This window comes from Camelus ferus, chromosome 3 (assembly GCF_009834535.1).
Source record: "Camelus ferus isolate YT-003-E chromosome 3, BCGSAC_Cfer_1.0, whole genome shotgun sequence".
NCBI classification, from domain to species: Eukaryota; Metazoa; Chordata; class Mammalia; order Artiodactyla; family Camelidae; genus Camelus; species Camelus ferus.
In genome coordinates, this window is record NC_045698.1 from 28,350,123 (window position 1) to 28,489,159 (window position 139,037).

Below are 139,037 nucleotides of genomic sequence, written 5' to 3' on the forward strand. Positions count from 1 at the left end.
CTCCCTGTAAACCATTTCTTCTGTCACTGTACTCAAAAGCTCAGATCTTTTAAAGTTCAAATCTAACACTCTCCCTGCTTATTACAGTCATCTACAAATCCTGGTCACACATATTGATTCCTTTATCATCTGCTACACAAGTTCCTTTCTACCTCTATTCCTGTTCCAAAAAATTAATGGCATCAGCATTCTCATGTCTCACTTCCTCCACCTCCTCAAGTCCAAAGATTGTTTCCTCCAAGCCCAGGCAGCCACTCAATCTTGTCGTCACCATTAACCATATCACCTTCAAAATCTCAGCCTCTAGCTTCCCACTCTTTGAATATCATGTTCTAAACTTTCAGCTCATTTACTCTGTACACATTCTCAAGCAATTTCCCACTTCCATTTACCAAGGCTTCCAACCCCCTGTCACCCTACCTTCCTTCTTGATCACTCTTCTCGTCTTCCTTTCTCTCCTGTCCAGTTTGAATTCCAGCAGTCCTTAATTAGAATGACTGCCTTGAAAACACCTTTCACTCTTTCTCCCTTTTCATTTTAGCACAACTATATGGCCAAAGCTCCAACTCTAATAAAAACCCATCAAACTGCCTAGATCTCTGTCTGAGAAGCTGAATTTACCAGAGTGAAGTATACAACTGTGCTGTCCGATCTCTCTTTAAAGCTATGCTGAGGGGGAAGGGAGTGGGAAAAGATAAATTGGAAGTTTGAGATTTGCAGATACTACCTACTTATATATAAAATAGATAAACAACAAGTTTATACTGCATAGCACAGGGAACTATATTCAATATCTTGTAGCAACTTACAGTTAAAAAGAATATGAAAACGAAATATACGTATGTTCCTACATGACTGAAGTACTGTGCTGTATACCAGTGATTGACACAACACTGTAAACTAACTATACTTCAATAAAATACATTAAACACCAAAAAAAAGTTACAACTATGAAAATATATTTAGCAGCTGCCATCCCTCCCTATCAATTATCTACCATCTTCCCAGTCATAACCTTTCATTTCTTGAAAAGTTGAGCCTCTGGATTGTCTCTCCATTACATTTCCTGTGATTTATTGGTGAGTGTAAAATTCAAATAACAGACCCATTTAACTATGGAATACTATGGCATGTCAGTTTCTTGACCTATTCACTACAATTGACCTTGCCCTCAACCTTACTTCAAGCACATACTTCAGTGTTAGCACTTTAAATTTCTTCATACTAACTGAGATCCATAATCTCAGTTTCAAGCATACCATTCTTTAAACTCTAACTTCTATCTTTACAGCTCACTACTTCCTTTATACCTACTGCAAAACTCCCTTGGCACTGTTGGGACATCCAATCTGTTGGTCCTATCACCTACCCTTCTCAAGTCCCTCCTTTACTTCTTACCAAATTTAGATCCAAGATCCATCATTTTAATCACTCCCTACTAAAATCCTCATCTAGTTTGCTTCCTTCACATTTATCTGATAAAACTTAAATCTGCTAAAACCTAACTCTATACCTACTGCACATCAGCGTCTGAGCAGCGGAAAAACACAGAACTATGCTAACTGGTCTTTCAATGATGGCCTCAAATCTCAAAAATACTGCCCAGCAATTCTCTCCATTTCTCTGATTTTCCCACTCCACAAACACTTCTTTTCATGTCTTCTTTCCCCAAACCTCCATACTAGACCATCCTTACTCTTAGCTGAAATACTCGCCCCTTATTTTCCTAATAAAATAGAATCGTTTAGGAATCAATTTCCATATTCTTCCTACACCAAGTTTACCAGCCTATCTACTTCTGTACCCAAACCGTCTTCCTTCCCTCTTGTCACAGGGATGAACTGTTCCTACTCTTGTCTAAAGCTAACCCTTTCTTTAATTATCTCAATTCTATCCTCTTACCCCTAATCAAAGACTTTATTTCTACAATTATTCAGATATTATATGTTGTAATATCTCCCATCTTAAAAATACCCTCCTTGATCCCACGATCTCCCCCAAGCATTTGGCCCATTTTCTCTATTCTCATTTATAGGAAGATTCTTCAAAAGAGATGACTGTGATAGCTGTTTTCATGTTCTCAATCCCTCTAATCAGAGTGTTAACTCAGCATTCCACTAGGCTCATTCACATCACCAAATCCAATCATCAATGCTTGATCCCCATCTTTAACTCTCAGCAACACCAAGCACAGTTAATCATGTCCTTCTTGAAACACTATTTCTCTTGGCTTCCAGGACAACACACTTTATGACTTTACCCCCCTGCTTCACAGACTGCTCTTTTTCCATCTACTTAATAGAATCTTCCTTCTTTTCTTAACCACAATGTGGTGGGGAACCAAACTTCAGGTCTAGACTGTCTTATTCTCTAAGACTACATCTGCTCCCCCAGTGCTCTAATCTAGTCCAATAACTTCATATTCTGTCACTATGGTGATGACTCGCAAAACACCATCCCTGATCACTTACTTAAGCTCTAAATGTGCATATCCCATCACATACAGCACACCTCTTAGTATCCCCAAAATCCAAGTTATGATTCCTACCTCTAAACTATCTCCTTCCCCAGTCTCCCAGTAAATGAGAGACTATCCCATTACCACCCGACTTAGCCAAAAACCTAAGGGTAGTCTTTGATTTTTCCCTTTCTCAGACTCCCCACATTCAATCCAACCATGCAAGGCTGGTTCACAGCACGATATCAATACATCCATGTGGAATAAATGAATGGATGGATGAATAAATGAATGAATGTGAGCAACTGTATTGTACCAGAGTAGAAATTATGAAAAACTACTCTTTATATCCACAGATATAACCACCAGCATGCATTCTTAACATGTCTTTTTAATAATGTATGAGGAAATGAAACCTGTAGTAAAGATGCTGAGATTTAGAGTTAGAGTCTTCACTTCTCAAATTTTGTCACTTCCCCTTAAATTACTGGTATGGTCTGCCCAGTGCTACTATTTTGGGAGATCTAATTTCTCTTCTGTTAAGTAGTTTAGATAAGTTCTGACATGCTCCATTTTTCACCTCCTTGCTCTCCAAATACAATAAATCCCTAAACTTCTATAATATATTGATTGCCAGATACTGACTTTGTAACTGCTCAGGTGAAAACCCGGAGAACAAAACTAATTAAACTAACTTTCCAGATGAAAGGAGCAATAGTTTCAGTGTACTAGAGCAGAAAGATAATAAGTCCCATCAAATTATCTCTGGGAGCGACTCTGAGGGTGGAAGAAATAAGGTGTTTTCTTCAACTTCATATTTTAATGCAATATTCTCTATTTGTTATTCAATCCAAGTTCAATTAAAGTGTAAAAAATTAATATTTTAGGAATGAGAAACATTAACTCACTTTTCCTCTAGTACAGAAAGAACATTAGTGCCTCTAAAAATGGCTCTGGTCATTGCTTTTTCCATAAAGGAGCAAAAATACTGAGCCAGGGTTGACTAACACAGCCAATAACATATTAGTTTGCCGACTGTCATCCACACTTGTTTTAAGCTCCTTTGAATTCAGAGAGGACTTACCAGATGATAAGTGTACAAATCATACACTTTAATAAAATTTTGTCTAAGGCCCAGATTGTAAATTTATTCTCCACACTGACAAGTCAGTCACGAAACAGCTCCTCTTGACCTGTCCACCCACAGAGGTACCCAGTGGTCACAAGGACAACCAGAATGCAGAAAGCACATCCTAGCCACCACCCCTGGAAAATCATTTCATAACACATATGCTTTTGACAGGAAGTCTATGGTGTTATTTCAAAAACCCTCTCACCTCTGTAATGAACCTAGTCATTTCTGTTTTTCCATCTCGGTATGACAAAGCTAATGTAAATGAAAAGATAAAAGAAATTATGCTGAAAGAAAGTAAAGAAGCAAATCATTTAAAGAAGAGCAGAAACTTTCAATATAAGAAGGTGGAAACTGTAAACGATCTCTGGGTCCACTGAACGCATGACTGAAAGTGTCACATGAAGCACTTCGTAACCCTCAAGAAGAAATTCCTGAGAACAAATAGCCACTGAAGAAAGCTACTAAGTAAAATGTGTGGTGACTTTTTTGCTGGACAGTGAGATATAGTGATTAGAAACTTGGGTTCTTGAAGTCATTTATGAAAGGAAGTTAATAAACAAAGGAGTCTGTGCAGGTGCTTCCTACATAAATCATGAAAAGCTACCACTTAGAGTCAAAGCCTTGTACTCTGTGGTTACTGATGTGACCTTGAACAACTTAATTTCTCTACCTTCAGTTTTCCACCACTAGCATCTGCCCTGTGGGGCTGATTTGAAGATTGATAATAATAATAGCCAACACTTACTAAGTGCTTAAAACACCAGGCACTACTAAAGTACTTTGGTAGTATAAATTCACTTAATCCCCAGAGCCACTGTATGAGGGAGTTAAATACTATTATCCCTATTTTGTAGAGGAGGAAACTGAGGCACAGAAATGTGCCTCAAGGATGAGAAGCATCAACATCATTTAGGAGCTTGTTAAAAATGCTGAATTTCAAACCCCACCTCAGATTACTGATTCAAAAGCTACCTTTAAATAAGACTGACAGATGACTCCTATGCATGTTCACATTTCAGAAGCACTTGACCAAATCACCTGGCTGGAAGTGATGGCGGGAGAGTTTGAACTTCATAGATCTCACTCCACAACCACTGCACTATATTGCCTCTTTGCATTAGAGAATGCATGTGCAGTGCCCAGCATACACTAAGTGATAAGTATTAGCTATCAGTATAACATTTTACAGGTGTTTTGTACATAGTTCTACCTGAGGTAAATATATATATGTATATATGTATGTGTGTGTGTGTATGTGTGTGTGTGTGTGTGTGTGTGTGTGTGTATACACACATATATAAAGTTTGGACTTTAAAAAAAGGGCTGAATTTTTTATCATCTAACACTTAGCACAGACAGGAATTTGAATCACAGACTTCCAGAACTTCAAAATGAAGAACTAAGACTTCAAATCTCTTGTTTTATTTCTGCAGAAACTGACGCTGAGAGAGAGATGAAATAATTTGATCAAAGTCAACCAGTAAATTAGGGGCACAGCAAGGACCTGAACTTGAGCTTCATAGGTCTGCAATTGTGTAATCATTATTGGCTTCTCTCTATTCCCTGCTACTGCACAGGTCAAAAAAAAGACAACTGAATAAGTAAGCAATTAGCAGATGCAAGTGGTTTCACATTACTGTTTAAAGTGTTCTGCCGACCACATAGGCAAACTCTAATGTCTATGAATATAAAATATCTTCAAAATGTGTTTCTTCAGAAACCAACAGTTTACTGGCTCCTTATAAGATTTAGTAGATTTTCTCTTGGGTGTTTTCCTGGCATTTGGCCAAAGCATTGATGCAAAACTGGTGTGTAATATTGTAAATTTTGGGCAATAGTGTAGCTGGCTTCCCCTAACCAGCACTCTTTCTACCCATCATCAATCCTTATCATTCTATCCATCTTCATAGGAAAATTTTTAAACAGTGACAAGGCTTTGATCTTTTCTAAATTGCATCATATTCTCCCCCACAAACATAGGAGTCCCATCCCATGAATATCTGTCTTCCAATGAGTCCAGCCAAATTTTATTTTCTGTCTGCCATCTCCACATTAATATTTCTTTCACCTCTGTAAAAAGACACCTACCCTTGACTGCCCATTTCTCCTATTATCTCTACACTCATCCAAGATTCTCAAATATGCAAAATATATTCAGATTATTTTTTCAGCAAGTTACTTTTTCTTCAAACTGTTCAAACTCACTTCTCTCAAAAAAGGTTTTCTTTACTAACATGAATTGTTGAGGATGACTAGGTTTTTTTTTTTGTTTGGTTTTTTTTTAGTATTAGACATTTTATTAACCCTTACTATGTGACCAACAGTAAGGACACAGCATGCGTCATCCCTGGCTCCAACCCGTGTGCAATATTATGTCTGCAGACACCAGCTATCCTTTAGTCTCACTGCTGAGTTTTAATCTGGATGTTTTGTGTGCCTTCACATATTCCCAGTCCCTGACCCCATCCCCTCATGTGTTCACTGCTCTCTGTGGTGATTCAGGATTTGCTGTGGACATCTGTCAGGAAGAAATAGTTTTGCCTTCCTCTTGAAAGTAGGTGAATATTTAGATCCACCCTTCCTAGACTATATTCTTCCTTCTAGTGAATTTCCCTCAAGGGTTTAAAGAAGTAGCTTAATGTATGCACAACTGTATTAAGAAGGAACAGAAAAAAATAGAAACCTATTCACCAAAATATTAAGAGTTTGGTTATCTAAGGCTGTTTGGATGATGGGTGGTATTAATCTATTTATTTTTGCTTTTCTGTGTGTTTCAAGATTAATAAAATAGAAGATTAACAATAATTTTGAGGAGGCCAAAGTTATTAGAAACAGAAGTTTGGGTTCATATTGGCATCTGGTTAGTAATTCCCAACACACTGGACAAACACACCAAAATTCAATTTTTTAAAAAACAATAAAAATGATTAAAAAAAGAAAAGGTCAACCTGATAACTTAAGAGTGATAGATGATCACAAAGCATAAGAAATTAGATTAAGATAAACCTACAGAGAATTCTACTCACAGCACGTTTCAAGTTGACATTATGAAACAGAAACTATGAAAAACAAGAAGGTATGAAGGTCTTTGCTATTTCTCCCTATGTGTTCCCAGACTCAAAGATCCAGAGTTACAACTAAAGAATAAAGTAGATGTTTCCTTCTATCTCCTCTATTTCACTCTGTGAAAAAAAGAGTAATTATGCCATTTTACCCTCCCCATTACCAGATATTCTACTCAGCTGCAAAAAACAAACAATAAACTCATTTAATTCAAAGAACAAGAATTAAATGAGTTACATTTTTCACCACAAACCAGGTTATAAAATTTTTTAATTTAAGTGTCTTTTTGAAATTAGAAGAGGAAAATTACCCTTGGATAGAACAAAAAACCAAAATTACAACAACAGACCATTTGGAAAATAACAAAAATAAGAATACTAGATATAAAAACTTGGAAAATACAGCTGTATAGTTAAAGAAAAGTTACTTTAAAGGTTTTATTATTAATTTCTAAAAAATAAAATAAATAAAGTATTTAACTCAAGTCAGAAAGAGTAAAACAGAACAAACTCCTAGAAAATCAGCAAAAATGATTTTAAAAATACAAATAAAAAAATGGTAAAATAGAGTAAATTAGAACTCATAAGTAAATTCAAAAGCTAGTTATTTTAAAAGAACAATAGAGTAAACCAATTAGGACACATATAATTTAAAAACAGATTGGAAGAAAAAAACCACCACAGATATATGAAATAAGAAAAAATGTCAAGCTACAAAGAATGAAAAAAAAAGTTTTAATTTGAAAGAAAGTAAAAGATTGATAACCATGGAATTTTGCATGACCTGGACTGGCTTTTTGGGGGGGAGGGTAATTAGGGTTATTTATTTTTTAAGTGGAGGCACTGGGAATTGAATGCAGGACCTCATGCATGCTAAGCACACTCTCTACCCCAAGCTATACCCTCCCCCCAATAACCATGGAATTAATTGGGAAAAGTTATCACAGAAATCTCTTCAAAAACTAATGTATGGCCTACACAGTTGATGGAAAAATGTTTCTGTTCTTTCAATAACAGATCATTCTTTTGCTACTTAAGTTGTTTGAAAATATAGAAAAAAGATGAAATGTGTCATAATTAATTTTATAATTTAAACTAACCTTATACAGAAATCTAACAAAGCAGGTAAAAGAAACTACAAACACATCCAGCTTATGAAGATTAGCATAAAATTTGTAAATAAGATATTAGCAAGTAGAAAGCTTTTGATGTAATGTAAAACATTAAAAAATAAAATAAAAAGACACCATTGCCATGACTAGTTAGGAAACATTCTAAGGACAATAGGTTGGTTCTTTAACACACAAAGAAAAATCTTTAACGTAATTTATCACATCAGTAAACCAAAGGAGTTAAAGCAACCAACTCAATAGATACTGAAGTAGCATTTGGAAATAAACACTCATTCTTGATAAATTAAATATATGTTAACAAAACAGAAAAAAATGCTCTCAGTTCAACAACCAATGGTCAATGTCACATCTACTCTTAAAACACAAGAGGAATTTCCACTGACAAGTGTGCTGGAAGGCAGAATCATTTATCACTGTTTTAAAAGTCTGACCAAAACTAAGATAAATCATACATTTAAAGAAGCAGAGACAGACTCATCATTATTATTTGCACATAGTGTGATTCTTTATCTGTAAAACCCAAGAGAATAAATTTAAAATTTTTTCAATAAGCAAATTATCTAAAAATCCATAGATTAAAATATATTTTTAGCTACTGGCTGCCCAGAAGAGTTCTCTAAGATTGTACACTCTACTTCCTAAGGTTAAGGTTTTCTACACCAGAACAGTAAACAGAACATATGACCTATTTTTCTATACTCATGGAATGAAGTTGTACTTGGTGTGACTATAGCTTTATTTTTTTTTTCTTCACTTTCATACTTAATGGAGGAATTCAGGATCCATTGTTAAAGTTTTCTCTGAGCCTTCTGAGAAAATCCCATCTTAAATGGCATCATATATTCCACAGTTGCCATATATTTACTTACTTATTTACTCAACAGAATATATGGTTAAGTCCTAGAGCATGGTGATATCCACTAAAGATACACAAATGAATTTGATCTCACCCGGCTTGTTACACAGCAGCAGAAAAAGACACGCATGGAAAACCAAGTGGGACATAACACATAACAAAAACATGTGCTGTGAGACCAGTAAAGAAGGCAGTCTTTACTCTTAGGACCCTTTGAAATACACATTCAAGGATCCTCACACATAACCATAACCCACTGCTATGGACTAAGAATGGTTTTGAAAATGACTAAGTTAATAAATACATCAGCTACTCATGGGAAATCAAGTGATGCCTTAGTGTTCAAAGTTATCACCATTATTATAGTACACAGGAAGTTATTTGCTAAAAATCAAAGAAAAACTGCCTTTTAGACAATTCCTTAAAAGACATTTTGGCCTTGATTTGCTATTTTGTTGTTAACAGCCAAGTAGCTTGAAGCTGCTGCCCAAGAACATTACCTACCAGCCCATTTAACCTTTACTGTAAACCCTGAAATACAGTTGGGCTGCTGAGGCCAGCCTTGAACATCCTGACCCTCCAAGTTAGATGTGTGGCAGGACGTTGGAGCAGTGGCCATCTGGTTGGTAGAAGGGGGGAAACTACACCAAAGACAAGCCAAAGAACTACTTTTGAACTCTTTGAAGGCCCAGTGAACAACAACTGGGCTATGAACTGAGACGCAGTAACCAACAAACAAGATTCAGAGATGAAGAATGCAGCTGATCTTATTTAAAACAGGCTCTGGTCAGAGCACAAGTCTGGGAGAAGAGCCACAACTTCGATGACCTTTGCAAACAATGGCTTCAGGTACAAATTACAGAATAAAATTATAGTTAGCCTTCATGTCTACTCAGTGAGGAACAATAACAACAACAAAACTTGATTTGACATTAATCATTTCAGCCTAAAATACAGAAATGATAATCAATCAAATGTTTAATGAGTATGTATTATTCTGTATTATGAGCTATGTTAGGATCTACAGAGAAACCCAAAAAAAGTGTAGGATATGGTCTCTGACTTCAAGGCAATCAGTGCTTAGTTGACAAGTCATACACTCCCACAGTGCCTTAAAGTTATTCTCCAAAACTCTTAATACAATTATAAATAGTTCTTAGGCTAATTTTTTAATATTTATTGCCATATGATGCTCTAAACTCCATGATCTCAAGGACAATCACCATCTGATCCACCATTTTATTTCCAATGCCAAGCACATAATATTTGCATAATAAATATATCTTGAAGAGATGAATAAATAGATATATGACTGACCCATTAGGAACTTTTAAGAAGGGTATTATCTGAATCGTACTTAGTGCAAATAAGCACAAAGAATGGAGAGAGCACTAAGGGTTCTAAATGGTAAAGAGGTAATTACTATCTCTACATCATCTATAAAGATTAAGAGAAAACCAAATACACCCACATATGGGAGCGGAAAATGTCTACTTGATTTGTTAATTAAAAGATAACACTCCCACTCCAGAGCCCCAGCAATCAGGCTCCGCCACCCCCTAGTTGTCTCCTCTGGGCTGCGACAATTTCCTCAGACTGATCTGCTTGAAAATGGGAATACAGTCCCATCCTTCATTCCCCACAATTCAGAAAACCAGGCTGTATAGTATAATAAAACTTCAGTGAATTTGGAGACAATATGAGTACCACCCAGAGGAACACTGTTAGTAAAGCTGGACACTCACTGTCACTTTGATCATCTATTGAGGCCTGCAGCACCTTTTCTGGTGATGCCCAAGTGTGCACGTGCCCACCCACACAGGCTGTCCCACACTGATACTGTGTAGATGCTACCAGGCCTGAATTCTACTGAGAAGGAAGTCATCCAAACACTGCCACCGAGCTTACGCTTGAAATTGCCCAACAACTGCATGTCTTCTCCTGAATCATGGCCTGATAATTGACCTGCAGCAATGATTGGAATCCTCTAGCCGCAGCTTAAAAGGGCAGTTTTCTTTCTTTCTTTCTAATTCCATAAATACATTTTCATTGTCCCTCTTCTGGTATTACTGGTAGTATCCAATCAATGCTTCTCACATTTGTCTGATTTGCCCTTTCTTTCAGAATTATCTGAAATGCACCTGCATTCAGACATAAACTTTCTAATTTTCTCACTTTTTAAAAAATTAGCTCTATCTTGATTTCTATTTTTATTTCCCGTGTAAATGCACATCCCTGCTTATAAGCACACTCCATTATTCTCACTGCTTTGGTTCTGTTGGATCGTGATGGAATTCACGATGTTCATAAAACATGGCAAATAATTAGGGGTCTTTGAATGGGGGTGCAAGTACCCCTGAGTTCTATAAAAATGTTCCAAGGGTAAGCAAGCACAGGTAATTTTAAAGCAATGAGTTTCCAGAGCCTCAGCTTCATTCTGAGAATACAACCAAAATAGATATATTTTGCTGGACCTACCTTTTCACAACTATACACATGAAAACCCATATACATTTTTCACTTGGGCACCAACTCTTTCTGACAGCTGTCACCCATCAACCATTTCTCTACTTGCTTATTTATCATATACTTGGTAGATGTAGGATTAATGAGACTAGACTATGATTAACATACCTTTTGTATCCCTGCTATTCTCCATTTTTTTGGCTGTTGAATTCCACGGAACGCCATCTCATTTCCATAAGCAATAACATTCAGATGCAGGTAATAAGCTAACCTAAGCCTAATGAGACTTTTTCGGGAGTTCCAGTTCAAGATGACGACGTCAGGGGATACTGAACTCACCCCCCGTACAAACACACCGAACCTACAGCTACATATGGAACTGCCTTGGAGGGGAAAAAAAAACCCTAAAAACTGTCCAAGCAACTCTACGCATCCCACAAACTAGAGAAGGTCCACATGGAATCGGGTAGGAGAGGCTGGGACAGTCTGGACATAAATGCCACCGACCGCACAGCGACCCAGTCTGGAGGGAACCGCAAACGGGAGCTTTTCCCTGAGAAGAAAAGGGTTTGAACCCTCCAGATGGGACACCTTCAACTTTTAAGACCTGCCCTGGGAGACAAGCCCCTGAAACGTCTCGCTTAGAAAACCAACCGGCCTCCGGCGCCGGGACTCACCTACCCCCACTGGTTCCATCTTCAGCGCGGCCGACTGCGGGGCTCGATGAAGGGGCTCCCGGACTTCGCATGAAAAGACGCTTATCTGCTTGTCTCGGAGCTTCGGAGCTTCGGCGGAGGGGCAGGCATCTGACTTGACCCACATTTGGGAGCCTGCTAAGGGGAGCCTGCGGAGGAGCGTTCCAGAAGCAGAGCCTGCAGGGCGCCATGTTCGCGCTCTCCCTCTCCCGCGCTCCAGCGCCGGATCTCCCGAGATGCCCTGCGCCTCCGCAGCCCGGGTTTTACGTCTGGCGCCCTGGTTTGTGCGACTGTACCCGTTGAGGACATCTCTAGATCGCCTGGCACTGGTGACCTGCAGGACTTTTGCTTGCAGTCCCATAGAACTCTGTATATCTGCATGAGCCTTTTTCATATAAAGTTTACTTGTATTTCTAAATATAGTTATGTAACTATAAAGATTTGCAAAGTAAGTTGCTTTGTTGTCGTAAGGATAATAAAATGAAGTCTATTCGGAATAAAATTTTTATTACTTAGAGACTTAAAGGGGAAATGTCAATTTCAAGTTCCAACTCATATGCTTAACTTTTGCAAAGTATATTTAATCAACATAAGACATTCAAGCATAAAAAATTACAGTATCAGATGGTGTTAAGGACCTCATGGCATGCAGTAGGATCACAATTAGTAGTTATTGTTGTTTTTAACTTGTGATGTATTCAGATAGGACATTGATTGGAAGTGAGATACTGGATTATATTGCGGCTGTAGCAATTGAATGGCACACAGGGAATAATACTTACAGGACTGGAGAGTAGGTTGGCTTTTGTTAACTCTCCTATAGCGGTGGCCAACTTGGTAATACTCCCTTGTATTGATTCTCTTTGAAAAAATAAAATGATGGGCTCCGGGTACCCACCTGTCAATGGAAAGGGCCAAATAGAAGCTCTGCAGGAGCCTTGTCTCTTACAGCTGCAGGACAAACTGTGTCGAATATCAGGCACAGAATCTAATGGTAAGGGTAGCAAGATTGCAAAGAAAACTAACTGTATAGACTGGAGAGTCACGCATGCCAAACCAGATCCCTTATAGAAAATGGGGGAACCCTGAGACCTGGGATGGGGATGTTTCCTGGATGAGTCTTAGAATCTTCAACTCTCATATTCCCCTAAACTCTCCATGAATGCAAAAGCAGAGGAGAGTAGGCTGGATACCCTGAAAAGCCCTCACTTGATGCAGGTGCCTTACAAGCTCCTCAAGATTTGTCATCCTCAAGAGCCACGCCCACATCCCTCATTATCCCCAGGCCAATAACAGGGTCAGGTCTTAGCACAGCTGATATACTCTGGAAGGAAGTAACTCACACTTGAAGAAACTGCAGAACCTGGCTTCTGTACCATAGGAACTGGGAGAACACATGTAGGAGTGGATCTTGAAGGTATCAGTCCAAGGGAAGAAATATAAAACCAAATAAGGGAGGATTTATTGAAAAGGGGGACCAGTCCCAATACACTGCTGGGATGCTTTCTTGAAGCTTAAACATGATAGATCCACAATAAATGAGGTAGACATGCCAGAACTTCGTTAATATAGTACTAAGAAAGAGGTCAGAAGACTTAAGGAAGTTGGAATATTAAAGTATATTTATTATATAAGAACTCAATCCATGCCTATGTTCCCTGGAAGGGCCCAGAGGATACCCTAGAGCAACAGAATGCATGGAGTGGGACTTGAGGGGACTATTTAAGAAACATCTTTAAGAAACTCAGTGAGTGATGTCCTCTGAAATACCATATTAACAGAGAAGGTGGTACCATACAGCTCAAATCCCTAGTGTCAGAAATATGATAGGATTCCAGAATAGCAGGGATCAGGTGTTGCCTTTTAATTGTTAAAAGCAAGGTAGATGTAGTTACCAAGCTATAAGACCAGAAGTGCATAGCAGTGATTTGTTGATTTACTGATAGAATAATAGAAACAACACATTCAGGATCAGATCTAGAAGGCACCAGTAAATTATATGAAAAGGCAGCCCAAACACCCACATCACATACCTCTGTTATACTAACACCAATCCCTCAGCTTACATACAAGGTCTCATAGGGAAGGGAGAGGTAGTCCCTTCCACCCAACTGACAGAGGAGGAAAAACTTAGTCCTGGTGCACGGATGAATCAGCACAATGTTGGTGCTGGCAAAAACAGACTTCTGCTGTATCACAGTCCCACTCAGGAGTGGTCCTAAAGGTTGATGATGAAAGGAAATCTTCTCAGGAGGCAAATCCGCAAGTATTCTATTTGGTTATTGATTTTGTGTGGGGAGAGAAGTGGTCTAAGATACAAATAAACTTGGATTCCTGAGCAAGTAAATGGCTTAGGTTGTTGTTAGAGGTCTGGTAGGAATTCTATTGCAAGATTGAGGACCAAAAAAAAAAAAAAAAAAAAAAAACTGGTGAAGAGGACACACCTCTTGAATGCCTCATGGGGGATGGCCAAGACATGAATTTTGTTTGTTTGTTTCATAATAATACCCACCACTGCCCACTGCCTTTACTGCCACCAGACACTAAGTTTCCTTATCCTGGTACACAAGGCTCTCCAGGATCCAATCCTTAACCTTTCTAATCTCATTTTCTGCTACTCACTTTCTGGTAGTACCTGAATACTTACCATCTCTCACTCCTATATTGGCCTTGCAGTCCTCCTGGCTAGAATGACCTCTTCCCCATTTTACACTACCTCTTACCCCTGCCTAACTACTTGAATCAAAAAGTAGGTACTCAGGACGACCTGTCCAGTGAGAATCATCAAGCCTCCTTCCTTGGTCAATCCAGTATTGATTTACTAGGCCCATGAACACAGCATCCATGATGGTAAGAATGAAAATTGTGCACAACATGCATGGAAGCAGTTCTCAGAAAGTCTGATCTAGCTACTGCCACTGCTGAGTACCCAACCTGCCAGGGGCCAAAATCAATGTTGAGTGTTCAATAAGGAACAATCAAATATGGAACAATGCTTCAGGAGAACAGCCATCCACTTGGCACTTGGCATCGGGTTGATTGCATTTGATTCCATCACCTTGCAGAGTGCTGCAGTTTGTCATCCAGAATTTATATCTACTCTCAGAAGAGTTTGTCTTCCCTGTCCAAAGTGCCTCTTGCAGCACTACCATCTGAGGGTTTCCAGAATACTTGGTCTATCACATGGCATCACACACAACATTGCCTAAGGGGCCTATTTGATTGCAAAGAAGGTGTGACAATGAGCACATGACTACAGATCCCTTGGCCTTACCAGACACCAAATTACTTAGAAGTAGCCAGCCCGATATAACAGTGGAAGGCTTGTCAACAACTCAGCTAAGGCACCAGCTCAAGCAAAACACTGTGTAGGGATGGGATGTTGGTCCTCCACGATGTGCTAACCACTATGTGCTAATCCAACAGCTGAAAATGATGCTGTATCTTCAATAGCTATAATAGATGGGTCTCAGGAGCAAGGAGTAGAAATCAGATTGGCTTTTCTTGCCATCATCCCCAGTGTTCCATTTGTGGAATTCGTGCCTCTTGTTCCCCACACTATGGCTTCTTTGTTGATGACAAAGCAAGGGACCCCATGGGAACCCATTTGGTGTCTACATAGGCACTCAGAAGTTCAGGAGAGTTATTCCTATGGGGCAAATCTTTGACCAATGGGGATGGGAGCTGATTTAAAAAAAAAAATTCCCCTAAGATATGTTTCCTACTATTCCTCAGAAGCTTCCTTGGGATTGAACAAGTTCTCTTTCCTATAGTGAGTCCAACTTGCTGACACTTCCTGGTATTGGCTTTCCCTCTTCCTCTGCTTGACGTGCCCTCCCCCTGACTCTGGCTCCCTGCAATAACACTTCCTGGTAATGCACTGGCCAATAAGTGCTCAGACCCTGCTTTCTGGACAAATATGAGTAGGAAAGGTCCTATGCTAGTAGTTTTCCTAGAAAAAAAGTAAATCTCTTCTAAAACATAATTAGCTTCTCCTCTGCTAGAAACAAAGCTTCTAGTAACTTTCTTTCTTTAAAAAAAAATAATATACATATATATATATATAGTAAGGTATAACTTACACAAAATGGAGTGCACAGATCAAAAGTGTACAGCTCAATGCATTTTTGCATTTGTATATCCTTCTTGCCAGCAAACTTTAAAGATGAATCCCCTCCCCACCTCAAATAATTTAAACCTATCTCCAACAGGTGCTTCATTATATGTGAATCTCTTCTTTTCTTTTTATAAATAAAATACCACTGTTCTAGCTCAGGCTTTCAGCATCTCTCACTGTAACAGCCTTCCAACAGGCTTTCTCCGGGGTCAGCCTCCTTAAATCAGGCCTTCACTGCTGCCAGAGTAAGCCATCTCAGTGGTAAAACCTGCCTTTGTCACTCCCCTGCTTGAAATTCTCAGTGGCTCATAACCTAAAGGATGATAATGAGGTTCCTTATCTTGGTACACAAGACCCTCCAGGATGCAACCCTTGCTGATCTTTCTAATCTCATTTTCTGAGAACACGACTTCTTGGCAGTTCTTGCTTGACTACTTGACATCTCTCATCTCCTATATTGGCCTTGCAGTCCTCCCGGCTTGAAGGACCTCTTCCCTATTTTACACTGCTCTCACCTGCCTATCCACCTGAATAAAAGTTACTCACCCATGACATTTCCCACTCCAGGAAGTCTCATCTGGCTTCCCCTTCCCAAGCTGTACCCTGAACTACCCTGTGCCTATCTCCCTGTTGTACTAACCACATGATATTTTAAGTATCAGTTCATCCATCCAGTTTGCTTCTAAAGGCAAGTATCACATCATCTGTTTCCCTTTATCCCCGGTGCATGGCTTGTTACCTGAGTCACAATATGCAATTAATAAACTTTTGAGTGAATACATTAAAGAGAAAGAGAATATATGACACCTTATGCAATAAATGTGTTCCTAAAAATTTAAACAGAACAGCTTTTGAAAAAAACCAAACCCCACATATTTGAATTCTATGTTAGGGTAGACAGATTTCCCCTGTAATGACGTCTGACTTCCCACCTTTGTGATACTCAAACATCTGCTATTGAGTGATTAAACTGCTCTGACGCAGGCATCGTCCTGGCCTGAGGACTGGCACTCTAGGGTGCCCTGGTTACCCACAGTTCTCCAATGTCAGTGTGCAGCCATTCTCACCAATGGCTGATTGTACCACAAGTCCCAATCCACTGAATTCTAGTTTTCCATGTTCTTAGCATTCAGTTTTAGTTACTGCCTACTTTGTCATGTCTCTGTTTGATATTCTAGTTCCTCCAAAGTCAATGTCTTCTACCCTTTATCCTCATCTTCTGGAATCTAGGTCTCTTATCCCCACTGACTGCCTTCCACCTGTACCTGGGTTCATTTGAATCTTTGAATCTCTATGAGTCACCTGCCCCCACATCTTGGGCTTGGTTTGTTCCAAAAGTACATGTGTGCTGTCTGTCCTTCCTGCCTGTTGACTTGGCACTCAGTTCTGGATCTTCCTTCAGACTCATTTCATGTCAACTTGCCTGAATTTGGTTAAAGTGAATCAAAGCTGTGATACAGAGCAGAATAATAGTTTAGGAATTAATTCAGAGGTAATAACTCTCTCTTAATGGGTGCAACAATTCAGAACTTTGTATGAGATGATTCCAAGGAGTAGTTCCCAAATAAGTCTAGCGAAAAGCACCTCTTAGAGGCCACTGAGTGTGAAAAAGCTTTCTGTCATCAAGAACCTGACAGTTTGGTTAGGGAAGGCCAAAAACAAGCTCTTATGAAATCATCAGAAAGTGTACATTAACAAGACATCTATTTCTTCATTTATCATCCTTCTTCTAGTTACCTGCCTTAAATTATTTCATTACCAAGATTAACTTAGCTTATCCAAATGCCCTAAAATGCAAACCATTTTTGTTTCCCCCCAAAATCTGTGGAATAATATTGATAGGGAAAGGAAGTTGAAACTTTGTCCCAGATAATACCTGAGCATAATCTATGTATTTATATATTAGTAATGTTTCCATTATGTTCAAGATAAATTTTTTGGTGTTTCTCTAACTTATCTGCATCCTTCCTTCAAGTAATAAAATGATTTCCCAGCTTAACAAAGTTTCCTTACTGTGTAGGACGATATTAGGAACATCAGGTATGGCAGCCCTCCACTTCTATGGATATCATGGAATTTGGCTATCCGCCCCAAGATCTCCTTCCTTGCTTCTCTCTCTCTCTCTCTTTTTAATTCCTTGGAAAACTAAGCCTGGGGTTAATGTGGCTGTCCACACTATTTTCTCATCAGTCATTTATAAACCATGGCAGGGAAATAGTTAACCAGGTCATCTTTAGATTGCTGGCTATCTTTTTAAAGAAACACTTTTCTTTAATTTCCTTGTTATTATTTAATTATTTCAAAGTCACTGAACTGTTTGATCTGCAGTTTTTCATGGAAGAGAACTGTGCTTTGCGGAGTCAAGTGAACCGTGATGGATTCTCTATGCTGAAGATGCAGTATTGATTTCTTTAATGACACTTGGCCGGGGGGTATAAATCACTGTTGAATTATTATATCTTTTTGAATTGAACACTTCATAAATGGATTCAGGATAGTCCTTTATGGACTAAAATATTTCTGAACAGTACATTATCTATAACAACAAAATAAATTACCAGTATGTGAATAAAATATTGATTATACCATCCTTTCCCCATTAGTTGGAATTTTGTACCTAGTGTTTCATCTTTTATGCATTGAGACAGCATTACATTCACATTGATTACAGCCTAGAAATGTTTTCAATTGAAATTTCAACATAGTAAGTATTCTTTGTTTCAGGCAGTACTGCACTAAAAACAAAATCTAAAGTATTTTCAAAATAATTTGTTTGATGTCAATAGCTTATCAGAGACTTTTTCATGAACTCAGAACAATCTGATTGGGACATTATCTATCTCATGATCTGCCACAAATTGCTGAGAAAATAAACTGTAGGCTGGCTCTAGGCATTAGTTCTTGATTCAGCCAAAAAGAGGAATCTGAAACTATCCATCGAACATATCTCAGCCTATGGAGAAAGGTACTTATTTAACTCACATTCTCCCACTCAGAGCATATGAATGGACTCGTTTTCATATTGGGATTGCAAGTCCAGGGTCCTGGAAATGACATCACAGTTATCATCCTCAATATAATCATCATCACCATCGCCTCCTACCTGTACCCAACCATAAAGGGGACATAGCAAGATTGAAACCAGAGCTTCTCAAGGGGTTAGTTCTAAAGAAAGAGGAATGTAAGTGTCAAATACAGTTCCAAAATGAAAAGGAAGGACCTGGCAGGGTCTCAAGGCTGAAGTTAGTAATCAGGTATCTAATATAAAGATTCTAAGAACTAAGTGAGGGAAGCACAGCTGAAACAAGGTCTCGTTTCATGACTTTTGAACCACTGCTTTTTCATGGCGATCATCATCAACAATTACAGGATATAAAGTGCTGCTGGAGATACATTTACATCTTAGCAGGACAAAAGAAAACGATACTAGTAGTTTGAAAAAAAGGCACGAGAGAAGAAAAGTGGGAAAGACAGTCAGAAAGAAGGCTGGTACTTGGGGGTAAACCCCTGTTAGATCCTACAAAGGGCTAGACACGTTAGGTTAAATTATATCCTCTTCAAAACAAGCTTTTGTGGTGTTGATTCCACTCACCCTATATTACAGAGTATTAATTGGGGTCAGCAAGTTTAAGCAATACGTCCAAGAGAGAAATGAAGCAGAACTGAATACCATGTTCAATTAACACAAAGACCATTTGTCCTAGTACAGATGTCAGTGATTCTCAAACTTAGCCTAATGTTCCTGTCACCTAGCTATCTTTAAAAATATATCTCTGCCAGGACACCACTCAGGGTGAATTGAACATGAATCTCAAAGGGAGCCAAACATCAGCACTTTTAAAAAGCTCCCCGTGTACTTACCAATGTGTAGCCAAGATTGAAAACACTGAGCTGGTAGGCTACCTAAATGCTGAGAATTAATAGGCAGTGAAAAGGCCACCTGTGCAGGAACAACGTAACCAATATTTCTAAAGGCCTTATTGACAGAGTTCCTGTAAGTGGCCAAAACAAATATTTTGGGCCAAAAGCATATCAGCAGATGATTCCTTTCAGAATGTTTACAGCTAATTTGTAGTCCAAAAAGGAAGTTGAAAAACAATGATAAGTGGATATAACTTCCTGATAAAAACTCAGAATTGCATAGATATTTCCTGTAGGAAATGTCTAAGCTAATTGAAGGCTTAAGAATTCACTTGAAAGGCCAGTGCAAGAAAATAAACAGAGATTAAAACTTGTCTTTTCCGTTTGCAATAAGGTCGCTTTACTTCTCAGATAATTCAATTTCTAAAGCTTTAAGAAATGTGGGGAATAAGATCAAGAGAGAGATCAAAATGGAGTCCTTGAACAAACGTACAGAGTTTATTTAAAGATTGGAAAGGGAAGACATCCCTTAGAGATGACAGAAATAAAAAAAAAGAAAGGTGCCTGGAACTAAACTTCAAGACCCTCAAGAGACTCATGAAGGAGCGACAGGAAGGTAGAAGGAAAACAGGAGAATGTGTCTCTGCCTTGCTTTCAGCAAACCCTCCCATACCTAGGCTTCCCAAATGGACCAGTCCACAGGGTGACGGTTCACCAGGAAGCCTTGACCTTGTCTTCCTTGAAGGGCATGTGGATTTGCCCACTGAATTCCACCCAATTCTCCCTGCCTGCAGGTCTTTCATAAAATGGGGGTCCCCCTTCCTTGGCCTTATAAGGGAACATTCCTACATGTCAGCATCCCCAGAGCAAAGCTGGAAACTCAGAGTCACCACTTAATCCTGTTTTGTCCTGATTTTCCTTTTGCTGGTCAGAGAGAAACCTCTTGTCTTGCTGTGAAGCCCTCTTCCTCCTCGTTTATTTCTACCTTGGGTTCTTTGTTAATAGAAATTCTGGATTGGTCTCTGGAGACTGGACTCCAGTATACGGGAAGCCCTGTTCTGCCCCCCGTCCACCACCCAGCCCGCATACACACATCCCACCCCCACTCCTCCCTTCCTACAGTTCTTGTCCCCATCTGTGATTGATCATCTGAGGACCAGGAAGTGGTAAACACTTAGGCCCCTTCTATGTTTAAAAATCTAGACTTTACAGTTGGCAAATTATGCCTCCATGGGCTGTATCCAGCCCACCAAATGGTTTTTTAGTCTTTTTTTAGTCTTTTTTTTTTTTCAAGTATCACAATGTTTATTGATAGATACAAGTATATAAAATCAGGGCATGAACATGACTTGATAAATTAAGTAGACCTAATTTCAATACTATATTAAGAGGGACCAATTCAAATTCTCACCATTTGTTTCACACCCACAAAAACCACTTCAAGAGCATTTACGACCTCTCAAAACTGATCAGTTTTGTGCAAGTAAACCATGTTTCTTTTAAAAAGACTTGTGCACTTGCCCAGGCTCAAGGATATTAAAATCTAGCACATAAAGCCCATTACTAGAGGTAGAAATACAGGCAATATACTATTACGGCAACAACCATCAATTACAGTTAAGAATTTTTCTGTAACAACCAAATGGATAATCAAATATTGCAACAACTCAAGTATTACTGAGCAAAGTGCATTTCTACAGTATTCAGTGTTGCTATTCAGTTTTCTAACTTAAAACAGCCTATGATAACTGGCAGCAAAGAAGGTCCTTGCAATAGACGGCCTCTGCTTGAGAACTTCTTATGATGTAATTATTGCATGCTGCTAATATACTATCTAAACATTAAAGATACTCCTGAAATATTTGGTGGTAGACTATGATTGAGACATTACACTACAAAAAACCTTATGCAGAAGGAAATCCTAACTGATGTGCTTCTGCTTTAAATATTGTGAAAACATTACAGCGGAATGAATTTTCGCAGTGGTTAGGTCAAATGAAGCTAACAGAGGTGAAGGTTTCCAGAAATGAAGAGTGTTCATCTGATTGATCATTGCTGAGAAATCGGGGGGATAAAGATAGAGAAGTGCCCACTGCCTTTGGCAATATAGATGTCACCAGTGACCAGTGGTATTTTTTTGTTGTCTACTTTATTCCAAATGTACAATTACACCTCATTTGTGCTCTGCCAAGAAATTATACCTCCTATTATGTTTGATGGCCATTTAAATTGGAAATCCTGACCAGACCAATTTTACCACCTGCAATTTTATTCTTTGTTTTGTTTAACCATTTTTTGGAAGTATAATTAATTTACAATGTGGTGTTAGTTTCAGGTGTACAGCAAAGTGATTCAGTTTTTATATATATATATACACACACACACATACACATATATACACACATATATATCTATATCTGTGTGGATGCAACTATATATATTATATATATGTTATATATATAATATATATCTCTTCTTTTTCAGATTCTTTTCCATTATAGGTATTAACAAGATATTAAATCTAGTTCCCTGTGCTTACAACCTGCAATTTTAAAGTTCCTTTTAGCAAGAGCTAAACCGCAGTTCTTTAGTGGAGGGGAAAGAATTAGAAAAGCTAAACTAGAAAAGAGAAAAATACCTATTTAACCTTAAAATTTTTTCTTCCAGTTTTATTGAGAAACAATTGACATACAGCACTGCGTCAGTTTAACGTGTAGAGAAGACTGGCCTCTCTCCTCCCACCCCTCACACTTCAGACACAAGCCCAAGTTGCCACCTATGCTTCTGACTGACAGGCCATAAATCAGAGTTTCCCAAGACTCCCTCCTCAGGTTTAATTAATTCGCTTGAGCAGCTCACAGAACCCAGAGAAACATTTTACTTACTAGATTACTGGTTCATTATTATAAAAGAATATAATTCAGGAACAGCCAGACAGAAGAGATACACTGGGTGAGACATGGAAAAAGAGCTCCAGGTTTCCATGCACTCTCCAGGCACGCCACTCTCCTTGAATCTCCATGTGTTCACCAACCTGGAAATTTGGGGGCGGGGGCGGTAAAGTAGAGGGACACTGAAAGTTCCAACCTAGATTCTCCTGGTTCTCCTGGCAACAGGCCCCCGATCCTTAGGTGCTTTCCAAATGGCATCTCATTAACATAACAAAAGACACTTTTTAGCATTCTCAACACTTAGGAAATTCCTAGGGTTTGGGAATCTGTGAGACAGGAACTGAGGACAAAGATCAAATATATATGAGAAATATATTTTAAGTCATCTGAATGACCAAATACATATTTCTTATAAATCACAATATCGCAGAGTGACACCCCAAAATTCACATTGTTGCCAGAGAATAGGTTCTTGTCCATCACAAGAAAGAATTCAAGAGGGAGGCATAGTAAAGTGAAAGTAAGTTTATTCAGGGAGATACACACTCCATAGACAGAATGCAGGGCCACCTCAAAAGGTGAGAGGGAGAGAGACTGAGGGTGCGGGAGGTGTTTAGTTTAAAGTAAAAGTAGATACACTTTCCATAAACACAGTGCTGGCCGTCTCAGAAGGCAAGAGAGAGAGGGTGACCATGAGGTGCTGAATTGTTAGCTTTTATGGGCTTGATAATTTCATATGCTAATAAGTGGGAGGATTAATCCAACTACTCTGAAGAAAAGGCAGGGATTTCCAGGAATCAGTCTTCTGCCCACTTTTTGACCTTTTATGGTCAGCCTAGGAACCGTCATGGCTCCTGTGGGTGTTCCCTGAGTCTCAAAGTGTATTGGAAGTCAAAACTTCAGCCATCTTGGTTCTAACCAGTTTGTCCTGTCCTCAACTGCTGTGTCATTCCTTCAGTGGTTGTGCCCTGCCCTCTTCCTTCCTGTCTCAATATGTCCAAGTTTAACCTCCAAAGGTGAGAGTGTTGGGAGGTGGAGCCTTTTGGAGGTGATTAGTGCCTTATGAAAAAGGCCTTGGAGAACTCCCAAGCCCCTTCTACCATGTGAGGATATAAGTCTGTGACCCAGAAGAGGATCCTTACCCTACCTCTCTGGCACCCTGATCTTGGATATCCAGCCTCCAGAGTCATGAGAAACAGATGTGTGTTGTTCATAAGCTACCCAGTCTATAGCAGCCTAAATGGACTAAGATGTAAGCATTTCAAAATTATTCTCTTATTTGATGATCATCACACTTCTGAGAAGAATGGAAAAGAGAAAAAAAGCATTCCAGGTTTGTATTTATTGGAAAACATACATGTGATAAAATGTACAATGTATTTTTTAATCAAAATGCACATTAAATTAGTAAAGCAAAGACCATGGATGCAGCCACAATGGAAAACAGTATGAAGTTTCCTTAAAAAACTAATCCCATTCCTGTGCATATATCCAGAGGAAACTCTTTTGAAAACACACATGCACCCCAATGTTCATAGCAGCACCATTTACGATAGCCAAGACATGGAAACAATCTAAATGTCCATCAACAGATGAGTGGATAAAGAAACTGTGGCATATCTACTATGGAATACTACTCAGCCTCAGAAAAGAATAAAATAATGCCATTTGCAGCAACATAGATGGACCTAGAGATTATCATATTAAAGTAAGTCATACAAAGACAAATATCATATATTACTTATATGTGGAATCTAAAATGTGACACAAATGAACTTATTTATAAAAGAGAAACAGACTCACAGACATAGAAAACAAATTTATCATTACCAAAGGGGAAAAGGTGGGTTGGGAAGGATAAATCAGGACTTTGGGATTTGTAGATACACACTACTGCATACAAAACAGATAAACAATAAGTTCCTATTGTATAGCACAGGGAATGATTTTCAATAGCTTGTAATAATCTATAATGAAAAAGAACATACATATGTATAACTGAATTACATGCTATATATCAGAAACTAACACATTATGAATCAACTATACTTCAATAAAAAATAAACAAATAAATACTAAAAAAAAAAAGCAAAGATCATGGAAAATATACCATGTGATCTAACAGGTATATTCTTAACATTTGTAAGGCAACTTGGATTAATTTCTCCCGAGTGAAATATGGTGCCTCTTTATGGAACATCCTCATTACCTGGCTTTTCCCAGGCCTGTAAACTTCTATGCAGCCACCCATCGGTAATAGTAATACACTGGATCCTACTTCTTAAATGACCATGATTGTAGCTTCTGAAATCTGGAAACAGAAATTCAAACAAGTTTCATTATATAAGTTTTAGAGGATTCTATATCTGACGATTAGTGATTAGGTGTCTGGAAGATTTAATAATAAAAATTCCCAAAGCAAGTACTCCTTGACAGCTTAAAAAGCCAAAATTCAAGAAAGTTCTCACTAGGGAAACCACATGAGGGTTCTTCTCAATTAACTCATTTTAGATAGATCAGCAAAGCACCTGAAATTGACCACTGTGTCCAGCATCTGCTTTGTTTCTGACCCTTGGGTGAGGCAGTAGATCAGGCTCATGAGCAGATGGGATCTTGTCATCTACAGCACGGCTCACGCAAGGCTCCTCTGCGGGTCATCCTCTCTCAGTTCTGCATGGGAGGAGATGAGAATGCAACTAAAATCTCAGTTTTACCATAAAACAGAAAGGCCTGCATTACAAATTCTAAAACATATTGTATTCCACTGGAATTTTGACAACAAATTTCTAAGAACTTGTTTGAATTTTATAGACTTGAAATTCTAGACAGCGAGATTTATGGTTTGGTTTGGCTATGCATAAAATGGAACACATTTTCCAATGTATTTTCCTTCTCAAATTCTTTTTGAACTAAAAGATTATACTCAGTCTTGCTTAGCAAATTACCTAGAACTAGTACCTTAGAGCAAGACTGACTTTACAAGTCACCTTACTTCCCTTACCCCTATGACTGTGGGGGAAAAACTTCATCTCCATTAGAAATCTCAAATATTTTCATATCAGAATATAGTTGTTGCAGATACATTGAAATATTATTTGTGCTCATCACTACTATGAAGTTATGTAGTCATTAAGTCTTTGCACTCTGTCATGTTTTTAATGCATTAATAAAGCATATATCACAAATTTTCAAAAACTGGATATATGTCTTTCAACAGCGTTGGCTTTCTTTGAATTTTAAGTGTTCAATTCTATGCATTAAAAATAGGAACATTGCAAAGGGACTCAGAGACTTCACAAGATTGCCCAAAAGTTCATGGCATTAATAAGATTAAGAATTCCTACAAAGGCCAAATAATTATAAATATTTTAATGTGTGATGACATACAAGTTAGTTTTGTTAATTAACTGCATTTTGAGTGAACCTAAGACATGAATTCTACTAATCAATAGTCCCCAAACCGGGTGTCACATGGTTCTCAAGTAACTTCTCACAATATATACTCCATGAAAAGATTTCTTCTGGTTTACTTAGCAAATCAGCCTTTCACACTTGCATCATCAGAAGAACCTCAATTGTTCCCTGCTACTTCTCTTGTTCTTAGATGTTTCACCTTACTCAGAACATGCCTGCAATGGGTTTTGGGGGATATTCCGGAAGATTTTATTCCCATCCTCCTTTCTCTTTTATCAGATTCACACTAATTACTGATGCCTGTAATTCCTTTAGGAATTTAGGGTTTGGGGTAATCCCTTCAAATTTTTTACATATCATAATTAGGGATAAAAATTAACAGTCATGTGCTCTCTAGAGGGAGGATGATTATTAACATTCACACAGAGGTATAAATATCTAATAACAGAGCTTTTCCCAAAAAGAGTTTTAACAAGAGAATTGTGCAATCAGAAAGAAGCATCCAGATATATCCAGAGGAAACTCTAATTTGAAAAGATACATGCACCCCAGTGTTCATAGCAACACTATTTACTACAGCCAAGGACAAGAAAACAACCTAAATGTCCATCTACAGATGACTGGATAAAGAAATTGTGGTATGCATACACACACACACACACACACACACACACACACACACACACACACACACACAATACTACTCAGCCATTAAAAAAATAAAACAGTGTCATTTGCAGCAACATGGATGGACCTGGAGATCATCATGCTAAGTGAAGTAAGCCAGAAAGAGAAAGAAAAATACCATGTGATATCACTTATACATGAAATCTAAAATATGACATAAATAAACTTATTTAGAAAACAGAAACAAATTCACAGACATAGAAAAAAACTTCTGGTTACCAGAGGGGAAAGAGAAGGGTGGAGGGATAAATTGGGAGTTCAGCATTTACAGATACTAATATATATAAAATAGATAAACAACAAGGTCCTACTGTATAGTACAGGGAAGTATATTCTATATCTTATAATAACTTATAATGAAAAAAATATGAAAAGGAATATATATATGTAAAACTGAATCACTATTATGTACACCAGAAATTAACACAACGTTGTAAATCTTCAATAAAAAAAGAAAGAAGCATCAGAGAGGGAGAAAGAAGAGCACACCGAAAGAAACAGGGCACCAAGGTCTCTCTGATAATTTTGCTTGGAGTCAGCCTTAATCTTCAATGATTCACTTAATTCTAATGATTATAATTTCCAGTTCCTCAGTTTTGCATTCATCAAACAGGAGTAATAATATGGTGCTTACCACTCGTGTACTGGCTGTGTGGTGAGGACCACCAGTCCCCTGGGACCAAATGCCTCGCATTCACTCACGCAAACGACCTATGCCGTGATCAGTGATGGCAAAACCATCTCTTCATTATTACAGATCTCACCATGGCCTGTCCTTCCCTTCTCTCTGTAATATACTTCTCTCTCTAATACAGTTCTTCAATCTCGAGGCTTCCCACAACGCAGGAAGAGAGCAATTAGATGTGTTTTAGGCTGACTCATTTTCTGATGGTAATGATCAGTATTTAAGCTAATTAAGAAAATTCTCTTGATGTCTTTTATTTCATTCACAGTTAGTCTCCTGCTAGGTGTGTATGAGTGTGTGTGTTGTGTGTGTGTGTGTTTAAACAAACTTCCAGCCAGTGATGGGAGGAGAAGAATTCATTTTTACTACCCTCAATTTCTATCTGGCTTCACGGAATTGTTCATCATCTCTCTGTTTGTCCCTTGAAAAGCCTATAAAATGGAAGATATTTAGAGACAGATTGAGTTACTCTGAGCTGATAATGGAATTCTGAACCCAGGTCCAAATGGTGACCTGATTAAAAAAAAAAAAAAGGCCCAAAGTCCCAGAATGCTCTCTCTCTTTGGGGCCAATTCCACGTTTCCACCAAGTCCCTATGAAATTTCAAGCTGAATTTCTAGACTCCAGCACCTTGGCACAGATAAATTTAGCAATTATTCAGCATCAGAGAGTGAGAGCCTAAGGGAATGGGCAAAGGAATGGGAGATATTTGATATGAGGCACAGGTTGGATGTTCTGCTGGAGAAGCATGTGGTGAGGGGTGCCCTTCGCTTTAAAGCAGAGAGTACAGGAGGGCCCTACAAAGTCTGCCAAAGAGGCGAGCCCTCCAGAAAAAAGTCTACAGCTTGAAAACTATGGAACTCAGCATACTAGTTTCCAGCTAAATGTCTTTTCTAACGGAGGCAACGAGGCAACGTTAGGGCCAATTAATGCCAGCCTGGACAAGGAGGGTGAGTGTGGTCAGGGGCAAAACCCAAGGTCAAACTATTCAGTTTTCCAGGATGGCTTGCGACTGGAATGCATTCAGCCAGCATTTAAGGCAAACCTCGGGAGGATCCTCGGGCGTGACCCTTACCCTGCACGTATGTAGGGCCCTGGGCAGGAAGAAGGTGCTTAGGCCACTCACAGACCCTGACACAGCTTGGGTGAGTCTCTGCGGATGAGATTCACAGACCACCGCGGCCGGGCTCACCGAACGAGCACCTCTGAGGCCTCGGCAGGAAGCTCGGTTTACACTTAAACATGTCACAGGTGGCAATCACTATCTCCTGTGTGCGGATGTGGCTGACAAAAAAAAAAAAAAAAAAACCCTCCCTCGCCTGTGTGTGAAGACTGACACTGGGTTTACAGCTGCAGAAACTTCTTGCTGCTCCAGATGTTAGGGGCCTCCACCTCACATTCCGAGTTGGCCTTCTTACTTCTGTTCAGACAAAAAAAGGGCAATTTTCTATCCAACTGTTGCAAGCCATTTTTACTTACCCCCGGAGAACCTCTCAAGTTAATTACTAAACTCCATCATTTAAAATTGTGAGTCAAGGTGTATTAAAAAAAATTCCCAGCCTAGTTTCTACTTAGGATTCCCTCTTCCTTAATTTCCAGCTTCTTGGTTACACAACGTCACTTCCCACCACTCTGCTTCCACACAAAATTACACATTGCTCCAGCACAAACACAACCCACCACATTGTTGAAGCTATGACTGCTCCCCCACTACATGTGCAGGATGCCACTCTTTTTCACAACTCCAAGCCACAAAGCACATCACCTCCCTGAAAAGAATAACTTTCTTCTATTATTTGCTTAGTAAAATCCTATTCTTCCTTAAAAGCCCAGGTGAACCATGTCTGCCACTGTGACACCACCATCCCTAAAAGTCACTCTTCCTCTGTGTTGCCCCATTTATCTCCTATCTCCATCATAGCATTGATATCTTTATGTGATTTCCCCTCCAAAGATGAATGGTTATTTTTCAAGCATTTAGAATGGTTCCTGACAAATAAATCACGGATGAATTAATATAGAAATTCATTAAATTAACAAAGAATAACATCTCTGGTAAAATCATTTCTCAGTGAGCATTGATTTAGCACTGTCATACCAGCTGTATTACAAGACATCTGGATGACCTAAACTTGTTATTTGAAACTTGTCTTCATTGTAGCTAAAGAAAAGGTTAAAAGGTTGGGTGCAAATTTGTAACTTGAGGAAGCCTTAAAGTTCTCGAAAAAGAAAAAGAAAAAAAGAGCGTCTCCTCTACAGACCTCCAGTTTGCTCTGTAACTTGATTTAACCATGGCCACACCCTCTGTCTACAAGAAACAGCAAGGTCACTCTGAACTTGATTTAATTCAACAGAGCAGCATGTAGCAACTCCCTTCAGCACTTCTAATCTGCACCAATCACCACCCAGAAGCAAAAGAGAAGCTCAAGTTTCTATTGGTCCCTGACAAACATTGCTGAACACTCCAAATATGCAACTCTGCACTCAACCATTAACTGGTGGAATCCTAAGTGTTCACACTTGGAAAGGACAAAGTAGGAATCTTCTCCACAACACTGGGGACAGATAGTCACCTACCTATGCTTGAAAATGTCTCTAGACAATAGACCCCTTGCACCATGAGCAATCTATGAACCTCTGCTGGGCAACTGTAGAGATTAATGAGTATATACATAAAGCACACAGCATAGTACCTGCTCAATAGTAATTGCTCAATAAATGTTAATGACATTATTATCATTATAAATTCTCAAATCCTTTTTATTTTGCTGACAATTCCTTTTTTTAGATATAAAACACTGTACAAGGGGGGAAAACAGTATATCTAGTAAACCTCAGTTTGTATAAAAGATAAAGAACTTAATAAGTATGTGATGGTGTATGTGAGGGTGTGTGCATGATCATGCTTACAAAGCTTCCAGAAGAAATCCCCAGCCACTAATGCAGATGATGCCTCTAATGTCCATGCCCAAGATGCATCCAATCCGCTGATGCCAGAAAGCAGTAGGCCTCTGAGCCAAAGGGGAATGAAAAGCCCTTCCACCAAATCATATGCTATATGTTGTCACCTGGACCTTAAAGTAGTATTGCTATATCCAGAGTCCCACAGAATCCATCACTCATCAAAGCCAGTCCAAGACACGGGGCAGGGAGTCATCTTCCCCATCTCTAAACTTTCCAAAGCTCAGCTGTGGACCACCTATAGTTGTTCACCTCATTATCACCTACTATCACTTAACCTTGCCTGGGGAAAATGAACACACACAAAATATTTCCACAATATAAGTAACTGTGTCTGTATCCACAGTCACAAATTCCCATGTGGGAAAAGAAATTATCTAAGAGTTAGTGTCTACAGAGAGGCAGTTCTGGCTACAATATAAGCACCTTTCAACATCATCACACAGAGCAGTTTAGTTACTGAGAGTTACAACTCTTCAAACATACACTTTTCTAATTATGGACTAAGCTCTGCAATTATAAAACCAACTACCTCATTCCTGTGGTTTCCCGAACAAAAAGGAAGAATTTATGTTCTTCTCTCCCAGAATTTCTGCAAGAAGCTCACAGCCTAGGAATAGGATTTTAGCTTGGTTACCCAGCCACCTAAAATTTATCCACTAATTCATTAAAAAAAACATTTTGAGGACCTTTTTTGAGTGAACCATATATCCTTCCTAATTGTTTTCCCCTGGATGTGTTCCAGTTTATGGCATTCCTATATGAAATGTGGAAGATGAGGCATAGCTCCCACCAATTCCATTAACATTCTGTTTTGCTTACTATTCATTACCATGGAAATGTTTCTGAATTGAAGCTAGAAATCAATGCAAAGGGGCCATATGTCTAGCATGTTACTGTTGTGCAAGAAAAAAAGACTATACATCAGCACATACTCATAGAAAAGTGAAATACCTCTGGAAGGACATACAGTCATTAGTGTCAGTGATGCCTCTGAAGATGGAAGCTCGAACACTAAGTGATAAGGTAAAATCTTAGGTGATCAGGCAAAAAGTACGAGTTAAATACTGTTTCTGTCCTTGGAGCCTCAAGAAGCAAATATTGAGAAGCAAACCCATGATTCTTGCTGTATGCTCTTCTACACTATTTCACTCTTGGACCATGTTCATGTGTTGGGCATTCAAAAAATTATAAGGAAACATGGCACAGCGCTGACATGCTCTCAATAAATTTAGGATTAACTTTTGAATTAAAAAATTCTAGGGTCCGCTCCTCTAGTCTCAGTCTTGACCTAGTGACTCTTCTTGTACTTCTGGTCTCCCTGCCACCAGAGAAACTGCCAGCTCCTCACTTAAAGCAAATAAGTGTGGGTATTAGTTTCCTATTGCTGCTGTAACAAATTACCACAAACTTAGTGGCTTAAAAACAACACAAATATATTATCTTACAGTAGTGCAGGTAAGAAGTCTGGCACAGGTCTCACTGGGCTAGAATCAAAATGTAGGAGGACTGCATTCTTTCTGGAGGCTCTAGGGGAAGAATCCATTTCTTTGTCTTTTTCAGCTTCTAAAAGGTGCCCGCAGTCCTAGGCATGTGGCCCCTTCCATCCATCCAAAGCCTACAATGGCTGGTCAAGTCTTTCTCATTTCATAATTCTAATACTGACTCTTCTTCTGACTCCCAATTCTGCTTTTGAGAACCCTTGTGACTGCACTGAACCCAAGAGAATAATCCAGGATAATCTCCCAATTTTAGAGCCAGCTAATTAGAAATCATAATTGCATCTGCAACCTTAATTCCTCTTTGCCATGTAATATAACATACCCACAGGCTCCAGAGATCGGGACATAGACATCAATGTGTAGCCATTATTCTGTCTGCTGTAGTAAATAGATACGTACATATACACAGTTTCTGAAGAGAGACAGTCTCCTCCAAAGGATAGCTTTTTATGTTATAAGACATAATATTCAAAGTCTTCATCTGAAACAGATGATTTTGGATTCCTTTGGCACTATTGGGGGCCATTCCAAGGTATATGGGCATGGGAGTCATTTAAGACAGTCTATTCATATATGCTCTGTAGCCTGATGTCCTGATCCTGAATCCCAGGTCCATCATTCCCACCGTTTGACTTATGCCTCAGTTTCCTATTCATAGAAAGAAGATATTAATAGTACATATATCTTAGGGTTGTTGTGAGACTTCAGTAAGTTATTACCATTTAGAACAGTGCCAGCACATCCTAAAGTACTCAATACATGCTGCCTGGTTTGACTTGCTTCACACTTGCATGACCAAGTGTTCTTACAATGGAATCTCTCCCAGGACACAGAAATGGTCAGCTCCAAAGCAACATCCTGCTTCTGATCTAAGAGCCTTAAGAAAAAATATTGACAGTCTTTTAAAATCCACCTTGGTTTAATCTAGTTTTTTTCCTTTTGATTTTACCAGACTAAAAGTTAAAATACCAGCCTGTCCAATTCAATCATAAGAATCTATGGGTTTTCTGCTATGGGTTATAGGAATTAAACCAGACAGTCTTTGCCCTCAAGGAAATTGCCACATAATAGGTACGTAGCACTAACAGGGAACATAAGTAAACAGATTTAATAAAAAGATTGATTTCTTTTAGAGCCGCAGATAGCTTAGACCTAACAAAGCAAAGGGAGCAACTCTCCATATTGGCCTCTTTGCCCCTAGTGTCCTCAGTCTAGAAGTTTGCGTAGCAATTCTCATTGCTGACACAAGAGAAAGTGGATGAAAGAGTGTCATTAGAGGCACCTACTCTAGCACTGTAGTTACACAATTGGACCAAACCACATTTCATTAATCTTTTGGTAAATCTGTCCACTAGTTTCTAGAGACTGTTTCTAGGAAAGAGCTAAAAAGAAAAGCTAATTCATTCTCTCTAGATTTATTATGTTAACGGATTATTCAGTGCAGAAGCTCAAAGACAATCACAGGAGCACATGACATCTTAGTTCAACAACTAAGCAATATTTAAAACATAAAGATTACACTGTAAATCCTTTGGATTTTCACTATTAGAACTTGGTAACAGGCTATCATTCTTCCCATGAAATCATTGCCAAATGGGAGTCACTATCTATCTCTATTTATTCTCCTTTCAAGTATTTTGGCAGCTGCTCCACCATATAATTTAAAGCACTTAGGAAACTGACGATACCTGAATGTCAACACCAGGGAACAGAAGTGCAAACTTGTTGCTCTACACTTTATCATGATTGTCAAATGAAATTCAATGTTATATTATCAAATACAGCAATTTCTCTCAATGTCATAAGCGATATAATTAAGGAGCTAAGGAGAAATTAAATACTGTCTGCCAAGGGTGCTATTACAATCTGATTAAATCCAATCTTCAGTTATTCCATAATTTTCATTACACCTGTGAAAATGTCCTGGACTAGCAGTCTTCTATTTTAAGTTTTCTGTAAGCAAATGAAATTTCCTTTAATGTGAATAATGTAGCCAGAGTATGAAAAAAAAAGTTTAGTAATATTTGTCTATAGCTCCCATTTAGAAATATCAAAGTTATAAAGCATATGAATTGGTAATGTCATATTTATTGGGATTTGTATTACCTAGATTATAAGCCCATTTAAGTGAAAAACATACTTTTCCTTTTTGCTCAGGAATTGTCCAACACTCTTGGTTCAGTGAAGAGAAAAGCAGAGATTTACTTTATTTTAAAAAACAGGGATAAGATTTAGATTCAGAGATCTGAAAAGTGTCTTAGAGGGAGAGGGTATAGCTCAGAGGTAGAGTGCGTGCTTAGCATGCACAACGTCCTAGATTTAATCCCTAGGACCTTCCTTGAAATAAAGAAACCTAGTTACCCACCACTCCAGAAACAGTGTCTTAGAGATCACGTGGTTTCATCCTTTATTAAACGGAGCCCTAAATAAATTTTTTAGAAAAAGAGAAAAGCAAAGATTGATTAGAGAAGAGAGACTGCCTCTAGAACAAATAATATGCTGTCTAACCACAGCAAAAGTCCTCATTTTTGACTTGTTTTTATTTGGATCATTCTATTTGGTCAAGATGATTTTTTAATGAGATTTTTTAAAGCATCTGAATTTACTCATTCATTCAAAAAAATATTAAGCATCCCCCCCCTAAGTGTCAGGCACTAAGGACCATAGCCAAAGAGATGCGTCATCAGTATTCCAAACATTCGGCAATAACTAAAAGTGAGAACTTGAGAGGAACTGAAATAGCTGTTGGAGAAGAGAGAAAAGGATGTGCCATTTTCCGGGAATAAGTTTCAGCCAAACAACTTTCTAAAAGACAGTGAGGGTTCGAAGATCTGGTATTAAAAGTAATTGGAAATTAATAAAAATTTGGAAGACAAGGCAAAGATACAAAGCACATAAAACAAGCCCAAGAAGAAAACTAACAGAAAGTGGTCAGCAAATATACAAAATAAAAACAGAATGACTGGGCACCAAGAAACCCGTACTAGAAATGTCTAGTGGAGACCAAGAATCTTTGGAGAAGTAAATCTGACGACTTTGAGTATGCCCGTCTCATCTAACAGTGTTTATACGAAGGAAGAGAATGATGAACTTGGGATGGTTTCCCCTCCTATTCCAATCAATAGACACTTCCTCTTCTCAATGAGACTTTAAACAATTAGGGAAACATTTTGGTTTCCAGCTAATGGATTTAATAGTGATGGCCATTTCAGGAAAAGCACTCCATCCAATTGTAGGCATGCCAAAGGTGGGAGAGAAGGGAGCAGAAGCAGCATAAACTGCACTGAAGGCCCTCACAGCTGGCTTTGAGTCATGAGAAAATCATATCCTTCCTCCAATAATCCCTTAAAGACTTGGGTTTGCTTTCCTTCGGGAAGAGAATGTGCTGGCCCAAGAGCAATTGTTGTTTCAGCATTTGGGCACTGATGTTCTATTTACAGTGCCGATGCCAGGCATTCCTGAGTAATGTGTGAGTGTCTTTGAGAAAATCTACGTGTAATGGAGGTTCAAATACTTAGACAACTGTTTTCTAGTTAACGGCATGTCCGAGCCTCCCACATTTTTCCTCTCACTCATCATCCTTAAGCCTCTGAATCTTTTCCTATTCCCTTGCTCTTCACCAGAGAGCAGAGTTGGGCAGAGAAAGGACACTTACCCTGGCTCGCCAACCCTCTGGCCACAGATATATTGAGAATCAGGAATAATCTGTTAGTTTGGGGCCTGTTTTTTCAGAATTCACCCTCACATTTGCCTCCACCGGTGCTCTGTTATTTTAAATGTATTGAAACAGGTTCTCGCTTTACATAGCCATTGATGTTTCAACTGACCTACAAATGTCCATATATCAAAATCTGCTATAAATACAGATGTTAATGTGGTATAGGAGGATGATAATTAAGCTTGGGTAATTCTATCAATTAAAGATAATTGGAATTGAGCTAATAAGGCACACTTATGTGTTATATATTTGCTAAATTAATTTCTTGTTTAGTTTCTTAACACAATATTCAAGTGTCTTCTCAATTTTTTAATTAGATTCTGCCGTTTGCTGCATGAATAGATTGTCCTTTTAATTATAGCGTAAGAGCTTCTTTACTGTGAAATTGAAAGTTATGAAAAGCAAACTAATATACAATCCCTTTCAGGATATTCTATCAGTTAGGAATAGTTTTTGCCATAAGTAACAGAAAACATGACTTGTAGGCTTAAGCCACAAGAACATTCCTTAACAAAAAACCAGAGAGAAGCCATCCCAAGACTGAATCAATGGCTTAATAATATCATCAAGGATGCAGGCTCCTACAAATTTTCTGCTCGGCCATCCTTGCTATGTATTTAATGTTTTCCCTTCAGGTCAAAGAGAGCTTATGAAAGCTCCAAACACCCTGTCCTCCCACAGTAGTAGGACTTTTCCAACATATTACTTACCCTTATTTTCCAAAACAGAATACACCCATCCAGACAAATTACTGACAAGGAGCAACAAGACTGTCACAATTGCTTTTCACAAAATGTGACTTTGACTCAGGGGCTAGGTCCATTGGCATGGAAGGTAAGCAACCAACAGAGGTGGCCATGTGTGTGGCCCCTCTGAGGCCAAGCATGTAATGGATATCGTACTATGTAACTAAATGGTGACATTGTGAGTCTTGCCAACTAGAATCAAAGCTGAGGAGAATGATTATTGGTTTTGGCATTTGAATGTCTCCATGGATTTATCCCCAAGTCAACAGGTCCTCTCCTGGATGGAGAAGCACCACCTCTCATGTCAATAATAAACAAACACCAATGTCCACTATGCCCTGCTGGGATTTGACAAGGAGGAGAGAGGAGGAAAGAAGACAAAGAAAAGAGAGTAACTTCATTTTTGCCCTTAGGAACTGCAAAAATCTATGACGTCTGAGGTCTAAAAGCTTCACAGAGAACCCCACATAATGTTTTCTTCTATTTACTGCCAATCAGCCCTACTCAGCTTTCATTTGTAGCCAACTGGATGGCCAAAGAATTTCTACCCTGTACTCGAGATGCCGCAGTTAATGTCCTGGGAAGACTACTAGAGCTCTGAAGTAAAGGTCGGAACCCTGCTTCAACATCAAGATCAAAGAGCTTAGGAACAATGGCCTCTGCACCCTCCCCACCATCAAATCATCTCTGTGACATAATGTCTCTTTTAAACTAGGGAGCAAGGAGTCAAATGTCTGGGTAAAACAGTGGTTCCTACTAACTCCACGCATATGGCAAACTAACTCAGAATCTGCTTTAGAGCATAAATCTGGCAACCTGGCCTATTGAGAAAGAGCTTTCCAGATTTGCAGTCAGAAACGTACTAAGGGAAAAAAAAAAACAGAATATGAAATTGAAGCTATACTCAGGTGGAAACTATATATAGGTGGAAACAACACCATCTGTTCATGACTGCCATCCCCATCATCAGGGGAATTAGCAGAAGTCCTATACTTCAAGACACCAAGCTGGAGGCTTCAAATGACTGTGGACTGATATTCAGCAATGCTGTGTAGTGGAAAGAGGACAGGTTGTTCACGGAGCTGGCCAGCCGTCAGCCTTCAACATAGTTGCTTAAACTTTATGAGTCTCAGTTTGCTTATCTTCAAAATTATGAAAGCAAAGTCTGTGCTTCAGGGTTGGAATGGGACCAAGTCAAATAAAAACAAAAGATGCTCATTTATTTCTATATTGATAAATCAGTTAAATCAGGTTAAGCTCTTTTTAGGAACACCTTGAATATGTGGGGAACTAAATAAAACAAAAGCAGGGGAAATGAAAAGCTACAGGAAAGGTCTTCATGTGATACAATTTGGTGCCAATTTATCCTTTTTCCAACGCAGTGGTTTTTATCCAGATTGTCATGGTTATCTCAGAAGACTTGTTAACAACAAATTCTGGACATTTCACATATTTGGAGAAACTGAAGATGAATGACATGAAATCCCAATCCAAGTGTATAAGCCAAATGTGATTTTTCTAATCTAATTTTTGACATTAAGACTGGTATTCAAAATAAATCTCTGAAACGTAAGCAAATGCTTAGATGAAACAGGAGTTAAAATATTAAGCCATTTGATATTTCACACTCTTGTCCTTCTCATCCTACATCAACCAGGGATATAATTGGCACATTGTGGGATATACTCTGAATAAATGCCTCTTCTCGTTTTCTATCTTTCTTCCTCTGTAACTTTCTGTCTTTATCTAAGTTTCTGTCTCTGTAACACAAAACCACCCACCCACCCACACACACACACTGGTCCAGACTAATAAACGAAGTAACGATTTTAGAGAAATGGGACCAAGAGCTAGATCATGCTAAAGAGGTGAGTTCCAAAGCAATCCATCAATAGTTACCTCTCTGTAGTTAAAGCCCCTTGTGTGTATGTGTATGTGTATGTGTATGTGTATGTGTATGTGTATGTGTATGTGTATGTGTATGTGTATGTGTATGTGTATGTGTGTGTAGGACATTTGTTCTCAATTTCACACTTCTTTTCTCCTTAGGTGCAACACTTGGTGTTGATTTCAGTCTGCAAGAGACAGGTAGATGGGGAGTAATCATTGCCAGTTCCCTGCAGCCATAGGTTACTCTCTCAGTGTCACCACTGCTGAACACTCTATCTGGTTTATTTCTCTGGCTGGCAATTTACATACCACTTTCCTTTTGCCACTCTTCTCAAAACTGGCAGATTTTCTCTAAGAAACTATTCCCTTTTTTTATTATCTGCAAAGGTAGAACGGATCCTTAACAGATAGTTTCAGAATCCAGCTTTTATTTTCTTTCATGTTTAAGGATAAGCCACCTGTGCTCCTACTTTTTGAACATCTTTTTTTTCAATTCTCTGCTTTTTTCCTGATTAAAGGCATGATTTCTTTAATAAAGTTCATTTTGTAATCTTAATTCTTATACATTGTGTATTCAGGTGGGATACTTCTTCCTCCCTTGTTGACTCCAAATTTGTTTTTTTATAGGCATGTACCCTTTAGATATGCCCCCTTGAGAATAGCTGGGCGCCAAAATCTACAATGCATAGACGAAAAATAATTTGAGAGAAAGTTATAATATACATTTTCTTAGGATCCTAGAACTTTATATTGAGAAGGGGCATTACAGTTCAACTGCTTTGTAGACCACTTCCCCTTTCCTTGCTTCCTGTCACACCCAGCTAAATCTACATGTTAGGGTAAATGATGCAATCCAGTAGACACATTTACAGAGTATTTAAGATAATGTAAATCATCTACAAAAGACAACTGATCTTTTCCATGTTAGATCCTGAATTATAGAGAGTTCTGCTGTTCTAAATAGCTTCAAATGATATATTTCCAGTGGGAAATTTGAAGAGAGGGAAATGGAATTTTTTCTTTTTTTTCTTTTGGAGAAAATAAGGAAGTAGAGAAGTTTGTCAATTAGACCGAATCTCTTTAGGCAAATCTTTTTAAAGATAGTGGAATTGTTTCAGATGCTCATGAAAGGAGAACAATGACAGAACTTTCATCTCAGACCCACTTTCCCAAGTCCCTGCTTTTAGTTCTCTGAGGAGGCTTTTCAATTCATTCCACAGACCTGCATCAAGCACTCATTCTGTGTCAGGTCCTGAGCTGGGGACTGGGAAGAGTAGAACATGATCACGTTTCTAACGAGCTCCCAGTTTGGAAAGAGAAACAAACACACAGAATAATCATTAAACTACCATGTGCTAAGAAGCATAATAGAGTTATCTGCAAAGAGTGTGGAGCTCATAGAAGGGGTAAGACCAGTTATTCCAGTTGAAGGTCAGGGGAGGCATCCCAGAGGCAGTGGCACATTACAGAGAATAAAGCACTCTGAAAAATCTGGCAGGCAAGTCCTGGTTCTCCCTCCTGGTTTCCCCAGATGAATTCCAAAGACAGCAGCCCAACCGCATATCTCTTTAGGATGAATCATGAGAGTGCCTGGCACCCGCCAGCCCTAATAGCATCTCTAAGGAAAGCAATTAACTAGCAATTTTCCTTTATTATTTCACTCATCCACATAATTAAATATTCTCAACATACTTATTTCACGGTATCTTATGAAGAATGATAACGCTATGTTACTGTAGACTAATGATAATATAATTAGCCACCAGTTTCATATGCTTTGATGTATTCTTTCAAAAAAATTATTCTAGAATACAGGTTTAATGTGAGGTTAAGATTGTACTAAGCCATTTCCTCTAAGACACCACTGCTTGTCTTTATTTCACAGTGGGGAAATAACTTGAGAGGCTTGCCTTAGATTCTTCTGGTTTTCAGCTATAAAGGTCCATATGAATATATTAAAAATCTCACTAATCCTTCAAAAATCACTTTTAAGAGATTTTGTCAGTCTTTCGATTTTGCTTTAAAATATATGATTATGGCCACTGTGCTTTCTTTATTACACTATATAAATATGCACACACTACATTGTTGGTGGGAATGTAAATTAGTGCAGCTACTATGGAGAACAGTATGGAGGTTCCTTAAAAAACTAAAAATAGACTTACCGTATGATCCAGCAATCCCACTACTGGGCATATATATATCCGAAGAAAAATATAATTCAAAAAGACACATGCACTCCAATGTTCACAGCAGCACTATTTACAATAGCCAAGACATGGAAACAACCCAAATGTCCATGACAGATGATTGGATAAAGAAGATGTGGTATATTTATACAATGGAATACTACTCAGCCATAAAAAGAATAAAATAATGTCATTTGCAGCAACATAGATGGACCCGGAGATTGTCATTCTAAGTGAAGGAAGCCAGAAAAACAAAGAAAAATGCCATATGATATCACTTATATGTGGAATCCAAAAAAAAAAAAAAAGACACAAATGAACTTATTTACAAAACAGAAACAGACTCACAGACAGAAAACAAACTTATGGTTACCAGAAGGGATGGGGGTGGGAAAGAATAAATTGGGAATTGGAAAATTGCACCTCTTGGGGACTGGTGGAAATGTAAGCCATCTTGATTGTGGTAGTGGTTTCATTGGTGTATACATCTATCAAAATTGATCAAACTGTACACTTGAAATTTGTGTAGTTTACTGTACAGGAATCATACCACAATAAAAGTGTCAAAAATATGTACCCACATAAAACACATCTATCTATACATGCATATATATATATAAATCTTTTGCATGTATTAGTATTATATATATAAACACATATACATATATGGTTCTATATATGACATATACCTATATATATAATAAAGAGCCCTTTAACCTTGCCTCAAATCTCCTCTCTATGTCTTACAAATATCAAAAGTTATTTTTCCTTAATCCCTTTCATAAAGTCTTTATGTGTCAAGATAAAAATGGTCAATTCTAGACACGTTTCCCTCAGAGATATGTTTCATGAGGCAGGACTCTGACTCTCTATTACAGCACTTCATGTATGTGATTTCAAACTCACTTTCCTAAAGTGCACAGGAGTCCACTTTTTTCACTTACTTTCACTGTCAGTTTATGCAGTTGTAGGTAGTGCTGGAATCTAGCTCAGAGTGGCAGAGGGAGATTCACAGCAAAACAGACCGGCCCCAGTTGATACTTATTCACATAGCATGGCCCCTTCTAACATCTCATGGGAGAGTTTCCTTTGAAAGTTAAAGCCCACTGAGATGAATTAAAACCAGTTCTTTGTGTACTCAGTGTTTTAAGAGATGACTTAACATTTCACATCATAGTATCTCCCTTTTTTTCTTTATGTGTGTATATATATATTTTTAATTGCAGTATAGTCAGTTTACAATGTTGTGTCAGTTTCTGGTGTACAGCATAATGTTTCAGTCATACATGAACATACACATATTTGTTTTCATATTCTTTTTCACCATAAGTTACTACAAGATATTGAATATAGTTCCCTGTGATATACAGTAGGACCTTGTTGTTTATGTATTTTGTATATAGTAGTTAGTTTCTGCAAATCTCAAACTTCCAATTTATCCCTTCCCATCCCTTTCCCCCCTTGGTAACTGTAAGTTTGTTTTCTATGTCTGTGAGTCTGTTTCTGTTTTGTAAATAAGTTCATTTGTGTCCCTTTTTTTTAAGATTCCACATATAACTGCTATCATATGGCATTTTCCTCTTTCTGGCTTACTTCATTTACCATGACAATCTCCAGGTCCATCTACGTTGCTGCAAATGGCATTCTTTTGATTTTTATGGCTGTGTAGTATTCCATTGTATAAATATACCACATCTTCTTTATCCAATCATCTGTCAATGGACATTTGGATTGTTTCTATGTCTTGAACATTGTAAATAGTGGTCCTGTGAACGTTGGGGTGCATGTGTCTTTTTGAATTTATTTTTCTCTGGATATATGCCCAGGAGTGGGATTGGAATGTAAGTATCTCCCTTATATATAGCATTATTACTTTCAGTGTATTTTTGTAACTAGCATCTTATTTATGCCCACAAGAGTTTAATATGATAAATGATGAGGGAATTTAGGATAGGAACCCCTTAGAAGATAGGAGATAACTTATAACACAGTATTAAAGGTTGTGTTATAATAATTTTTTAAGGCTGACTTTTTTTTTAAGTTGGTATTCTTTTTTTTTTCTTTGTTTTGGAGGTGTGGTGGGTGATCATGTTTCTTTTTAAAATTTTTTTAATGGAGGTACTGGGGATTGAACCTAGGACTTCATGCATGCTAAGCACACACTGTACCACTGAGCTATACCCTCTCTCCTAATAATTTTGAACTGTAAGATGGTTACATTAGAAGGGAAGCAAAGCCAAGGATTTGCCTTAGGTCACAGTCAGTCCTCTGTGGGACTGAGACCCCAGCCTCTGTGACTCCTTGCTCAAGACACACTGCCTCTTCTCTTTTCAAATATATACCTGGTGCACAAAATTATAACTCCAGGTGCTGAGCCAAAATCTATGTGGTGCCTTCTTCTAGTTCACAAATACTACAGGACAGCTTACTTCACATACTTCTTTGCCTGGCTTTGGGCTCAAGCAAGCTGGCCAAGATTGTGCCAAGAACTTTCTGTTGGGATTTTTTTAATTTGTTTTGTGTACAATTATCATTAAGGTCAGTGCAGAATTATTTATCCAAAAAAGTCATTTATCTGTGTAGAGGCGTAACAAAAATTAGGCTTTATCATTCTTTAAATACCTCCTTACTTAGTGTTGCTGATACTCCTAGGTCATTAACCATAAACCACCTGGAATTTTCCAGCTCTGCAGTATATCTCTGGTTGCCTCACTGGAATGAAGTGCATGACATAATCAAGGACCTATTTATTAATATCATGTAGGAGTGTAGTGTGTGTACTTCATAGAACATTTTGTCTTAAGGGAGGAGGTTGGTTTTTGCAAAAGCCTAATTCACATGGTTCCGTGATTCTGAACAGTAGCAGTGCAGCATGAATACTGAGAGATAAGACAAGTGTGGTTTCTAAGAGTGCTTTCTCTATCTGTTCCTACCTATGAACATATGACTGCTTTTTAAAGAGAGAAATGTTAAAAGGAAGATTACCAAACATGAGGGATCTATCACCAATTCCAAGTCAGAATGGAAGCTTTGGATTCGTTAAAAAGGATTTCCAAGTAAGAGCCATTAATATTTTAGCACTTATCTGCCCCTCATCATCCATCATCAGTCATTTGTCAACTTCTTCACAAAATCCCTTATTTTCTGGCTCTTATTATCTCCTTTCTATTCAAGTCTTCACTGCCAAGAGAAACAGTAGAATAAAAAGTTCTCAAGGTTCCCTCCTGTAGAACACTGAGGTTCCAAGACATGGCTTGAGATTCCTTTTTAAATCAAATCTTAGCAGCTTTCTTTTAAGATTTTTCAGGAGGTAGGACAATTAATGGATTATTATTTTTTTGTCCAATGGAATGTGTTTGTCCCATATTTTTTCTTAAAAATTTGACAAATCCGCAGCTTGTCTGTGCTTGAATTTGGTATGAGGTGGTGTTTATAACACAAGATTATAGTCTTAGTTGTTTTAAGCTTAATATAACAATGGTTCATAATGTTCTACAGAGATGATTATGAGTTTCAAGAGTTGTAGCACATGAGCCACTTTGGGCTTCTAAATCTTCTTCCTGCTTCCAATTCCTTCTGGAATCATCTTCCTAAAGCATCTCTTATCTCACTCCTCTGTGAAAAACTTTAATTGGCTCCCTGTGGCACAAAATCCAAACAGCTGAGCAGAGCACTCAGTGATTCCCTAGCTACACTAGAATGCATGGCTTTTGCAAAAATAAACTTTCCCTACTGCACATCATAAGGTTTGATACATGTGAGTGTGTGCATGTGTGTGTGTGTGTGTGTGTGTAGAGTAATATTATGCAACGCACTCAGAGAAAGAGATAGCATTTTCACTCACAGTATGTTCTGGGAATCTATATGATTTATTTCCTCCCAAAAGCCATATTTAATTACATACTGTATTCTAAACCAAGAAAAACTGGTTCAGAATACAATTGTACAAAATTAATTATATACATGCCCACAGTAATAGGTGAGAAAATAAAGCTTATATATGTGTGTGTGTGTGTTGTGTGTGTGTATCCCAGAACTCCTGGATATAATAAAATTATCCTTCAAATCAAAAAATAAATATGATCAAATATTGTAGATTACTAAAAGGCTGGTGCATATATAGCATGTAAGACCACTCTAGTCCCTAATATTTTACCTAAAATTAATACACTGGCTATAACAAACACTAAATTGCTCATTAATAATGATAATGTTTATACCCTGAGAATTTACAAATATTTAGTTGAGTACTTTGGACTACTCAGATCCCTTGAAGAAAGAAAGCTGTCCAAAGAAAATTGGATGGGTATGTTTTCTTACAATAAATTTCATTGTTGTGAGGAAATAATCAAATTCATTCTCATTTCTTTAGAGATATTTTCAGGCAGGTATGTCAATATAGTTTCATAGGTATTATGTTGTTCCCCCACTGAAAAGCATTTTTTTCTTCCAATAAAAGTTGTTCCAACATTTCACCATTTCCCTTTGTCTCTCTTACTTTAGTGGAAATCTGGTAGCAAATTGAATAAAAGCCACCAAGAAAAACACAGGTTCTACTCACTTAACATTTTCTTGACACAGAGAGAGATAATCTTCTCATTTTAAAAATTTTTTCTTTAGTATAAACAGTTTAAAAACTATTTTAAACCATCTTGTATCTTATAAGAAAGCTCCTAGCAACATTATCTAATTGTCACCCTCAGTTAAACAAAAGATGCATAGGAATTAAGCATTAAATAAGAGTTAGGAAAAGATCAGAGCCTTGGGGGTGAAAAGTACGTTCATCAGGGTTCTACCTTTTGCCACAATCTGATTTTAATAACAGGACTTTTGTTGAACCATCCTTTCTCCTTTACATCTCTTGAATACCAATCTAAAGAACCCTAGGATGAGATAGTAAATTGTACAACAGCTTCAGAAAATGGTTTAGTAGTATCTGCTAAAGCCGAACTTATGAATATCTTATGACTGAGCAATTCCATGCCTAAGTATGCATCCAATTCAAATACATACGTCTAGTCACCAAAGGCATGTCCTAGGATGTTCATAGCCAAACTATTCATAACGGACAGGAAGACAGAAATAACCAAATTCCATCAACAGTAAAATTGATAAATAAACAATGTATATTTACATGCTATTCAGAAATGAAAATGATCAGCAACTATATGCAATACGATGACCCTCATCAACATAATGTTGAATGGAAGAACCCAGGTACGAAAGAGTGCATGGTGAACAATGTCCTTAATGTGACCAAAACATGACTGAAAGTATAAAAACAGGCAAAAATGGTCTATGTTGTTAGAAATCAACGCCATGGTTACCTGGTGGGGAAAGAGTTAGGGACTAGAGCAGAGCGTAAAGGGGCTTGTGTGGTGCTGACAGTGTTTTGCTTTTTGAGCGCAGTGCTGGTTACACAGGTGCATTCAGTATCTGAAAATGTAATGATTTTCATACTGATGCTACATGTACTTTTCTGATATGTGTATTTTTTACTTTGATAAAGTTTTTCCAAAGGAACCCAGGAAGTCCATAGCACCTTTCTGCTGTCACAAAGGAAACATGACCCTCTAAAGATTTTAAGGTTTTCTGAGAATCCCAATAGGTATCAAATCGAAATATTATTCAAAGGAGGCACAAATCAGCCAACATTCAATCCAATTGAGTTAGGTTTTTTGGTTATTTTTGTCTTTTTCTTTTTTAGATAATGACTATCAGAAAATGGGAAATGAAAGTGAGTAACTATCTTATTTTAGCTTAAATAACCAAGTAGTTTAAGGATCACCTTAAACACAGTTCCCACAAAAGAAAGTACCTAAGGTATATACTACCCCAGTTTTTAAAATCAGACCTAATTCATATGAACTAGGAAACTGATGGAGGATTAAACTTCACGGAGAATCTCAAAAGGTCAAGAAAATGACAGCTTTTCTTCCTCTAGAAATTTACTGTGGCTTCATCACCATGAAAATATGTTTCTCCGCCTTCACCATCACTTCCCCAAAATTGTTTTTCTTTAACAAGTCAAATACGCAGAAAAAACATCCTTACCAACTATTCTGCCATTAAGACACTGCTGTAAACTAGAAGTCCCAAGACCGAGACATGAACGTATTGTAATGATAACAGCTGGACACTTGGAAGATGTTAGCAAGTGACCATGCTGATAGTTTAAATCTGGACTTTCTTCGGATGCCAAATAGCATATTTCTGAGATCTCATTATCTTCTTCAGGAAGTTCTCTTAGCTCAGGAAGTTCCACAGGGACAAGATATAGAACAAACCATAAATATTCAGAGAAGAGAATATGCTGATGGGTCTGATTCCTAGTCATTGAAAAATACTTAGACCTGGCCCAAAACTCTAGCTTCCTTCTTCCTGGGAATAAATGCAAAAGATCTGTTCTGACTGGAACCTTCTCTTCACTCTTTCCATTCACTCCTAGAGGGTCCAAAAACACAGGACAGGCTGCTGCTACACAGTATTATTTATAGTCCTTCGGAACATCTTTATTTCAACAAATGATCTCTTTATCACCTGAAAGGGCACATGAGCCAAACAGGAGTAGGAAAATAAACATATGGCTAAAGCTTGTCATACTCTTTTTTTTAAAACATTTTTTATTGATTTATAATCATTTTACAATGTTGTGAAGCTTGTCATACTCTTGACAACATACTCCTCTCAACTTCACAGATGCTGAAGAGTGTTAAGATTTGGAAAGCATACTCAGATCACTTGTATTAAAGCCTTCATTGTACAATCAATCTAAGAGACTTGGCTAAGGGTCTATGCAAATAATTAAAGCTTATGCTAAGACTAGAACCCAGGATTGCTAATTCCTAGTCTAATACTTTTTTGTGTGCCTTTGAGTCACAAGAAATTACATGAATGGATGACAATCTAGTTTTGTGGGTGGTGCATTGCTACTCAAGTGAAACCAAGAGTTGTAAGCCACAAAGGGTAAAATAAAACTCTCTATGAATGGGACATTCCTCAAGGAGGCATGTGATCTGCAGGAGATGCCCAATTCCACCAACTTGTATAGTTATCGTATCACATGATGAGCACCAAAAAGGAAATATAAAAGAAAAAGAAGATAGAGCACACATGTGCATGTGCATCCACACACATGCTCTCCCTTACCCTGCTTTATTCTATCCTGACAAGCCACTTATATTCTAAGAATAAAGGTCAAGAAAGAGATAAGCAATAGAGAACAAACTTACGGTTACCAGCGGGGAAGGGGGTGGGAAGGGATGAATTGAGAGCTGGAGATTTGCAGATACTAACTACTATACATAAAATAGATAATCAACAAACTTATATTGTACAGCACAGGGAACTATATTCCATACCTTACAGTAACCTATAGTGAAAAAGAATATGAGAAGGAATATATGAATGTATATATATGACTGAAACACCAGAAATAGTCACAACATTGCAGACTATACTTCTGCTGTACACCAGAAATAGACACAACATTGCAGACTATACTTCAATTAAAAAGAGAGAGAGAGAGAGAGATAACCACCAGTCTCCCAATTTTACCAGAGAGAAATAGAGGGATCAAGTCCACTGGAGGTGGACTTTTTCAGGGACCTAAAAATTTGGTAAGAGAAGAAAGAAATTCTCATTCATTCTTTCATTCATTCAACACATTTGTATTTCATGCCTGCCATGTTTAGGTATGGTAATAGTCAGGGAAGATACACAAATGAAATACTCTAGTTTCTGCCCTGAGGATGCTGGCAGTTAATCAGGCAAACAACTATTACCAAGTAGTGTAGTAAGAGCCATGGTAGGACATGGCAGCCAAGAGAAAGAGTTCACAAGGGATGGAGGTTGGGGATGTAGGAGTAGAAGGAAGAGGAGGATAAGAGAAAGACTTAATACTAAGGTCTTCCTAAGAGTGATGAGCAAAAAATATGAGAAATTCTATCATTTTGTTCTCTGAGGGGTCATCCCACATTCTTACTATTTCAATGGTTTTCAAAGTGTGGCCCCCAAGGATAGAAACATCAGCATTACTTGAAAACTTGTTGGAGACATAAATTTTTGGCCCCTACACCAGAACTGCTGAATCAGAAATAACCTGTCTTGTAACAAGCCCCCAAGTAATTTTGACATGTGTGAAAGTTGAACTTTATGTTGTACTAATTAAATCAAAGCAAAGTTGGGTGAATGAAAGCCTATACGCTCAAACAGTTAAGAGCAGATCTTGTCTGGTAATTCTTCATGTAAATGCACCAATACAAACAACAATTTCTTGTCAGGCATATCCTAAATTATATTTCAGAAAATTTGGTTCTATTTATGTTTGGAGGTCTGTAGACTCTTGTGTAAGCTAAGATCTGCCCTGCAAATAAATAATTGACATATCTGAAGTAAATGTTTTCCATTTTACCTGTAGTCAGGTGCCTTCCATCAGGGTCAACGTGAATTAAACTTCAGAAAACACAGGAGCATCTTACGAAACAATCTACAGAATATAGTGTTGGGACTTGGGGAGTACACCATTGAATCTCTCAGGCTACATGGTATCTGATGTCCAGTGTCCACTTCTATCTCTACATCCTCTCTATAGAAAAGGCTTTGTACTTGAGTTTATCTTTAATTTGCCACATGTCCACCCTTGGACCTAACTCTTTAGACCTTAGAGCTCGAGAATCTAGTATGCTTAGCTACATTCTCTAAGTGTCTAGACATCATTCCTCTTGGTCCAAATTTTAAAGAGAAAGACTTTGATAGTCCCAATTGAGCTCAACAGTTCACTTAGTTGTGGCCTCAGGTATTAACAAGGCAGACAGGGCAAAACAGAAGATCTCAAGCTCAGAAAACCTAATAGATTAGAAATGATCCATTTGGCCCCTGAGAGTTCCGTCTAACTTCAGGAGTCTCTGAAGCAACAATGTATCCTTAATTTCTCTAAATCTCCAACAAATGGTAGACTGTCCATAAGAAAAAAATTTTTTTTTTTAATTCTTGCAACAGTTTTTACAGAGATAATTTGATTACACATCAAAAATCTTAATTATATATATACCCTTCACCTCAGACATTTAAATTCTAGGTTTTTATTCTAAGGAAGAAATTGAGATGTTCAATAAGATGTTCAAAAAGAAATAAGCAACAATCAAAAAAAAATCCTTGTCACAGCATTGTTTTTCACAGAAAAATTAGAAAAGGGAACTACCTAAATAACTAGAAAAAATTTTTTTTAATCAATGGAAGTCATTTTTACTATTTTTGTTTCTACCAAACAAAAATCCATCATGATCTATCTTTGGGGAATTTGTTCTTCTTCATGAAAAAACTCAGTAAGCCCTAACACTGTTTTAATACTGGCATAAGGAAATTGCAAGTGGATTGCCTCCCACGTTCTATTTTTCTTGTCTGGATAACAGTCACCGCGATGACCAAGCCGCAGCTGCTAGATGATCTCTTCCAGCTGCAAATTTGATCTGCTCCTACCAGTTCCTAATTGAATTTGGTTGCTTCCCCTCTCTCCTCCGCTTTGGCCAAGGCCTCCCAATCTCAAAGTCCAAGTCAGCCTTCTTGCCTCTTACTCCAGTTCAACAGCAGAAAAGCCCATGTCTTGGGCTCTAAAGCTCAACTAGAATGAATTTTAGTCACTCTCATTAATAATATAATTTTTAGAAAACTGGCTAAACAGTTTAAGCCTTTGACTTGATAAAGAAGCCTTGAGTTTCCATGTCTTCTAATTATCTTAACAGATAGGAGCAATATGAGTTGGAATGCTAGAAACAGGGAGTTGGATCTTTTCTTTAACATAATGTCCAAGAAATACTACAGAATTTAGAGTTCGAGCACAAATAACTAGACTTAATAGAGTGATTTCCCCAACCCAGAATCTCTTCCTCTATCAGAGTATTTGCTAAGAGGACATGGAACTGGGGTTGCATGATAACTCTTAGTCTGTTGCTAAGAATGTAACCTTGAAATTTTTTGACTCTAAACTCAGGACTTCAACTGGAGACATGGGTAACAAATCCAAAGACATCTGTTAAGATCTAGCAACAATGTCATAAGGGTCAAAGCAATTTACATCATACTCAATGACTGCAGTTTCTTAATAACCCCACAGTCACCACATATGCTATTAGTCAGTGCCTATAACATGAACATCTGAGTGCAATGACTGACTTGGCTGCAGACCTCAGAATCACAGTGAAAGCTAAACTCACTCCTAAAAAGAGCATGAAGAACATAAAGAACACTGTGCAGCTCACTGGTATGGCAAATGGAAGGATCCTATTTTTGTGTCTCCTTAGCCCACTATATTGTCAACCTTAGATACTCACTGTCCCTAAGTTTCTTCATCTGTAAAAGGAAGAAACTCCAAATAAATAAAATTTAGGGGCTGCTCTGGTTGAAGTGGGGAGGACAAAAACAGAATTCTATTACTAAATCTCCCCTTTGGTTCCCTCCATTTCTTCCCCTGTTTCCGAAGACGGCCATAGATCAACGCTGGCAGAGCCCAAAGTAACAACCAATAGTCTATGTGATTTCTAAGGCCCCCTCCTTAGTATAACAACATGTACTTTTTTGTGGCTGTGACTTGTGTGTAAAAATAGACGCTGATTACCCAGCTTAATACACTGGCACCCAGCAAGTGTTTTATGAATGTTGAGTGAATTGAAATTGTATCTGTTTACCCAATGATCCAGTGAAACTTTCAGAAGAGTACACCGTTCAAGTCTTGACTTACTCATTTCTCAGCAAATGAGAATAGAACCAAATTATAAGCCACTTTTATAAATTAGGGCACATCTTAATTAATTGCATTATTTTGGCTGTTAAATACCCACTTAGAGTTCCTTATAGTTACTATTTTTCTATTATTCACATAACTCACAGGATTTATCTTGCTTTTCATCATATGCCAAATAGAACAGATGGCAGAGTGCAAAGTGGCCTTTCTTTTGGGGGTCACTCCAAGCTGGGCGCTAATCCCAGTTCTAACATTTATTACCTACGGGACTTTGAGCAAAACTTTAACCTATATACTCTCCTCATCTGAAAAAACAAGTATAATAAGATTGGCCAGATGGTGAAGACTGTGGATGATGGGGATCTGGGGGCTCATTATACCATCCCTTCCAATTGTGGGAATGTCTGAAATCATACACAGTAAAAAGCTCCTTTTAAAAGGATAAATAAATGAAAAATAAAAATAAAAAACAAGTACAGGGAAACAGGGAATAGGGAAAGGATTGTTTTGAGAATTACATAAAATAATATGCCATGCACAACAACTGGCAACTAATAAGTGCTTCACAAATGTCAATTTGGGTTATTGTTATTTTTCATTGATCAAAAATGGACATATTACACAGCACATCCTAGAAGACTATTTCTTTCTTTAAAAAAACCAAAACTCTCTCTATTAAGGTGTCATGAGGGAGACACATTCAAGAGGTAAAGGAGAAAGAGCTGCTTCAACATCAGGAAAGGGAGCTGAGAGACAGGTGCATTGTGGTGACCATGACTGGTAAACGACATGGGGAAAGTTTAACTTCAGCATCTCGCCTCCCAGATAACCATGTGCTTTCCTGCCCGACCAAGTCTCACCTGTAATCCTTTTCCTTAGATTCTTATTCTACCTTGGAAGAGGAAATAAAATATTGATCTTGGAACCTGAGAGTGAGAAAGCGCTTCACAAATTATCTAGCTCACTCATGGAAATTTCTCTCTCAAGGCTTTAGTGCACAGCTTTCTGGTTAGCTGTGGGACCTATTCAAAAGGTTATGCCTTGGACACATATTGTTTTGTCTTCCCAGTATTACTCTACTTCTGAGAATGATACAGAATATCCAGAACGTCTCTTTCCCCAGAACACAATGATATGGTTACCAGGTAAGCTGCCATATCCTTCCACAACCTTATCTGTGGTCACAGTGGTCACTGATAACAGGTGTAAGACTTACAAACAATCCACAGCTATGTTCCCACCTTCGACTGGAGAAGCGGAAGCAGTGATCTACGAAGCCAGCAAAAAGGATAAGGCAGATGCACAGAAAGGAGTAGAGGCTGAGACTGAGAATTATAACAGCATCTAAGGTCCTGTTCCTGAGTGAAATCCATGTTCCCTGGGTCCTGTCAGGGACATTTATAAATTCTCTTTTGGCTTAAGGTAGTAAGATTACAACGTATCACGCTACTAAAACAACAACAACAACAACAAATACAGGGTTTTAACATATTGATTAGGAGACCTATACCAGAAATGTTTCTAGGCTGAATTTATAAATAGAGATAATCATATTCCAGGGCAGACAGAAGGTAGTGAACCTTTCTATACCTAACAAGTCACAAGGCAGTGGCTACCGACTCTGCCTCCTTTTAAGTAGGATGACCAGTGTCCCAGTTTGCCCCCAGAACATCCCAGTTTACTCTCTTTGTCCCAGCATACTGCACAGTTAGCTTCCTCTGTCACAGTGGAGACTGTCCAGGAGACTGACACAATAATGCATGTGTCACTCCGCTCATAAGGCTGGATCTGGCATTGCCAGCCCCACTTCCGCCATTCCTCTCCCTCTAATTCTATTGCTTTCACTTCTGCTTCTGCCACTGTTTTCCCTCTTCATTGCCATATATTTGACAAAGTACTTATAAATAAGTACAAGTGCCAGGAAGTATGGAGCATATGAGAAAGCTAAAAAAATCCATAAGCAGTTAAATAACTAGTACCAAATAGTAAACAATAGTGATAATAATAAATGAGGTAGCATGTGTAAGGCACACTAAACAATCTGTGGACCACTATAAGCTCCCAATAATTACTAGCAATTATTGTCATTGTGATGCTCAATAAGATTACCTTGACCTTTTCCATGGCCATGGATGAGACAGTTCTTGAAAAGTTAAAAAGCATAGAACAAAATAAAAATTATATTTTATCTCCTTAACATTTAATTAACAAAGAAATAGTCCTTGATGCCAGCAATCTGAAGCAAATATTAGTAAGTTCTGTCTGGAAAGTGATTCATCTAATAATTGCAATAGAATTATCCATCTTTCTGATTTTGGTGCTTCATCACAGGAAAAGCAAGAATGTTATTGTGGACAGAATGAGAAATAGAAATAATTTACCTCGAATATTGCCAGGTAGTTTTTTTTTTTTAATGTTAATGTAAGAGTGGTAAACAAAGGTACAAAAATTGAAACTTGTAGAGTTTCTCTCTCAACACAGTTATTAGGAAGATGACATTCTTTTATTTTAAACAGGCAAAATTACCAGAGAGGAAGAGAGGAAAGTACAGAAGACACAACTGTATCATTATATCATGATGGATGCTAAGAAACAAAACATTATAGTCCCCTGGAGCTGATAAAAATAAGTGTCTATTGGTCATACTGTGTTATATTTCATAAGATTCCTTCCCCTCCTCCCAGGTAGCCTTGCATTACACATATTAAGTCACATTAAGTCCTGAGTCATTTCAAAACATGAGGGTAAGGGTAGATATTAATAATAAATAAAACATCCAGGATTTCTACACCAATTTTCCTCCAAAGAACACCAAGTAATCTCTGTTATTTCACAATATTCCTTGGAGGAAAATACAGATGGGTATCATTACCCTATTATATGGTTAGAGGAATTACACAAGGAAAGCTGAATAACTATCCTATAACATGGTGGCTAAACTGGGATTATAACCCTTGTTTTTCTTAGTAAAGAGAAAAGGAAAAATGATGGGGGAAATATCACTGGTAAAATGGGTGGTTTAAATTGCCTATGTTATAAAATGGTTCATGGGCACTCAGAAAGAATAAAACACAGAGAATAAAACAGGGTACATATCCCAATTTCAATTTTGTAAATGTAATTTATGCATATAGATTTGTGTTACAAAAATCATATCATACCATATATATTGTTTTATAGCTGGTTTTTTGTGTGTGTATCAGCATACAGGTAAACAACTAACATTCATCTGCATCAACAGTTGTAATGGCTGCAATGTATTCCACTTATAAATATGCCCTAATTCACTTACTTTTTGGGAATTTTTTCCCCAAAGCCAGTCATGAATATGCCTCTTTGAAAAACATACAACGAAACCCCTTACAAAAATCAGTATAGATTGATCCCTTCAACAACTAATTATCAACCAGTCCCATGAAAAGACAGAAAATCACACTCAAGCACCAAAAGTGTAAGGAGTAGGATGAGTAAAAGCCAACAATTAGAATAGTACGTGGTGAGCCACTCTTACACACTGAGGTAACATTTTCTAGAGGTCAATGTGGCTAAATATATAAAGTCCTAAAACTGTAAATACTCTTTGCCCCAACAACTTCCCTTCTAGAAATTTATCCTTAGTCTGTAACAGAATAAGTTACAAGGATGTTTGTACAAGGATATTTACAGGCAGTATTTTAATTAACATGAAGAAGTGTGAGCAATCTAGCTACCCACGAAAAGAGATCAGTTTAAGTAAATGAGGATACATCCAACGTGAATACAGGGAAGCTTTAAAAATGATGATGAAATTATGGAAAAATATTCAAGATATATTTATGATAGTTAAAAAAAACAAAACAGGCTACATCAACATGTGCATCTTTATGTGCATTAGAAAGATAAAACCCAGGGACAAACTCATTCTATGAAGCCACCATCACCCTGACACCAAAACCAGGCAAAGACACTATCAAAAAAGAGAATTATAGACCAATATCACTGATGAACATAGATGTAAAAATCCTTACCAAAATATTAGCAAATAGAATCCAACAGCACATAAAAAAGATTATACATCATGATCAAGTGAGGTTCATCCCAGGAACACAAGGGTGGTTCAACATATGCAAATCAATCAATGTAATACATCATATCAACAAGAGAAAGGACAAAACCCACATGATCATCTCAATAGATACAGAAAAAGCATTTGATAAAATTCAACACCCATTTATGGTAAAAACTCTTACCAAAGTGGGTATAGAGGGAACATATCTCAACATAATAAAAGCTATATATGACAATCCTACAGCCAGCATAGTACTCAATGGTGAAAAACTCAAAAACTTCCTACTAAAATCTGGGACAAGACAAGGATGCCCACTATCACCACTCCTATTCAACATAGACTTGGAAGTCTTAGCCACAGCAATCAGGCAAGAGAGAGAAACAAAAGGGATCCAAATTGGAAAAGAAGAGGTAAAAGTGTCACTATATTCTGACGACATGTTAGTATATATAGAAAACCCTAAAAGGTCCTCACAAAAACTACTAGAGCTGATCAAAGAATTCAGCAAGGTAGCAGGTTATAAGATTAACGTACAAAAATCAGTTGCATTTCTTTACACTAACAATGAATCAACAGGAAAAGAAAGTAAAGAAACAATCCCCTTTAAAATAGCACCAAAGTAATAAAATACCTAGGAGTAAATCTAACCAAGGAGGTGAAAGACTTATACACAGAGAACTATAAACCATTGATGAAGGAAATTAAAGAAGACTTAAAAAAATGGAAAGATATCCCATGCTCCTGGATTGGAAGAATCAATATTGTTAAAATGGTCTTGCTGCCCAAGGCCGTCTACAGATTTAATGCAATCCCCATCAAATTACCCAGGACATATTTCACAGAACTAGAACAAATCATAATAAAATTTATATGGAAACACAAAAGACCTAGAATTGCCAAAGCATTACTGAAGAAAAAGAAAGAGGCTGGAGGAGTAACTCTCCCAGACTTCAGACATTACTATAGAGCTACAGTAATCAAAACAGCATGGTATTGGTACAAAAACAGACATATAGACCAATGGAACAGAACAGAGAGCCCAGAATGAACCCACAAACTTTCAGTCAACTAATCTTTGACAAAGGAGGCAAGAATATACAATGGAATAAAAACAGTCTCTTCAGCAAATGGTGTTGGGAAAACTGGACAGCAACATGTAAATCAATGAAGCTAGAACACTCCCTTACACCATACACAAAAGTAAACTCAAAATGGATCAAAGACTTAAACATAAGACAAGATACAATAAACCTCCTAGAAGAAAACATAGGCAAAACATTATCTGACATACATCTCAGAAATGTCCTCCTAGGGCAGCCTATCCAAGCAATAGAAATAAAAGCACAAATAAACAAATGGGACCTAATGAAACTTACAAGCTTCTGCACAGCAAAGGAAACCATAAGTAAAACAAAATGACAACCTACAGAATGGGAGAAAATTTTTGCTAAAGATGAAACTGACAAAGGCTTATCTCCAGAATATATAAGCAGCTTGTACAACTTAATAAGAAAAAAAAACAAACAACCCAATCCAAAAATGGGCAGAAGACCTAAACAAGCAATTCTCCAAGGAAGACATACAAATGATCAATAGGCACATGAAAAAATGCTCAATATCACTAATTATCAGAGAAATGCAAATCAAAACTACAATGAGGTATCACCTCACACCAGTCAGAATGGCCATCATTCAAAAGTCCACAAATGACAAATGCTGGAGAGGCTGTGGGAAAAAGGGAACCCTCCTTCACTGCTGATGGGAATGCAGTTTGGTGCAGCCACTGTGGAAAACAGTATGGAGATTCCTCAAAAGACTAGGAATAGACTTACCATATGACCCAGGAATCCCACTCCTGGGCATATATCCAGAAGGAACCCTACTTCAAACTGACACCTGCACCCCAATATTCATAGCAGCACTATTTACAATAGCCAAGACATGGAAACAGCCTAAATGTCCATCAACAGATGACTGGATAAAGAAGAGGTGGTATATTTATACAACGGAATACTATTCAGCCATAAAAATGACACCATAACGCCATTTGCAGCAACATGGATGTCCCTGGAGAATGTCATTCTAAGTGAAGTAAGCCATAAAGAAAAAGAAAAATACCATATGAGATTGCTCATATGTGGAATCCAAAAACAAAAACAAAAACAGAACATAAATACAAAACAGAAACAGACTCAGACATAGAATACAAAGTTGTGGTTGCCGGCGGGGGGGTGGGAAGGGACAGACTGGAAGTTCGAAATTTGTAGATACTGATAGACATATGTAGAATAGATAAACAAGATTATACTGTATAGCGCAGGGAAATAACATACAAGATCTTGTGTCAGCTCACAGTGAAAAAGAATGCAACAGTGAATATATGTATGTTCATGTATAACTGAATAATTGTGCTCTACACTGGAAATTGACACAACATTGTAAACTGACTATAACTCAATAAAAAAATTTAAAAAGATAAAACCCAGGGAAAGAGTAACAGCTCAGTGGTAAAGTGCATGCTTGGCATGCACCTGGTCATGGGTTCTCTACCCAGAACCTCCATTAAAAAAAAAGAGAGAGAAAGATAAAACCCAAAATACTAGTAGTAATCTTTTCTTGGTTATGAGGTTATTGGAAACTTTATTTCATGTTCACTGACTTTTCTAATTTATGTATAATAAATACAGAATACTTACCAAAAATTAGAAATTAACATGATGTGGTACATGCTATTTAAAAGATGAATACAGGGTGACCTGGGGCCCCTAATTCAGGCTGAAGCTCAGAAGGAGGTTAGATATGGCCTCCCAAATTAGTGACACACTAAATCTTCAAAGACACATAGCCGTTAGCCAGTTAAAGACAAGGAAAGAGTATTCTAGGGTGAGGGTAAGCCCTGGAGCAATGTGACAGCATGACCCAATCAAAGCAGTCTGAGTGGTTCACAGGCTGCAGAAATGGTCATTAAAATAAAAACTAAATATATCTGTTGATTTCGAAAGAGGAGATCTCAATTTGACCTAAGTTAGTGTAGTTTTGGTGAAAAGATGAAGGCAGAAGCCAGATGGTGACAAGCTAAGGAAGAAACGGGAGGTGACACAGCACTGGTGAAGGTGGACACAAACTCACAGAGCACTAATATAACAGTGAAGAGAGAGGCGGAGTGGGAGCTGGATATCGGGTTGGGAAAGGTTTATTTTCTAAGATGGGAGAGCTGAAGGATATTAATATAAGAAAGAGCTGATATACAGGGAAAGGATGATTTAAAAAATAAAAAGAACGGGCGGATGTGGGTGATAATTGGATGTTTCTAGTTGCGGGTGGTAAGGGGGACAGGAGTGGAAGACTGATGACGTCAGCAGTCAAGCCAGGTGATATCACAGGAAATGATCCCTTAGTTTCAAAGTGCAAAGCCAATTCATGGAATTGTAACTTCAGTTTCATAGAAGACAGGGCCAGCAAGTAGCTGTGGCCAGAAAAGTCCAGAAAATTTTTAGTATAATCAGAAAAAAAGCAATGGACATAAAACAGCACATTATTATCTCAACCTCTGTATGACAACAAGAAACATTCTGTGAAATTTCTATAATCTTACCTAAAGAAAGACATAACAGTATTGGGAAAAGTACAGAAGACAGGAGCTACCAACTACTGGAGCAGAAGGAAAGCACATTATAAGAGTACAGAAAAACAAGTTCTGAACTTTTCGCCAAGAAAAAACAAAGCCTATCGAGCAACAGGTTTTATTTTAGTGGCTTCTGGTCTTTCTGAATATTAAAAACCATTTACTATTAATAGATTAAAATATTTAATATATTTAATATTTTATATACAAAAATATTTGAGAACAAACATGATAGTGTTTAAAAATTTAATAATTTTTGATTGGGAAAATACATTATGACAAGAAGCATTCACAAGTTGAATCTTTTTAAAAATTAACTTGCATTTATTAATCTCAGTAATATCCACATGTTTTTGATTCATGTGCATTTATGTGTAAAATTAAATTATTTACCCCATCAGAGACAATGTTTGGGCAGACATACGAAATTGCAGCTCCTGTGCAATAATTCTAAACTACTTAACACCATCCCATACCTATCCAGGGAATCCTCAGATTACATTTGAGAACCACAGACCTAATTTCGCAGACACTGAACTGGGTGAATATGCATCTTGTCATGAAATACCCGAAAGCTTGAATTAAAACATCAAACTTGAAAGAGGTATATTTAGAACACAGTAGTCTAAGATTTGTAAACATTACCTCAAAAATAGTATAAAATTAAAAATAGGAAAATTTCCAAAATGTTTATATTAGTCACTGGCTGATATGACTGTAATAAGTTTTAAAGAAAATTGTGTTTTCAAATGCCACAACCTTTGTGGTGACATCAGGAGTACAGCAGGGCTGTGTCATGACACTTCTTGGTGCCGCTAAGCCAAATAAACCAAATCTTGTCAATGTTAATTCTCACATTTGTGTCCTGATCGGGCATAATACAGAGGCATACATATACTCAAGATATCCCTAAATACAGAGAAAATGAATGAATGAATGAATCCATGAAAACAAGGAATGAAAACTGGAAAAAAAGAAACCCAGTTCTTGGACTCAGTAATTTACCATCCCACAAATAAGGTACAGAAATGACTTAACACAGGGCTCTAAGAATCAATTTCATCTAGATTTACAGAAAAGATAGAAACTATAGAGCAGAGAGAAACAGAGAATGGCTTAGTTTCACTTCTTCATTACTGAAAAAATGCATTTTGTTATTTGCATAGATTTACAATCCCACTTAGTTTATTTTCTAGGGAAACCCAATCAGTTGACCCTTTTGCTGTTCCTTTCATCAGATCTGAACCTGTCTTTTAGTCCCCCTGTGCAATCTGCCTTGGAATCCAGAGACCTCCCTATTGACCACAATCTCCGTAACTTACTGTAAGGGCTTCTGGAGTAGTCATTCAAGAAGGAAGAACAGAATGAACAAAACAATCTTCATGAACAATTGTGTTCATACTTTTGTCATTAAGTAAGAAGAATGATGGCTCATTTCAGTCAATTAACCAATAGATCAATAAAATTCTTATGAGATGGGAAAATAAATTCATAGTCTTCCTTTTTAAAATGAAAAACTAAGCATTATGATGTTTTTCCTTTTGTTTCATTTTAAAGAAGACTATACATAACCCAGTTTCTGGCTGTAGCTCTGCTAATAGCTCTGTCTTGGTTAATTACCCACTCCGGCTCTCAAGTTCTTCTTCAGCGATGTGTGGAGGCTGAACTGGGTGATCTTTAAGTTTCTATGAGCTCAGAAATTTAAAGAGCTCTCTGACTATTGAGAGATTTCCTCTCTCTTTCCATATTGTTCTTTATGTTAGAAAAAGATATGGGTAAAATTTCTAATTCTGGTTCACCACCTTTTCATTCATTAACTAAGCCCATAGAATGTTTCTGAATTGCTACCAGAATTAACAGTGTCTTTCCACATTCTGAAATATAAAGACAAGATTAGAATCACTATAGCCCAATCATTGTAGATTCATATTTTTAAAGGAGCAAATCCAGTCACTAATTTAATATATAATTCAGTAGTTTAATGTACAGAAATCATATCACAATAAAGGTGTTTAAAAACAAAACCACATAATTCAGCAGTAAATGGAAGTCAAAATTAGCAAGTGCTGGGAACACAGAGAAGAAACCTAGAAACTGCCCTCAAATATCTTAGAATTAAAACAGGGAAAAACTGCTAACTGGACATTTACAATTCATCATAATAACTTCTAGGATGGTGCAAATTGTACAGTTTGGTTAGACATTACATTTTGATTGATGATGTTCTTTCTTCCACTAGATCCTAAGTTCCATGAGGGCAGGAATCTAGATTTTTCAGGTTACTATCCACCAGAGTCTAGCATATGATTTGTTCTCAAAAAATATTTGTTGAGTAAGTAAAAGAAAAAATAAATGGCCAAGTAACAGACATAAAATAAATGAACCTAGGAAACAGGTACAATTAAGGGCAAGGTCAGAAGCCACATTCTGGAAGTCCAGATTGTTCCCTTGTCAGTTGTTTTTTTCATTATATTGCAGGCATAAAGAACAAAATTCATATATTTCCAATTCTCCCTTGTTCATTCAAAAACACATCTTTAACATTATAGAGCTATAGAAAACTTATGAAAATAAAGCATTTTCTATGTGGAATTCAACGTCTAGAACTTACGAATTTATGTAAATGAAAAATGAACAGCCCAGATTGTAACCACTACTCCTTTTACTTTTGGTTCATTTAAGTAATATTTGTCACATTAGGTCATACTCCCCACCACCACCACCAAAAAAGGACAAATGCCAAATTAAAAATCACTTTAGATATATTACTATCATTTTCTATATTTGCTGGTGGCTAAGAGCATGAATTTTGGAACCAGATTCTCTCTTGATACACAAACTTTAGTGATTTATTTAACCACTTGTTGCCTCAGTTTCCTCATCTGAGAAATAAGAGTAATAATACTACCTTGTAGAGTTGTTACGAAAATTATGAGTTAATAGGTATAAACCTCTTAGAAGAATATCTGTCACATGGTAAGCTCTAAGTGTTTGCTAAAGATATAAAATAAAATCAATACATCATTAGCTACTCCTTTGGGGTAGGGCAGGAAAAGACAACCCATGATGAAGACAATTCTTTTGGAATTATTCTGGTGAAATTTTCAAAGAAGAAGTCTGTGGACTCAGACAAACCACATTAAAATAAATTGAACAGAGACCTTGAAGAGAAGAAAAAAATTACAGAACATGCTAAAATGAAGAAAAACAAGTCCCTTAACTGCTTCCATTTTGTTATTAGAAAAATTCCCCTCAAGGGAAAGTCATGACTCAAAGTTAGAAAGAATACTCACAGTAGAATTATTTTAGAAATAGTGCATAAAGATGATTTTTAAAGGTATTAGGTTTAATAAAATTTAGTGAAAAGGAGTAAAAATCTATTCAGTAAGGGCATTCCTAATTAGGATCTAAAGAGCATATATTAAGTCTCATGCTCTACTGAGGAGCCTGAGGGCAGCCAAGAGAATCCATGAAAGTTATGGTCTCTAAACCTGACCATATGTCACCATTTCTGGGGAACTTTGTAAAAACTGACACCCTGGAGATGCTGATTTAAGAGGATTAAGATAAAGTCCAGGTATCTTTTTTCTTTTCCTTTTTCCTTTTTTTTTTTTTTTTGCCAGATTGAAATATTAAATTAAAAATTGAAAACACAGATATATCATAATATTCAAAGAAAAGTCTTAATACCATAATAAAAGTACTGTTGGAAGAAAGCAAAGCCAGTGGCTACCTGCCCTGGGAAGTAGGCACTCAGTAAAAGATAAAATTCATTTATAGGAACTATTCTAATGGAAAATTGGGGGGGGGGGGGTTTAAAAACAGAAGAGAAGAAAAACAAACTCAACTCCATTCCTGCAAACCTCAATGTGAAAGAGTTTGTTATAAGTTTGAGACAATTGCCCAAATCACCCAGATTTATCTGAACCCCCTCAGTTTGTTCCTATGAGTAGTAATCAGCTTAATTTAGGGCCCTCAGACCTGAAGTAGTTGAGGGACACCTAAAAGACATGTGTTTTCTTTTTCTAGTTCTACTGTGATCCTCAAGTACAGCCATGTCAGAACGAATGGCGAGAACACTTGCTGCAGAGAAGTCTCTAGTATGTGCTCCTGACTCATCCCTCCAGTCCTACCTCTTGCAACCTTGTCATCAATAACTATGGCAAAAGCCATCAGCTGCAGACAGGATGAAGTCATAAGGTAGGTGCTCACATTGCCTAAACCAACCCAAGAGTCCAAAATAGGCAGCAAGAAATGAATTATAAATCTCATGATAAATGAACCCACATTCAGATTCAAAAGTTAAATGCAAAAACTACAATAAACAGGTGCAATAAAATGGTTTCACAGCTCTTAGCTGAAAGTATTTCCAGACACACAGATGCAGATGTCTGCAAACTGACAGTCCCACTCTACTCTGCGCCTCAGACCACTTCTAGAGAACTGTATTCAACAATGGGTTACGTTATAAGAGGGAGGTGGCCAAGACTGATACAAGTGTGCACCACTATGGCCAGACTGACAGTTAAAATACTGAAATACTTTTAGTACCAGTTGGTAAATAGCTGCTTCTTAGAGCCTCTAGTCATTTCGGCCCCTCCCCCAGGACCTCACTCCTGCCCCAGGAACCAGAGTTACTACCAGGCACAGCCCAGGTCTCCATTCTGATAGGTTGCTTCCTATGTCAGCTGCCTCGTTAATATTTTCAAATCGGAAATAACAAGAAAAGCTACTAGCCAGGAGTGGGAAGTGCCTGGAAATTATATCAGAGGAAGAATCACTGAAGTTCAAGGCATCTTTAGCCTTGAAAGGCGAAGACTTGAGATGGGGTGGGGACAGAAGGAATATGAGCACTGCTTTCAAACATACGATGCAGCTTCATGTGGGAAACCGATTAGATTTATTCCAGGTAGTTCAAGTGGAAGGAATCATGCACAGTGATTGGAAGTTAACAATGAAGCTGACGTCAATTCCATAAAAGGAAGAGCTTTTGAATCCCGGTGCCGCCCAACAATGGAACTGGCTTTGTACAACAGTGAGCTTCCGGAAGAAGCACAGGAAGAAGCAATGACTCTACAAAGAGTGCAACAGCTGCAGGTGCTTCTCCTCTGGATAGTGAATTAGAGGGCTCATGCTTCCAAACCTAAATGTTCATCTGAGTCCTCAATGGAACTTTTTTAAAAAACAGACTTTTATTTTTTTGAGCAGTTTTAGATTCACAGCAAAATTGAGTAGAAAATACAGAGACTATTCATACACTCCCTGACTTCACATGAGTAGCCTCCCCTACTATCAAAATCCGGGACAAGAGTGGTACATTTGTTAGAGTTGATAGGTCTACATTAATGCATCATTGTTCCCAGAAGTCCAAGTTTACATTAGAGTTTACTTTTAGTTTTGTACATTTTACAGGTTTTGACAAATGTATAAACACATTATCCATCATTATCAGTAGAACTTTTTAAAGATCAGACCTCCTACTCTCCACCTCAAACCTACTAAATTAGTATCTTTTGGCACTAAAGTTTGGGAATTTGCATATTTTAAAATTCTTCCTGTGATGTTGACACAAGATAATTTTGGAAAGCTACATTTGGTGATCTGTAAGGTTCTTTCCAACCATTCAGATTCTATAATTCTATTTAATAAAAATCATAATAATTTATTTTTTCAATTTAAAAAAATTTATTGAAATATAGCTGATTTACAATGTTGTGTTAGTTTCAGGTGTACAGCAAAGTGATTCAATTATATATATAACACATATATATATATAAGTTCTTTTTCAGATTTTTTCCATTATAGGTTATTACAAGATACTGAATATAGTACCCTGTGCTATGCAATAGGTCCTTGTTCTTTATCTATTTTGTATATAATAGTGTATATATGTTAATCTCAAACTCTTGATTTATCCCTCCCCCCTACCCCTTTTCCCTTCGGTAACCATAGTTTGTTTTCTACATTTGTGAGTCTATTTCTGGTTTGTAAATAATTTCATTTGTATCATTTTTTAGATTCCACATATGTATGATATCATATATTTGTTTTTAACTTACTTTACTTAATATGATAATTTCTAGCTCCGACTATGTTACTGCAAATGACATTATTTCATTCTTTTTTATGACTGAGTAATATTCCTCTGTGTGTGTGTGTGTGTGTGTGTGTGTGTGTGTGTGTGTGTGTGTGTGTGTGTATCTCACATCTTCTTTATGCATTCATCTGTCAGTTGACATTTAGGTTGCTTCCATGTCTTGGCTATTGTAAATAGTGCTACTATGAACATTGGGGTGCATGTATCTTTTCGAGTTAGAGTTTTCTCTGGATATATGCCTGGAAGTGGGATTGCTGTATCATATGGTAAGTCTATTATAGCTTTTTAACGAACCTCCATACTGTTCTCATAGTGACTGCACCAATTTACATTCCCACCAACAGTGTAGGAGGGTTCCTTTACAATAACTTATTTTAAACAAGTACAAGACTCTTGAAAATTGACCAGGGCTTAGAGGAGAATCTGTGGAGTATATAGAGCATGCTAGACGCCTTCAGTTCTTACAAGAACCCTGCAAGATAATTGTTAATATATAGTCCCTTTAAAAGGAAACAAAATTAAGGTCCAGACAGGTTAACTAAACTGCTTGATGTCACAGAGCAAGTAAAAGACAGAGTTGGGATTCAAATTGAGGACTATTTCATCTACCTTATTTCACTTTTACTATTAGACCTCCAACAAACTCTTAGTTACCTGAAATTAATAAATTAAGGCACACAATTACAGATTACTAATAGTGGGGGTCCATTCTTTTGTGTTTGTTGAGTTTTTTAAAATAATATTTTCAGCCCATGGGAAGAATATTTTGTTATAGGATGACATAAAATCAGATGATATTCCAGGAACTTGTAAGATTTTATGCACTAATCAAAGTTCCTTATATCAAGCCAGGGGCAAATGTAGGCAATACATTTGCTCCATGAATTTGCAAGGCTGGACTAAGGATTCTCTGATACCTAAAAAGAACATGTAATGGATCATCCAAAATGAGCGAAAAGGACTCAGCCACATCTTTTCTCTTCATAATAGACTCCAGGCCAGAGAGTTGGCCAGTTCCACAGTTTCACAATGGAACCCTGACCCATTCCCTGAGCCACAGAAAAGAACAACTGGGTTTCCTAGAGCTGTACTTTGACCACTCCATGGGACATGGAAATAGAGTGCAATAATGGTTATTAAGAGCATACACCTTTGAGTCAAACCTGGATTCAATTCAGGGTCCTCCACTAACTAAATACATAATTTTGGAGAAACTACGTAGCATCTCTAGGTTAGTTTCCTATCTGTAAAATGAGACTGATGATATCTCAGTATCTGCCTCCCAGGGTTACCATGAGGACTGAATGAGACGCTGTATTTGAAGTACTCAACATTCTTCTGATACTTAGTAAGCACTCGATAGGTGTTCACATTATTACTTATTAATGGGGAAATCAAGTCCAACTTCATCTCTGCATCATTTCAACTGTCTAGTTAGGGTAGAAACCAATTATTGGTGCCTCCATGGTCCCAACTAAGGGGGAAAGGGTGTGTGTATGTGTTGGGGTGAGAAGAGGGTCGGGAGTTAATCTATCTCAGGTCTATGAAAAGTTTATCTCAGCTCTCAATTGTGGGAATCTTAAAATGCCTCCGGGTCCTGGAACATAAAGGTCATTAGGAGGAATGGAAATAAGTTTAAGTACTGGAAATGAGAAGTTAAAAACTGAAACAGAAGTGATCTGTAAACATGGATCACACCTTTCCTCCTTGCTAATGAATTAGGACAGTCTAGATGGGCTGATCAAAATGTATGTTCTATAACACATGACAAACGCCAACACACCCATCTTTGGTGGACCCTGATGCTGAGGACTGGTGTTCCTTTCTCACCGAAAGGTATTTCCTGTTTTCTGACAATCAAAAATCGCCTCCTACAAACTAAGTCGTCATCAACATCCACGAAGAAACTAGCACTAATTAAGCACAACAAGGGGCCTCAAGTTTAGAAGACAAAACAATAGTTTCTAAAGACCCACTATAACTATCAAAGACTTGCTTGCTGGGCGGGTAAGGAAATGCATTCTGAGAAAGCCTACGTGTTGGGAGGAGGAAAGTTCTATACAAAAGCACTGATTAATGGGCCAGCAAATAAGGAATTCCTTCCTCGGATGATTATGGTATAAATGGACCATCTGCGAACTTAATGCAAACGGGAGCCATTTCTGATTAATGGGGGCACACACAGCTTAAGTTAATTTGTGAGGTTAGTTTGAGGGAGTAGGAGAAAGTAACTCATTTAAACTCCTCTCACAGATCATTTTGTTAAAATCCGTCTTTTTTAGCCCCTCAAACTTTAAGGCAAACTAAAACTATCTTGTTTAGGGCTACATTATTAGGAGGTAAAACTACAGTGAAAAGCAGGGGCGTGAATCCCTTGTTACCCTTGTCAGAATACTTACCTGTGGGAGGAAGAAGGAGGGTTAGATTAGGTGAGGTCATTTAGGAAGATGCCAGAAATGTCTGTTTCTTGGCTTTATGATGATTTATATTCCTGTTTGATTTTTTACATACCGGAGTTTGTTCTTTATATAGATGTTTGTTTCATAATTCATTTAACTTTCTTATTATTATTAAACTACTTTAATGCAGAAATATTAAGGCACTTGTCAAAGTATATAGATAGCTAAGAGTAGTTATTTCTAGTGGGGAGTGGCAGACATGTGAGTCTGTTACAGTGATTGTCAGTCTCCTTAAAATACTTCAATATCATTATTGTGAAATTATGTAGGTACTGATTAGCTCAAACTTTAATTCTAAAGATACTCAGCAACATTCTTTCAAGAATGCATAGGCCAGAGATGCCAGCTAGCATTATATCAGAAAGGGCCACTCTCCAAGGGTGGCTACTCTAAGCCCTTCTACTATTCATGTCTTGATTGACAACTGATCCTCTGCTAGTTAGCATATTATGTCAAAAAAGAGCAAGGCCAATGTCTAAGCGGCGAGGAGGGGAAGGAATTCTAACTACAGTAGCTTTAAGGGAGACTGGGAAGTGAGGATATTGACTTGGCAATACAGCCAATTCTTTTGATGAGTTTATTCAAAAAATACATCCCAGAAGTGAAAGGAAAGACAATATGTGCATGCCAAAACCTAGATGTGTTTCTCCTGACTTTGAAAGAAGATTGTTCTACATGTAACACACTTGACTGTAGAAGATGGGTTGATAAAGATGCCATCAAGAGCAGGAGTCCCTCCAAGATCTGTCTTTAGCCTCCTTATCCTGTCTTCTACCTCTCCCCCACAGAAAACCTCCATTACCCAAGTCTCTCCCCTTCCTTCTCCCTCCTCTGCTCTCTTCTCCTGTCTCTCTCTTCATCTAGACCCACTGATGACATGACTGATTGCATAGCTCCTCACCACCTCCATCTCCCCCTGCAAATCACCAACCAGAAGCTCACAAGTTATTCCAGGGGAAGAGCTACTTGTCCCTCTGCACCCACCTCAGCCTGTAAACACTTCCAGAAATGCCTTCAGGAAAAACCACTCTCTTTCCCCAGCACAGCTAAAGCAGTCTGAGTTTGAGCAAAATCAATTGACAACTTGTCCTCTTGTCCTAGCCCGTTCCTGGGGTCTCTACTGTGGGAAGATTGCTGCTCTCTGAAGGATGTCCCTGAAATCTGATCTCTGGTAACAAGGGACTCCAGATCTGGAGGCTGAGCTGGGGATGGGAGGAGTTACCCCATCTCTCACTTTCCCCTTATGGAAAATATGGGAGATCCCAGTCATTGTATGTATGCCCCACTCCTCCCTTCCAAGCCTACATAGATCCCTGTAAATGAGGCCATGTGGGAAAACACCAATGGCAGGCCCATGCTGGCAGACTCCTGCAGCACCTGAAGGGTAGAACCTGATAAGTCTTGGCCCTTCGGCTAAACTGTTTTAAAGTCACTGACATCTCTCTGAGGCGCAGAACTCTAAAAGATACTGCTTTCTGATGACCAGCTAAATCTTCTGGTATTGACCAGATAAGAAGATCTCTGAGAAAACCTATCCTCCAGGAAGCAGACAGGGAAAGGGAGGGTAAATGAGAAAAAAAGGCAAATTTATAGATACTGCAAACAGCCAGGAACATCCCTAGCCAGAGGTGTCCCTTCGGATAGTGCTAAATGGAATTACAAAGCCATCTCATCAGCTCAGTGGAACAAATGAGAAACTAAAACTGTAAGTTTATAGGTATTGATTTACCCCTGTGGTGCTTTAATGAAGTTTCAGAAGAAAAATAGCCCCCCAGCAGAGGTACACACCAACAGTGACCAACTTTCCTGGGAAGGTTAATCAAGAATGCCACAAATTAACTGATAGAATGAGAGCAGTGTTTCTAAGCTTCACTGAAATAGAAATCTGAAGTTTTTGCAAGTATAACATGTGGGACCAGGAAATTTGTCTTTTCAATTCATTAAATAGTTACTACTTTAGCTAATTCAATAATCAGGGCACCAATGGAAACAGGACCTAGAGTTATGAAATAGCTCCAAGTTCCAGAAATCTTTTACATTGAGAAGAAACCAGGTAGGACCTGGGTATTTTGCCCCAAAATACTAAGACATTTTAAATACTTCAGGATCACTCCTGGGCATACATCTGGAGAAAACTCCAATTTGAAAAGATACACGCACCCCAATGTTCATAGCAGCACTATTTACAATAGCCAGGACATGGAAGCAACCTAAATGTCCATCAACAGATGATCGGATAAGAAGTAATGGGGTGTGTGTGTGTGTGTATAAAAAATGGAAAACTACTCAGCCATAAAATGGAATGAAATAATGCCATTTGCAGCAACATGGATGTACCTGGAGATGATCATACTAAATGAAGTCAGACAAAGACAAATTACATGGGAATCTAAAAAATGATATAAATGGACTTATTTACAAAACAAAAACAGACTCACAGACATAGAAAACAAACTTATGTTTACCAAAGGTGAAAGGCAGATAGGGATAAATTGGGAGTTTGGGATTAGCAGATACAAACTACCATATACAGAATAGATATACAACAAGGTCCTACTGTATAGCACAGGGGACTATATTCAATAGCTTGTAACAACCTATAATGAAAAAGAATATATATGTGTGTGTATAACTGAATCACTATGCTGTACACCAGAAACTAACACAATTTTGTCAATCAACTATACTTCCATTTAAATAAATAAATAATAAATACGATTAAGGATCTCAGTGACTGTACACTGATAAGAAAAAAATTACTCAGGTCCAAAATGAACCTAGCAAATTTTATGAAAAGGCACTGTATCCCATTAAGAAACTGCAGACAGAAACAGTCCTGCTATGGACACTGAGCTGGTCAACAAGGAGACAGAGAGGCCAGAAACTGGGCAGGACAGTAATACCGGCAGCCAGGGCAGGAGCAGGGATGGAGGACGGAAGGAGTCCTTGGCTTATCACTTTCAGGGGAAAATCCCTTGCCCATTATTTTTTCTTTAACAGAATGTTCCTTCTCCAACAGAAATGTACTGGCTTCATAGTGACCCCAGCTCCTCTTGAAGCTTCCTTGAGAACATGTCAAGGCTTGTTGATATCTCAAAGCATTCCCATAATTTTCAGAAAATGAGAAGACCAAAGCTGTTAAGCCCAGCTTGTGAGGATAATTGCAAAATGAAACAGGAAATGTGTTTCAACAAGCCCAGGGGCCAAAGGCCAACAGGCTGTGCTTCACTGGGCTCTATTATGATAAACATACACTCCAGAGCATGAACCCAGTCCAAAGCCATACCAGAAACACCAAAACCATACATTTTGCAAATCCCAGGGGAGGCCAGTGAACAACCCAATCTCATATCACTCAGTTAACACCCTCCTCCTCTAGGAAGAAGAAGAAGAAGAAGAATTACTGGAAGACAAAAGTGAGACTCAGTCAATGATCTATCTGTTGGTAAACCTTGAATTTATACAAGGATATGAAAAAGACCATCCCTGGGAGCAAAATTAAGCATGTCCCTATGCTAAGTAGTTCATGAGAAAGCTGCTTCTCATTTCCAGTGATGTTGAAACACTTCTTCCAAGAAGTCTTCTCTCTGACTAATGGGAAGAGTGCAAGAGCAAATCACTTCTAAGGTTCCTCCCTCATGCAAAATTGCAAACTTAGTAAAATACACTTTACAGATGTTCTGGATCCCTCCTCAATGTTAAGCTCTTTGTGGTTCCTGTGACTACTGTGAATATCTCCATTCCCTGGAGCTTATAGGGTGTAAACACACCCTATACTCTGAATATTTTCCTACTTTTTCCCTCCCACGTAAGATGTATCTGTCCTGTGTTCTGTTTCCCTAGATCCTGTCCTCAAGCAAAGTCACAATGAATTAGACATATAAACAAATTAGCTAGCAAATATGCTACACTGATGTGGTACATATTAATGTCCATAATCTTGTTTAAAGGCTTGTTTTGTCCAAAGACATTTGATTGGGCTGGGTGACCTTCAAAATCTCTCCCAACTCTAATAACATAAAATTTTATGAGTAACTCTGATCAGAAAAAATTTAAGCCTTGAGCCAAGCTAGTTGACAAGTTGACCTTTCAGGTCCCTTGATTAGACCATTTGTGTTGTTGCTACCTGTGAAGACATGTCACATCTGCTAGCTGCCCTCCAATCAAAATGTTTAATAGCAATTTTTAGAGGTTATTATTGGTTGTCTTTTCTGTATATTTTATACTCTGGGTGAACTGAAGGTGACCCAAATTCTTTGCTGTTCCTCTTGTCGATAAATTAGTCTATTTTCCTTCTGATGTGGAAACTGGGCTGGCCTTGTGACTTCTTTGATCGATAGTATAGAGTTAAAGTGACACTTTACAAGTTCTGCCCTAGGCCTTAAGGGATATGGTTGCCTCTGCTTTCATATCTTGGAGACTTAAGCCGCTGTGTAAAGAGGTCCATGCTACTCTGCTGCAGAGGCTAAGAGGAAAAAGAGAGAGAGGAAGATTGACTGATTCCCAGCCAACCCGCATCTGTTCCAGGCATCTCAACTAAGATGCCAGACATATGAGGAAAGCCAATTTGGACTTCCAGCCCTAGAAATCCTCCAGATAATTGCAGCTACGTGAATAACACCAGAGAAGGCTACCAGAAGAACCACACATCTGAGCTCAGTCTATAGATGTTATTATTTCAAGCCACTAAGTTTCAGAGTGGTTTGTTACCCTGCAACAGATAACTGAAATGCATCCCTGATGAAACCCTTAAACAAAAGATTTTTTTAAATGAAGATCCTAAACTATTATCATAGTCATTCCACCCTCCAGCATACACCTACTCCTTCCTGTATACAATAGCACATCCATATATTCATTCAGCACTTTCTTAACTGTCCACGTGTCCTTAATATCTGTTGCCACCCTTGCAGTCTTAAATTGTAAGCTTCTGCTGGCCAGGAGTCAAGAACTCTAATAGATCTTTCATAAAGGCTTTTTATCAATAATAATTTCAGCAGAGGCCTTCAGCAATGATCAGTGCTGCTTCCTATAAGTCTTACTACTTTTATACATTGAGAAATCTCAAAATGGAACCTCATAGAGAAACTCTACTTTGAAAACCCATTGTCATCTGTGAATGAAAAATGTTGCCTCCCACATCAACAAACAAAGGATGCTGGGCCAACAGCCATCAGCCACTCCCGCCTCCCTAAGGTAAGCCAGAGGGAACTCAGAATTGAGACAAGCAGGCTGCCTGCTGCCAAGCCCTCAGCCACTGCAGCCACTCCCAACAGTGTACCCTGAAGGGACTCAGGATGGGAAAGAACAGAATACTGGCCCTACATAGCAAAGTTGCATATCACATGAATGATTGCAATGAGGCCAGACTCTTGCATCTTCCCATTAACTTAAGATATCTCGTTTTCTTGAACAATAATCTTTTGATGTTCCTACTACCTGGTTCTTATTGCAAAACTCCTATAAATCCGGGCTCCTCCCCTACCTCTTCAGAGCAGTCCTTCAGAGCTATCTGAGAGACTGCCTTCTGGGCTTGAAGTCCTCAGAAAGTCCACCGAATAAAACATAATTCTCAGCGTTTTGGTTGTGCTTTTTTCTTTTTTCAGTAGACACATCCCTTTGACTTGAAACAGCATTGAAACCATCAGCCCTTTTCAATGAAGTCCTCCCAAAAACAGAATGCATTACACTGGGGCCATGGGCTTATTCTACAGGAGTGTTTTTTATTGGTTAGTTATGAGATTGGTTATTCCTAAAGGGAAATTTAAAATTCTCTGCCATGTGTTCATAGGGGACAGATCCCTGACATTTTTGTAGAGACTCCCAGGCCAGAGCCTGTGTTCTCATCTCATGTTCCTACACCAAGAAGCCCTCCTGAAAGAATCCATGGATAAAAGAGATTGCAGTGCGCTCCTTTCAAATGCTCAGAGTTTTTCAAACCTTCACCAGAATGCCCCTAAGCCCTTCATCATCTTTCAAATGTCAAGTAAAAGTGAAATTTTAAATTAATGATTAACTGTTTAAATACTTTAATTTTTTCATATAATTTTCAAAGTTAAAATAGCATGATTTTTTTTAGAGTAAAGGATATTCATGTTTTATTCTATACACTTCTGAATTGTTGAGTTTTTTAGAATAAAAATGCATTATTTCAGTAATTTAAAAACAGTATGATCAGCAAGGAAATTAAATTGTATCTAAAAAATTCATATCAATATTTTTTACTCTTTCTGGAACAGTCATACCTGAAGTCCAGAAAGTATGAAGTGCGATAATGAGGATAGAAAAGTCCACTATATATGTCAACAAAGGACTAATATTGTCATGCTTTATCTTAATGCAACAATTGATTTATAAATGCATTATAGATGCTTTATGCCCTTTCCTGTGCACTTCATTAACCCCCCATCAAACACCAATCTCTTTAACTCTGAATAATGTAAAATGCCAGTGTCTTTTTATAATGTAAATTATCCCCCATATAATGTGATCTAAAATTCAAAAGCCAATCATGCCCCCTAAATCTCTTCTCAACCAGCCTGTCTATGCTTGAAATTCCTTCCACAGCCTTTTTTTTTTTTTTTTTTTTGGATTAAATTGTTATAATGCCTACAGGACAACTCTTCAAAATACAGTTACTGGTTTTCTTAAAGGAGGAACCAATTAACCTATTAGAATCAACAGTTCTACCTGATTAAACCATTATAATGCAAGGCCTAACTCCAAACAATGGTCACTGATGATGGGGATTACTTTCCTCATCTTTTTCACATGTGACTATTAATCATAATGATCATGATCATCAACACAATTTACCAAGCATCCATGATGAATTGGGCCCAGTAGTTACTACTTGCCATACATTATTTCTAATACTGATACAACTTTACAAAGTACTATTTTTTTATGGATTAGGAGGCTGAGATCAATGAGACTAGGTCTGAGGTCTCCTAGGAACCAAAGTTAGGATTCCAACCAGAGCTGCCTGAAACCAAAGCCCACATCCCTTCTACACTGTGCTTATAATACCTGAGACCATAAGAGGGCTGCACCTATGACAAAGTTATAGATTTAGCTGATTTGTGAAAAAAGTTCCCTTTTCTCTGTCACATTCTTGCCATCTAGAGCCAGTAGCAGAAAGGCCATGGCAATCAGTTACCTGTCAACCCAGGCCTTTTCCTGCATGCACCTCTTCTCCAGTGCCGGTCCTTAGCCAAGCCTTTGAGTCTATCCCAACCCACTCCGGTTTTCCTAGTCTAATTATAGCTTTAGGAGACTCAATAACTCAGGCGATTATCACAATACCCTGCTGAGTTCAAACAAAATATTTTTAAAAAACAATGATAATTGCACATTAAGTTGTTGTATAAATAATAAAATAATAACTCCTTAAATTCATACAATAGGTGCTCCTTCTTCTCAAAGAACTTTACAATGATTGACTAATTGGTACTTGAGCATAATATTAAATGTCTTTTAATCTGTGGAAACAAAAGTGTCTTAAGGTAAAGTAGTTCTGATTCTTGTCTGATAGTAAATGGGGTTCTGGCTCTCATGTTGTGGGGAGCTGCCTCCTGAACATGGTGAGGACAGAGTATAAAGTGAGAACAAAGACTGGGGAATTATGGAAATCACTCCATCTGCTAGCCACGCTGCTCACAAGTTACTTGTCTTTATAACACGTTTCTTCAGCCATATAATTTGCTACTCAAAGAAGGTGGCTTCCATCAATTGTGATGATGTGGTATACGATGTAAGAGAAAGCTGATATCCCAGTGACAATTATATAAGAGTTTACCGCAGGCTGGATAAAAGACTGAGCTAAAAGTAAACATGTGAGTTTGCTGGCAACCAGCCCTGTAAAACCTAAGGAAATACTTCAGATGACCAAATAACATTGTCCTGGTTCAGGTGCTGGCTTCTATATGGAATTGCGGCTAATTTAATCTATTGTTTGATTGTAACATGTTCTAATAGTTAAATAACAAAACATTTCTCTATTAATTTCTCTATTATTTGAAGACTTCCTTAAAGGATTTCCAAGTGACCATTACTCACATGAAAACATGGTCTCTCGGGGGTACAACTTTGAAACTGACTCCAAAGAAATATATGAGGCCCTTCTCGAGTTCCTACAGCCAAAAGACACACATGTGTAATCCAAACTAAACAGAATGGTGTACAGAAATCTGATCACATGCAACATTCAAAGAACCAGCTCTTAGAGCCAGTGGGAAAGAAAGAGATAAAATCCAGCCCACAAATCTCTTGACAGACAGATAGTCCTTTAAAAAATTGCAACAACTTGAACCAGCCGTCTTCAGTCTATTTCAACGTCCCCAACAACAACAACAACAGATTGACCTTTAGTATGAAACTTTGGTTCTCTTTTGGCTTAAGGAGGATGCTTTTGAGAGATATTCCGGTAACTTCTGTGTTCTTATTCTTATCCAAGAGATGAGTTCATAATAGACTGAATATTTATGTCCCCTCCCAAAGGCATATGTGGAATGCCTAACCCTCAATGTGACTATTTGGAGATAGAACCTTTATGGAAATGATTAAGGATAAATGAGGTCATAAAGGTATGTTGTCTATCTCATAGAATTAGTATCCCTATAAGAAGAAACACCAGAGAGTTCGGCTTATTCTCTCTGCCACGTGCAGACACAGTGAAAAGGTGGCTGTCTGCCTTCACAGGAACCAAATCAGCTGGCTCCTCAATTTTAAATTTCCCAACCTCCAAAACTGTGAGAAAATAAATTTCTGTCATTTAAATCCCAGTCTATGGTATTTTGTTATGACAGCCCTAACAGATTAACACAGATATCAAATTAAAATATATATATATATATGTAGTTCACTTGCTTGGATGAGAACCATAAAACAAAATATTTGCAACTTAAAATTTATAATTACTGAAATAATACATATTTATTCTTAAAAATCTCAATAATTCAGAAGTCTATAGAATAAAACTTGAATATCCTTTACTCCAAATAAATTCATGCTATTTACCTTTGAAATTTCTATGAAAAATTTAAATTATTTAAATAGTTAATCATTAATTAAAATTTTCACTTTTCCTTGACATTTGAAAGATAAGGGACTTTGTGGCATTCTGATGAAGGTCTGCAAAACGCTGAGCATTTGCAGGAGCAAACTGAGATATCACCTCATACCTGTTAGAATGGCTATCCTCAAAAGGACAAAAAAATAACAAGTGTTGGTGAAAATGTGGAGAAAAGGGAAGCCTTGTGCACCGTTGGTAAAAAAAAAAATCAAAAAATTAAAAGTAGAACCATCATATGATCTAGCAATTCCACTTCTGGGTATTTACTCAAAGAAAATGAAAACTAACTCAAAAATATATATGTACCCTTATGTTCACTGCAGCATTATTCACAATAGCCAAGGTAGGGAAACAACCTGTGTCCATCAATGGATGAATGGATTAAGAAGATGTGGTATATATATACATACACACACAATGGAATATTAGTCAGCCATAAAAAGAAAAAAATCTTGCTATTTGGGACATGAATGGATCTTGACAGCATTGTGCTAAGTAAAATAAGTCAGACAGAGAAAGTCAAATACCATAGGCTCTCACTTCTATATGAAATCTTAAAAAAAAAAAAAAAACTGAACACAGATACAGAGAACAGACTGGTAGTTGCCAGAGTAGGGAGTCGGGGGCAGACAAAATCAGTGAAGGACATCGAACTGGGTACAAACTTCCAGTTATAAAATAAATAAGTCAGGGAGGTAATGTATAGCATGGTGACTATAGATAGTAATACTTTATTGCATATCTGAAAGTCACTCCAAGAATGTATTTTAAGTTTTCACCACAAGGAAAAATGTTTTGTAACTATGTGTGGTGACAGATGTTAACTACATTTATTGCAGCAATTATTTCTCAATATATAAAAATATCAAATCAGGTCATACACCTGAAAGTAATAAAATATGTCAATTATACCTCAATTTTAAAAATTAATAAATATTAAAAATTGTGATCACTATGTTGTACACTTGTAACTTATATAATATTAAACATTAACTATACCTCAATAAGAAAAGAAATTAATAAATAAAAAATTTAATTTTAAATTAAAAAAAAAAGAATTTCCCACAGAACTAACTGGCTGGCTCATCTGTGTTTACATTATTTGCCATTCATAGCTCAGTAACCCCAAGGAAGGATGAAATCCCCAGGGCACTACAGAAATCCTAATGTGTCAAGGACAGTGCTCACTAAATATTCCATGAACTCCCCTGTATTTCACAGCCCCCATTACATATACACTTGAAGTCATGTGACTAATTCCAGCCAAAAGGACTCTGGGTGGAAATGCATATGACTTCCAGGCCAAAGCAGGTGAGAGAGCCAGTGCACCTCTGCCATCTGTTTTCCTACCTGCAACAACTGCAGAGGCCACATGTTCCATTCAGAGGCCAGGCAGATTCCACAGCTGCAGGATGGAATGGGAAGTAAGCATTTATTTGGCAACCTCCTGAGATTTCAAAGTCTTATTGGCTGTGGCAGCTAGGATTAATTATCCTAACACATCTTGGAACTCTCATTCTGCAGAAGACTTTGTGACCTCGATGCTACTGGAAACTTGACTGTGGACTTCCACCTACCTGCCAAGTTGTGACAGACCATGAGCAACTGAATTTGGAGATAATAAGGGAGATCAAGCATCAGTGTCTCCATAGGAACCACTTAAACTCCTTCTGTGTTCCTTGGCCTGAGCTAGGTGATGTGGAAAGACAAGAAGGAAAAAGACATAGTTTAGGTTCTCACAATGCCCGGAGGTGCTGTTCCCAGTATGGTTTTACACTCCTGCTTCTCCTAACCAGGATGTTATTAATGTACCAGGGCACTGCTGCTTAAGGAATTACATCATTGTACCACACTGAGATTTTATACACACCTAGAATGAGGATCATGAGCCAGGGGAATAAGAAATGAGAATTTAATTGATGCTGTGGATTTCTACTCCAATTAGAGCAATAAAATTCATAATTTGATTTACGGTAACTTTCCCCACCGTATCCCTGCCAAAGTGCTTAGGGGCTGTAAGGGTAATCAAAAATCATCAAAGAAAATAATGCTAATTAAAACCATAAGCTAGAACTAGGGCGATAGTTAGATTAATGGACATCTTCGCTAATGGTACTTTTCTTATCTTATTCCAAAAGACCAAGGAACCTTCTTTTGTCATTCACCTTCTTTTCATTAATGGAAAAACTGAGGGGCATAGAAGCTATCTGGATGGGAAACAGGGAAGACGGACTAGACCAAAACCCATGGGGACCACGGAGTTTATTTGTGGACCTGTGCTCCTTCACATTCCCCATGTTCTTTCCCTTTGTCCCTTTTTGTGCCATTCTCTGATGTCACTTCCCAGTTCTCAGAAGATTAAAAGTTTATTTTTGGTTTTGGTTTTGTTTTGCCTCTTTTGCTTCTATGACATCTACCTGATGCCTTTAAGTTACTGGGAAAACAGGCACACTGCCTGGTTCTCTTGTGACACTCCTCCACTGGCTTCTTCTGGTGCCTGCTTTTGGAAGGAAAAGAGAAGAGAAAGAAAGAAATTTACTTAATGGATCTTCCCCTCTCTAAGACCTAGTGGAGTCTTAATTATCAAAGCCTGGTGCAGCAACCTGTCGAGAGTATACACTGGTTGGTTTATACTAGTCCCATTCTGTCTACTGGAACCTCCCTTTATGCAGAATAACTTCTTTTAAATTGTCAATTGATTCTTCCAGCTACCGTAACAAGCACTTTAGTTGCTTCTTCTGAATGTTCCAGGACAGAAAAAAAAATTTGTTTGAAGAACATTATGTTAAGAAAAAAAGAGGAACAAGAATATTGAGCACTTGCTACACTATGGGTCAAACACAGTTTTATCGGTATTAGATGAGTTTATTCATCTAATTAACTCACAAAAAATAAGAAGTATAAATAAATATAGGTATGACATTTGTCCAAATATGGCACTTAATAAAATTTATTATTATGTGACATTAAGACTAAAACATTATCTTTCTTATAATGTCTTCCCCTGAGAAGATTCAGTTCTTTGATCTTCTCTGTCAAGGCCCATGATACCACGAATCTTAACATTGACTGTAAAGCATTTCTCCACTCGCAGTATTCTAAAACATGCCAGAAGAAATCAACATACACCATAACATAAAGGAAGTTTATATTGCTGGGTGTCTTCTCCATACGATCAGAAAAATAACATATTCATCCATTATTCTAAAGTGAATTACACTGAGGTGCATTGGAAAAAACATGGAACTGAGAATTAGGACACCTGCACGCTGAACCTGGCTTCATGCCTTAGTCAGCTGTGTCACTTGAGGAAGTCACTGAACCTCTCTATGACACACTTCTTCATCTGTTATAAAATGAGGAACACATTTCCATATTGTCTGTTTTGCCTAAAATAGCTAATTTAGGATACATGCTATTTAGAATACACCCATTTGAGAATATTTTCCAATTCTCTTACATCTGCGTGTTTCCATCATCCAACAATCAATGATCAATCACCCATCAGACCCCGCTAGGTGCTAGGGATACAATATGTAAAATATTACCTTTGTCTTCTACGAGACCATAATTGTGCGGGGGGAACAGTTATATAAACAAAAAACTCTAATGCAATGTGATCACTGCTATAACAAGGGAACAGTCCAAGTGCTATGGGAGAACAAACACAGAAGTCAGAATGGCTAGAAAAGACTTCAGAAAGAATACGACATTTGATTAGTGGCTTGATAGTTGAATACTTCATATTTTTACCTAATAACTTCTCTTTCTTTCTACCTACCACTGATTTAATGGATATTTGGTCTTCTTTCATGATACATTAAAAACCAGTGCTTCAGCTAACCTAACCACAGCATTAAATAAAATTTCCTTCTTACCATACAGCAGCAACCCAGTTGCCAAAATAAAAACCACATTTTATCCCTCTTGTGGTATAAGAATAGATCCAAAAAATTAAACATAATGGAATATAGATGTGGCCTGAAGATATAAAGTCAATTAAAGCCATCCCAAAAGCCATGGTTCCCCACTTTCATAAGGAAACTCTATTTCTAGAAGTCTGTGAATGCCCTACGACATTATGGCTTATTCTAGCTTAGATACCCAAACTCCTATATAAAAAATGCTAGCCCAGGAGTTAAGCTTCAGTTTCTTTTTAGAGGTATTTTCAACCTAAAGGAACATATACTGGCACACGTGTGACATGGTGGTTCAGGGCATCTTTATCAGGACCTTCATAGCAGCACACTTCAACCAGCTTCTATCACACACCCAGAGAAACACATTCAAACCAAACCAAGTAACCTGTTCTCTTCATAACAGCAACTGCATAAGGGTCATATTGGTGTAGAAAGATTTACAAGCTGGTGTGGCAGTATGCCAAAGTGAATGGAGTAAACCTTATAGACATATGCACAATGGGACCCTCTAAGGGGATCTTAGATAAAATAAAAATTACACTTTCTGTATTAAAAATAAGTCCTCAAGTCTGGCAAGAGTTCATTGAAAGGCGTATTACAGAGGCACTGTTGTCAGGGCTATAGACGATTCCAATACTTTGGGGAAGTAATTTATTCCCCTGTGTTAAGAACTTGAAAATGTTCATACTCTTAGACACAGCTTCTGGGTCATAACCCTATTTATGGGAAAAAAATTTATGCATGAAGATGGTCATCCTAGGATTATTTATTGTAATAAAAAATGGTACAATCCAGAAGTTCAACAATAAGAGAATGGTTTATTAAAATCATTGTACACCTATATATTAGTGTACAATAGAGTCATTAGAACAGAATAAATTAAAATACAAAATGGAATAAATAGTTGGATCTGAGATCACAACCATGCTTTAAAAATGCAAAGAAAAAAATGATTGGCAGGAAATACACAAAAAATTCCCAGTGATTGTCATTGAGTGAAATAAATTGACTGATAGTTACATTATTTTACATTGTAATACTTTCCATGTTTTCTCTAATGATATTCAGGAAATAAAATTAAGAATATTTAATTCAATAACTCAGAATGGTCCTCTTTAGGTATAGTGTTAGATATTCATAGATTCATAGACAGCCAGACAGATCAATGACCAACATAAGTCAACACAAAATCCAAAAATATGTCAGTAAACTGGAAAGCTAAGGGAGGCACAGTGATATAAAACAGGAAAGTTAGATTCCCAGAACTTATGAGTGATAAGAAGATAAATGCAGAGGAAAAAATGCTATTAGAAATGCATCTGATTTTCTGAATAATCTATGTGATAAATGAATTTAGAATGTCTCTGCTAATGAACCTTAATTTAACCAAGGGACTAATTAATTCAACAAATCTTTATCAAGAAATTGCTATATACCAGGGACTTGTTCATGTGTCTGTGACACAAAAATATATATGACATGGTCCCTGCCTTCAAGAAGCTTAGCAGAGTACGTATCAGTGCTATGGCTTTTATTATAGCTGGATTTAATGATGTAGGTATCTCCCCCAAAACTGCCTAAAGATAAGAAATTTTAAAATATTTCATTTGAAATGGTGGGAAGGAAGAAAGATTAAATTCCAAGAAACTGGATGATGAAAGAGACTAAAATTTGGAGTTAGAAAGTCAGTTAAAAGTTCAATAATTCATGTTAAGCTCCCACAGCTGCTAACACCGAGATAGGCAGGAGGAAGGAGTCACTTACCAGAAGTGAGTCAGTTGGCTTTGACCATCTGTTGAATGCCTACTGCAGCCAGAAGCAGTGAAAAGGCACTGGGAAACAGTGCACAAAAATGGAATGTCGGTCTCTTCCATAAGGAGCTTCCACACTGATTTGGGGGAAAAAACACACAAAAGAAAGAGCTGAAGAAAACTTCTGAATTTCACTTGTCAATAAATCCAAGTGGAAAAATACTATTTCAGAGTAAAGATGGTACCACACAGAACAAAAAGCCTAATCTAGGGTATGAATCTTAGAATTTCACTTGAAAGAGATATTTGAAGCTGCATTCTAATGAAGAACATTGACAGAGAAAAGAGAAAGGAATGGTTCACTCAGTGGAAGGGGAACAAAAAAGTAACATGCAGAATAAGGCCTGCAGGTGGAGTTTGGCTTGACTCTAACCCAGTGATTCCCAATTCTGATTGTACCTGGGAGCTTTTGTTTTAAATTGAAGTATAGTTGATGTACAATATTATATAAGTTATGGATGTATACTATAGTGATTCACAATTTTTAAAGGTTATATTCCTTTTATAGTTATTATAAAATAGTTGCTATATTCCCCATAGTGTACAATATATCCTTGTAGCTTATTTTGTAACTAATAGTTTGTACCTCTTTATCCCCTACCTCTGTGTTTCCCCTTCCCTCTTCTCTCTCCCCACTGGTAACCACTAGTTCATTTTCTGTATCTGTGAGTCTGCTTCTTTTTGTTACATTCACTAGTTTGTTGTATTTTTTAGATTTCATGTGCAAGTGATATCATACAGTATTTGAACTGAATAGACATTTTTCCAAAGAGGACATGCAGATGGCCAACAGGCACATGAAATGATGGTCAACATCCTTAATCATCATAGAAATGCAGACCAAAACCAAAATGAGATATCACCTCACACCAGTCAGAATGGTTATCATCAAAAACAACATAAATAACAAATGTTGGCAAGGATGTGGAGAAAAGGGAACACTTGTACATTGTTGGTGGGAATGTAAATTGGTGCAGCCACTGTGGAAAAAAGAATGTAGGTTTCTCAAAAAACTAGAAATAGAATCACCATATGACCCAGCAATTCCACTCCTGGGTACACATCCAAAAAACAAACAAAAAAACCCCAAAAACATTAACTTAAAAAGACACATGCACCCCAATGTTCATAGCAGCATTATTTCCAATTGCCAAGATACATAAACAACTTAAATGTCCATTAACATATGAATGGATAAAGAAGATATGGTGTATATATGTATACACACACACACATATGTATACACATGTATATACATATATACATGCAATGGAATACTACTCAGCCATAAAAAAGAATAAAATTTTACCACTTGCAGCAACATGGATGGACTTGTAGGGTATTACGCTAAATGAAATAAGTCAGGCAACTGGGAGCTTCTTAAACACCCATACCTGGAGGTTCTTACTTCATTGATCTGGGTAGGGCCCAGGCATTAGCATTTTGAAGAAAATTCCCCCAAGTGGTTCTGGTGTTCAGCCAATGCTGAGAACCCCTGGGTAAAGGGAGCATATAACTAAACAAGTGGAGATGATGTACTTGAGATGGGATACTTGCAACTTAGATACTAAGACAGGTTTAAATTCCATAATTAATTTGGCTCATTAGACTGTGAACTTCTTGAAAGTAGGGATCATGTTTTATTCATTTCTGTGTGAATATAATATTAAGCTAATTATTTTTGAACGGTTGAATAAATGAAAGAATACAGTAAGTAAAAAGAAATCACTGTAGGCATTTCAGCCACTAAGTAAGATGATGGTACTGTTTAAGGGAGACTACTTCAATATTATAAGAGAAGAGAGGAGAAATAAGAAGCAGCTGACATCTACCAAGTGTCCCCTGTGTGTCAGGCGCTTTACAGCAGTGTGTCATCTCATATTCACAACCAGTCTCTTACATAGACAATATTACCCCAGCAAGGGAATTGAGACCCATGATGGCTCAGTCATGGTTAAGTAACAAAGCTGGAATCTGGCTTTGCAAAACTGATGTAGTGATTCTTTTTGGCAGATGCCTAAATGTGTATGAGAAAACAGAATGAGCAACACAGGCTCAAATTTCTGAACAGATTTCCAGCTTTCAACTTATTCTAACGATGCAGAAATGGCATGTAATTTAATTAAGATATTTACTGAACTACAAGATTAGACCTCTCAACAGTAATCAGACAGGTGGGTCAACATCTGGTGTTTCTGGAAAATAATTTCTGTTGCTTTGTCTCTCCGCAGATAAGATTTTATTAGAAATATAATAGAAAAGAAAATATATCCCATTACACTTTGTTTTAAAATAGGAAATACAATTGCTTTATAACTGAGGGAAAATTGCTCACCATCCATTGTTTCTCGGCTCACATTTAAAGAAACATTTTCCTTTCATCCTTTCAGAGCTTGTCCAAAAAGAAATGTCTCCACTCCTGATGCCATGTATTATCTAGAATAGTAGGATTATGTGTCAGTAGAAATAAGAAATTAATAAACTGAAGGTTTCTCACACTCATGTGTTAATGTAATGGACCTTAAAAGGCTGCTCTAGATGACTTTATATCAGGAACCATAAGAGATCCAGCTACTCAAAGCAGTAAATTTGTTCAAAAAGTAAAATTAAGGACATTTAATTTTACCTTCTACTCAATGATAAGTAGAAGGCTTCAATTAAAAAAAGAAAAATTTAGCCATCCATCCCAAAAGAGAAAATGAGAAACCACCCTATCAGCATTCAGTAATATTGATATAAACAAGTTAAGCACATTAATTCCTTTGTGATTCTTTGGGAAACCAGAAACTGGATCTTTTGAGAAGCTCTGTGTTTGGTTATAACCAAAGCCAATTTACTTGAACAACAACTTGCAATATATTGCCAACTAGAAACACAGCTGAGTTCTTCTTCTGTCCTTAAAATACTTTAACTTTGTAACTTCAAACACCAAACTCATATAACCTTTACCCATTTTCCATCTGTCTCCCTTTTTATATTAATTATCTTATCACTTGAAACTTTTGAATTCCCTGTTAGAACTTTAGGTTCAAACTCAGCAACTACTCTCTAATGAAGCTGAGCTCATATTTTTAAAATACCAAGTTTTAATGTCTTTCTTTTGGGTCTATTCCTCCTCCTAAGACCATAAACAGCATCATTTAATTTTAATTGGCATCAAAGCTTCAATGTTCTAATTGGAAGCTTTGCATTTGGCTTAGACCGTGCACTGGGGATACTTAAGAAAGCTCTTGTGACAGTCTCTGAACTGCTCTGGAAGTAAGAAAATAGCATTACCTAGAAGTTTCCTGGAGCTATCTCTAGAACTAGCTTACTGCCCTCCTCAGAAACACTTACCCTCTAGATCCCCTAAATTACCTGGAAGGGCACTTTTGAGGGTAGAAGGGTCTTTCTAATTTATTAGATGTAAAATTGGGGCTTCTCCATAGGCCAGCCTTGGAGGGTGGCTCTGAAAAAGACCAAGGCCTTCCTTGGGCAGAGCTGCCCAGAGGAAACACTGCAGTCCTCTCTGTTGATGACATGTGCTGTCACTTTACATAGTAACTGGAAATTCCATTTCTTTCTGTTTTCACTCTCTACACGTCTTAACACTATACACACTGTCTTATTCTTCATGTCAAAGAGAAAGAAAAAGGGAAGTGAACAATGATAAAATCGTTCAGAGATTACATAATCAAGGGCAGAACTCAAACCATAAAACAAGTTGCTACAGTAAAACCACCAAACCCCAAATGGATAAAAACACCGTCAAGAAAGACAAAGTCTTCTGCCTAAATTTGGTTCATTGAAAGGAAAGTAATTTGTGGATGGGAAGCCAGGCCACAGGGGGATTCCACATGAGGGCCCCATATGTGCTTAATACCTAGAAGAGGCTGAGGCAAAGCTAGTGCCATCAGCAGTGCATAAATGTAAACCTCTTTGCTCAGCATAGAGCCCAGATTTTTCCTTTTTCCAGCAGTTGTGCACATAAGGTGTTCTTCTCTTCCCTTTTTCCTTCCTCAAGTTACTACTTTGCAACAGAGATTAGGTTTCAGCCATCTTTCTTTCATTGCAATACAATGTTTTACAATAAATGCTTGTTGAATTAAAAATTCTAAATGGAGGATGTGCTATTAATACGGGTCTTTTAATTGCAAATGCACCAACAGGAAGATCTATTTCCATACACGCAGACTGGTTCTACCTGACTACTATGCCGGGATGTTGTGCTGCAAATTGATTGTTGGGATGTCATGTTTTAAGTATAATGTTTTGTACATAGCATTCAAATGCTATATGTCAACAATTTGAATGTTAGTCTTCAAACATGTTATTTTGTGAGATAATGTTTAATGTCACAGCCTTTCCTATTTATTTGAATACCAAAAAAGAAAGTGGAGTGAAGGGGGATTTAACAATTGTGTGCCTCTTCTGCACAACACACAAAAAAATCACTGTAATTTAGATACACATCAATAATAATGCTTTTCATATTTCAAAACTTTAGTTATAGTTTCTATTCCACCACCAAATGACGGCAAAAGACTTTCTTTTCATTTTTTTTACCCAACTGGATTGAGAGAAAACTGAACATAATTTCCATAAGATCTTCAGTCAGTAATCCCATGGCTACTAAATTTTCTCTAAATTCATTTCCCGACTCACAAAACAGAAATTAAGGAAGTTGGAAGAATTTTTTCAAGTCAAAAATATCATAGTTCTAGCTCTCTGGCCTAGGTTAAGTACAAGAAGTAAGGGGAAATATTTCCACATAGAAGCTTCTGTCCCCACTTCCCTTTGCACGTGAAAAAATTCTCCGAATAGAGTAGTAACAATAAAGACAATCTAGAACCCTGACTTTGTTCAAAGCTTTCCACACATTCTCTCCATTTAAATTCCACCACAGCTTTATGAGATCAGAACCGTTGCTCAAGTTTCTTCAGGTAACTTTTTTCCTCTTATAGGAAAAAGGAGACTTGTCCAAGGTTTCACACCATAAGAACAGAAGAGAGAGGATTGGGATCCTTTACAATTTTGAGGAAAATGAGGCTGAATAAATAAATTTACAAGGAAGCATGGATGATGAGATCAGATTCCTTTCTCTTATCTCAGCTGAAAGGTATTGGCTCTTTTTCTCAAATCAAACAAAAAGAAATTCCCCATGTGATGGTAAAGGGAGGCCAAGTTTTCCCTAACCGGCTAGCTGCGTGGCTTTGAGCAAGATCCTCCGCCTTCGTAGGTCTCAGCTTCCTTATGTCTGAACCAGAAATGAGAAAGCCTTGTCTCCTGAGGTGCTCGTGAAGGTTAAATGAGATAACCTATGAAAAGACCCTCATATGTAGTAGTCACTCAAGAAAGAAACTTACACTAAATCCTCTAAGGAACAGATAGTGCCCCTGTGCTCAGGAATTAGAGTTCAGGAGCCTTTAGCCTTAAAATAACTCAGTTCCACATTCAGGGGCTACTGGCCTCTGTCAGCACCAGAAAGGAGTTACACCTGGAACCCACTCTCTCCCACCCTGACCCACCCCCAGGAACACTTGCCTCTACTTGGCTCTTAGGAACAAGTCACCTGATCCCAAGGAGGCCTCCTCTTTACCCCACTGGAGGCCACAGGGATATCTGTGAAACACAATCTGTTACACACAATAAGGAGCTTCAAAAATTCAGTGTCAGCAAATTTACAAACAATCCAACGTTGGAATGCATAATATAGGACTAGCATTCATTTCATATGTCTTGCTTCAAGAATCTTAAAAGTGTGGGTAAGCCAGAGAACACTGGCTAATGTCTAGATTAAAACAATCTGTAAGTCAAAAAAAAAAAAAAAAATCAGTGTCAGAATAGCTCTGTATTCCAAGGGCTAGAGTAGGGAACTTCTTGCTTAAAATCTCCTCACCCTAACCCATGCTAAGCCTGAGCTCAGAACCACAAAGCTACATGCAACCAAGCTGAAGCCATCTCTCCTAATATAACTCCATGCGGTAGTAAAACTCCATGCAGTAGGTATGAGCAGGAAGACAGAATGGGGAATGATTCAGTTTATGTCACTGCAAATCCTTTTATCGCTGAGGAAAGCCTATAGAATCAGCTTCATTTTTTTTTCTTCTTTTTTAAGCAAGTTGAAAAAAAATTAAACTGAAAACTTCCATGAAGCCACTCTCAATAAGGTTCACTCGTTACCAAACTATAATACATATCTCAGAAGTTAATGATTCCTATCTTTATGTCTTGGTTCTAAAATTCCCTCTAAGGACCTCTAAATACATCTTAGCTCTGTACTAGAGTTCTTTCTCAATGATCCAAATTCAATGCCCTTGGGACACAGGATTTCACATAATTATTATAAATATTTCCAATTCTTTGATGCACATTACACAGAGATGTTACAGGAAGCCAAACATGAAACATTAGCATAAAGAAGGAAACAACCAGGAGCACCAAGCACCCTCTCATTCAGTTTGCACACTGTCTAACACTAACTCCACAGGGAAGGTAGTTAGGAATGCCGTTTATAACACATATAAAGAAAAACTGTAAATGTAGATTATAGCGAAAAAAACTAACAGTTTTAAGTGGTTATTTTTGTGTGGTGCAATTGTAAGTGACTTCTCCCTCTTTCTGCTTCTCTTGTTCTCTATATTAGTTTTAAAATACAGAAAAATCTATTTCATAAAAACTAAGATACCATCAATTTAATTTTTATTTACTTTTTTTGGTCAGCTTTCATGATGCGCAATTTACACTTAAAAAAAATACCAGTTTTCAGTATGCAAGCCAATAAGCTTTGACAATTGGATTCAGTTGTGTGACCACCACCACAATCATGACAAAGAACATTTCCATTATTGCAACAAGTTCTCTCACACTTTCAAAGAGCCTCCTCACCCCAGTCCCTGGCCTTTGGCAACTGCTGATCTGCTTTCTGTCACTATGGTTTTGCCTTTTCTCGAATTTCACACAATTGAAATTATACAACATGAAGACTTCTACACCTGGTTCTTTCACTTTTTAGATTTATCCCTAATAGTGTGTTGTATATATCCATAGTTTATTCATTTTTATTGCTGAATAGTAGTTCATATATGTATATACCAGAGTTCATCTACTCATAATTTATTGATGAAACAACACTTGGGTTGTTTCCAGTTTGAGGTTACTATGAACATTTGCATACAAGTCTTTGTGAGGGTATGTTTTCACTTCTCTGTGTTTAGTACCCAGAAGCAGAATTGCTGAGGCATACACAAGTGTGTGTTTAACTTTTTAAGAATGTAGCAAACTGTTTTCCAAAGTAGCTGTATATTCTTGCATTCTCATCAGCAATGCAAGAGAGCTCCACTTATGCCGCATCATTACCAACAATTGGTTTGTCAATCTTTTAAATTTTAGCTATTCTTGGAAATACATAGTGGTAGCATACTGTGGTTTTAATTTGCATTTTCCTGTGATTGTAAGTATAAGATGCCATTGGTATTTAGTGTGCTATAAAAAAAAATGCTGCCAGTTAAACAATAACACAATGCTTTTTTATCACCTAGATATTGTATGTTGTAGCCTCCCTAAAAAGCTTTCTTAGTCTTATGTAGGCATAGTCTTTCTATTATATATCCCTCACATATAAATTAAAAAGTATATAAGCAAAATTAATTGGTGAAGAAACCCCTAAAACTTATTCAGATTTAGAGTCCAGCTCTTCTCAATCACGTTTTAGCTCAGTTATTGATGCTAGCATTTTCCATATTATTTTGAATTCTATGTCAACAATGGTACTGGGAAGGCAGTCTTTTATTTTGGAAATCTGCACCATTGTTGCTTCTGAGGTTTTTCTACAAGCCACTAACAGCATTAACAATATTCTGCACATTTTGATGCTGACACTTACTTATTATCAGACTGGATTGAATTCCTTATCAGAAAAGGTTAGTGTTTCTTGCAAGCGGCTTATAGACTGAAATGGCAAAAGGTTTCAGTTGTCCAGTCATGCTACCAGCAACGACCATCAAGACTGCATATGCCCAGGCAATGACAAATGAATCAGCTGCCCAAAGGTAGTTATTGTAAAATATCATCAATTGTAAGATACACTCCAGTTTCAGAGGTGTAAGAATATGTAAAATGGTGCATCTTGGAAACATGAAATATAGAAGCAAATAAGCATACTTTTAAAAGTTGTCTTCGTACATACAGATGGCCAACAGGCACATGAAAAGATGCTCAACATCACTAATTATTAGAGAAATGCGAATCAAAACTACAATGAGGTATCACCTCATACCAGTCAGAATGGCCATCATCAAAAAGTTTACAAATAATAAATGCTGGAGAGGGTGTGGAGAAAAGGGAACCCTCTTACACTGTTGGAGGGGATGTAAATTGGTGTGGCAACTATGGAAAACAGTATGGAGGTTCCTTAAAAAACTAAAAATAGAGTTACTATGTGATCCAGAAATCCCACTCCTGGGCATATATCCAGAGAAAACTTTAATTTGAAAAGATACATGCACCCCAATGTTTATAGCAGCACTATTTACAATAGCCAAGACATGGAAGCAACCTAAACTGTCCACTGACAGATGATTGGATAAAGATGTGGTATATATATATATGATATTACTCAGCCATAGGAAAGAATGAAATAATGCCATTTGCAGCAATATGGACTGATCAAAAGATTATCATACTAAGTGAAGTAAGTCAAAGACAAGTATTATATGTTATCACTTATATGTGGAATATAAAAAACTAATGCAAATGAATTTATTTACAAAACAGAAATAGACTAACAGACATAGAGAATAAACTTATGGTTATCAAAGGGGGAAGGGAAGGAGGATAAATTAGGAATTTGGGATTAACATATGCACACTACTATATATAAACTAGATAAACAACAAGAAACTATTGTATAGCATAGGGAACTATATTCAATATCTTGTAATAGCTTATAATGGAGAAGAATCTGAAAAAGAATATATGTATGTATAACTGAGTCACTTTGCTATACACATGAAACTAACACAACATTGCAAATCAACTATACGTCAATTTAAAATATATATATATAAACTTGTTTTTATCTTAAAGCTGTGTATTTCAATACAGAAAACACATTGATAAAAACCAAACATCCATCATTCTTGAACTGCATTATGCAATTTAGCAATTAATCATAATCTTAAAATACACTCTAATGGTTTACAAGTTAGTTTTCTCTCCCCAAGCAGACCACAAGCCCCTCTCCTTCAGAAATGTTACCTTGATTCCTCTTATATTGTTTACATCATTGCTTCTTAAATTGTATGTAACAATCCATTAACGAGTCATGAAATCACTTTAATGGGTCATGACCAGAACTTTTAAAACAAAATAGAATAGAATAAAAAATGTAAAAGTGTAATTTATAGTAAAGGTAAGGACCACTTCATAAATGTTTCAAACATTTCAAAAATGTCTGTTTTGGTCAATTATATTATACATGTGAGTACTGGTTGTGATATCAAATGTATTTCTTAAAACATGCCATAATAAAAAAAAGTCTGAGAAACATTACTATAATAGCATGAAAAGTATTCAATAAAACTGATTAACTGATTTTTGCAGATAGAAGCCAATTTTAAACTTTTTTAAGTGGCCCCAAATTTTTATCCCATTTTTAAAAGTTATTATCAGGTTGGTATATTTTTAACCTTCTTTCAATGAGGGCAATATTAGAATATGATTATAATATCACAATCTAACTTATTTCTGTTTCTAAGGGGAAGAGTCTCAATTCCTGACTCACAAATGAGAAAATCAGATTTGAGTCATCTGGACAGCACCCAAACTTTTGAGTCCTGGGTGATTAATTATTTAGCACTCTTTCAAACTTGAGATTCTTTAAACAATTATTCAACCTTTCTTTGAAAGAAAACGTGTTCTTCAATTCTTTAGTGAGTAAGTCTGACCCCAAGTCTGCGAATTCAAACCAATGACACAAAAAACTCTGATCCATCTCCCTTGAAAGCAATTCCAGGACTTTTTACTTGCAGGTTTTTCAAACACACAATTTGGTGGGATCTCACCTCTCATGCGCATGACTTATCAAAACAGCTATTATCTCCCTACCTCCTTCTTCCAACTTAATTTGATAGTCTTCCAGGAGGTTTATACACACACACAGACATACATACATATGTATACTTTCTTCCATCTCTCTTACTTTTCTGGTAATGTCCAGCTCCCTCACAAACTGGCTTCCTCCAGAGCTGTCAGGCTAATTTATCTCTTACTCCCCTTATTCTAGGTCTGGCGACACTAGGAAAATCTCTGCCCTGCAACCGGAAGATCTGAGTGCCCACCCTGGCCATGTCACACAACAAATGACCTCTGGCATTTTACTGAGATTCACTGGGCTCCAATTTCTTCATCCATGGACAAAATGAGCTCTCTGACTTTATGTGATCCGATGCTCTTTGATGAATAGTTTGCATATCTGCTCCACAATTCTATATCTTTTAAATATTTTTAAAATTATAGTCAGTTACATTGTGTCAATTTCTGGTATATAGCATAATGCTTCAGTCATACATATCCTACATATATTTGTTTTCATATTCTTCTTCATTATAGGCTATCATAAGACATTGAGTATAGTTCCCTGTGCTATACAGAAGAAATTTGTTTTTTTAATCTATTTTCTATATAGTAGTTAGTATTTGCACATCTCAAAGTCCCAACATAATTCCGTATCTTTGATGAAGAGTTTTCAGATCTGCTCCAAGAGATGGGGGTTATAAGTAGTGGGAGTATGGACTCAAGACCATGCCCTCCTTTTAGCCATAAAAATTCTACTATAATCAGTTTTGTCGGTTAAACCTACATAAGATTTCATTTGAATGAATGATTCCTTGAACAAAAAAATAAATATATTATAGGAAATTTATTCAAATATTTTTTGAGTAGCCCCTATGTGCCAGGCCTTGTTCTAGGTCCTGGAGTTTTCCCTGTGAACAAGACAGAGAAGGCCCCTGCCCTGGTGGATATTTGAGAAAGTATTTATGTTACATAATTTGTAAGCTTGAAAACACTACACCAGGTAATATGCTTAATTACATTAAACGGAGACAATTTTGTAAAAAATAATTTATTTCATTGTTAGAACATTTCTATCAGACCTAGTATTGTTATGGTCCACAAGAAGAATATGGTTGAAAACATCTGTATAATCAACTGGAAAATATAAGCATTGTATGAAGAGAACTAAATTTCTGTAAACTATATCTTACCAAATCAAGTTAACAAAGGTATTACAGCATTTCCTTTCAAATAAGGAAGTGCTGATAGAGATTAAAATCATGAGAAGAGAGTGAAATAAATAAGAACATATCAGTATTATTCTACTTAGTAGTAACTATCTCTTTCATAGCACTGTAAAATCCTTGAGAGCAGGAGAGATACATCTATTATATACCTATTTCTTTCAACAGCACCTAAAATAGGGCTTTATTACATATAAGCCTAATGAATGAAGTATACCAAGCACTCAACTCTGGGAGATAATACCTCACTGCCATCACCACTGTAAGCAGAGTGACTATACGACCCTGGGTTACCCAAGACAGTCCCAGTTTAAGCCTATTGTAGGCTAACAGTGCCCTTCTCCACTCTCTTGGGGCCATGTTTTACAAATACATCATATGCTTGCCCTAATCATAAGCCTCAGCCATATTCACCCTGCCTTTAAGCTCCTTTTAAGGTAAGAAATTCTAGAACATTTGGCTCTAGTTCCTGATTTTATTTTACTCTATGAGCAAGTAGAATAAGTGTAGACCTTGTGAAATGTATTCCTGTTCCACTTTCATTATAGGATTATGGAGAACTCCAATTCTTTGGGGGAAAGTTTATCTTGGGGAGACTGAGCTAAACAACACATATACCTTGCCTGTAAAGACAAGGCCATCAAGAAACTTGAATGAAAGGCAAGAAGTCTCAAGTTTCCACCAAAAATAAAGACATGACCTGGAGGGAACCTTTCACCTCAATCCTAATGATCTGACGTTTCTATTAGGCGGATGTGCCCTGCTGCCTGCTACATCCAGGGATTTAGGAAAATAATTAGATCACATCTGTTAATCACTTTGAGTTCCATAGAAACAGATGTCAGATAAATTCCTGGCTTTGTCAGAGGAATGTTACAAAGGCCAGACCGTAGGAGAACTTTTCACTAGTCGTAACTTCAGGGAAATTATCCTAATTTAGACTCCAGCTTCCACGAAACACACATGATAATCATAATACAGTAGCACCATCTGACTTATCCATCTGCTTTCTCACGACAACACCATGAAAATGGATGGGGACACAACAACTCTGGGAAAATGGTGGAATGTTAACATTTTACATTAGGGAAATGTGGTCCTGAGTAGCCCAGTTTTGAACATTAAGAATAAGCTTGATGAGAAATAAAGCAAAAGCAATCTACATCATTTGTATTGATACAAATAAAGTTCAGGGCACTGAGCCATGGACTTCTGATTTCTAATCCTCCTGACTTGGGCTTGGCAGTGATGTAAGCAGTTACATCGCAGCCCTAACAATGTACCAGATGCCCTAGGGAGGAGGTCCCAGAAAAGGAAGAACTACCTCTCTTCTTCCCAAGGTGAAGTCAATTCCTGCCCAGTTTTAGAAGTCTAAAATTAGATAAAAGAATCCTGAAGGCATTCATCTGACCCTAGGGAAAGTCTGAAGCTAGGTACCCCACTCAGGTACTCTTAAGAATAAGAAATGTATAAATTTATGTCAAATTGACAGGTATATGTCACCCTGAACCTAAACAAGATAAGGCATATATCCCAAATTTAGTTCTGGTAACATTAACATATTTACTTCTCTTTTCCCTTTTTGCTACTTCTTAACTACTGCACTTTATTACCCCAAAGTGACAAGTTAACCTCTCTCTATTTTAATTTCTTTATTGGCAAAATTATGGGGCTGCTGGGAGTAGAATGGGGGCAACATTTAGGCAACAACAACCCAGAGTATCAGAAATGCCTTGTATTTTTTTCATGAAGCAAAGGAATAACTATAATCTCCCTACCAATCATCCTGGCAAAGTGTGGGTGCCAAAGTGAAAGGAATCTAAGGCACCAACATCAAAGCAAACTAATTCTGTTGCTACAACAAAGGACAGTTATGGTGTAATCAGAGCCATACCAGGTTCCATAAAACACTTCAGTTACCCACAATACTCATTGCAGCTTCTTCCTAGTTTCTCTCTGTCTTCAAGCTGAGTTTGCAGTCAAAGTGTCTTGCCCACTCTGTGGCCCCAAATGACTTGCTCCCAACTGCCCTGACCATAGAAAGGGCACAGAACCAGACGTGGAGAGCCTGGGACCCAGCACACTCCCAAACAATAACTAGTTCTGTGGCCTTGGTGCAGGAATGTAACCTCCTGGACCTTTTTTTTTTCTCACCTGTGCAATGAAGGGTTTGATCTCCATGAATTTTAATATCTCTTCATATTCAAATATCTCCAGTTCCCTAAAACTCCACTACTGTTTTTTTGTTTTTTTTACATCCCCTCCTTTCTATCTTCTTACAGTTGTGCTCATGTTCCCAAGCTTGGCAGAGGCAGAATGGCTCAGAGGTTAAAAAGCACAGCTTTGGCACCAGAGAAAGCAGAATTCATGGTTCAGTCCTGCCTTCATACCAGCTGTGTAACTTTGGATAAGTCATCTTGCCTTATCTGTAAAGTGGGATTAATAATTGTACGGCCCTCATAGGGTTGTTGTGAGGGTTAAAGAAGATACTGCATGAAAAATGCTTAGCACATATTCATTTAATTATTCAAGAACCTGCCATGTGATGGACATAGTGCTGGTCCCCAGAAGTACAGCAGTGAGAAGAATAAACAACGCCTCTGCCTATATGGAGGTTATAGTCGTGGAGCAAGCTCTTGAGCAAGTTCTTGCCAAAGTACAAGAGTGATATGTGCTATGAAGAAACCACCTAGAGACAAGATGCTAAACTATGTAACAGGGAAGTTAATTTGGGGGATGGCATGGCAAGAAAAGTGTCCTTAAGGAAACTTTAAGTATGAGTAGTTGGGGAAGGGCTTATGGAAAAACCCTAGAACTAGAAGGAGTGGCCATGACCAGAGACCCTGAATGCAGGAGAGACTAGAGAAGTAAGCATGGGCTCCATCATGCAGGCAGAAAAGCCATGAAAATGTTAGCTGTTGTCCCCACGAATGTAACACATCCAAAATGGAATCTATCTTTTCTTCTATAGCAACTCCTCCCTCCTGCCTTCCCCCCTTTCTTGTCACAGTAGTGTCATTCTCTAGAACTTCATATTTTGAAGTCCTCTTTGATACTTTTCTCTCCTTAGCCCCTTCCACTCATATACTCTACAAATTTTAAGTACCTACTGTGCTCAAGATACATAATCTATTGTTTCAACTTTTCAGAGTTTCTTCCACCCTGTGCCCTTGTTTCTGCTCCTACAGCTCCTCCCAAGGCCTTATGATCTCATGCTTGAGTTACAGCAATAGCCTCCTAACTAATAGCCTTATCTTTATTTTCTATTAAATCTATAAAGCCTGTCTACAGACTAAATGCCACTGTTATTCTTGTTTATTACTGCTTAAAAAAAAAGTGGCCTCTTATTAACCTTCAGATGAGACCAGTTTTCAGAGTCCTTTGAGAGATTTACTGCCTACCCATGGGCTGCTTCACAGGGGGGAAGTGGGACCTCTGTTCTCTTCAAACTGATCGCCTCATGTCTCCAAACACATAAGAGTTCATTACAGATTCTAAGTCAGTGATTCTCAAACTATGGGGCCACCTCAAAGGTTCTTAAAATACCCGTGTCTGGCTCATCTGTAGAGATTCTGGAGAGAACCTCAGTCACTGGTAATTTTTTTAAGCATCCCAGGTGATTCAAATGTGCAGTCAAGGCTGGGAGCCACTGCTCTATGCACTCAGCCTTGCTATCTCCCTGCCTAGGATGCCTCCTCTCCTTTCTTCTTTCATCCTATCTCCTCTGTCCTTATGAGGTCAGCACTCTGGGTTGTCTTTGTTTCCTCCTGACCATCCAACTGCCACCTTTCTCAAGACCCTTAGAGTATTAATGGTGTGAATCAATTATTTTGGTAACTCCACCATAGAAAGTTGTTTCCAAAAGCTTCTAAGTGGGAGTTCTAGAACTCAGTACCTCAGAAATATCATGGGATAAATACAAAAACTAACGAGTCAGTCTTGGAAACTCACCACCATTTATGCAGTTTTATCTATGGAAGGGTAAATCTTTTCCTATTGAAGAACCTAAAGACTATTAGGAAAATGGGTTCAGATTTCCAACTTGACCTTCCAAGCATGCATCCCTGCCTGTCCTTATTGCCCTTATCAACTCTACAGGAGCAAGGAATTCCATTTCCTTAACATCTCACATGCTGGAGACACAGGACAAACCTTCAAGTCCCTGACGACAGCTTTCATGTCCTGAGGCACCTACTAGAGCCTCCACCCCTATTCGTACCTGTCACCTGGCTGAGTACATAGTATACATGCTGCATAAGTAGATGTATTTTCTCTCCTCATCTTGGAATGAAGCCCTTAATATAAATGGATTTTCTAAATAACCTAAGTTTACCTCTTTGAAGACATTTTTTTGTTTGGTTTAACCATTTTGACAGAAATCTAATTGAACACATAGTCTTACTTACCTTACTGAACAGAGTAAATGGATTGAAATAATTTCTTGATCACTCTTCAGTGAGCAGGAGTGCTATGTAGCACCATATAGATCCCTGAAAGTGTTTTGAAAGTATCTAAACTTTTTTTCCCATACATATTCAATTATCTCAGACATAAACAGTTGGCATGAGTAACTGAAAGGAAGTAAAATAAGTCATGACCATCCACCTTGTACCTGAAACCTTCAGTACTTGTGATCAAGTGCCTACACTTTGCTGTGTGTACTCTGTGTCTTATGGATGAAGGCCTGAGGGTCACTCCTCCTCCAACCTTCAACAACAGGCTTAAATTCTGGGACAGATATGTTTCTACACTGCTTAGAGGCCTTTTTGTTTTATGAATCATTAACCCCAAGACGGTCAGAAGCCTGAAATAAAGCGACTGTGTAGGAGGGATCGTCTTGGGTAACAGTTACTTTGCATTAATTATGCAAGTAATTCTGGTCTTCTGGTGGGAAAATTGCAGTAGTCAATGACCTACAAGTGAGTATTAGAGCAATATCCCCATCCCCACCCCCACCCTAATCATAAAACATAAAAATCTAAGTAGTCTTTGTTTCTGTTTTTTTTCCTAAGTAGTCTTTGTATTACATTGAATATCTGCTTGGAATTAGAGAGCCATGGACTTAGAATATTTCCAAAAAATCTGCCTGGCCCCCAAAATGCACAGCTAGATCCTCAAATGTACTCCATGACCCTCATATAGTAAGGCTCATAATTCCCTAGTTAGAACCTTATACAAAAGGTCCTGGAGCCTTTCCAAAATACCCATCACATCCAAAATAAGACATGCTTTAGATTTAGGCCAAAGTAAGTATGCATATCTAACATGTTATGAGCAGCTACAGGCATAAGGTTCATTTGCCCTATTTGATAATTTTCTGATTGTTGAACCTGGGGTAAGTATTTAATGCATATATTTTCTTCCTACTTGAAGCTCCTGTTCTTTCTCAAAGAAGAGTAAAAACTATTGCTGTTATGGAGTCTTCAGATCTGCAAATAAATCCTCATTTGTACATTTTGTTGGTGGTTTCTCTCTCTCTCAATTATTGGAATCTTGAAATGAAGGTGAATCAGCAACAATGACTGCTGCACTTAAGGAAATGTGTGATCTGGTTTATAATTTATGTATTAGCTCCTGTAGGAACTTGAGTACTTAACTCCCAATTTACGATGAAAGTATGAGTAACAGCCTCTCTCAATTTACATCTGATTCAGCTTGCTCATTTTATCCAAATCTAATGTCTAGATTTAGTTCTCATTCTACATTCATTTCACCGGCAGTTTAATCCCTAAATGTGGAGCTGCAATAAATTTGCATTTCCCCAAAACACATTCTTTCTAGTTTTGAGACAAATCATAGTATAGCGTCTTTGACATTCTCAGAAAACATAACTGCTCTACCTGATGGTAAATAGCATTAAACAAAGGAATAATTTTTCAGGGAAAGAAAGAGAGAAAAGGGCAGTCATACAAGGGAAGCACTTTTTAATCTGATGACTTAAAAATCAACTAAATATCGCCAAACTTTTCTAAGGATCATTTTATTTGTTTCTTTTTTATCATCACATCAAATTTCAACTTCCCTGCCGGGGGTGTGGGGACAGCACAAGTGGCAGAGCACATGCTTAGCACGCACAAGGTCCTGGGCTCAATCCCCAGTACCTCAAATTGACACAATATTGTAACCTAACTATACTTCAATTAAATAAATAAATAAATTTAAAAATAAATAAATAGAAAACCTAATTACCTCCCCCCGTCAATAAAAAATACACAAATCAATAAACTTCCCTGTCTGGCTTTCCTTATGACACTGTCCTTCCCACCTAGTCATATTTTCCACTTGCCCCCAACACAGAGTGTCTGCTGCCTTGGGTCCCACACAAGCTCTACTTAGTCCCACCTCTGTAACTGTGTCTCTTGACCATCTAGGAAATGTGTGCATACTGGAAGGAATGCTAGAGTAGGAGCTGGGGTGAGCCTGGATTTTATTCCTTTCTTGTTAATAAACTGAGGGACCTTAGCTATGTTACTTAACCCCTCTGAGTCTTGGTTCCTTGATTTATAAAATAAGAGTATATTAGCTTGATACAGTCTAATTATATCACTTCTCAGGCCATTCTCTATGTCTTACTAACCAAAGTATCTTTTTTTTTTAATTGAAGTATAGTATCTTTTAAATTTCCTAGTACTTACATCATTTGATATAATATATTTTTATTTATTTATTCTCCTTACATACCTCTATTAGAATGAAAGCTCTGGATGGACAAATTTTCTTCCCATTTTGCTCACTGCTATTTTGCCAGCACTTAGAAAAGTTCAATGCATCATAGCCACTAAATAAATATTTGCTAAATGAATTAAAGCATCAAAGAATCATATGTATTATTCTTCCTTAAGCAGACTCTGCAAGTCAGATTTCCTCCCTCAGATTCTGCTGACTACTCCAAACCCAAACCTTCCTTCCACGCACTTCTAACGCAATTACAGTTAGGGCTATATATTTTGGCACTTAAGAATTGTCTGACTATTTCAGATGTGTCAGCACCAGCTTTTTGTTGTTGTTGAGTAGACATTTCTTAGGGCCAAAGGCTATGCCTAGTCTGCCGTATCTTTTCTAGGTAACTCATTGTTTGAAATGACGGAAAATGTCAGCCTTCTGTTAGGAAACTAACTCATGTTTAGTCATCGGTAACTCTTATCTGCTCATCTCCACCTCTTTTCTCTAGACAGGGCTCATGTAGGTAATAAAACCACCCAAGACATGTCTGAAAGCAGCAAAGGAGAAGAGCAGTCAACATTTCCTTAGCCAGTCACTATCCCATCCATGAAAGCATGTAATAGTGTCTGCTGGTAAGAGAGAGACTGCAGGGGGCAGGGGACGTTTTTTAGGGAGAATCAGGTTAAAAATAATTGGAAGAATCTTTCAAATAGGAGAAAGAAGTAGAGGACTTGAATTCAAATTTTAAAGATAGAACAGAATTAGAATTTATGGAGAGAGAATAGAAAATAGAATTTTAGAAATAAAAAAGCATTTTAGACATTGTCTCTTACACTGCATCTGTCTGAGAAAAATTGAGGATTACAGAAGTGAAGTGACTTGTCTAAATGCAAACAGAAGTCGAAGTACAATGAAACACTGCTGATTAAAATCTGATCTGATAAGTTGAATTTTCTCATTAAAGATAATTTTCTCATTATGCATTTGATTTGTAGCTACGATCAAAATGCTTTCTAAAATATATCTGCAATCATATACAATATACGGGGACACTTGTATTTCTAAGCATAGCCTAGTTAAAGTAACTGAATCTGCCTTTGATATTTTAGGGACATATTACTGAGCATCAACTATAACTGCAGCATATTAAAGATGTGAAAATTAAAGAAGCAAGAAGAACTGAACTCGCTAGTCTCCAACAGTGGATTTTGGGACATTGGTTTTTAAAATACATTGTTTTCTGTTGATTTGCTTCTTTCTCCTAAAAGTCAAATGCTTTAAAAAAAAATTAAATTAGAAGTCCAAATTAGTTCATTTCCAGTTCTCATTTTATAATCACAGAATACAGTTTTTTAAAAAAATGAATAAACTATATCACTGCAGAAACTCTGATTTTGCTTTTATGCAGAGGTGTTAGTGAATTAGTGAAATACATCTTTATTGACTATGCTACTATTTCTATTGCAGAATCATGGAACATTGGATTTGGAAGAGAATTTAAAGAACATCTTGTCCTATCCCCTCACTTACCCATGAGGGGACTGAGGTCCAAAGAAGCTAAGTGACAAGCCCAAAGCCATACAGCCAGTTAGTGTTAAGGCGTCTAATAAATCTAATCTAATAAATCTTAATTCCCCTGATGGTTAACTTCAGGACTGTGACCAAAGGTATCCAAGTTGCTAGAGGAGGCAACCTCCCATGGGCTACCAGCATTCACCTGTAACTCTCAGTTGCTATAAATCAAGACATACACACACCACTTCCTTGTAATTCCATAGGCCTATTTGTGAGAATGTAATTCTTCATCGCTGGACATTGCCCTGTTGGTCCTACAAAGGTTGCCAAGTGAGGGCTCCTGATGTCCTACTGAGCCCTCGATCCTTCCTGCTAAGTGACCCACAACATGAAAGCCACACCTGTGAGGTGTTGAGAAAAGTTCATTCTGTGCTCTAATCAAATTTCTGACATGATTCCTTTCTAGGGCACTAACATCAATCCTGCCAGAATTTCACTGTAATCTTCTTTTTTTTTTTTTTTGAGTATTCATAACACATGGCACTCACTGTAAAAGACCGAGGGAGCTACAGTTTCTAAAGAAGGCCATTGTAGCTATGCTGGTAAACTCTCAAATTTGGCCTGGGAAGCAGAAATCTTAATTCCCCAGGTTAAATTTTACTTTACTGGTGGAATACATTCTGCAGTGAAATAACTTTGTTTTATTTGTTCATTTGTTTAATTGTAACATTGAGATAGGAGGAAAGGGGGCAGGGCATAACCACTGAAGGAATGACACAGAAATGAGGACACAACAGACTGCTTAGAACCAAGATGGTGGAAGATTCGACTTCCAGTAGACCTTGAGCCTCATGGCACACCTACAGGAGCCATGACAGTTCCTAGGCTGCCCATAAAAGTAGGCAAGGGAGCCCTGTTCCTAGAAATCCCTGCCCCTTCCCCAAAGTAGTAGGAATAATCCTCCTACTCATTAGCATATGAAATTACCAAGCCCATAAAACCTAACAACTCTGTACCTCTGGGTTACTCTCTCTCTTGCCTTCTGAGACAGCCTGCACTCTGTCTATGGCGTGTGTGTCTATTTTTACTTTAAACTAAACACCTCTCAGCCTCTCTCCCTCTCACCTTTTTGAGATGATTCGAATTCTGCTTATGGAATGTGTATCTTCTAAGCTGTTTTCCCTTCTGAATGAGATGGACCCCACTCTAAATAAACTTGCTTTCACTTCATGACTTGCTCTTGAATTCTTTCCTGTGCAAGGCAAGAACCCATTCTCCAGCAACAACACCTCAAGTGCAGGAGACAGCTGGGTTGGGGGTCTACACCTATTTCAGTGAATTAATAAAGACACCTAAAAAAGCAAACATTTATAGCACTTAGGAGGCACCAGGCATTCTTCTAAGAGCTTTACATTGTTAACTCATTTAATCTTCAGACAAACCCTAAAAGGAAGGTGTTAATATTATCCCATTGTATAGATGAGAAACTCAGGCACAGATACAGTAGGTAACTCGCCCATTGTCACACAGCTAATAAGTGGTGAGGCCAGGATTATGAACCCAGCAGTTCCCTTTACCACTATGCTAATACAAGTAATTTGAGAAGAGAAATTAAAACAGCCTTTTAACTTCCATTTTCTAAGCATTTCAGATTAAAGTATTTTGGGATCTGAAATAATTATATGGACAACTGAACCAATAGCTGAAGACTCAACCACGCAATCAACTGACAATTTTTATCATTATTCAGTTCACATTTTCACAGTTTTACAAAATAGAGTCAAATGCATGAGAAAATTTCTATACTATTTGACCTTGATAAATAAAATATGTCACTAGCTACCTACTATGTGCTGGAGCAATAACCATGAATTAGTCATGGTCCTTCTCAAGACGCTCACTGTCTTATTGGTGGAGACAATATTTGAACGTAGGAAAAAATGGCAACAACACAGGCAATGCATGGTACATGTCAAACTGGGAGGCTGACAGCAAGTGTGAAAAAAAAATCCTTCTAGAAAAAATCTGAGCATTCAGCATTCTAAATACTAAAGAATAATTTTTAAAAAAGCCTCTTGGAATAACTCAAAGTTAGAAAATTGTGAAAAGTTTTGTATTTTCTATTACAATTTGAGGAGCTATTACTTTTCCAATCTTGGTATAATCAAATAAACATTTTACTAACTATACACTCTAATTAAAATACTTTGATTAGGATTTAAAAGGATTTTGAATTGGATACCAGGTAAATATTTTCTTTGTTACTGAATAACATCTTCTATTAAAGCTTCAGTGTGTTTAATGTTTATAGTTTCTTTCCATGTCTGCTTTTCTTTAAAAAATAATAAAGTAACATAAGTCCCTTGACTATAATAGTAGCAAGTTTTCAAAATAAACCACACAAACATCAGAAACACCAGCACTCTTAACAAGTTAATTTCCTTCCCCTACAAATGTATGATTTCTTGATTATTCATCATGCATTAAATGTGCATACTAACTTTGTTTTATCTCAATTTGATTTTCAGTTTTAATTTTCTTTATTTTGCACAATAGGTTAAGGATTATCTATTGTTCTTCAGTAAAGTATAATTAGTTTGAACGATAATAGTCATTTTCATTCCCAACGAAATCTGTAAGAATAACAAAAAGCTCTAGAAGAATTTATCCATTGTCATGGACTGAATGGTGTCCTCCCCACCTAAATTCATACTTTGAACCTGAACTTCAGAATGCGACTATATTTGTGGATAAGACCTTTAAAAGAGGTAATTAAGTTAAAATGGGGCCATTAAGGCATGCCCTAATACAATTTGATTGGTGTCCTTATAAGAAGAGGAGATTAGGCCACACCGGTAATGTGCCCCCACAGAGGAAAGACCATGTAAGGAGAACACAAGAAAGAGGCAACCATCCACAAGCCAGGAAGAGGGCCTTCACCAGGAACTGAATCAGCTGCACTTACACCTTAGACTCCCAGCTTCCAGAACTAGGAGAAAATAAACTTCTGTTGTTTAAGTCAGCCTGTCTGTGAGATTCTGTTATGGCAGCCCTAGCAAATGAACACACCCTTGGGCAGGCTTACTTCTCCCATAGAGCCAATTTCTTAGAGTCAGTGCTTCAAGACCTGGTTGAGACATATTATCACACTTTCTACCAGCCTCTCCATGTCAAATTTCTTCTCCTCTTCTCTACTCAATCAAGCCTAATTTTAAAATACAAGCTATAGCCCTGGTGAAAGGGTCATTTCTGAAACACATGCAAAAATGCTGACAACTTTTTTATTTTTAGCAAAGACAGTAGTCAGAGCTTCTCTACAACATTAAAAACATTTGAGAGCCATTAGTTTTTGTCATGATCATTTAAAAATATCTTTTATTTAAGCATAGTTGATTTACAATGTTGTGTTAGTTTCTGATGTACAGCACAGTGATTCAGTTATATATATATTCTTTTTCATATTCTTTTTCACTATAGGTTATTACCATATATTGAATATAGTTCCCTATGCTATATAGTAGGGCCTTATTGTTTATCTATTTTGTATACAGTAGTTTGTATCTGCTAATCCCAAACTACCCCCTTTTCCCCTTTGGTAATTATAAGTTTGTTTTCTATGTCTGTGAGTCTGTTTCTGTTTTGTAAATAAGTTCATTTGTGTCATATTTTTTAGATTCCACATATAAGTGATATCATGTGATATTTGTCTTTCTCTGTCTGACTTACTTCACTTAGTGTGATAATCTCTAAGTCCATCCAGGTTGCAGCAAATGCCATTATTTTGTTCTTCTTTATGTCTGAGTAGGATTCCATTGTATATATACACCACAATTTCTTTATCCAATCATCTGTCGATGGACATTTAGGTTGCTTCCTTTAAAAGAAACCTAAAAATAGATTTACCATATGATCCAGCAGTACCACTCCTGGACATATATCAGAAGGAAATTCTAACTTGAAAAGATCCATGCACCCCAATGTTCATAGCAGCACTATTTACAACAGCCAAGATATGGAAGCAACCTAAATGCCCAATGTCAGATGACTGGATAAAGAAGTTGCATCATGATCATTTTTATTTTGTATCAACTATTGTTTTTAATCAAGCAGTAAGAGTATATATAAAGTTAAAAATGGAAGCTACCCCTACTTGTTGACCATTTACCAAATCCTTCTCCAAAGAAATATTCACTGTTGAAAATTTGGTGTCTAAAACTGCTTTACATATAAAATGATTATAAATCAATAAAAAATGTTAAAAAAAAAAACTGCTTTACATGGAGGGATCCCCCTTAAAACACATTTGCAATACTCTACAGGCTGCCTCCTGATTCTGTGAGCACTGCTCTAGCAAATGTCTCACTCCCTAGGAGAAAACATACCTTCTTCACTTCTAGAGCTGGAGACCCAGTCGCAGCCTCACAACCTGAATATCTGCCAGCAAGAGCAGAATGCCAGCCTTTGCAGACAGCCTTCCATAAAATCGTAATAAAAGAAGCCCAGCATTGCTTAAACATTACATGAGTAACTGTTCAGATTTATTTGTTCCTGACATAATATGCCAAACCCTTGCAGTTGAAAATTAAACCATAGTATACTTCCCTCTCTGTTCTACAGAGCAATCACCTGTTTCCCTGGTGGATAATCAGAGGCCAAAGGGTGGGTGATTTATCACAAAAGAGAAACGGGAGGATCGCCAAGACTAACAAAGGGGCAGTGATATCCTTGTTCCTACTACATGGCGCAGGTTTAATTAAGGCAAAGCTAATAAACTTTCCCAGCAGTGTAAGGTCAAGTCCAGTCTTCTCCTTAAAGCCAAGGTGGCCAGCCAGACCACAGAAAATAGGAAGTAATAGATATTATGTTAATCACCTTTTTTATGGTCAATAGCTATGTTCCCGGGAATCAAAAGACTAGTGTATAATGATCTAGTTGGTTTCTCTAAAGCTCTCTGATAAAAGTTAATACAGCTATACAAATTAATGTAGGCCACACTCTCAGGAACTAAAAGAAAGACAGGCTTCAGGAAGAAGATACAAAGTCATTAAGAAAATTAAGTTCTGTCTTTCTTTTTTAAAGTTAACTTATAGGTTATTTTTCATGAGAGTGGCATATGTATGTGTGTGTGCACGTGTGTGTGTGTGTTTAAGTGTTTGAAACCTCTGTGTTCATTTTCACAATCATGTAATAATTGAGCCTGTTTAACAAGTTGCTAGAGATGATAGAGTAAATAGAAAGTAGTATTAATAAGTAGATAGGGGATTTATGCAAATTTTGTAGCTGCTAAATGTTGTTTGCAGGCTCAAACTTATATACATGGAAAGGGTGACTGTGGCTATATACACAAAATGGAACAAGAGAATTCAAAGTCAATGCTTAGATAATTAATGTGGAAATGTGTAATGATATACGTAAAGAAGAGATGAATTACATGCCTCGTGTGGGGACACATTCTTAAGGGGACTTTAGGAAGAACAGCTAATATTTATTAATAAGGGCTCACTATATACCAGGCATTACTAACTATTCAATCCCCACCACAACCCTGTTTGGTAGGTTGTATTATTGTCTCTGTTTTACTGATAAGAAGATCAAGGTCCAGAAAAGTGAAGTGACTTGCCCCAAGTCATTAACAAGTTGGTGAGATGGCCATTGGGTCCCAAGTCCCATGCTCATCGTCTTTCAATGTCTCTTCAGGTCATGGAATCCCAAAATTGAAAAATATCTTAAAGGTATTTTATTTCAGTTCTCCATCAAAACCTTGAACAGGAAGTCCCCCAGCCTCCCACTGGATATCTCTGGAGGGAAAGGAGGCTCACTGAAGAAACCTCTATAGGAGCAGCTCTCCTGGAAATTTCTTCCTTCTAGGTTGAGCTGCACTTATTTCAGCTGGAACTTTCACTCATGCGTTCAGTGTCTGGTCTGCACCCCTCCCATAGCAGAGCTAATCCCTCATTCACGAGACAGCTTTTGAACATTTGTGGAAGACTTTCATGTTATTCCTTGAGACTTCTCTTTACTAGATACGTAGAAGGAGAGTGTAGCTCAAGTGGTAGACCACATGCCTAGCATATACAAGGTCCTGGGTTCAATCCTCAGTACCTCCTCCAAAAATAACTAAGTAAGTAAACCTATCTCCTCCACCAAAAAAAAAAACCCTAAAAATAAAAATTTTTTAAAAACCCACTCTCTTTACTAGATGCTGAAAGTAATTTCCCCCTAAAAACAAACCAGATCACATCACTCCTTATTTGAAATGTCTGTTGACTCCTCTTTGCCTGTGAGATAACGTCCAAATTCCTTTGCATGGCATGCTTACATCCTGGCTGAAACCAAATAGAGTCTATTTCTTATATTAAATCTAAAATGGATGTTCCTTATCCATTGGCACTTACACTCCAAAAGGTTATTCAGGAACCCAGGCTTTGTCCATCTGGTGGCTTTGACATCTCCAACAAGTGGCTTCTAAGGTTGCCACGCATATCTAGAGTGAGATGGAGATTAGCATGGGGGTGATTTAGACCTAGAATGGAGCAGATCACTTCCACCCAATTGCAATTGTAAGGACTCTACCACACGGCTTAATTTAAGTGCAAGGGCAATGGCTGTGCTCAGGAAGAGGAGAAAACAGCTTGGGATCAGCCAGCCGCTCTCTGGTGACCTGATCTCTTTTCTGCCTCAAGTGCCACCATTTTCCCTTAAGCCACTGTATTCAAATCCAACCCACTTCCTAGTATTCCAGAGTGTATCAGGTCCTCACCTGGCTTTCTGCATGCTCTTTGCTATATCTAAGTTCTCTTTTTTGTCTCCCACTCTTTCTCATCTCTCGTTGCCAACTACCTGTGTTATTTTCTGACTCCTCTGTGTTCCCACAAAACTTGAGATATTTATGCATTGTAAATTTCATATATCTATGTGCTTATACATAAAAAATCCATTGTACTATACTCTGGTGTTTATGTTCTCTTCGAGATCTCTCAATTTTCCTTTTCTCATGTCTGTAGGCCTTCAACATCTCTTACCTGGACCACTGCAAAAACCTACAGCATATACCTTTCCGACCACCCTCCACCCTCCACACAGCTCCTGGAGTAATCTATTGAAACTGCAAATCATGTTGTGGAACCCACTTCCTACTGAAAACCTTATAAGACACAGGGCCTAGAGCAGCTAATCTTAAAACTGAGGGATCCCTGAGTCCCTTTCCCAGAGAGTTTCATGCTGCAAGTCTACAGTAGGGTCCAGGAAGCTGCAGTTTTAATAAGAGCCCTAATGATTTAATAAGGGCCCTAATGAATGTGAGTTTGGTAGGCCTTATTTTAAGAAATAATGAGTTACAGGATAAAGTACAAAATTCCTATCATGACTCTTATTCTATTAATACCAAGTTATATGTATGTCCCTGTAGATACATTACATTTTGAGTCTGCTGTATTTCTGTGCAAGCTTTTCTGTATACTCAAATTGTTCCTCTCCAAGTGACCTTCCTAATGGCTTTCTATTCACTCTTGAAAATGCTACCTAGACTTCGTCTATCTTGGAGCCCTCCCAGGCCCTCCATATAATTTCTTTCTCCTTATAATTTTCTGTGCATTGTAAATATATTTCTACACGTGTCACATTAGCAGAGATACCACTGGCTTGGACTGAGAGGGACAGAAAGAGTGCAAAGTGAAAAGAGGTCATTAGACTCCCCAACTTCTACAAGCAGGTAGTAAGCTGCAAGAAACTAGTCAGCTGTAGACACACACTATCTCTCGTGAAAAACAAACAAACAAAAAAACAATGGCCCAGAGGCAGGAAATGAGAGCAGAGGGTGGAGCCAAAAGCCATTCAAAATTATTTCCGGAACTGCACCCTGTGCCCATTTGGCTTTCAGAATCTCCACAGACTAAGGACCCTTGTGCATGTTACCCTTTCTTCTTAATAGGATGGCTATAGTGGTTATGCCAGGACCATCCCACCCTGACAGGTTGGCTGTGGGAGGAGCAGATAACTTGTCTCTTCAATTAATAGGTCTTTGGATCAAGAGGAATTGGTATTAAAGGAGCTATATTTAAGGGACTGCATCCAAAAAGTCTCTCCACACTTGGACCTGATTTTGAAGCCAACATTCTACATTTTAAGCTGATAATTTAAGGGAATGAGACTCTTGAGGGATAAGGGGCTAGTTTAGTATATTTTGCATGTGGGGGCATTATAAGTAATTTGTGGCCAGAGGAAGAACTGTGATGGTTTCCAAAATGTCCACAAATTGTTTGACACTCCTCCCTTCCAAAGATGGAGCTATTTCCTCTCCCTTTAATTGTGACCTGTACTTGGTGACTTGCTTTTAAGAAGTAAGATGCAGTAAAAAGTAACACGTGATAGCCGAAATTAGGACATTGATGGCCTACTCCTTAATCGCCTTCTCTTTTAGATCATACCTCTGGGAGAAGCCAGCTGCCACATTAGGAGAACACTCAAACAGCCCTGCAGAGTAGCCCCTGTGGCATGTAACTGAGGCCTCCTGCCAGTAGTCTTAATAACCTACACAAAAATTAGTTAGTGAGTCTTCTTGGAACAGATCCTACAGCCCCACTCAAGCCCTCAGATGCCTACAATCTTGGCTGTAGTAGGGAAGAACAAATCTGACTCCATATTAGATCTGTCCCTTTGGTTCTAACCCTGTGCTTAGGCATGCTGGTTCTGCACCTTTTGTAAAAGAATGCTGCCTGTAGCCTGAAATATACAGGATAGCCCATCTTTAAGGCTCTGACCTTTAAGGGTATTAACACTTTCCCATTCATATAAAGATAAAAAGTGGTAGAATAGAAAATAACATTTGTCTTGTTGGAGATTTACAGGGACACCGTGACCTGACATACATGGACAGCTGCAAGAACAAAGGATTCTGACACCAAGAATTTGCAACAACCAACCACGCCCCTTCCCTTTTTTAGTATAAAAGGAGCCTGAATTCTGACTTGGGTAAGATGGTTCTCCAGGACATCAGTCTCCATCTTCTTGGTCTGCTAGCTTTCCAAATAAAGTCGTTACTCCTTGCCCCAACACCTCCTCTCCTGATTTATTGGCCTGTCAAGTGGCGAGCAGAATGAGTTTGGACTTGGTAAAAGGCTGATATATTGACTATAATTCATGAGAGACTCTGAACCATAGTCGCCCAGAAAAGCCACTCCAAATTCTTGGCTCATCAAAATTATGAGATAAGAACTGTTTGTTACTTCAAGTAAATATCTAAGTTTGTGCATCCATTTGTTACACAGCAGTAGATAACTAGTGCACCAGGTAATTACAAATCTTTACTTTTATTCATTCAGGGCCAGGTGCTCTGGTAGGCACCTGGATATAGTAATGAACAACATGACCATAATTTTTCTTTCAAGATAGACTAGTGGGAAAGGCAGATATTAATAAACACATGCACATATATTTACATATTGTGATAAGTACTGAGAGAAGAGAATATGAAAGGAGGAGAAAAATGGGAGAGACACAATTTAGCTTTGGAGGAACTCCCTAAAGATGTGTCATTTAAGCACAGATCTAAAAGAGGAGCAGGATTTAGCCAGCTAAAATAGTGGGAAGAGACTTCCAGGCAGAGGGGACAGTTTGCACCAAGGCCCTGAGTTAGGGAAGGGTATGGATGGGTTAAAGAACCAAGGGACAAAGGAGGCAAAGTGACTTGAGCATAATGAGCAAGATGGAGATGGGGCTGGGGTTGGAAAGGGAGGCCAGAAGCAGCTCATGCAGAAACTTGTGGACCATGATGAGGACTTTTAGCTGAGGAAAGCCTCTCAAGGATTCTAGGCAGAAGAATGATGTGATTCAATTTATGTTATTAAAATGACCACTCTGAGATTCACGTGGAGAACGGATCAGAAAGGGATACAAATAGAATGGGGAACCTCTGAGCCTGGGAGCCTCTAAATGTAGACCAGGAGGGGAAAGAAAGTGGATCAACGTAGGTGGTGGAGATGTAGAGAAGTAAATGATTCAAGTAATACCAAGGGGTCAGAATCAAAAAGCCTTCAATCTGCCGAGTCCAGCAGAACAAGCAAAACTTCTGATTAATATAATTTAAAGCAAAAGCCAATCCCATTAAAATTTTTCTGAGTTATTACCTAGTATTTTACTGTTTAATAATCATTCCATTTTTTTTCTAAAATGACTCTCCAAAAACATAAGAACTCTACTGTTTCTCAATGTCTAGAGAAAGGAAACAGAGGAATACTTTTCTGAAGTTTGATTCTGACTAAAAATGTGAATTATCAAGCCTTTTATAAGATGATCCAATTATATAGCTGCAGCACTGAAGAAGTGAACTTGAGTTAAATAGAATACTACCTGAGAGAGAGTCCATTGTTTGTTGCTTCCATTTTATTGCTACTTGTGTAGTCATGTAAAACCTGAAGTTACATGTTTTACGTGGCGACCACAATTATACAGATAATATGCCCATAAGATTGCCAAGGTAAATAAGCTAAGGGTGATCCTTTGAAAAGCTAGATCTATTCTACCAGGTCAGTTTCAAGGATGTTGCAATCAAGGGGTGTGTTTTGAACTGAATGTTTCCTGTTCTGGTTACATAAACTGCACCACCCCTATGTTAAATACCATATGTCTTGGGCTACAGTTAGGAAAGGCTAGAAAAGAAATAAAAACAAAACACATTTGACTCCACAGTTCTAAAAAACTGAGGTCATGCAACGTAGAAGGGTTTCCTAAGAAAGTAACTGCTTCGGAGTGCTTTTCTTCAATTAAAGACATTTATACTTCAGAACAACAGTCCTCAAAGTGTGGTCCACCTGCATACATCAGCAATACCTGAGGTACTGATGAAAATACAGTGCTGATTCAGTGAGTCTTAGCTGGGCCCCTTGTATCTGTGTCTTAAGCATTGAGGGAATCCTGAGTTTTACATATACACTAGAATTTGAGTATCTGTACTATAGGATACACTCAGACGGTTTGATAAAAACTAAGTATATGCAAAATTATCTGGTTTGATAGCCAAATGACATCAAACCATTTCAAAAGAAAGAGTTTTTTTGGTTAAATATGTATCTAATATTTTACTTTGTGGAGACTGACAGTGTTAAACACACATAAATCTTTCAAAATCTTCCATTCTTCATAGTTCAAAAAATTACTGTTGGCTATCAAAACTAAATTGCTCAAAGCAACATCAATTTTCTTTGAACTCTGGCTTTTTAAAGGGGATGAACAAAGAGGCCTGGATTAAACATTGTCTTGTGATATTTCTATTGCGGAAAAATGTGTTACAGCTCGGTGTTACAGCTCAGTTGTGACAGCAACCTGGATCCGGGCTAGAGACCAAGCAGCACTTGGAGAGTTGGAGAACTCAAGTTTATTACGCCAGCAGGCCCAGAGGAGTTAGCACTCCAAGTTTTTATAGGCTGCCAGTTTTACACTTTGCAACATCATATGCAAATAAAGTGTAACAGAAGTTGACCAACCAGGAACAAGCTTTGTAGAACTAGACCAATCAGGAGTGAGAGAAATAACCAATCAGGAGTGAGCTCCATGCAACTGAAGTACTACAAATGGACCAATCAGAAGTTAGGGAAGTGGACCAACCAGAAGTGAGAGTAATAACCAATCAGGAGTGAAGGAAATAACCAATCAGAAGTGAGCTCAGGGAACCAACAGAATTTTAGGGGTAAGTAAACCGTTTCAGAGGCAAAAAGTGTGATAGAGACTCTGGGCCAGGGAACCGGATGGTGCCCACACAAGAGTACTGGCCCTGCCTGGGCGTCCTGCTGGTCTTTGTATGGGGCTTCCCACCTCATTTCTATCATTTCTTAATCGTACTTTCAGGAGTCAGGATGTCTGTGGTTTATGGTGGTCCATGGCTTTGGGATGTGTTAGCTCATCTTGCCCTAGAGATACAACCTGAGACTGTACATTAATGATGATCTCTAACAGCAAGTGTAGCCATCTGACTCTGGTTGATTAGTGTTCAGTTAGCTCTGGATTGAGGTCAGAGGGGACAAGACTGTCCTAGATATCAGGCATAATAATAACAGCTAACAATTTTGGAGGGCTATGTACCAAGCATTGTACTAAATACATTTTAATGTGTTAACTCATTTAATCCTGAGGGAGGTTAGTATTATTATCCTGATTTTAAAGATTAAAAAAAAATCCTAAGGAACAGACAGGTTAAGTAACTGTGTGAGGTCACAGAGCCAGTAAGTGACAGAGCCTGGCAGAGTTTGTATACATAAACAATACATTACATTGCCCTAACAATAAGCAGTTATAAAATGTAATAGGTCACAAGAGCTCATTCACAAAACAATGAAGAATCGTTAAAAACAACCAAAAATCAAAATGAAACACACAAACAAAATCCTAGCAATAAATATAACCAAAAAAGTTACATTTTTAAAAATTTAAAATAAGACTAGATGAGAAGACTCAATATTACATTAAATGGATGTCAATTCTCCAAAATAACAAAGAAATGGGGTGGGGGGTGAAAAAATAAGTGAGTAAGCCTCGTCCTCCAGATAGTCTTGTCCTCCAGACAGTCACTAAGGAAATTACTGGAAGCTTGAACTGCCATGTGCTCCATTCACACAAAGGTAGCTCAAATCCAGCAATCTGGCTCAGCTACTTTGAGAAAAAGGCATAAGGAGGTGTCAAACAATGCACGTCACAAAATGAAGCGTTCTGCTCCACTGCCACCCAGGAACCCAGGCATCAGCAGGACAGCCTGGTCAGCATTCATTCACTAAGGTGTGGTCAGGACAACATTTAGCCACTGTTTTCCTGATAAAGATAGCAATGCAGGTTATAATTCTCTAGCTACACAGAAATAAAAGAGCCTTCCCTGAATCTCAAAGTGCACAAAAGGGGTTAACAGATCAGGCCCCTGCGATATCCTTCTGTTCACACCAACATTGTTGAGCTGAAGTCAACCAAGATAGTCTCCAATCCAGCTCTATGTACAGATAAGGAAACTGAGGTCTAGAACCGCTTGGCCTCCCAGATCACAAAACTATTTTAAACCAGAACCAGAGAGCTAACTACCCCCTTTCCCCAAGTTTCCTTATGGCCAGTCTCAAGATGCACATCCAAAGTACTGCAACCTATTTATAGATTAAACCAGCATTTCCCAATCTTCAGACATCTTCCTTCCAGCATCACGATTTCACCACACTATGTATTATGTCTACTACTATTGACTTTATACTTTCTTTGAATATACTCCTTTTTTCATACATTAACTAGGGCTTCATTCTAAGCAACAATATCCAGTCAATTATGAATGAGATGTGTATTTTTCCTCACACATCAAAATAAGTATGTCTCTACTGAAATTATTATGCTTGTCTCTAAACTACTCAGAAAAATAAATCATCCTTTGCCATATTTGGAAAGATCTTCCACATGTGTTCCAACAAATTCTGATCTGTTTCATGTTAATAGGTGTTAGTGATAAAAGAGCAAGATCAAATAAATCTAGGGCAGGCTAACTAAAATGAAGTTAAACAGTTTTGAAATTTTTTCATGATTGGATATCTCAGGGCCTTTCATAAAGCATGCAATGAGACTTTCTAAGGGGGAAACATAGTGCAGTATTTCCAAAATTTATCTATGAAACCATTTCTTCTAGGCAGAATCAATGTTGAAAATATGTTCTAAGTTCTATTTATTTTTATAAGGCAACAGTTTTTCTTTCTGAGCCCATAAATTATAAAAACAGATAGTGTATATAATAATTTACCTTGTATTCCTATGAGCATATTTAGAATATTTTTATGGTTGAAAAAAAGAATGGGTAGAAAATCTTACTCCCTCTTGCCATTTCAAAGAGTCAGTCTCTTGGGGAAAGGTAACTCACCTTGTTTATACTGAAACCCTACAGTGATACTGGGCATTCTAAAAGAAAACAAATCACTTCTAATAAGTCATCCAAATCTCCTACATTTCTGATAGTACTTCATGACACATAGGCTTTTTATGAAGGTTTGTTTTTGTTGCCTTGGGGACTTCTAGGTGGAACTTTCAAGAGTGACAGGCCTATAACATCACCTCGGTCTGTGACTGTGTGAAAAGGTGTAACTGATTTACCATCCAGGCATTTTTTTTTTCTCTCTCTCTCTCTCTCACTCTGTCTCTCTGTCTCTCCTGGTCCCTCCCTTCCTTCCTCCTTCCTTTCTCTCTTCTCCACCCTTCCTCCTTTCAAATGCTTTGCTATAAAAAACCAAAAAGGATTTTTCATCTTTAGGCATTTTTAAGTAGTTGTCTTTTCATGGGGAAAACATCCCATAGTTACTAAATGAATCCTTTAATGCCAAAGTGTATAAATATTTCTTCCTATTGCATTTTCAAATAAAATTAAGAACTAAGATTCAAGGCAAAGAAAATGCTGTCATACCGTTCTTCAGTATTCCTGTTAATGAAATTAAGCATTCCATTAGTAAGGAAGCATGCTGAACTGTTAAGAACAAGATGTTCCTTCATCCCACTGTGCACCAAGTCACAGACCATCCTGAGTATATTACTCTTAAATACTTATTTTTTTCCCAACAACCAAAATTTCACACCTGACAGAGGTTATTAAATTATCGAGTGAATTTTTAGCCTATGGAATGCTTTTTATGCTCTCACTCAAAAATATTTATTAACTAGAAAGTTACGTTCTTCTGAGGTTCCTCACCGAACACTGGAGTCAGGAAAACATGCAGAAAAACAATTCAGCTCTTGTGAGAGTCCACTAATGCAATGCAACAGAATCAGCCCAAATACACTCAATTCTCTGAAATATTTAAAGCAGATACAAACAGAGTAAAAATTGAGTTTTCTCCTCTCACTAATTCCAGAGTCAACTCTGCACTGCATTCTTAATGAAGAAATAAATAGTGTTTCACTCTTTTGGTAAGGGAGATAAATAAGAATTCAACTTGTATAAATATAATTTAAAATGTGTATCTTACTTTATATGAGTGAGAATTATTAAAATACACAAACGTCAAGAACAAAAGATAAAATAGAGATAGTAAATGTTTGATCCTTTAGGAAACATTCCCCAAAAGGCTCTGTTATTTCATCAAACTTCTGCGCCATAGGTTTCAGATGATTCAAATTTCCAAATATTTACTTTTGTGTATATTTAAACATCATACAGTATCTACTGAACATAGTTAGGTTTTAATGATTGCAATTCATCTTTTTTTTTTCAATCATTTACTCCCTACTTAATTCCCCAAATTCTATTCAAAGTATTGGAAGGTTTAGCTAGTTCATAAGACATGAAAGCAGTCAGGCTGAAATGTTACAGTTTGACCCAAGAACAATCCGTTCCTGCCTCTTCTTCAATTTGTGTTCTGCAGCTCCCCCAATTGCAAATGTGGGTATTTTGCATAAAGATGTGTATGATACTGTTAGATATGCTCCAAACATCCTTGAAATACCTTTTTTATAGGCAGGAGCCTCTACCTTAGGTGAGATTTTTTTTTTTAAGTTACAATTTAATGATCATGAGCTCTCTCCTGCTATATCTTTTTCATAATCCCTTGGCACAAAGTTTGCCCTCCAAAGCAAAAAATTCGATAAAAGGTCTTCAGAGTGCTTCTCAAATCATCTAAGCAAAAAGCACCTCCCATACATACCTCTGAAGTTTACGGAAACATCTTCTACTACAGTCTATTCGAATCAGTTCCATACATAGCATACGCTAAATCACGTGTGGCAAGTAAGTTTCCATTTCTCATGCCATCACTAGCAGGTGGGTGGTGGGCCCTTGAAGGAAGGAATGATGTTGTGGATTAGCAATGTCTGTAATGAGAATAGCAAGACAGGAAAGGATAGATGATGTATCTCCCACTCCCCCCATTTGCATCTGAATTTATGCTAATCCTTCTTACCTATGCCCATTCCTACCCCATCTCCCATAAAAGAGATGCACCAAATGACTGCAGATTTTTTGACTTTACATCCTGCTAGACCTGTAGGTGCAATACCGCCACCTCCCTTGTAGGTTTACCATAGGTTTATCTAAGATAAATACAAAAGGTTTAGCATAATCCCCTGCACGTAGTTTATACTTGATCAATGTTTTTCATGTTATTGACACTACTCTCCATTTTATTGTCATGCATGGGTTCAACTTAAGCAAAAAAGTTGATTTGGGTTGGGTGTTTGTGAACAGAGTAAGACAGAGGATACAGAAGTATTTGATTATTTAAACGTCACAGAAGCTATTATAGATCCCCTTGGTAGTTGCAGAAGTAGTAAACTAATCCACATAAAATAGAAAATAAATTAAGTGGCTATAAGCTCCCATCAGAAGTAACTGTGAATTTTCCATTTCCTGCTTTTTGCACCTACTTCCTGAACACCCAGGGATGAGTGGTCAGTGGCCAGACTAAATATACCAGAGAAGTTTTACCTTAATCTTTGATTGAAATGTGGTGGCTTCCTTCTTTAGTACATTAAGGGATGGGGTGAGGTGTTAAGGAGTGATCAGCGCTGGAAAGGAAGAGATGGTGTAATCCAGTGGTCAGGAACACACACTCTCTGCCACAGCACTTATGAGCTCTGGGACCTTGGAAAAATTATGTAACTTCTCGCCATTTCTGTGTCCTTATTTGTACCATAATAAAAAGAATTCACTGAAAGAACTTTGCACATTGCCTGGCACCGTGGTAAGTGCTTACGAAATGTTAGTTGTTGAGGCTGTTGATAGAGTGAGAAATGGAAAGAAAGGGGGAAAGAAAAGAAGAAAGGAAAGAAGGAGGGCAGCTCTACCTGGCGTTGCTCCCTCCATCATCATTTTAGGAGGCTGGCTGGCTTAATTCCTGGGTTTGTTGACTCAGGACTCAGAGACAGCTATTCTAGGGAGGAGGGGAGAGGCAGTATTGCAGAGCAGGGAGAAGTTGTAAAAAAAAAGAAGCTCCCAGGAGAGAGCCTTAATTTGAATTATAGGAAAGCTCTTATCATTATTATGGATGGAAGAGAGGAGAGATATTAGTATTTGTCTATGCTTAAAATACCACAGCAATTTACACATTAGCTCAGAGATCAGAGAGTGGGTAAGGGCTCTGCAAAAGAAATGATTCCTTCAAGCTCATTTAAAAAAAAAAGTGTCCCACTAACCACCACAGAGCAATATAGGGATCATCTGGACAGAACTGAACACTTTCTAATAAATACAGCTTTTATAAAGTAACGGGGATCTCAGGCACTGTTCTCTAAAAGTGAATGTGCAGATCTGTAAAACAGCAGACCCGATCCTCCAACCTTCCTACACAAATCTCATCTCAGAAACACACAAGAAAAATGATCAAATGCAAAAACACGTTTTGTCAAAATCCAAAGAGTGTAAAGTAACCCTTTAAAAACAGCAAGGGAAAAATCTTTTAAAAACAGAAAGTACTGATTTTTTCAAAAAAATTATTTTAAAATCTTTCTTAACGCCAGCCCTTGGCAAGGGCTAAAAATTTTGATTTAGGGTTTAAAGCTGACTGGTCTGTCATTTAGGCCAAAAAGAGAGACCTTTGGACTTTCTTTAACAATCTGGGACTTATGGACACTTCATAAAAATTTCTAGCACCACTCTTTGAAGTCCAGGTGACTGTGCATCTTATAAGACCCCAAAGGAAACTGTAAACAGGATCTCCAAAATGATGTGAGCCCAGGCAAAACCTCATCTAAAGGACGGTCTCTTCCTCAAGAGAATTTATTTCATTTATATTCTTTTAGGGGCATTTTTCAAAAATGTTCAAGTTGGAAAATAAAATAAAAGAGATGAAAGCCAGAAAAAAAGAAAAGAAAACTAATACTTTTTTATGGTTTGTTTGGTTATAAAAAAAGTTTTAATCCATAGATAGAATATTCAGATAAGAACTGACTTCTATCAAAGTTTGAATTGTATGTATATAGTTTAGAGTTAATCACACTTTAGACAATTTAGACTGCCAGCAGATCTTCTGAAATCTCTGCGGCATATCACATTTAGATTACCAGCAGATCTTTTAAAATCCCTGTCAGCACTGGCAAAAATATGATCAGAGACGAAGACAAATCATTAACACAGACAGACAATTTTGAGAAGGGTATGCTGTTCTTCCAGCTGCTAAAATTTCTCCTAATTTTTACTTCTTAGCAACTGACACTTTTACACTAATTCACTACTGAGAGAAAAAGAATTTGTATTTGATTCTTAGTCCTCACATTTGATATCTTCAAAATGTACTTGTTTTTTCAACTTAAGTGTCCATTAGTAGATGAATAGATAAGGAAGATATATACAGATATACACACACACACAAAATGAAATAAATCAGAAAGAGAAAGATACAAAAGACCCAGAATTGCCAAAGCAACATTGAAGGAAAAGAACGAAGCTGGAGGAATAACCCTCCCAGACTTCAGACAATACTACAGAGCTACAGTAATTAAAACAGCAAGGTATTGGCACAAAAACAGACATATGGATAAATGGAACAGAATAGAGAGCCCAAAAATAAACCCACACACCTATGGTCAATCTTCAACAAACAGGGTAATAATAAACAATGGAGAAAAGATGGTCTCTTCAATAAGTGGTGTTGGTTAGGAAAGCTGGACAGCCACATGTAAATTAATGTAGTTAGAACATCTCCTCACACGAGACACAAAAATAAACTCAAAAAGGCTTAAAGACTTAAATATAAGACAGGATACCATAAACTCCTAGAAGAGAACACAGGCAAAACATTCTCTGACCTAAATCATAGCAATAATTTCCTGGGTCAGTTTCCCAAGGCAATAGAAATAAAAGCAAAAATAAACAAATGGGACCTAATTAAACTTATAAGCTTTTGCACAGCAAAGGAAACCATAAACAAAATGAAAAGACAACCTGGGACTGGTAGAAAATATTTACAGACAATGCAACTGACAAGGGCTTAACTTCCAGAATATGCCAACAGCTCAATAACAACAACAAAAAAAGCAAGCAAGCAATCAAAAAATGGGCAGAAGACCTAAACAGACATTTCTCTAATGAAGACATATAGATGACACATGAAAACATGCTCAATATTGCTAATTATCAGAGAAATGCAAATCAAAATTACAATGAGGTACCACCTCATGCCAGTCAGAATGGTAATCATTAAAAAGTCCACAAACAATAAATGTTGGAGAGGATGTAGAGAAAATGGAACCCTCCTACACTGTTGGTGGGAATGTAATTTGGTGCAGCCATTATGGAAAACAGTATAGAGAGTCCTTAAAAAACTTAAAAAAGACTTACCATGCCATCCAGCAATCCCACTCCTGGGCGTACATCCAGAGAAAATTCCAATTTGAAAAGATACGTGCATCCCAATGTTTATACCAGCTCTATTTACGATAGCCAAGACATGGAAGCAACCTAAATGTCCACTGACAGATGACTGGATAAAGAAGTTGTGGTGTATGTACACAATGGAATACTACTCAGCCATAAAAAATAATGAAATAATGCCATTTGCAGAAACATGGATGGACCTGGAGATTATCATACTAAGTGAAGTAAGTCAGACAGAGAAAAACAAATATTACTTGATATCACTTAGATGTGGAATCTAAAAAAATGAGCCAAATGAAGTTATTTACAAAACTGAAACAGACTCACAGACACAGAAAACAAATTTATGGTTACCAAAGGGGAAAGGAGGGGAGTGATAAAAATGAAGAGTTTGGGATTAGAAGAAACTAACTACTATATATAAAATAGATAAACAACAAGGTCCTACTGTATAGCATGGGGAACTATACTCAATATCTTATGATAACATATAATGAAAAAGAATATGTATGTGTGTATATATTATATATATATATATATATTACATATATAATATATATATTACATATACACATATGACTGAATCACTATGCTGTACACCAGAAACAAACACAACATTGTAAATCAACTATATTATAATAAAAAAGAAAGAAAAAGAAAAAGTGTGATCTCATTTATATGTGAAATCTGAAAAAAAACAAACACAGACTTATAGATACAGAGAACAAATGGATGGTTGCCAGAGGGGAGGGGAGTGGTGTGGTGAAATAGGTGAAGAGGATTAAGAAATGGAAACCTCCAGTTAGAAAACAAATAAGCCATGAAATGTAATATACAGCATAAGGAATATGGTCAATAATATTATAATAACTCTGTATGGAGACAGATGGTTACTAGATTTGTTGTCCTTTCATAATGTATGCAAATGTCAAGTCACTATGTTGCACACCTGAGACTAACATAATATTGTACCTCAACTATATTTCAGTTGAAATGTATCTGCTTTTCTTCTGTTACATTAAAGCAATGAACCTTACTGCAGAACTGCCTTAGACAAATTTTACGGTTCTTTTAATATATAACCAACCTATTATTTTATAGGAAGATACACAAAATAATTTGGCATCAGAAATTCATACTAAAAATTGCTGTTTATATGAACAATCACATCTCATTTCTTATTAGATCAAGCACTATAGCTTTTTAAAAAATAATAATAAAGAAGTTGTCCTATAAAACAAATAAATAGCCTTCACTTACTTTGGAAGGTCTGCTCTGCCTCAGACTTTCATACATTTAGATCTTCTTAAACTACAGGAAAGTTTTAATTATAATTTTAGTTTCCTTTGTGATCCATACCCATTAACCTGAAATGCAAGGAGCAGGCCAGGCCTGAGACTAATCTGGGGCTTGATTCTCAACAGATGGCGAAGTTGGAATTATCCTCAGAAAGCAAGCTGCTTCATTTCTCACCCCACCTCACCCTCCCCAATGAAGAGCTTTGAACTTCTGTTACAGGAGTTCACTAAGCATCACAGTCAAGTGACAGATTCTCTCAAGTCACAGGTTCCTCTTTCCAAACTTTGATATTTTCCTTTACTTCAGTGCACCTCACATGGGTTTATTCAGCTCCTAGTTTCCTCAAGATCCATTCACTGAATTCTCAGAAGCCTCCTCTGCTCTAGTTGTTGGTCTACAGGATGTCCAACTGACTTGAGACATTAGACAGAGTGGATGCGGAGCTCCGAGCCAGAGTACACGTAGTGCTTCCTGTACTTGGAGTGGAAGATAACCTGTTGTTGACCAGAGAGCTATTTTGAAGGGACGCAAACAACCCCCTGGTTACAAGATACCACCTCTCAGAATGGCCATTCCTGCTCTCAAATCTAAATGAAGGCTGTCCTTTCTTTTTTCTCATAGCATCGATCCCAGTTTGTAAATGTCTAAGTGTGTATGCTTATTTGAACGCCTGTTTCCCTTTCTGGACAGTGAGTTTTCCCCATTACATAGTAAGCTGCATGATGGCAGGAACTGTTTTTGTACAAAGGATGTAGTCAAAGGTTAGCCCAGCCTTATATAGAAGTACTTGTTGATCACACGAGTGAGTGGAAAACTGAAAGGAAGAAAAGTTTGTGGTTGGTCATTTCAGGCACAATGAGTGCACCAGGCAAATGCACCGTGCTCAGGGGAGAATGAAAACGTCATGTTTCTCCATGTGCTTGGTCCACTGGAAAGATCTATGTCTGAGGATGCACAGGGGGATGTGTCTGTTGGTGGGATGGGGCAGTGACTCGTGTATATGCTCTGTAGGTTGCATGTGTATCTACACGCATATAGGTATTGGAAGTGAAGAGACTGCTGTGAGACCAGATGCAAAATGGACTACATACAGATTACAAAGGCCAAGAGGGTAAGTTCTTGAACACTCATGCTACCCTAGGTGTGCCAAGCATCCTGCTAAGGTACTAATAAGTTTTTGCAGGACAGGGTCCCAGTGGCACCCTGGATAAGCTGATGCCAGGCCAAGGGACTCTACAGCTACATATAGGTAGTATCTCGTAGGACAAGCTGAGTCCTTACACCTGTCGAAGAACAGCTTCTTTCCTCAACACACTTCTGTTCACAAAGACACTTGTTCTTTTTCTTTTCATTTTTGACTGGAAATCTCCCCCTCCTCGTCCCCCTCCCCTCTGCAAGGTCCTCACATTGACTTCCTGCTTCCAGGCAGATTTGCGTTCATTTCTCTCAAATAAATGTGCTTCTGTTCTTCTTATAAAGATCTGAAAATTAAAAATTGGAAATTTATTCTGGAGGAAAACCAGGTAAATTCGCTAATATCTCCCTAATAGCTCAACTGTGATTACACGATCAATATAAGATGTACTCCTGAGAAATGATCTAATAAAGTTAAGCAGTATGAGTAGGCAACAGAAATCATCTCATTGAAAGTAATTCTTCCTTTCTCATCAAGGGAAGAGAAGGGGATTGCCTAAATTATCTGAATAAGTACTTTAATTCTCTCTTTGTGATTATATACATAACCAGTCTTTGGGTTGTTCTCGGGCAAAAATAAGTTCTACCAAAGTTATACTTACTCAACTTACTATGATGCCCTTTAAACATTTTATAACCAACAACTAATCATAAAATCATTAGAAACAAATTTGGTGAACACAACTGTATGTAATAATAATAACTACTGTATAACAATAGGTTAATATTTATTGTTTTTAATATGTGCCAGACATTTTATTTATATGGATTATTACATTACTTAAAACTTCGAAAGAACCAACTTAGTAAAAGCTCCTTTTCACTGAAGCTTAGGCAACTCAGCTTCCCTATTATGACCTTTTACCCAGACTTTATTTATCCCAAAGACAATGATATTGAGGGAGAAAAAAAGAAGACTATGAGTCATATGGTCGGAGTTCCAGTTTGGGCTAAAAAATATAAAGATTAGGGATAGAGGTTTGGAGATCAGACAGCCCTAGATGAAAATCTTTGCTCTGCTATTTATCAATACAGTGATCTGTAATTTATTCGACCTCTCTGTGCTGGGTGGGGTTATTATTCACAAACAACAGAAACTGATTATGGTCAGTTTAAGCAGGAAATAATTCATTGGAAAGACAATCAATCATACAAGGAGTCAACAGAAAGGCTGGCAGCAGCCAACTCATCCAAGGTCACATTAATCAACCTGGTGCTTTAACCAGCAGCCACTTAGACTGCCAGACTCTCAGCACCACTGTCCCCAGAGGCTGAGTAGTCTTTTAAGAAATGATCATGTCCCACACATTCCTTCATCACACTTCAGTTTGCTCAACTGTCAACTGGGCCTACTGCTAGGTAGTACCTTCCTCACAAGTTTATTCTGAGGATTAGATGACTTATGCATACTTCACTCCACACAGTGTCTCAAACAGGCTAAGCACTGGCTAAATTTCAGGTGGCATTACGAATTCTTGTGCCTGTGAGCAAGTCTCATAGCTTTTCTGTGCCCACCTTCTCATAACTAAAGAGAGATGACTCCAATCATACTGTGTTAGTCAGTTGGCACAGGCAAACTGCCCAAACAAGAAGCCCCTCAGCTCTCAGGGGATTACTTCTCTTTTGCATCACTGTCCAGTGAAGGTCACTGGGCTTGGAATGAGGTCCCCACTCCATGCAGCCATTCAGGGACCCAGTCACCTTCTATCTAGTGACTCTGCCATATACCAGGGCCTCGTATCTTGTCAGAAGAAAAGGGAACACAGCACAGAGGGGTCTCTAAGGGACCAGGTCTAGAAGTGGCACACATCACTTCCTCCTGTTTTCCATTGTCTAGAATTCAGTCATACAAGCTTCACCCAAACAAGGAGAAGTCTGGGAAGTAACATCCAGCTACATGTTTAAGAGGAAATGGAAACAGGGTTTGGTGAAACGTCAGTCTCCATCACACCTACCTAACATCCTCGGGGGTTGCTAATCAGAGCACATGTGAATGCAAATGTGAAAGTGCTATGGGAAGTGGTCAACAAGCTACAGAGGATGCTGGTGTTGATGATTAAGCCAGGGAGTCCCTGTGTATATTCTGAAGTACTAAAATATACAGCAATTTGGGAGAAGAAACTGAACTATAATCAGAATGTCCATCTTCCTATAGAAGAGACACCTGAATGCTTTATCTCTGCACCTGTACCTTCAAAACTGAGCAATACTAAGTAGACAATCTCCTGTGTTTGTCCATTAGCCCAATCCACAAGGAGAGCGCAGTGGAATTATCTGCTTGGAGAAGAAAGAGAGGAAGATTAAATGGGTAGAAAGCCATCCCTTGAGGAGTGTAACTGTCTGAGTAGAAGGCAGCCTGAAGCAATCACTTGGTGGCGACCAGCCTCCACAGCAGTACTTTATCCCCAGATGAAGACATTGGGGAGTTAATCACAGTAATGACATGTGTAACAACTCCAGGCACTAGACTCAGCATAAAATTTATGCTTAGAAAATGAAAATAATTAGGAGGCCACACATTTAAAATACACCACTAAAGAGTGAGGGCAGTCCTTAGGATCACAGTCCCAAACGTGGACCTCTTTTCATGCCTAAAATCAGGTTAATGCCATGCTTCTAATTCACTGAAACAACAGGGTGAGCGTGTGAAAGGCAGATGTAGCCAAGGGTACTGTATTATTTGTACCTGATAGATGCCTTTTTCACTGTTCTGAGTATCCATATGGCCTGTCCGGAATGACAGAGAGCAAACACAACTTACACAGTCTTTGCTACATAAATGTTAGCACCCTAGGAATGCTCTAAGATCTGGCCAGCTTTGGATTAGGAAGAGGTCTAGGCCAGATCTGATTCATCCTACTGCCTTTCTCCCAGGAACCCATTGTTACCCATTCATTTGACCCAAGGAAGATTCAACCTAGTCAAACGGAATGTGGTCCAGAGCCTGCAAGCAGACTTTGCTTTTAAAGGAGCTCCAACCTTATGGTGTTTACTTAAAAGAGCAGTCCAATAGTTAGCTAGCAGAGAGCAATCACACTGATCAGTCAGGACATTCTTGGACCAGTGCAAACTTTCAGAGAGGGTTCCATGACATTTCTAAAGAAGTGAACCAGGATCTTCCAGTGCAGAGAAGTAGATATTGGGGCAGAAATTGCAAGGGAGGATAGAAAACAATGCTTAGAATAAACGTCTTTTCATTAAATATGCAATGACAAGAATTGTCCACACAATCGTGACAATTCTTCTTTTCCTTCTGCAATGTAGATTCTCGGTAGAATATGAGGGAAACTAAATTACACTGTCCCATTTTTCAAATTAAGAAAATAAGTATTTGTTTCCCAAATCTTCAACTGTACTTCTAAAGGCGAAACTTAAGTTTTAATAATTATGCACCAAAAGAGAGTACAGGTAAACCTCATTACATTTTGTTTTTTTTTAAGTCTTGTGTCCTGGATTCTTATTTATTTTCATTTTCCTAAAGCTACCATGGAAAGAAAATTTAAAAGACTAGTAAGAAAAACAGCTCTACTGATAACAAGCCCAGTTTATCCATGACGTGGTAAAACCTGTACTACTTACTAATTCTCTCAGCAGCGTGCCTCAATTTTTATATGTAATACACTCTTCACCATGAAAAGTTAACAAGTGCCAATCTTAACTGTTTTTCATTTTAGGAATTTCAAATGGAAAAAAAAACAGAAAAAAACACTTTTTTTTTTTTAAACAGAAAGTGATTATAAAGGGAACTTCCCACCTCCCCGTCATATTTTTACTGACAACCACCTGACAGGGTAGTAGTGATGCAATGTGGTCAGGGAAGACTGCGGGTAGAATGTGCAATTCCCTTTTTCTAGTGTTGATTCGTTTTCAGTGCAGACACAATCCTAGAGTTTACTACTCAACGGAAGCACAGACAACAGGAGTGGTTAATAGTGGTGATTAAGAGAAGACTGAGAAACTGGCCGCCTTCCATTCTTTTTATATTGGCTAACAAATGTGTGTTTTTCTTTCTGAATCTCTGGTATTCATGAAACAATACAAACAACTGAATTATGCTATATATATATATCCACATGGTGCCTGTGTGATTCTAGATATTTTACGTCTGTAATTAGTTGAAATCTGGAATGCCCTCCATGTTTCTCCTATTACTCATTTGTCACTGTGTCATCTGAGAATAACTGGAGAACCAGATAAATTCTTAGGTTTGTTCATTCACGAAATAACATTTAAGGCTTGAGTGCCTGCTTTACCATATGAAAGAATTATTTACCTACTCTGTGAGGAAATGCAATGTGTTAAAATGCATGTGTATAACCCATGAAAATAGGTTTTCCTAAGAACTGAAATTGCGACAGCTCACATAATCTCGTTTTATGGTTTAAAAAAAATGGTGAAGCAGTTATAATTACTCCACGAAATTTTCCTTTTTTTTTTTTTTTTAGTTTTCCCTTCTGACTTTAGGTAATAGCACAAAAAGAAGCGAACAATGAGTAGACCGAAAAACTGTTCCCTCCACAAAAGAAGTTAAATTGTATCTGGAGATAAAAGGTAGAGCAAATAGGATTTTCCAAGAGTTTAACCATGGAGGTAATGAGTGGAGAATTCCTTTACTCGAATGACTTGCAAATCCTAGTTTCACTGCATCAGCCTTTCCAAGGATTCCTGGTGAAGGTGTCTAACAAATATAACAGGGCCAAGGCACGAAGCTGGGTCTAACCGTTCTAACAGGGCGGAGAAGTCCTTCGGAGCCAGAGAAAGGCTTCCGCGGGCAGGCAGACAGTCCTCCCACCCTTACCGACCCTCCCCTGGGTCATCTCATCGCCACTTCCCTGGTGGTGCTCATCTGCTCCATCCCGCTCGTGGTGAGCGGCTGGGGCGAGGGCCCCACTCGGCCCTTTTCCTGCATTCTCCTCGCCTGTCGCGGGCCATCTCTCCGCACCGACGCAGGGCTCTGCCACCTGCGCCGGGAGAGGTTGCTGTCCCGTCTCCTTTTGCCTGGGGCTGCCCTACCGAGCACAGCCCACAGCCTGGGCACTGCCAACAAACTCCTTTCACGGTGAGAGGATGTAGTCTTGGCTGCTTCCCCGCCCATCCACCCACACTACCGTTGCGCTCACCCTACTTCTGACCCGGGGCCACGCGCCCACACATCCTAGTTTTCCACCCTATTTCTCCTCCCGCGGCCGCGCGCGCGCACACACACCTCGGCCGCTCCAAGGTAGGGTCCTAAGCAGCTGACCTCCCTTCCAGCACCCAGATGTTGCGACCCTTGTGTGGAAGGTGCGAGAAATAGCCCACTCGGAGCGAGAGGCAGTGAGGAAGAAGAGATGCTGTTTTCAGAGCTGGCCCCCCTAGATGCCGAGTTCGGAGTAGCTTAAGCATGCGCACTGGAGAGCGCCGGGGCTTCCCCGAGGGTCTCCACAGACTGCAGCCTCTCAGCACCATCAGCCTGAGGCGCCGGGGCCACGTCTCAACCACCCCCGCCCCTCGGAGGGCGGGAAAGCCGCGGGGAGCCGCCCCGCGAGGCGCTGCGGGACCCGCGCAGCCCGAAGCCCCGCCCTCCAGCCCGCCGCGCTTCCTGGGGGCGCGGAGGAGCGAGCACGCGCCCCGCCCCTTCCCGTCTGGCCAATGGGAGCCCTGGCCGCGCGCTGTGTGTCCCCGCCTCCTCCAGGGAAACTTGAAGCAGGAGAAAAGTTTGTACAGAGGCTGGAAGGGCAAGAGCGGAGCTTGAAACCCGGCAGCCCGAGAGGAAGATGAACTGCCCCAGGTCAGAGCCTCAGGCCGAGTGGACCTCAAGCCGCCCCCAGGGCACCATAAGCTGTCTCAGCTGCAGCCGCCAGCCCCGGTAGCCGTCCGCGCTGCCCTGGGCTGGGAAGGAGGGCGACCCGAATCGGGGACAGAAGCTCAGTGTCACCTGCGCGCGCGGCTGCACACCTGAGCGCTGTCCGCCCGCGAACGAGACCTGCGGACCCCTCAAAGCTTGGATCGTCTTTGAAGAAACGAAGATAGAGGGGAGGGGAGGGGGGGAGAGAGAGAGAATCCAAGATCAGTCTTCGCTAACCCATCCCGCTGCCCTTCTGGTTCTCCAAGTTTTTGAAAGCTGACCACGGACGGACTCCAGTTCCGGAAAACTGGCAGCCAGCGAAAGTAGGCTCTTAGAAAGCGAAGGCTTGGCAACTCCACATTGAGCGGGGCAAGGCTGAGTGCAGGTTGAAGGCGTGTCCAGGACAACTGAGGCTTGACCCTGGAGGCTTACGCAGCTGCCATCGCCGCGGCCACCACAGGTGAGGTAGGGTTGGGGACACTGGGCAAATGTGGTGAGTGAGGGCTCCTTGAGCAGAGCCAAGGAGGAAAGAGCGCGGTCTCCAAATTATCTAACATATCTTGCTTTCAATGAGACTTTTATTGACTCAGAATCTGCCGGGAAAACGAGAGAGCAAATTTTCCCTTGAGATAGGTCTTGTTCATCTTGGCAGTGGAGTGAGTTGGGTTGGGGGAGGAGGAGGAGAGAATGGCAGTATCAATTTATAAATATTAATGCCAGTAGAGTGGTGCTGCTAGCAGGACGTATCCGGACCCTGGAGATTTCGATAGCCGCAATTGGTAAGTGGCTACAGTCCACAATGTAGGATCGAGTTGCTCCCCTGGTCTCACCACATACTGTTTCTTGGGCGCGGGTCTGACACCTTGCAAGTGGTCATTTCCACTCACCGCCTCTTTGTCTATCTCCTTCCACCCCCAGACCCAGCCTTGCACTCCAAGACTGTACTGCCGGCCACCACCATGGCCACGCCTGGGGCCAATGCGTCCGCCCTGGCCGCCGACCGACTAAACAGCCCGGTGACCATCCCGGCGGTGATGTTCATCTTCGGGGTGGTGGGCAACCTTGTGGCCATCGTGGTTCTGTGTAAATCGCGCAAGGAGCAGAAGGAGACGACCTTCTACACACTGGTATGCGGGCTGGCGGTCACCGACCTGCTGGGCACGTTGCTGGTGAGCCCTGTGACCATCGCCACATACATGAAGGGCCAGTGGCCCGGGGGCCCGGCACTGTGCGAGTACAGCACCTTCATCCTGCTCTTCTTCGGCCTGTCGGGGCTCAGCATCATCTGTGCCATGAGTATCGAGCGCTACCTGGCCATCAACCACGCCTACTTCTACAACCACTACGTGGACAAGCGGCTGGCGGGTCTCACGCTCTTCGCGGTCTACGCGTCCAACGTGCTCTTCTGCGCGCTGCCCAACATGGGCCTCGGCAGCTCGCGGCTGCAGTACCCGAAAACCTGGTGCTTTATCGACTGGACCACCAACGTGACGGCGCACGCCGCCTTCTCCTACATGTACGCGGGCTTCAGTTCCTTCCTCATTCTCGCCACGGTGCTCTGCAACGTGCTCGTGTGCGGCGCGCTGCTCCGCATGCACCGACAGTTCATGCGCCGCACCTCGCTGGGCACGGAGCAGCACCACGCGGCCGCCGCCGCCGTCGCCGTGGCCTCAGCCGCCTGCCGCGGCACCCCGGCCGCCGCCTCCCCCGCCCTGCCGCGCCTCAGCGACTTTCGCCGCCGCCGGAGCTTCCGCCGCATCGCGGGCGCTGAGATCCAGATGGTCATCTTACTCATCGCCACTTCCCTGGTGGTGCTCATCTGCTCCATCCCGCTCGTGGTGAGTGGCTGGGGCGAGGGCCCCACTCGGCCCTTTTCCTGCATTCACCTCCCTCCTCCGTCTCCAGCTCCCTCCTCTCCCTCTCTTCCCGCGGCGGTAAACGCGTCTCCTCCAACTCGGGACTGGGGGTCCCACATTCAGCTTCTCACAACGGGCCCAACCCCCTTTTAGGCCGCATCCCTTAAGAGATGTAACAGGTGCTTTCCCCTCACATCTCCGAGTTTCTTTCCCCGAAAGCCAAGTTTCCCTTCTACCCCCGGGACAGCCCCTACCCTTTGCTGCCTGACATTGGTCTTGAGCCTTCCGGGAACACCTGCCACTCTCTGTCAGATGTGGAGGGGAAACCGCTGTAGTGTGACTTGGCCTCGTCTTCCACTCTGTCAAGGGCAGAATCCAAACTCAGGGGTTGTGATCTCTTTGGTGTACGCTCCTTACAACAGTGGGATTTTTATGTTTTGATTTATGTTGGGTTTTTTTTTCTTTTTTTTGTAGCTTATGTAGAGTTTTAGAGCTAGAAGAGATATTGGTTGCTTTCTGGTCTAGTCTAACTCCCTCACTTTACATAGGGAATGACTTGCTTAAAATACGCTGTCAAGCTACATGCCCTGCTCTTTACCGTGCTGTGCCCTGGGAGAGTATCTCAGTGGGTCACACTTCCTACCCAAGCGTGGCCTTAATCAGGGTCCTTCTTTTTCTCTCAGGACCTGGCAAGCAAAGTTTCTCAGAGGGCCTATTATGGGCAGGCTGATGTACAAGGGGTATTGAATTTGAATTCTCAACTGTGAGAGGTACAGTGTCGTTCTAGAGAAATGGAGCTTTAGAGAGGGTTGTCTTATTTACTGGAGAGCCAGAGTCTTGCAGCTTGTGATGGACCTCAGACTCATCTGACTCCAAGCCCTGCTCCTGTAATATTACATCATGTCTCCCTCTAATTTTGACTTACCCAATAGTATATGTGTTTGAGTTTTGGTACACCTCATTTTCAGGACACCGCTTTCTTTAAAATTGCCTTTGGGTTAACTTTTGAAATATAAGCAGGAAGCTGGAGGACCTACCTAGTTCTCCTGAACTTTGCCTATCACTAGAAAAGAATGCACTAGGGGGTGGGGGGGATTGCTCAGTGGTAGAGTGCATGCCTGGCATGCACAAGATCCTGGATTCAAACCCCAGCGCCCCTGTTTAGGGAAAAAAATTAAATTAAAATTTAAAAAAAAAGTAATGCACTAGAAACACATGGGCAGATGCACATAATACTTTAGAGTTTCTCTTGAAAGGAACTAGTTCTGAGTTTTTCCATCTCTCAAAACACTGCATTCCTGGAAATTCTAAACTGCCTACTCAAAAAGTTTTGTTTCTTCCTTATGCTGATTGGGAGCAAGAGAAAATAAACATAACAGGCTAATATTCCTTCTTTTCCCTTATTAATACTCTTCAGGGATCTTTAATATAGAAATAATATTTCTTTGGTAAAATTGACTGTAAATGGAAGGAGCTTCGAGGTGGCTGAGAGCCAGCATACAGTAGCTTCTTGCCAATTTGTCTAAACAGAAGTAAATATAATTGGGCAGAAGGGCCTTTAAACCATTCCAGGACCCAGTATGATTTACAGAGTTAATTGAGCCACATAAATATATTTTACTGTCTGTAATGGTAACTCAGAATAAAGTGAGATTTTGGAAGAAACAACCCTGTTCCTACTGGGGCTTGCTTCTGCGGCCTCTGCCTTATGTTTTACAGAACAGTAAATGCCAAAGTGAGTGGTTATTATTTACAGAACATCCATTTTGAGGAACTGAGGAATTAGGGCTAGAAGCTTAGCAACATGCACATACTTTTAAAATGTGTTTTGGTTGGAAGTAAGCATGTGAAGCTGTTGATTACTGCACAGTCACAGATGAACTGTTTTCTTCAAGCCTCTTGTGGGCTGAAATGGTAGATCTGACCCTACGGTGCAGGGTCATTTATCACAGTCTTTGACGTTATTGGAGAAGCAAGAAATTATAGGAGCAGTATTTGTGGTTTGCAAATTAACCACATTTTAACTAACAAGGACTATCCACTCTACATAAAGTCAGTATCGTGTAGTAGATAGTAGGTAATTTTACTCTGAAAACTGAAAATGGCTCCGCTAAGAAGTAATTCCATAGACATACCTTTAGAGGTAATAAGGGATCATACAAGTAATGGGACTTCAGTTTTTAGCCTTTAGTTTTGACTACTAAAATCTAATTTCAGAGTTAACTTAATTGTATTAATGATGAGCAATGGGGTCATTGTCCTACCCACCCACCCACAGTTTAGCAAGTACTGAAAGAATTAAAAGAGAAACTTATCCACAACTGTGATCTTCCTTGGCTTACTTTTACAACTGCCTTGTTTTTTCATGTTTCTCATATTCATTTTGTAATTTAAGTTTCAAGTTTCTGAACTCTGACTTTTAAAGCGGACAGATCTATCTTCAGTTCCAAGGAAACTAATGAAGCATCTCAAATCAAGCTAGTTGCTAATCCTATTTGAGGCAAATCAAACCCTTCGAAACATTTTAAATGCTTTGGAAATAACAGATCAAATGCACTTTACGTGGAATTTTAGCAAGCTTCACTTACAAGGAAAACAAGGAGTCACTGCAAAGTGGCCATGTTTTTATCTTTTGGACACCAGGAAGAAAACTACAGTGAGTCTTAGAAGGCAGGTGATATTGACTTGAGTATCAAAAGTAAATTTTAATTTGTCATCCAAAATATAAATGTCTCATAAATAGAACTGAGAATGAAAATTGGAGAAGGGCTGGAAAATTAGTTGTGGATACATAAGGAATTGTGCTGAATTTGCAAAATTTCTAAAGTGAGTCATAAACAAGAAAGAGAAAAAGTGCAAGTACAGTCAGCAGGGAACATTCCATGACAAAGTATAGTGGGAAGGTGGTGCTTAGCATTTTGTCTATTTTTCTATTTATAACCAGGCTCTGGTTTTTTAAAACACAAGAGAAGTTCAAGTAATAAAAGAGTCTATGCTTCAGATAAATAAGAAGGATGAATTCTCTAGAAATACACAAGCAAGACAGCCTCATAAGGTCCTAGTGTTAAATGCTGCAGCTGTGGACGTCTGGTGCCTAATTTTGCAGTTACTAATGTTATAATAATGATTATAATCCAATCTTTTGCCTCAGGGCTAAACAGATACACTGTAGGACTTGGAAAGGCATTTTCCCCCATGCAGGGGCAAGCCAAGGCCCTATTTATTGCTTACTTGTTTCTTTTATTTCCTTTCTCCTTACCTGAAGTAACAAGCATTCATCCCTATTAGGGAGAGAATGGCCAGTTTGATTCATCTTCTGCCTGGGATGGGTAAAGCTTAGGTCTTCAGGAAAATAGCTTCCTGTGAGTGTTTATTTGGTTCCTTACTATAAACTAGCTGTCTGTGTAAAGCTTTCATCAGCATTTGATCAGCAAAGGTTTATTAGAGCAGAGGAAGACTGTGTAAATAGATACACTTGTTTACTGTAGACAGACTGGAAATGGAATCTCAGAACAACTTGCTGGGGTTTCAGATGACTGAGAATCACATCTAGAGGTCCAGGAGGGATGCCGTACAGCCAGGCACTACTACGGCAGAACCTGAAGGATTTGATTACTTTTTCAAAGAAATTCGGCAAAATTAAAAGAGAACATTTCCCCAAAGCAGTTTTTTAGTTATAACACAAAACTGCAGACCCAGTAATAGTGCCGTGAAGACTGCAGAGAAGCACATACAAGTGTGGTATTTTTCTGTATCTCATCTGAATCTTGAAAACAGTTCTAGGAAGAAAGTTGGGCTGGCTGATATTTTCACTCGTTTTGCACCTCAGATTCCTCAGATGAAGGCTTTACATCACCCTGCAACTTCCTGGGTGGCTGTGGCGGAGTCCTGGTCTAATGCTTTCTTGCCAGGTTTTGCTGAGCTGTCAAGGCTTGGTTTTCTGGAACACCAGCTAACAAGATATTTTCCCTCTGGAGCTGACGTGATTCTTTAAAAAAAAAATTATAATTTATCTACATTTTTTCCCCTTAAACAGAGGCAGTGGGGATTGAACCCAGGACCTTGGGCACACCAAGCATGTGCTCTACCACTGAGCTATTCCCTGAACTGGTTCTTGAAGGTGCCAATTAGAATGCTGAAAGTTAGAGTCTAAAAAAATCAAACACTTCCAAAATAAATTTTTGATGGACAGACTGACCTATGGAGATTGTCATTTGCCCACAGTTAAATGGCCAGTTTAGTGACACAGAGGGAAGCAGCTCTGAGAGCTCCTTCCACTCTCCTTAGTGATTTTTTTCTCACTCAAAAAAAAAAAAAGTGATAGGAATTTCTAGTAACAGCTGTGTCAATTTTGGACTCTTCACAAGGCAGTTAGATAACTGAGCACACACAGATCATTCCTTTTATGTGCTCGGAACAGAACAAGGAGCATACACGCAAATCCAGTTATAGGATCTCGTTATTTATTGGAAAGCATTTCTACTCTGACAGTCAATTACTGAGTCAGTCTAATCAAAATTTCACATTCTTTTTCAATTAGACATTCCCTGCCAACAGGTTAATTCTTAAATAGGAAGTATGTGTTTTTGATAACGTGTCATTAACTATACCCCAAAGGTACCTCGAAACTGTGGTTTTCAAATTCTTGATATATCCCACAGTGGCCAAGCTCCCACATAATTGCACTAAGCACTTACATAATTTGTACATAAATTATAAGGAGCAGAGCGAGGATTGGAACAGAACGTGGGTATTTCTCTTTACAACATAGAGCCTCCCTTACCACTTTCCTGTCATCATGTCTTCTTCTGAATTTACCAGATTTTCTTCAAGTTATGCTTCAATACTCCTGAATCTTAATCTCTAGTCATCCTCAAGAAGTTTAGAATATTGTCACGTTTGTCAACATTAACGATAAACCACAGGTGTAAATCGGCAGCTGCTAAAAAACAGACTAACTTTTAAAATTGTAAGAGAATACATATGTTGTTTGGTTTGTATTTGGTGAATCCTTTGAGAGTGTTTCCCCCTCCCACCTCCAACTCAGAGATTCTGTTTTATCAGCAGCACACCCTTCCAACACTGAAAATTGCCTGAACATGTTTATTTGTGTAACATACAGAGCCCGTTGGACAAGAATTCCAGAAAAGTGCTTTCACTCCCAACATGACACTGAGGCACTGGTGTAGACAGCCCCATTTTCATCTGGGGTTTCCCCCTGTGGGAAGAGCAAGTCAAGTAGCCTTTAAAGTTAGGCAAAGATTTGCTCTATTTTTTTCAAACCTTACGAGGTACGTGGAGCTTTTGTTCATTTTTGTCTTCTTTTTCTCTACTTCAAGGCAATCTCCATTGAGAACAGGCTCCAAAGGAAAAATCATGCATCTTGATGTTTTTCAAATGATTTGACCAACTTTTGAGAATGTTTTACCTGCATTTGGACCATTGCTTTTCATACTCATCCTTATTGCTACCCTGGGAGCTCCTCTTTACTGAAAGGCACTAAATGACCAGGTTCAGTAGCTTGTGTTAATTGTAAGCTCCCCTCCAGAGTGGAACTCCAAAACAAGGCTTTCTTTTATTCCCTTATACAGTAGTCAAAATTAACTGCTGTGGAAGTAGGTCACAGAGATGATGCTTTCTTTGCCTCTCGTCACCTTTGATTATGAAAGCCCATTATTAATTATAAATTATTTACAACACTGACTTTTCTAAAAGGTCATAGGAATTGAAAAATTAAATAATAAACTCCTAATACATTCCCTTAAATAGCTACAAATTTCATTCCTTCTATATTCATTGTAGCTGTTCAAAAAATTTTCTCCTTTCAGTAGTAACCATTTTTCCTTTGAGGAAGTGATGGGAGAAACAACTAGCAACAAAACATTTCAATGTTAAAAATTTGAGAAATGTAAAGTTTAAGCGTAACCAAGATTCTGCTCTGCAAGAGGGTCTTGGGGATGGCTGAGCGAAATACTTCCCAGGGAGGCCTGTGGGAGCGAGAACTCCCAAGTGGAGCAACACTGCCACCTAGAGGCTGGAAGTCTCAAGTTCGCAGAATTCTTGCTTTAGGTTTTTTTTCCTAGAGGCTCCGCACAGAGAAGGGCCTGATACTAACAGATTTAAATCCAGCATTCCTTTTACCTGTTAGGAACATACTGTGTGATGTGAGTAAAACATAGATCTCATGCTTTTTACCAATACTTCCATTGTCAGGAAATAATTCTTAAACAGAGAGCCAGCCAGCCTGGTAGAACAGAAAAAGCAACATGGAAGTCCTCAGGAGACCTGGGGCCCAGACCAGAATCAGCCACCAACAGGGGTCGAGGGGACCTTGGTAAGGTCCTCAAAACCTCCGGTCTCGGCAACATTTCCTCCGAGAAAAAGACAGCATTTTAAATAGAGTAATATTATGTGCAGAGTCATGGAAGAATGAAATGATATGCCTTCTGGGAACTTCAAATGATTCAATGAAGACAGTGAATTTGTGTAAAATTAAGGAACACTATCAGTTTATTCCTTAGAGGAAAAGGCACTTATTTTTTTCTCTTTTCTCCCTCTTTTTTTAATTGAAGTATAGTTGATGTGCAATATTATATGTTACAGTTGTACAGTATATTGATTCACAATTTTTAAAGGTTATACTCCATTTATAGTCATTATAAAATATTGGCTATGTTCCCCATCTTGTACAATATATCCTTGTATCTTATTTTATACCTAATAGTCTGTACCTCTTAATCCCCTTTCCCTCTCCCCAGTGGTAACCACTAGTTTGTTCTCTGCATCTATGAGTCTGCTTCAAAAAAGCACTTGTTAAACGTACACTCTCACATTTACTCCTAAAGAGTAGATCTTAAAAGCTCTCATGAGAAAATTTCTGTAACTATGTGTGGTGATGGATGTTAATTAGACTTATTGTGGTGATTATTTTGCAATATATACAAATATCAAATCATTATGTTGTGCACCTGAAACAAATAGTGTTATATGTCAAATACCTCTCTCTTTTATATGTATGTATATATATAAAATTAAAAAAAACAAATTTTACTCTTAAAGGATCATGATGATGACATGAATGATGAGGTCTGGGTCTTCTAATTCCACTAAGATCTTTTATTTATTTTTTTTTAAACTGTTTTTTTTTGTTTTGTTTTGTTTTGTTTTGTTTTGTTTTTAATTTTTAGTGGGGGGTAGGTAATTAGGTTTATTTATTTTATTTATTTATTTCTTAGTGGAGGTACTGGGGATTGAACCCAAGACCTCGTGTGTGCTAAGCAGGCACTCTACCACTGAGCTATACCCTCCCCCCAACTGAGATCTTTTATATAAAAAAAAGAAAACCATTCCAGTTTTCTCCCTGCATTTCTCACCTAAATTACTTGGGGGGGGCAGGTAATTAGGGTTACTTATGTCCTTTTTAAGTTTAGCGAAGTTTCACTCATCCATCAAAACTCAAGGCAAGATCCCCCCTTTTTTCCCCTATTGATTGATTGACTGAAGAACAGGTGACATATAGAAAAGGTTTTTGAAGCTAGAGTTAATAACATTAGATGATTATTATAACTGGGGAACAGACTCATAGAGAAAATAAAAATGATTCTCTGGTCATTCTAGAGCATAGGAAATTCAGATAGTGGTTTCAGTATATGCTTTTTAGACTCTAAAATAAAGGCATCTCTGGGCTTTTCTGTGATTAGATGATTAGTTGACTTCCAAAGTAAGTTTCATTTAAGTATATACAGTGTCAACTGAAATAAGGGAAATAAATAGCTATTGGGGGAAAAAAGATACTTCAGTAGAATTACAAAAGCTTGAAAGCACTCACAGAAATGAAGTTAATAAGATTGTTCTC

General features: G+C 38.3%; 1 protein-coding gene and 1 long non-coding RNA gene across 2 annotated transcripts in view; one reads left to right on the forward strand and one right to left on the reverse strand.

Moving 5' to 3' along the window:
- Positions 1–24,674: 24,674 nt before the first annotated feature.
- Positions 24,675–121,151, reverse strand: LOC116660900. Its single transcript, XR_004316546.1, has 6 exons — positions 120,971–121,151; positions 117,342–117,471; positions 84,576–84,676; positions 82,194–82,317; positions 25,203–25,344; positions 24,675–24,985 (listed from the first exon to the last, which is right to left on the reverse strand). It is a non-coding gene; the product is annotated as an uncharacterized LOC116660900 (long non-coding RNA).
- An 8,051-nt stretch (positions 121,152–129,202) lies between these two features.
- Positions 129,203–139,037, forward strand: part of PTGER4 (prostaglandin E receptor 4) — a 12,095-nt gene continuing 2,260 nt past the window's right edge. Inside the window, exons 1-2 of the mRNA XM_032471426.1 lie at positions 129,203–129,786; positions 130,245–131,164. Of these exons, the coding sequence (XP_032327317.1) occupies positions 130,286–131,164 (879 nt within the window). The 5' untranslated portion in view covers positions 129,203–129,786; positions 130,245–130,285. The remainder of the gene's footprint in view (positions 129,787–130,244; positions 131,165–139,037) is intronic.